At 36.8% G+C, this 129,430-nt stretch overlaps 4 protein-coding genes across 5 annotated transcripts; 3 read left to right on the top strand and 1 right to left on the bottom strand.

Annotated features, from left to right (window-relative positions):
- Positions 1 to 4,217: 4,217 nt before the first annotated feature.
- On the top strand, positions 4,218 to 12,422 carry adora1b (adenosine A1 receptor b). Its single transcript, XM_079382355.1, has 2 exons — positions 4,218 to 5,415; positions 10,039 to 12,422. Exons 1-2 carry the CDS (start codon positions 5,075 to 5,077, stop codon positions 10,724 to 10,726), a joined length of 1,029 nt encoding a protein of 342 aa, XP_079238481.1. The 5' UTR covers positions 4,218 to 5,074; the 3' UTR covers positions 10,727 to 12,422.
- A 713-nt stretch (positions 12,423 to 13,135) lies between these two features.
- LOC306847838 (5' exonuclease Apollo-like) lies at positions 13,136 to 19,232 on the top strand. 2 transcript variants are annotated; one of them, XM_079382023.1, is made up of 5 exons: positions 13,149 to 13,404; positions 13,548 to 13,809; positions 14,663 to 14,828; positions 14,969 to 15,151; positions 16,730 to 19,231. In XM_079382023.1, the coding sequence occupies exons 2-5, from the start codon at positions 13,618 to 13,620 to the stop codon at positions 17,890 to 17,892; spliced, it is 1,704 nt and encodes a 567-aa protein (XP_079238149.1). In that variant the 5' UTR covers positions 13,149 to 13,404; positions 13,548 to 13,617; the 3' UTR covers positions 17,893 to 19,231. The 2 variants fall into 2 exon arrangements, with proteins under 2 accessions (XP_079238148.1, XP_079238149.1); XM_079382022.1 differs by having other exon boundaries at positions 13,136 to 13,809; positions 16,730 to 19,232.
- Positions 19,233 to 27,940: 8,708 nt separating this feature from the next.
- LOC306848810 (copine-8-like) lies at positions 27,941 to 104,161 on the bottom strand (the record flags this gene model as incomplete). Its single annotated transcript, XM_079383570.1, has 22 exons — positions 27,941 to 28,021; positions 29,022 to 29,204; positions 29,679 to 29,752; positions 30,255 to 30,312; positions 34,009 to 34,111; positions 35,737 to 35,864; positions 36,754 to 36,935; positions 37,051 to 37,097; positions 42,859 to 42,920; positions 46,286 to 46,339; positions 48,442 to 48,517; positions 48,818 to 48,859; positions 55,286 to 55,390; positions 55,615 to 55,718; positions 65,122 to 65,185; positions 78,093 to 78,169; positions 78,327 to 78,341; positions 79,278 to 79,317; positions 80,355 to 80,458; positions 84,400 to 84,446; positions 86,194 to 86,234; positions 104,052 to 104,161. The coding sequence occupies 22 exons, from the start codon at positions 104,159 to 104,161 to the stop codon at positions 27,941 to 27,943; spliced, it is 1,797 nt and encodes a 598-aa protein (XP_079239696.1).
- A 19,957-nt stretch (positions 104,162 to 124,118) lies between these two features.
- Positions 124,119 to 126,149, top strand: LOC306848811 (LHFPL tetraspan subfamily member 5 protein-like; the record flags this gene model as incomplete). The annotated part of the gene is made up of 2 exons (XM_079383571.1): positions 124,119 to 124,536; positions 125,878 to 126,149. The coding sequence occupies 2 exons, from the start codon at positions 124,119 to 124,121 to the stop codon at positions 126,147 to 126,149; spliced, it is 690 nt and encodes a 229-aa protein (XP_079239697.1).
- Positions 126,150 to 129,430: the final 3,281 nt, after the last annotated feature.

The raw sequence follows: 129,430 nt of genomic DNA on the forward strand, positions 1-129,430 counted from the left end.
TTCAAGAATCCCAGACAGTAGTCCATATCATGAAGCACTAGCATAACAAATTCACTTTTTATGTGCTTCTTATTTTTTAATTTAACTACTTGATTTTTAAAATATTAAACTTTTTTCCATTTTCTTAATTCATGTTTTGCATTGCTACATCTGTATGCATATCTGCTCCAAATACTTTTTCAGTATGAATATACAAATATTTTTTTCATGCCAAAAAAGTACTTTTAAACTGCAGGCTGCTATAGAAAAATCATTCCCGTGTATTCATATAAGACTTACTTCATAACATAGGAAAGTGGTGCCTCTTTCCTCAGAATCGGCAGGATAAATCTCATGTCGTAATTCTGTGTGAATGAACGAATTCACCTCCCTTGATGGCTCGTGTAGAAATTTCTCATATGGAAATGAGGCAGGCACTGCGGTGCAGCCTGCTTTCTCATGAATTTTCCTACTTGCTAAATCATCTGCATTTAGCATGGAGGGGTCTATGCTTTGTCTCTGAGCTCACACTCAAAAGCTGGAGAGACCATGACTGAAAGCACTGAGCGGGCTTTGACCAGTACGTGTCAGAAGGAGGAAGACTTCATTATGATTCACCTCAAAAACAGCAGATTTTTGTCAGCCAGACAGAGGCTTAGTCACTGATCCACAATACCAACACAAATAACATGGCTTCTAGAATTTGTAATTTTACACAATTTATTTTTATTATATAACACTGTAATTTTTATACAAATACTATTTATTTAAAATGTATGTGTTTTTTATTCGATATTTTTGTACGTTCACATTTTCCTAAAAGATTTGTTCATCTAGGTTCCATAGAGACAATTTACACAAAAACTGACTTTCAAAAATGAACCTATAAAGATAAATATTCAGTGGAGTAAAACTGGGACATCTAGGCCTGGTCTCCTCTATTTAAAACTTAAAGATCAAAAGGACCTTGCAAAGTGTGTCATATACTACATGATTTTGGTTGGCAATTTGAAAAACACGGTCATTCTAGCCGCCACGTTATTTTGTGGTGCGCGCATATACTAGGCGTTGCGGTAATAGCGTGTAAAAACTCAGATCAAAGGAAAAGCGATCTCTGCCATTCATTTATTAAGCCAGTTTCTCTGTCAATAATGAATAAATGAATGAATAAACGAATACATAAATGCATTTTAAATAATACAAATATTTAAAAAACGGTCTGATAAAATGAAAATGACTTCAAATGTTGATTAATATTAAATGTAGAATTTCCAAATAATATGAAAATAACTGTCTGATGAGAAATAACAAAATAAAAGCCTTTCATGAACTTATCTGTAAATTAACAGTTATAAAAAATGAAAACTCCCTGTTTCCACAAAAAAGTTTGACTTTTGATTAACAGTACACCACTCCAGAATGTCATTTGCTCAATGTCAGTGCTGTCTGATTTTCTATTACAAAATAAAAGCCCTCCAAATCTCATATTCTACTTGTTCTGCCTGTGATTTTGGATTGCTCTAAAAAGAAAACTCCCTGTTTCCACAGACCAGTTTCAATTCAGAATAATAGTCCACTACCCCAGGGTGTCACTCAACCAATTTCAGGACGATCTAATGTTGCATTACAAAATAAGCCCTCCAAAAACTCATATATGACCACTTTTGATGTGCCGGTCTGTGTGTGTGCACCTTCCCCTTTTCTGACTGCAATGTTTAACCTAATTGCATGTCTTTGCACCTCGTCTTCCCTTTCTGCATTGTCTCTGCATGGGAGAGGTGGGTTTCTAATGAGCTCTGATTAATCTAATTTCGTCTTTTTCTTTTGAACTACTTTTGCACTTTAATTTGTCATTTAAATCATATCTGTGACATTATTTTACCTGTATATTTGACTATTCTCGTATTTCCATCAAGTTTGATCACTTTTCTGTCCGATGTGAACTCGAAGCACATGCTAATTACATTGCACTTTACATTCATGTTACAGAAATGAAAAAAGGCGAATTCACACCGTATATACTTACTCTTATGTCTTATCAGAGAGTAAAAAAAGTAGAACCGTCAGCTGATGTCCGTGTGGTTATTCTATCAAAAACACAACGCAGACTACACTGGTTACAATAGCTCTAAACAGGAAACTCCCTGTTTCCACAGACCAGTTTCAATTCAGATTAATAGTCCACTACCCCAGGGTGTCAGTCTGCCAGTTTCAGGACGATCTGATGTTGCATTACAAAATGAAGGCCCTCCACAATTCAAATTCTACCTGTTCTGTTCTATTTCAATTCAGATTGACAGTCCACCACCCCAGAGTGTCACTGGGCCAATGCCAGGACTGTCTGATGTTGTATTACAAAATATAAGCCCTCCAAAAACTTGCATCTAACCTGTATTTCCCATATTTTCAGATAGCTCTAAAAAGAAAAGTCCCTGTTTCCATAGACTGTTTTCACTTCAGATTGATAGCACATCACCCCAGAGTATCAGGAATATATGATGTGTAATTTCAAAATGAAAGCCTTCCAAAAACTCAAATTCAGTTTGGTCTGATTTCAGATTCAAATTTCTGATTTCCACAGACTAGTTTCCCCTCATATTAACAGTACACTTTTTCACATTGTCACTTACACCATTTCAGGACTGTTTGATGTTGAATTCCAAAATAAGAGCCCGCCAAAACTTGTACACTGTTTTGTCTACACAGTCCTAAAGTAGTGTAAATGATACTATGAGAAGGCATACTATCAATCTGAAGTGAATGTAGTCTGTGTAAACAAGGAGGTACTCTTTTCTACTTATCTGAATCATTAGAAAGTCCTGACATTGTGTGAGTGATATTCTGAGGTGATGTACTGTCAGTCTGAAGTGAAAATGGTTTGTGGAAACAGAGAGTTTACTTTTTAAACCAATCCAAATAGATATACACTAAAAAATGATGGGTTAAATACAACCCAGCGCTGGGTAAAATATGGATGAATCCAGCGATTGGGTTGTTTAGACCCAGCGGTTGGTTTACTGCCCAGAAGGTTGGGTTAAACATTTAACCCAGTTCTTGGTTGAAAACAACCCAGCATGTGTTCTGTCCAATAAGTACCCAGCACTGGGTTGTATTTAACCCAGCATTTTTTTTTTTTTAGAGTGTAGACAAAGCATCTTAAATATGAGCTTTTAGGGGCTTTTATTTTGGAATTATACATATAATAGTCCTGACACTGTGTGAGTGACTCTCTGAGTAGGTGTAGGCTACTCTCACTTCGAAGTGAAAGTGGTCTGTGAAAATAGGGAGTTTCATTTTATACCATTCAGAACTGACAGACAAAATGCTATTTAGGCTTTTATTATGTAATGCAACATCAGAACGTCCTGAAATCGGTTGAGTGACACCCTGTGGTAGTGGACTGTCAATTTGAACTGAAACTGGTTCATGGAAACGAAGTTTCTTTTTTTAGAGCTATTCAAAATTGACAAAACTGGTCATATTTGAGTTTTTGGAGGGCTTTTATTTTGTAACAGGAAATGAGACAGCACTGACATTGGGCAAATGGCATTCTGGAGTGGTGTACTGTTAATCCAATATGAAACTTTTTGTGGAAACAGGGAGTTTTCTTTTTATAACTATGTGAATTTACAGATAAATTCATGAAAGGCTTTTATTTTGTTATTTCTCATCAGACAGTTATTTTCATATTATTTGGAAACTCTACATTTAATATTAATCAACATTTGAAGTCATTTTTATCAGACCGTTTTTTTTAACATTTGTATTATTTAAAAATGCATTTATTTATTCGTTCATTCATTCATTTATTTATTCATTATTGACAGAGAAACTGAATTAATAAATGAACGCCAGAGATCCCTTTTCCTTTGATTGGAGTTTTTACACGCTATTACCGTAACGCGTAATATATGCGCGCCCCACAAAATAACGTGGCGGCTAGAATGGCCGTGTTTTTTAAAGTGGAGGCTGGCCTGACCGCAGTTTCATACGTGAGATAACTCATACTGTGATATTTTTTATTTTAACTGATGTCTCAGCTGGCACATTAGGCTTATTGTACATTATTAAACCTATTAGTTTCCTTGAAATGTTGCAAATATATTTCTTATTACTTTTTATATCTTCCATGGGGCGTCGTTTGAGCGTTTAAATTATGCTCATCAGGCACTGTCCCCTCCTCTCCACTCATGGGTGCAATGCTGTCTCATATATAGAGTAGACTAATATTACACGAAGCACTGGGGAACGGTCAGCCCCATTTTTATCCCGAGCGTCAAAGTTAAACTCTCACTTAAGACAAATAAAAAGACGAGAAAAGGAGTTCGGGCTCTCTACAAAAGAAAGTAGCGAAGGCAGGTTGTCCCTCAGCCATTCTCAAGGAGAGAACCAAAATAAACGGCACGATGTTTGGGATGGTCTTTTTTTCTAAGGAAAACGGAACGACCCTTTGTTTTGACATTTTCAAGAATCTACAAGGGTTAGTTGGACTTCTTTTGCTGCCAAAGGTGTTTTAACTTGCTAACAGGGCGAGTATGGGTGAGACAAAGGGCTCTACCTATCGACAGCTATTCTGGGGCACCGCGTAGCTCACGAGAGTGTTGAGAACGACCCGCGCTCTGGACAATATCTGGTTTCATATATCCGAGGAAGAAATATGGTGCGTCTTTTAATTTATTTTCCAATTCTTTGGACGTCCAGAGAACTGCCTGACTGTTTTATGTGAAATGGATAAATTAATTTGAATTTTTTCAAAAAATTCGATTTTGGGATGAATAAGAGGCACGCGCATCTCGCATGAGCGCAGGTGGACCTAATGAAGAGGCGCTGTAGTAAACGAAAAGAAAACGCGCAAAACCCAGCGAGTATTTTGTAAGTCACTTCTGTGGTTTTGTGGGGTTTATTTTTCCCGTGCGTCCAATTCCAACTGTAAATAGGCATGTGTGGAATAAGGCTGCTCTTTTGAGGGACAGCGTATTAACGGGAAGATTTTTCTCTGGACTGTTACAGTTTATCCTTTTACACATCACTTTCACTTGAATCCCCTTTGTCGCGTGGATATTCAGAGTATTATCGATTCCCGTCGAGTGAAAGAATGCCTGAGGACCTCTCTGCGGCCAAAGCCCTCTACATGGGCATGGAGGTACTGATTGCCGTGTCATCTGTAGTAGGAAATGTGATGGTGGTTTGGGCGGTAAAAATTAATAGATCTCTGAGAGACACTACGTTTTGCTTCATCGTTTCTCTGGCGCTCGCGGACATTGCAGTAGGAGCGCTGGTCATACCACTGGCGATAACTATAAGTATCGGACTCCAGACTCACTTCTACAGCTGTCTGCTGGTGGCGTGCACGGTGCTGGTTCTGACCCAAAGTTCTATCCTCGCCTTGCTCGCTATAGCCATCGACCGATACCTGAGGGTCAAGATCCCAACTAGGTAAAGTTATCATTCCCTCATTCCATCTGGTGCTCTGTAAGAAGTAAATACACCTATGGTACTGTGTATTATATTGGCAATCAGCCTATATAGGCTATTCATATGTGTCACACACACACACACACACATTAAGGTTTTACTTTCGTTTGAGGACGTTTCATATATTGTTTTTATACTGAGCTAATGGTATTTTCTATCCTCTAAGCCTACCTCAAACAAAACCCTCAGATATACCTTTTTGTATTTTTAGAAATTCCTGGTGGTGTTTATTGGCTGGTGCCCACAAAACATGATCCATCTACCGGTCCTGATACATATATACTGTCTCCAACTATATAGTGGGGCCAGTCACTTGAGAACACAGAAAAAAGTTGTTGGATTTAAAACATTTAAAACAAAATAATAACGATAAGATATAATAAAGGGAATAAATAGGAATACATCATGTAAAATATCAATAAAAATGATGAATTTTGTACTATTTTGTACTTGTAAGTACTTGCATAAAGATGTAAATTATGGGAAAAAAATTGTCATTTTTACAATGAATCAAAGTTCAGCTGACCCATTAATTAAAAGTTAATTTATAATAATAATAATCATATTGGCTACTGTCTGGCCAGACTGTTTACAGCAACATGCGGTTTATGTTGCTCAAGGGGTACAGATGGAGTACATGCACATGACCTAATGACATAAGCTTAGGGGTGTGTGATATATATCGTCTGCGATAATATCGTAATTGTTGATTTAACAATGTGCAGTTTGACATTATCGAGTATTTTTCAAAAGCCAAACAAAACACCTGGAGTGCACGCATACATTATGTGATGAAGTCCATTGGGTTAAATAGTGCATGTGCACATTTCGAGTGTGTTTTTTCACTGCATGATTCAGTCTATTAAAATGCATTAAGAATGATCACAAAATTCAAGATATGGGGGCAGAAAATGTATATGTATCATTTTATATAGTTAAAAATCACATGAAGGGTCCCGTTTTTTCTTCGAAAATAAGCATGGTTACAAATGTGATATTGATTTTATACAACAGTTCAAAAAACAATAAGTTAACGGAGTGTCTATTTACACTAAGTGCAAATAGCCTGCCTTGTTGGCAGAGGCTATTTACACTAACTCTGCCCACTAACGTGTGATTGGGTTAGTCAACATTACAAAAGACAGTTGGCAGTAAGTTATCATTGCATACGGTTTAATGATGTACTACTATACTGAGGTGCAGATAATTGCCACTATTTGCAGTAAGTAGTATAAATAGCCTAAAATTATGCTATTTTAACATAGTGTAAATATAATCTATCGCTATTAACACTTAGCGCAAATAGCCACTGCCATAAGTTAATATTAAGAGACTTCCATTTTAGACACCATATTGCCTGTTTTTGCTCCATTCCTCCAACAAAAAAATAATTCCTAACAGCTACAGCACTGTTTTACGTCTCTGAGCAACATGACGATGTTTCGTTCCTGAACGAATCAACGTTTAAATGATTCGGTTAAGTCGCAATGACAGTGACTTGCTGCCACCTACTGCCGATTTTAATTTCACATTTAAAGTATCTTTTCATTTTTTAAATAATTTCAAATATCAGTATTCAGTGTTTTAAGTTTAAAATATCAACATATTATGCATTTGTAACTTTTAACAGGTTAAAGCACTCCATGTCCCTCTGAGCTGCATTAAACAGTGTAAATCTAAATGCCACTTCAGATGCAACTTCTGCAAAGATTAATTTTGTTGATACTGGTTTCATTACAGCCTGCATGTCTTATTATTCTAATTGACTGATTAAAAATTTAACAATTTGACTCAAAAGATGCACACTTTTAGAAAAAATGGCTTTATTAAAAGGTAAAATGTCCCATAAAAGGTCAAAATCAATTTTAACTTATATGAAAAGATTCATTTCTGCCACTGATGTGAACTGACCACACAGAATAAGAGGAATGTCAAAAACTGCAGCTGTCCACGGTAGTCAGATATCAGCACAATAACACACTTGGCAAAATATTGTCTAATTATCGTTAGTGAAAAAATCCCCAAAAATATTGTGATATCATTTTTTTCAATATCGCACACCCCACATAATATGACTTGTGCGTTTCTGTGCTGAGAATACACTGTCCTAGCCAGATTAACATCTCCAACATGCATACACTATCTGCTTTTAAGTTCAAGCTACATCCTATTTGCAGACTCTATGGCTAGGTTACTCTTTTTCCCCAGTGGAGTTGAACATACTCGGCTATGTAAAAGCCATTACATTTTTAAAGACGCTTTTTGTGTGGACAGTATAGCCCAGGGATCTCCAACCCTGCTCCTGGAGAGCTACTATCCTCCAGATTTCAGTTCCAACTCTGCTCCAACACACCTGTCTGAAATTAACAAGTAGCCTTGAAGACCTTGATGAGCTGGTTCAGGTGTGTTTGATTGGGGTTGGAGCTGAAATCTGTAGGAGAGTAGCTCTCCAGGAGCAGGGTTGGAGACCCCCGGTATAGCCACTTCTGTGTTCTGTGCTCTTTTCTCAATTTAATGCATAAAACACAGGAGTCCTGTGTTCAAAACCCAAATGACTTGATTTTATAATTTTGCATTTAATATTGTGAGTTCACTGGAATGATTGCCATGACCAGTACAATAACAGAATTAACATAAAATCAACCCCTTTCAACACTTTTGTGAGGAAACATGTGGGCATACACATACCAGTCTGAAGGAAGTACCCAACTTATTTTGCAACTTGGATATAAGCTATTTTCTTTGAATGTGCAAGGGAATGACACAAGAAACCTCGCAAATTCAAGTTACAAATGGCCATAGTCACTCTTATGTTAAAAATTAGGCGGTTAGCACAGGGTGCTGCGAGGAAAAAGTTACCTCCTACAGAACAATTTATTTTGGAGAGCGAACACAATCCCATGAAACTGCCGTGAATGAGCTATAGAGAAGTGGATTGTGTCTGAGAAGAGTCGCTGGCCTGAGTCACTGCCTGTCCGCACTGCCAGGATCAACCACTGTGCGCAATAGATGAGAATGCAAGAAACTGAACTGAAGGCCTACAGTGGAGTCCAAAAGTGTGTATCATCAGTATATCTCACTGACATCAGAGCTTGATCTGTGTGAATGCCATACATTCCATCCCTGTTATCTCTGCATGATCCCAGAATAATACAAGGGTGCAGCTGAAGTAAAACAGACTAAAGTTCATCGGTCTACAGCTTTTACAGAATGCTTTTACATTTGATACAGAATGTAATGTGGCATTACAACCTACTGGCAGAAGACAGGGACAAATGAATCCATTTGAACTCCATTTTATTTGATTTGTTCCACTCGTCAATAATGCATATGGCTTTTATTCTGTATAAAGTGTAGTCATGCTTCACAGCTTTCCAAACACAGCCATCTATTTTTGTACAATCTGAAAACTGTGAATTTAATCATAGGAACTTAAAAACAAAGCAAACGGCACTTCTCTTGGACCTACAGTACACTCTCATAAAAAGGTACATAACCATGAGTGTATGCATGAGTAAAAAACATAGTAATAGGCTGTGGTTCTGGGCTGCACACAAAGAGTATTACTACTGAGATGAAACAAACATTATCATTTAACATTTATGTTTTTACTTATTGCAGTTAATAAAAGCACATTCAAGCAAGGATTCAAGCAAAAACTGTCTACTGAATCCCTGAACAAACAGGGTCTATTGATTCAGAGCACCTCTGTGTGGAATTCAGTCAGACAGCTACAGAGACTTGAAAGTCTGCCATTAAATCACAGGTACCTTTGTTCTGATATTATTCACACAAAAGACAAGGGGTTTGGAGAGAGAACTAGAATCTCAGATGAAAGACAGCATCTCAGAGAAGATGGAAGGACAAGACGGAGTGGGTGTGAATGAAACAAGCTTTCTGGTGGTGGTACTTTGTCACAATTTAGCTCTTAATTTAAGTTAGACAGCAGGTAAAAGCAGCTGGCCCTGGTCATCAAGTGACCTTGATTCTGTACCAGAAGTACAGAATTTAGCCTTTTATTTGCTTGTAAAATGGATATTGTGGAGATACATTGCACATTTTGGAGTGATAATATTTGTGAAATTGCAGCAATAATAATGTATATTTAGGGTGGCCATATGTGCCGTTCATACGGGACACATCCTGGCAAGGATTTTAATATTGCCCTAAACCATCCAAAGTAGTTTGACCAATAACATGCAGGTATTGTACATAATTGACCAATTGTGGCGCTGCACGTGAGAAGGTGAGATCTACAGAGAACGATCAAAGCGATGCAAATATGCACACGTGTTTGTTCATTCGTTTGACTGGAAGCATTGCTGCGCACCGATCAAAAAAGACACCAAGGTAAGCGCAAGAGCGATTCGAAAGCATAAGGAGCCGTCTGCTCTGCTCTCTATAGCTCTCATGAATGTCACACAACAATCTACTTGCACAGTGCAAACAGCCAAAACCTGGATATTTTAGGCAATATAGAAATCCTGGCAAGGGTGTGTCCCATAAAAATGGCCCATATGGTCACCCTATGTATAATGTATTACAATGAAAATTTGTTTCACTCTTATTGTTTTTGTGTTTCAGTTATAAGAGAGTGGTCACTCCCAAACGAGCTGGAATTGCAGTGTTCGTGTGTTGGATGGTGGCCTTCATAGTCGGCTTGACTCCCATGCTGGGCTGGAACAATTTATACAACCTGCAACATAATAACAATGGCTCAATCGGCCCAGACCTCATCGTCACCTGCCAGTTTGAGAACGTCATCAGCATGGAGTACATGGTCTACTTCAACTTTTTCGGTTGGGTGCTTCCCCCTCTGCTTTTCATGCTCATCATTTACTCTGAAATCTTCTACATGATCCACAAGCAGCTAAATAAGAAGGTATCCAGCCACTCTGAACCAAACAAGTATTACGATAAAGAACTGAAGCTGGCGAAGTCTCTGGCTCTAGTCCTTTTCTTGTTCGCTGTTAGCTGGCTTCCTCTCCACATTATGAACTGCATCACACTCTTCTGTCCGAAGTGTGAGAAGCCCATGTTCCTCACTTATATTGCCATTCTGCTCACGCATGGCAATTCTGCCGTCAACCCTATCGTTTATGCTTTCCGCATCAAGAAATTTCGTACTGCATTCCAAAGGATCTGGAAGCAGTACTTCTGCTGCAAGGAGGCTCCTCCCCCTGAGAGCCAGCTGAGCGAAAGACTGGATAACAAGCACTACATCGCTGCTGCCATCGCTGCTCCTGAACCTGCTTTGGAACATAACGTCTGACTGACATCCCAGGATTCTCTAACAAGGTCGAATGACTTCTGCTAGCTGGACGTCCAAAGCTGTCATGTCTTGGTTTGTTTATTTTGAATGTAAATCAGAGCTCACCACAGACTCTTCTGACTGAAATGTCCCTTTATTGGAATAATGAGACAGCATCACTTTAAAAAGCAGCACATGAGTCAAAATAATTTTGAAGACGACGGGGAACCACAGGAAATCTTGCTTTATGAAGCAGCCTTGAAGGATGCTTTTAAATCAAGTTAGTTTGATAGTACATATACAATTAAATGATAAAAAACATAATGAATCAAAAGAATTGCACATAATTGTGTTTTGTGCAGTTATAAAAATATATTATCACCAATTACTGGTTCAGTATTAATGTATGCAGAACAGATATCAGAGCGCTGTACACTGTCAGATTCTTGGATATTCTTCTTTTATTCTGAACCTTTGTGCACAATGACAGGAAGAGGATGTCAGAAATAGTGACAGAGGTGGACAGGTTTTTCTTGTCCTATTATGGAGTGTCTCAGCGCAGGTCTGTTATTGTAAAGGACAAAAAAAAAAAAAGCTACTGCAGGCAGCTGACATTGGATTTTACTCAGATGCAGTGAGGTTCTCTTGCATTTTAGCAAAACTGTGTGTGTGTGCGTGCGTGTGCGTGTGAAGTGTATGATTGGGTGCATGCCGTAACAAAACTGGAATTGTTTGAGGATATGAAGTACCTAAGTCCAAATCTCCACTGTTTGAACATATTCAGGGTTTGAATATGATCAAATGATCAAAACCAATACTGTATTACCTTTCATTATTATAGCAGAATTTAGGAACACTTTTTCCAGAATCATAATGATCAGTTTTTAAAACAAAAGTATACTACACTACTGAAGTATATTTTGAAGTCTTTTTGGGTGAAGTAACCCCTTTAAAGGTGAAGTGTGTAATTTTTGGGATGATAAAATGCTTTCTCCTGTCCCAGCTATAAATAATAAAACCATTTGTTGGTTGATTTCCCTGAAAAGTTTAAACTGTGGTTCTGAGGTGCCATCAAAACATTGCTCTGTTTGTTTCAGCATCCTGACCAGCTTGACACCGACATCCTGACCGTGAATTTGGGGTGCCAATTGCACATGGGGGAGTGTTTGGGAATTATTTTTGCAATTCCATTTGGTCACTCTAGTGGCACACGAATTACAAACTTCATTTGTCATACTAGTGTGGGGTATTTGATCTCACATGCGGATGAAATACCAGGTCTATACTGACATCAAAGCTGAACATGTATCTGATCTGTACATAGTAATGTTATGCACTATGCCCAAGTACATTATGTTCATAATTGTTAAACAAACGTTTGTGTAATTACAATCATTTGTACATTAAATATTTCTGAGTAAATGGGAACAATGGGCTAATTCATTTTGTAATCTTGTTTTTACTTCACTGCAACAGACAGACATGGTATAAATGAGTGGTATTGCACTGCATGAATGAGGAGGTGGGAGCTTCCTGTCCCTGAACCCCATCCATTCTCAATATGATTGAAAACAGGAAATATCACTTTACTATAAATGGAAATAGTTCATCATCATTCATCATTTTTTACTGTCAGCATATTTTCCTTGCTCTAGCTGTTGGTATCAGCTTTTGTTTGTCTCATGCTAATGAAAGACAATAAACAAATATGCATTCTAAAATTACTCTTGTGGTAAATATTATCTTTAAGGCCAATTTTCCAATTTTCCTTTTTATTATGTGTGTGTATGTGTCTGTAAGGGAGATAAATGGAAATAATTGCACACGATAAATGAGTTTACCTATGCAACATCATTTATCAGACTTCCAAATCTGGTTCATATCTCTATTAAAAACATTTAGAACCATCTTTAATTTCTGATTATATATTTATATAACTATCTGTAATCAATGAGTGGTTCAAGAGGTCAAATTTCAGATGCTACATTAATGTACCAGAAACGAACCCTGTGCCAACCTATAGTTTTCCCAATTTATAGTATCCTATAGTTTTGAGGTGGGTGTCTGTTTCAAGTATGCCTAGTCACTGTACAATGCTGATTTTCCCTATTAAATGTCTATTTTAAGAATTCCTTAAGCTTTATAGTGATGTGCTAAACAGAAAAGAAAAAATAAACCAGGATACTCTGCATCGTATCAGTCTTATATCGACCTCTAGTGGAAGTAATGGGTGCCGAATTTAAAAAATAAAAGCATGCTGTAAATAATAGGCCAATTTTGCCAGGTTAAAACATAACAAGCCTAAAATCAAAAACGTGTTTGAGTAAAGACAAAGTCTCTTTAAGGGTATTCTATAGTCTTAAAGATAACGACAAAAATCTAAATACACAACATATAACACCAAGCCAGTGACGTCACATGAGCGCGTGCGCGACACGGAGGCGTGGACAGTAAACGTATTTTTGGCGGACAAACGCGCCGCAAATGCCTGAGCTGAAATGTTTTGAATTTATAAACACACGGGTTCAGCATGGCGCTCATCTGCACAAATACGGCGCATCATCATCATCACCTGCTGCTAACACACTCGGATGAACCGTGACTTGCAAGCTTTTATTTAACCTTTTCGACGGACTCTGTGTGCGTTAACACAAAACAACGCGATGCGGCTATTCGTTTACTACTAGCGCTGCTTGCTTGTAAGCTGTCAGTTACATTGTTACTCTACAAACCCTTGCTAGTGCATACTGAATATTGTGTTTATTTACATTTTTCTGACAGCGCTGCTAGAGAAGTGACGCTTTTCAAACATCAGTGAAACTGAAACAGCTTTTGTTAACAGATCATTTTAGGAATAAGCAGTAGATACCGTCTGAACTCTTCACAGCAGAACGGGAAATACAGAGAACATAATGAACGGGAAAGTCCTACCAGACTCTCCAATAGCTGTAGACTGCTGGCAGCTCCGTAAGTGCCATCACGTCCGTCTGTTCTTCTTGTCTCACATGCACGCGGATCACACCTCTGGCCTGTCCTCCACCTGGAGTCACCGGCCCATATACTGCTCTCCTCTCACTGCCAAACTGCTCCAGCGCAAACTCAAGGTGAGGCCGAGCACCTATAACTGAGGTCTGCACGGGTCTGGGGGGAAATCATTCATTATTTGAGTGCTATTACAGTATTAGAGTTGGGTTATATTGTTATCAGTTATAATTTTAATTTACGTTTTAATATTTTTTGTTATATGCCTGTTTTTATCAGTTAGTTGCTAAATCAACCATTTTTGTCTTTTTTTTTTAAGTTTAACTTTCTCACGTAATATTTATATTTCTTTGTAGTTTTAGTTAACAATAACAACACTGTTGTACTTCAAAGTCAACTATAAAAAACAAAAACACTCAACTGGAGTGATATTTATATTGAACAGTGCTTTACAAATAAATGTGCATATACATAATAGTGTAGATTCTCTAAATAACAGTTGGTCAAAAATTAGTTTTATTTAATTAAAACAACAAACTTGACTATAATATCACGCATATTCTCACTCAGTATAAATTGATCTTTACAGATTTTAAATAGGAAGGGGTCCCACGTAAAAGTTTGAAAACTTCTGATCTAGAAAACAGTGGATGAAAAATGCAAAACAAATGCCCTGTCCAAATACCCACACTTGTGCTCTTTGCACTTGACCACTTTTATGATGTATTTCCTGTACAAAATAAATATACTCATCTTTGTACCAATAAAACGTGCAACTCGTTTTTATATCTAATTATATGTAATATCTTGCATTGGAAAGGTTTCTTTGACCTCTAGCGAGATCTTGGCAAAAAGTCTCACCAATAATTTCCAGAACATGATGCATGATGGGATAAACTAAGTCTCAAATAGCGCTCTCCGGAGTGGTATTCGAGATAGTGTGTGTTAATTGTGTCCTATTGTTGTGTTCCACAGGTCAAAGAGAAATGGATCCGTCCATTGGAGATCGGGGAAGCTCACATGCTGTTGCTAGATGATCTTGGAAAAGAACGACTGACCGTTACCCTAATAGATGCCAATCACTGTCCTGGGGCGGTTATGTTTCTCTTTGAGGGATACTTTGGCACCAGACTCTACACTGGTGTGTGTGGGAGAAGAAAATGAATATTATGGAAATGCGCTATAATCTAATAGTTTTTTCTTAAAACAGAACATTATTGAATTTCACTGTCACATACTGAGATTACATTTTAATGATATTGTTATTGTGTTTTATCTCAGGCGATTTCCGTTACACCCCATCTATGCTCAGAGAGCAATGTCTGAGGAATACCACTACCATTGATGTGCTGTATCTGGACAACACGAACTGTGACCCCACTCGAGCCGTACCTTCTCGTCAACGAGCCACTCAACAAATTAAAGAGATCATTAGGGCTCATCCTGGATATGCTGTGGTTATTGGTGAGACGCTCACATTTGCAAAATTGTCAGAGTATTTAATGTAATAGGATGAAATGAAACAGATTTAAATCAGAAAGGCGTGTTTACATCAAGTAAGATAACTAGGTTTTAGTAATGATTCTAATTCCATGAGAGTTGGGAAGTCCACACCACAGCTGTAATGATAACTATATAGAGGAATAATGTTGTTAGTATCACTTTGTTAAAATTAATTTCCACTTCAAACTAATTTTGTTCTTTTGAACTTTCTATTCAGAGAAAAACTTTCTATTCATCCTAAAAATGAATGAATCATTTCCCACAAATAATTAATTGTTTCAACACGGATAAGATAAGTTTTTTGAGCACCAAATCAGCACATTAAAATTATTTCTGAACTATCATGTGACCGTGAAGACAGAAGTAATAGCTGCTGAAAATTCTTTGCCATCACAGGAATAAATTACTTGGGTTACTTCTCATGGTGAGCATAAGAGACTTATTTCAAAAACATGGAGAAAAAAAAAAAAAAAAAACTTTTAAATGGTAGTGCAAGCATTTATTAATATCTTTATATTAGTGCTGTCAAACGATTAATTGCGATTAATCGCATTCAAAATAAAAGTTGTTTACATATTATATGTCAAGTCACCTTTATTTATATAGCGCTTTTAACAATACAGATTGTGTCAAAGCACTTAACAGTATCAAATTGGAGGATAGAGTGTCAGTAATGTATAATAATAAGATTAAACACTCAATTTTCAGTTAAAGGCATTTCATTATTCAATTCAGAGTTGTCATTGTCTACCTCAGTTTAGTTTAAAAGGTATCTGTGAAATCAAATTGACGATAAATCACTAGAAATTAAGTGTCCCCAACTGAGCAAGCCAGAGGCGACAGTGGCAAGGAACCAAAACTCCCTCTGTGACAGAATGGAGAAAAAAACCTTGGGAGAAAGCAGGCTTAGTCGGGGGGTCAGTTCTCCTCTGGCCAGGATATTATTGTTTTAATTAAAATTTTAAATGTATATATGTATTATATTTCAATTTTTATGTTGTTGCAATATGTGTGTGTACTGTGTATATTTATTATGTATATATAAATACACACGCATGCATATATATATTTAAGAAATATGTTACGTTTATATATATTAAATATATTTATATATATATATAATATAAATTGTATGAATATAAATATATACATGTAAATATTTTCAAAATATATACTGTATGTGTGTGTATTTATATATACATAATAATATACACAGTACACACAGATATATTATGTAAATAAAAACTTTTATTTTGGATGAGATTAATTGTTTGACAGCACTACTTTATATATAATTATGAATATATTTTTATATAACTATTAATGTAACTTAATTTAATAAATAACATTAAAATACTTATTTTTAATATTATATTTTTCATTTTTTATATGTATCTTATACATGTGGCATTTTGAATAATTAACCCATTAATGTTATTTAGTTGTGCTGATAGAAAACATACTGTGAAAAGTGACTGAATTAATGTCAGTGAATCTCCACTGTAATAATTATTAATGAATGTTTTTACCTGTTATTAGGTCTTTACTCTCTGGGTAAAGAGTCTCTGCTGGTGGAGCTGGCTATGGAGTTTAAAACATGGGTGGAGGTGGATAGAGAGCGTCTGGAAACCTTGCGTGTTCTTGAGCTCCCTGATGTTTTCACCACTGACTCTGGTGCAGGCCGCATTCGTGTGGTCTCTCAGTCAATGATCAATGCCTCCAACCTGCAGGCGTGGAATAAAGTGCAGCCTACCATCGCTATATTGCCCACCAGCCGCCCCATGATCTCCTGTCACACTAATGTGTATGTGGTGCCTTACTCGGACCATTCTTCCTACCAGGAGCTGGAGGACTTTGTGTCGGCCCTGCGTCCCATCTCACTGGTGCCCATTGTGGGCAACTGTCTGCCTTATTTTTCTTCTCTTCTAAACCCCTGCAGGAAAAAGTCCAAAGAGGTGGTGATTCCAGAGTCGGTCAAGCACTACATGATGACCAATTCTAATTTTCAGAGCTCCACAAATGGCATTACAAACATGCTTCAAAGAACCTTGCGGCCAGAGTCTTGCGGGGTGGTGTTCGAATCTCCAGAGTCAAAAATAAGACGACTTAGTCACGATGATGGGGATTCTGACACAGATCAAGATTCCGACTGCATTCTTCTAGACTTGAGCACCAGCTCCTACTCTCGAGAGAACGGCCCACACAACAAACGTTTGAAACCCATCCAAGTTGCATCAGAAGATATCGTCACAATTGGCAGCAGCCTTCCTTCAGATGACAATGAATCTGTTAGTACACTTACATATTTTAGATCACCTGACCACAGCTCAATGTACGAATGTGAGCATGAAAGCCCAACAAAGTCATCCAAGGAGAAGAGTCCTCAAATGGGCAGCACTAATTCTAGAGAGAGGTGCTCCTCATTGGACAGCATCAGTATTCACGACCAAACCTGCGTTACCACTGTATTCACACCCCCTGAAACACAATCGGTGACCGCTGCCTTGACCTTCACATTACAGCGAGAGCAGATTGAGCAGTTGCTCCTTGAGAACTTCATCATACCTGCTGAACAACTTAAAGGTAAGCAGATGTTGTGGGGAGTTCATGAAGAGATTCGCCTTACTCCAGTTGATCTTCCTAAACCAGCTGGTGATCCCCTTGAAGCAGCTATAAAGACATTCAAATCTAAATGTGATTAAGCAAGCACTTACTGTGTGATGTTCATGTGAAAGTTTAATTATCATGTATCTTTGTAAATTAGATGTCAACAGTATTGTCGTTAAATTTACAAATCATTAACACTGTGCCAAGTACTTACTCTTTTTCACATTGTTTTTCTGCATTTCTTTTGAGCCAAAAACTGATGACATTGTTGGTAATACTGATGGTATTATTTTCACAATGTGGATGCTGAGGTTTAACATGTTTTGCATGCATTTGTTATTTTATGTAGCATCACAAAGCACCTTACTGTGTAGATTTGTTTTCAGGTGAAAAAAAAAATCCTATTTAAAGTGTTTTTTTGTTGTTCTGGGTCAAAATCTTTTTATTTACATATCAGCTTTTTGTTTATGATAAATGTTATTTAAAGGATTGGAATTTTGTAGACCTTCTGAACAATAAACATTTCAGTTTGTGTAGATTAACACCCAAATACATCCAAATAACCTTTTATTTAATGTGAGAAATATTTGGCAGACTGAAGCCGATGGGCATGAGATGGAAAGTTCTGTGCATGTTGTGACGCATAACAGACCAATCGGTTCAAGGTTATTAAAGTAATAGCTCTTGTTGGTATTTTCAAATTAGCATCAAATTCTTTGGAATATTCTCTTTGAATTATACAGCCTGTGACTTTATTAGCTGCTAAAGGCATTATACATTAATAGGATATAATGCCCTTAAGTAATACTTTGATTAATCTGCCATCTAATTTCTTATTGAAGTTATTGAAGTGTGGGGAGAATTCACTCCTGCACCATTCAAATCCGACACATAGACACTGTCCACAATAACATGTGAAGCTTGCGTGCAGCGTATTCTCGTTTTTGTGTGTGTGTGTGTGTGTGTGTGTGTGTGTGGTGGGGGGGGGGGGGGGGGGTTATCTCTGAAAGCAAAAAAAAAAAATAACTAATGTATTGCTCCTCATGACTTCAAAAGATTTGTATAGTGCAAGAGATGTATACACAAATTTTATGCTGTGTTCCAGGGGGGAAAAGTCATATGGAATGACATGAAGATGATTGATTTTATATTTTGTTTTCTTTTGGGGGCTGAGAAAAAAAGAGAGAAGCACTGTTTTAGGCTGTGTGAATTGAATAGGCTCTTGGTTTAACCAGCAGGTGGCAGAGTAGTTCTATATTCTAAAACACAGCCATATATTGTGTACAGTAATGTGGAATTAATTCAGGAAAATATAGTGAATTAATCTTACTGATTTTATAATTACCTACAAAAAAAATTGAAATTATGATTTTATGATAGTACTTATGTGCTCAGCATGTTTCTGTTCAATTTTGAATAAATTCAAAATCTAATCTAAATACTATTTCTGTTTAAATTGAAATGACTGTTTGTAGTAATTTAAGATCCCACTAACAGTCTGATTAGTTTAGTAAACATTAGAGAAGCAGCCCTTCTTCATTTCAATCTGTCAGAAGTTCATTCCTCACAGATGAGTATGAGTCTAAAAATCCTTCAAACAGTTACACACAGAGAAAAGCCACAACCAACTACACTGACATCTGTGACAGATTCATCACAGTTTTATCAGATATTTCTGTTTCCTCAGATAAACGTATATGTTCAGAGAAGAGACAGCCTATTGAAAGTTTCACCTAAACAATTCCTCTGTGTGAACAGATTATCCACGAGGATTTGTCCATGTCACGGATACCACTGCCTCATATTCAGAAAGATATGAATAAAATAAGAGCGGATCAATGTCTAATTTATTTCTATCATACCTCAGATAGAGAAGTCAGAGGTCTGTGATTTAGTATTCACCAGCTTGTGACAATGCCTGTAATACATATTTAGGCAGTCCAAACATTTCTGTTTACCATTGTATCCATCTACTGAAGGATTGTGTGTAAGTGATTGGGTTTGCATGCTGCTGTGCGAGGAAATATATGACTAAAGCCAGGCTGTCCTATAGCTGTGATGTTTAATTTACCTCTGGTTTCTGCACAGGCTCACTATGCTCATAAAGGATGTATGGTTTGATGCATCAGGGGGACTCTTTGCATTCCAGATGAGACCAAACCCACATTAAAAACGCACTACAGACTGAGCTGATCCAGCACAGGCATCCTTACATCAGCCTAACATCCTGGATTGACGGCCAATTGCTAGCTCAACTGCCACAGGGAAACAACAGACTGACTCACCAGAGCCATTGAGAGAATTATCATCCTAAATGTGTAATTCAGTTGGTCCCTCTGAGTTATCACTGGATGGTAAAATGTTAGATTGGATAGTAATACCATTATCGACATCAAATCCTGTTATTTTGTGATTCAAGTGAATTATTTTGTACCTAAATTGTCAATGAGCGATAAGTTTGACTTTGTTATCTGGGTTGCGCCTTGAAGAGGAACAACTTTGCACAGCAGCAGTAAGTGAGTGTTTATGATTTGACTGAGGGCTGGTGTCTAGAGTAAGAAAAAGAACTGAATTTACAGTACTAGCAGATTGCTTTCTTTCCCTCACTTTTTATAAAGGAGACTCGCTCGAGCTCACACACACACTCTAATCCTGCTGAAATTTCACTAATATGACCTTTATGCAGTTTTCTCACACAGATGCAGCTGCCGGATCTCGAGTCCATCAATCTTGCAGCAGAACCCCTGCAGACCGATGAAAGCTTTTGTGTCTGTAGAAGCAAAAGACCAACAGAAATAAATGACACATTTGCTCATGTTCTACAGAAGGTTAGCAGGAAAGACCTAATAGCTATGTACATACTTACACTCCATGTTGGACACTGCCAGTTAAAGGAGTCAGACAGGGGGCAAGGTATGTGTGCCTTGAGGAGGGGAAGAAACATGTTAAAATGTCACTGACCCATCCTGCTGAAGTAGGATGATATTTTCTGGGTGGCGTACAATTTTGTTTTACTCTTTTATCCATTTGACCTGTAGGTCCATCCACAACAACAGTTTCAGTCCTCAAATCTGATTGGTGTTTCAATAGCAGCACTGGGACTTTTTATTGTTAGTATCCAGTGTTGGTTAGTAACTAGTTCCATGCAGTGGTGTTACATAATTAATTCCAAAATAAATGCAACTGTAACCCAAAAAAAAAGTGTAATTAAATTAGTCGCTTATGAAAATGTTAACGATTACAAAGAGGGTTACATCTGAATGTTTTCCGTAAAAAGCTAGGATATGTTGAATTATATTTGATGTTCTGCCTGTTTCTGATGTTCACGATGCCTCCTGCCATTTAAAGGCCATTTAGTAAATCAATTATGCTTTTGATTGGTTCTCTTGTTTGAATTTGCAGCAAACTACGTTTGCCGATTACATCTATCCACATTGCTGCTGAAAGCTTTAGGCTACAACCAGTCTGAGAGTTGATTAACTGAATAACAGTTGAAAACATGCATTATAAATTTGGATAAGTAATCAAAAATTTTAAACAAACTCAGTTACATTATTTTAGTAAAGTAATTGAACTAGTTACACTACTTATTACATTTTAAATAGGATGACTTGTAATCTGGGTCACGCTTTATTTTAAGGTGTCCTTGTTACAGTGTAATTGTACTGAGTAATATTAATTAACTACATGTACTTACTATATGGTTAGGGTTAGGATTAGGGTTTGGCTTAGGGTTACTTGCATGTAATTATGCATCATTTATTGTTATTATAATAGTAAGTACATGTAACAAGGACACCATAAAATAAAGTGTTACCACAATCTGAAACCTATTTCAAAAGTAACCTTCCCAACACTGTTATTATCACTCCACTTGTCTGTGTTTGTCTGCATAGATGTTCAGGCTGGAATTTTCAGTGACTCTTACTGTTACATTGTTACACGAGTAAAGTGCAGGACGACAAGTGACTGCCTTTATGAGTGAGTCATTAGAAACTGATTCATTCAAAACCAGATTCATTCAGGAACCAAACAAATGATGAGCAAGCACCACTGAATCATTCATTCAGTCAACTGATTCAAAACAGCAATTCATTCAGAAACTAATTGCCAATACTGGAGTTGCAGAACTGTTGATTTTGATTTTCTTTGGCAAAGCATAAAGAGACTAAACATCATCTAATGTAAGGTAATCAATATTAACTTATTAATTTGAACAGTTTAATAAAATCATTATCACACAAATAATTTTGCAGAGTGTCACCATGTTTAGGATTGGTTCCATATCACCAAGAACATTGCTTTTGTTCACGTGATATTGCTTAAACATAACTTGTGTTGAACTTTAACGTTAAGGCAAAACTTTGAAAAGCTTGAGCCTGCAGAAGCTGCAGATTTGAGTTTGTGAGATATAGCAAATCAAGGGCTAAATGCAGCTGGAAATGTGTTTGATTTTAATACTCTTCTGAACACTTCCCTTTTCAGTTTGATCTCAAATTGCATAATTACGTTTCTCTGATCAGCATCTGCAGCACAGGATATCATCATCACCCTAAGCAAAATATAGTTCTTCCCTCTCTAAGACAGAGTAATGGTATTGTCAGAATCAAAGCCTCCTGTGATTTGAGCCTGCTTCCTGAAGTAGGCCATCCATACAGTGACTTTTACTGGGACGTTTGAAACAAGTTCTGGTGGTGCTGCTGGAGGTTTAAATTAGGCATGGAGCATTTCATCAGCCCTTGTCGCTACTGCAAAAGCCTTTGATGTGCCCCAGACAGGGTGTCCCTCCCGTTACAACAAGAGTCAAGACAGCTTAATGAGAAAGAAAAAGAGGGAGAGTATGTATGTGTGCTCGGGTATGAAATTGAGAGAGTAGAAAAACTTGATTGGAAATGCCATTAAAAACCAAATCAGAGAATTTTTAAGTTTTAAAGCTAAAGACATGCACAAAGTCACTAAATCGCTTACAAAATGTTGCATTACGTCATGTTCTGTTCATTTCACTTGATAGTGTTTTGCTGAACTTTTTTGTTTATTATTATTGCACCAATGTTATTATATTTGTGAAATTCTAAGTGTCAGACTGGAGATCAAGCAGACTTTAGGAATTAAGAACATTTGGTATAAATAAAATTATAAATAAAAATTAAAATAAAATTTTGGTCGTTAAAGCCCTGATTTGTGTGATTTGTTCTTTTCCAGCAAACAAAAAACTCAATATATTAAGAAATATTAAATAAATACATCCATAAAAATCAATGAACAGACAAGATTCATTACAAACAACAACAATAATAAAACAATTTGTGTAAAACTGAGAAAAGAGATTACTTCCACCATGCTGTAAAAAAAAACTTTCAAATGATGTTATTTCTTGGGTGTCAAACTCTCAGGACACCAAAGTGTATTATATTCATGAAACGTGCCAGCTTTTGACAGTTTTAGCAGCTTAGTTCATTTTATTTTAGGTTAGCCTGGCATAATTTCATTTATTTTCACAGCCCAGAACACCAATCCTGTGATTAAGTGAGTCGGTTTATGATGATGCATGAGGTTATTCTGTTTTTCCTTCAAACAGTGAATGTGTTATGGCAAATCTGTCAAATTTTCGGAGCAGCAAAACACATTTAACTGCTCGCTGCACTTGCAAATTAATTCTGTTGTTTGGCTAAAATATGCCTGAAATGAACACGCAAATTAGATATTTACAAAAACCCCTCATTCATGTATTTCTGATTGTGAATATGTAGATTTTATTCTATTTTATTCCATTTCCACCATTTGGGGAGATTATTTTGATCAGCTCTGAATACACTGCCAAGGTGTTGGTATTTATGTTTTGTTGAAACACAGATGAATGTCAAAACCGTACACTGCACACTTATTTAAAAATGTGTAGCCTATTAGGTCAAATGAGATGTGTCTCAGGGCCAAATTTCTTCTAGACTTCTGATGCCCCAGATTTCAGATGACATATGTGAAAATGTTCCCTGGTTTCTCTTATTTCATGCTCATGCTTTTCATTGGAGTGACTTTTTGTATACTGTGTTTTAAAAGCTAGGCTGGCTTACGGCATGTTGACAAGGAGCATTAATGTTTTCAGCAGGTTGTTGCCTGAGACCTGTCTTCCCTTCAGCTATGTGTCTCATAAAAGGACCGACAACTCTAAAGAAATGGAGACAGACAACAGACAAAAGCCTGATACTAACAAACAAATCTAGAGATGCTCTCTAATTGCGCTTTTATCTGTGCCACTGGCATTTTAACATAATTGGAGCTATGACTCGTTATTTCCTTTAATGGCCAACGCTTAATTTACCAGCAACTAATATTATTTTTAGCATTAATTAAATAAAACACAAGACAACAAGAACAATTCCTTCCTCGCGCGCCAAATGAAATCTTGTCGTGTGTCAGACATAAAAATAAAAACCTAAAATTCTCAAATTAAGTGAACAAGTTTTTTGGTGAAAATTATTACACATTTCCATATTTCTCAGAGACCACAGTGTCTCCAAGACCGCTTTTAAGATATGGAGCTCCTCGCGCATTGCACGCATAAACAACGTTAGGTAGGCGATATAAATAGATTCACGAACAAATGACTCTCATGAGGTGGTTCTTTAAATTAATAGTTCAAAACTATATGAACCTATGGAGTTATTTGAATCACTTTGAGGAATCCTTCACTTATTGAACTAACCAAATCTTTCAGAGCCGCTAGCCTACTGAATCGACATTACTTAACTACAAGTCCATGAATCTTAAAGTTGCTCAACTTCGGTACCTTTGCTCCTCATTTTTTGGTCTACAGCAGTGTTCCTGAAATCTTACCCTGGAGGTCCAATCTGCTGCAGCGTTTAGCTCCAACCCTGATCTAACTCACCTACCTGTGATTTTCTAATGATCTTGAAGACTCTGATTAGCATGTTCAGGTGTGTTTGATTAGGGTTAGAGCTAAACTCTGCAGGAAAGGTCCAGATTTGAGGATCCCTGGTCTACAGAGAATGAAATTGAGGAATACTTACTGTAACATTATTAAGGATCAGAAAAATTATTAATTTAAAAAAATCTCGAGAGTGATTTTATTTGGGTGGGCCCTATAGGCCTGTGTGTAAAGTTTAGGAACCCCATGACAGTATACACTATACATACCTGTACAGCTCTGTTCTGTCGTTCACTGTATTGTCTTGGTGTCGAATGTTTCTTCCAGATTGTTCGGGATATGCTTTGGATCTGTTCTTCCAGAGAACATTGTCCAGGCAATGGAAATGGTCTCTTTTGGGAAACAGTTGCCAATGGAAGCATTGCTGGTTCTTCACAGCAATTTATGGAATTAATTTGGCATTAGCACTCAAAACCGATATGGTGGTCTTTGAAGGGACCATCAATCAGTCTGTCAGAATTGTGAGTCTCTATCTCCCCTGGTAACATTGAAAAATAGCTTTTGATTTCAAAGGGTTCCGCTCATTATAGAGCAGCTGAAGGCCTCAAGAATCACGATGGCAATTTAGCAAATACATTTTTGCTATAGAGAAAAAAACAAATAAACTATCAGCAATAAATCTCCCCCCATCCTTCCTTCCTTCAATTCAGGTGATGCAGCTAATGTATCAGAAGTGAATCTTTTTAAATGCTGCAGGTGCTCTTGAGGAAGGAAACACACCAACCGGCCCCAGGGAGCCAACTGATTGGACGGCGAATTCTCTTCTTGCCACTGTTCGGCAATGACAAAAAGACTTTGATTAAAGGACAAGTCTGAACAATACTTGTGACTTAGTTCAAATTCTACCCATCTCTCAACTTAGAGTTTACTTTTCTATTTGCATCATATTTGGAGTCAGTCTATTTTCCACCTAAATAAAATTGACCACACAATAAATAGCAACTGTTTAGCCTTTAGCAACTAGCGAGTAAACATAATGAATACAGCATAGATTGGAACTTCTGCAGTGTCAGCGCACAAAAAAAAAAAAAAACTAGCTAATGACATTTAATGGTATTTTACCCTTTGAGGAGAGGAAACTCACCCATGTACATCATCTAAACACTGCGACCAGAGAGACTAGTGACTAATCGCTCAGAATGAATGTGACAAACCCAAAGGAACTAAAGCGAATAGACTTATGTAAATGCACACCTGTCTCTGGAGGGGCCAGCCATGGCATCTAACATGAATTAATGAGAAAATCTCTGCTCCCGCATTAAAGGCTGCTTCGGTTTGTAATAGACTGCAACAGTTTGTAACTGCTGGATCATTCATGAAGAAGAAACTCATGCATACAAAAAAATCTCTCTCTGATCTTCTCAAAAAATGTTGTCATTGTTTTATTCATTGTCATTTTTAAGGCAATCCATTACAAATTTCACACACCACAGGAATGACAACAGCAATGTTCTATGTTCGGTTTGGAAATAGCGCACCATGCATATCGACTAAGATAAAGAGAGGCAAAGAAGAAGAGGAAAAAGAGAGAAGGAAAAGAAATATAGCAAGGATGGGATGCATCATGCTCTGGATTTCGGCCATGAGACGAGTGGCAGAGGCTTAACGCAGAGCAATAGGCCAGTTCGTCACTGAACCCATCCACCATTTTGGCACAATCATGCATCTCACAGAGGGAACGTTGGCACTCCACAAGGGCCACATCTTTAACATATCATTTACACTTTTTCTTACTATTACCTCTGCAATGCTTTTGTGAACTATGACTTACTGACTTTATTATAGTGGGATAAAAAAAAAATTGTATTTGCTAAATTTACAACATAAAATTAACCCATTCACATTCTCTGGATAGTGATATACATGTGTCAGAATGCCTGTAATTTGCTCTTCGGATTTACAAGCCACCTAGCAGCAATGCATTCATAAATATTAAACAGGATTTAAAAAAGGTTACATTTATGCAAGTAGAAATTTACGGTTTACATTTGAGGAACAGAATACAATAAAAAGCCCCTTGAAAACAAAAAACCCAAAATATAAGGAAGAAACATGAAAAATAATGTTCTTCTCAACAGTAAAAGGACTATTATCTTCTAGCTATTAACTAGCCATTAACAATATCAAGTGAAGAGTAAATAAGACTTTAAAATCAATACAGCTGTTAACACTCTTAAACAAACCCTTTCACCCAATGCTCCCTTTGTCGGACTTGATCTTCACCTCCTAATTGATTGATGGATCACTTCATTCTCAGTATCTCCAGGTGAGCTAATAACTCACAGTAAATGAAAGGTGGTTTAAACACATTGTCTTGTTATCCGGGAGCAGAATTCCCAAATTTAACAATCTTTGCAAAAGAACATTGTCATTCTTGTAGTTAAAAATGAGGAAATCACATTTTGTAAACATCTGTGCTCACTTACGAGTTTGTAGCTTCAGGACCAGTGGAGATTTCAAAATAAAACTGCAGTTCAACTTCACAGTTCATAATCTACACTATAATAACAGAGGAATGTTTTAAAACCAAAACATTGTACAACTTAGGACAAAAAAAGCTCAATTTACCAGACAAGGAGAAAATGTATCAAAACTGTGGGTAAGAACAAGTATAAACGGCCCTGTTGTCCAAAAAAGCAAGTCAGTCAGTATTTACTGATACATACATATTTGTCTGTGATAGTGATTATTAATTTTCAAAATGGACCTCAGAAAAAAGAGGCTGTATATGATAGACGAGTAAATTTAACTGAATGTCTTAAGCCTATTAAGGTTTTAAAATTGAAAAGGAAATCAACATGCGCTTCCTTAGACATAATACTGCATATAAAATACTGTTTCTAATTTATGCTTGTTATCAGCCATTAATGTAAACTTACTGTATGTAAGGCAAGTTTATGAAATCAATTGTGTTCGATGCTCGTCCTGCTATTATGCCAATGCTATTAATCATTTAAATCTAGAACATTGAAACAAAATGGCATTATGTTTGCACTGCAGGTAATGCAATTTCAGCTGCATGCAATGTGTCTTTCATCTTTTGAAACCAGTAAAATAATTCCTGTCATGGTGAAGAATAGAAAAGTGTTTTAAACTCCAGGGAAAATCCCAGGGATGAGAGGGCGAAGGTTCAGCGTGGCTGGACACTGACAGCAGGTGAGTCAGACAGTGCTATGAGAAAAACAGCAGACGCTGCCTCATCTCCAATCATCTTTAGCAGCGAGCGGCGAGGCATCGTTCATGTTTCCTCTGATGGCTCGCATGCGTCTGAGGAGCTGCTGTACAATATCAAGATACACAGACTCCAGAGCATTAAGGAATTGGAGGGGCAAATTAAATTTTGTTCCTGAAATGTACAGTGTAATGAATCTGAATCTGTGATCTCTGATTAACATTTACAAATTTTACAGCTTTAAGAAAATATTTGTGCTTCTCTTAGACTTTAACATTGGATTTTTCTTAACTGATTTCATCTAAAGTACGTAAATACATTTAATACAGTGTATTAATGCAATGTACAATTGTTTTTTCCTGGATTCCATGCTTTAGAATAGAAAATCTTGTTTATCATAGCTCTAAAAAGCTATAATGGGAACTGCAATGGGAAATATAACTTACTAAGTGTACTAAAAAACTAACTGTACTAAAAAGACTTTGCCCAAACCCCATGGAAAAATAAAACCACCATAACACAAACTATCTACAAATTCTAGAAACAAATCAAACAATTGCACTAAACAGATCACCCGTACAGGGTGTAATATTTCAAACATCCACTTATAATTTCACTTTTTTTAAATTACACTTTCTAGTGATGCTCTTGTTTGCCTCCTCTGGCAGATACAAGGAAGATTTTCCTAATATAACACACAGTCCTCACATGCTGACACACAAGAGCTATAGCGTTTTTATAGATGTTGAGATGTTAGAGATGTTAAATAAGCAGAAAATTGCTTGCGCAGATCTTCTACATATATCCAGCAAAGTCTTACAGATGAACTGAACGAGACTGATCCAAACTATAAATGTTGGCTAATTTGTGAAGAAATTATCAGGAGGAAACCAACTCACAGACCAATAAGAACCATTCTTTTCAGTTCAACCTCCAGAACACAGATAGAGTTTTCATTTTCTCCAGTCTATGAGATCCAAAAATTGAAACCATCCGCTCTCCTAGACGCCTCACACTGAATCAGTTGTATTGGCTTTGAACGAGATCCAAATTGGAGGTGACATAACATCACCTGTTTTCTTTCAGCAGGCTGTTTAAACTCATACGGTGGGGGTTGGGCTGAGCCCAGGTGGGCTGTAGTCCGGTGGTGTCTGATTGGGCTTGATGCCCCTTGACTTCATATATAAAATTAACTGATCCGGGATCTCGGCCAAGACATCCTTGGCAAGCCGTGCCATGCTCAGGACATGGTTTCCTGTCCTATCCATGTAGTCTCTGAATGGTACAAACTGCAGGCAGAGATAAGATTAAAAAGCAGTTAGCTATAGTTGTTTAATTTATTCTAAGAATCATTTTCAAGTCTAGGTAACTGAAATATCCATGTAAACAATGTTGTTTCACAAAAAAATACTCTGGATTCTTTCATTATTTACAGGCTGCACAAGCGTTGTTGTTGTTGTTTGTTAGCTTGAGTTTTTTTTTTCATGTGTGATATCGCCGTGTTCTCTGAAACTGAGATGCCTGTAAATGTAGGTCACACAAAGTTATTCCTTAAGAAACTCCCCCAAAGAGTTATATTACTTTGTCTCTGCTTAGGCTACATAAATATTTTGCTGAGATATGCGTATATGGCATTCCGACCGAATCATTTATTACGAATGAATCAGAACGAATCCTGAATTACAGACCACTTTTCACCACCAAATATTGTGTATGTGTAAAAATATGAATTCATACATATAGAAATATCTATAGATATGTACCTGTACAATATCCCTCTCCGCCAGCTTTCCTCTGGAGGATATTCTTACATCGTCGCCGTCCAGTTCAACCATGGCTAAAAAGTGAGATCACCATGTTATCTGCCCTCCAGCCAATCAAACAATCTGGAGCCTTTTGCCCCAGCATGACACCAACATTTACCTCTTTGCTGGAACATTATGAAAGGCCAAACACAAATACTAATAGCAGATGGTGGGACATGCTAATTATACTGAACAGCTGTGAGATCTGCGTGTTGACATCTGCTTATCAGTCCAAAACCCTAAACCTTCCCAATTAGGTGACTTTTCATCCAGAAACTCTATTTTAAGGGAGTGCAAACTTTGAAGTTGCATTTATGCATTCAAGTTTTAAACCTCCATGTGGGAATACTATTATTAGCTGAGTTGATAGTTATGAAACAGTTAGGAAGATGCTGAGTACAATACAACCAATCAATAAAGGGTTATGCAGAACATTTTCTTCTCGCAGTACATTAAATATAGTAAGAAAAAAGAAAGCATATACTAGAAGAAGATATAAAGATTAAACTAAATCACAATAGTTTCATGTCTTACCATCAAACTCAGCCTGGCCAACACCAACAATAATGATGGACATAGGTAGTTTTGCCGCCTGAGAATAGAAAACAGAGAAGACGAATTCTACCTCATGAACAGCTTACATACTCAGATATGTTCCTAAAATTACTGTTTGAGTATTCAGAATTCAAAATTTCTGTTAAGATCATTCAGATTTACTGTAATGGTGGACTGACCTATTTGACACACCGAACAGTAAAAATAAAAAACATCTGAAGAAAATTTGCATTGGCTTGGTATTTTACTGTATCTTTTAGCTGTTTTACAATCATAAGAATCTGATGTGAATCACAAAACAAACTCTCCTTTTTTACGAGTTGTTTATTTCAGAACATGTTAAGCCAGTTGGGTTTGAAAGAAAACTGGGATTTTGAGTGTGATGGTTTAAAAAGAATATTTTGACAGCGTGATATTTTCACATACAGTGAGGTGAAAGCTATGCATTATTCAGACCCTCCTGGATCAACATTCTCTCTCCTGTGCTAACTGTCCTTGTTCCTGATATGATGCCTGACTGACAGGTCAAATCCCCTTTATCAGAGAGGTAAAGAGTGAGCTAGCTCAGAGGCTGCTTACCAGTGACAATGGATAACCAGAAAACTACAGGATATTCAGAGAAACAAAACTCACTTTCTCCCCAAAGAGACTTCGAAATGAAAAGTAATTGCATATAATGCATTACACATGATCCCAGCAGAAAAAGACTAAAATACAAGAAATACATATAAGGGAAAACATGATTTCTATGAAATGTAATCTGAAGATCTTATAATGAAATATACCTTTAATATATCAAATACATAAAGAGAGAAATATTAAAGACTCCTGAGGGTCTGAATTTTGAATGTGCTCCCCCAGAGGGCCCGTGAAAGCCTGTTGAGAGGAATGAATAATTTGTCGAATAAAGCTGGCTAGCCACACACCCTCAGTCACACTGATAAGTTTGCGGGCTGTAATGGAGTTAGAATTGGAATTTCACCAGGGGCCACACACACACAAAAAAAACATCACACAAGATGAAAATAAGCCACACACTCACACACACACACAGCACAAACAAACCCTAAACTGTGTGGCCTGGAGAGCTAATCAAACCAAATGAGTGATTTAAATCATTAATTACTACGATTCACAGATCGATTCCTTTAATAACCCTTGAGCTTTATGTGGGAAACCAAAAGATGGACTCTATAAATTGTCATCAATTCTAAATCAGAAACAGCTGACTGCTTCTTTTAGAATTTCAGACATCTAGTGAAAATCAATATGAATAAATGAAATATATTTATATTGGGTTTCACTGTATGTTTCTTTATTTCTGAAACATCTGACTCTGCTTTCAGTGAGTATTTTTAAAATACATTTGTTCAATGAATAAAATATTAATTTGGATGTGTGTGTGTGTGTGTGTGTGTGTGTGTGCACATGCTGTGCTCCTTATGTGAAGTCTGCGAAGTCTAACAAAAACTCATTTGCTCTCAAGACGAGCTTTTTTGTAAAATGGAAGTACTTGACTTTCTAATATTTAAGATAAAGTTATGAGCTGAGGAAAACACATCCCAAATGCATTAAGCAGCACAAACAACTTACAAACAGTAGGACTCTAAACTCTATACTGAGTTAGTTTGAAATTCTTAATATAAAGCATATAATTTTTCCCGCTGCAGCTGACTTTGTTTTCTGTGTTTAATTTTCAGTTCTTAACATCAAGGTATATGAATATAAACTGCATTTTCCCTTGTAAATCTCTTGTCAATTTTTGGTATGAATACATGTACAGTACCTTTATACACTTAATACATAAATAAAGCAGGTAATAATTATTCTATCCACTTGTGTTGTGATGGGGATGGTATTGGTCCCAGGCTGTTTTTTGTCTACCAGTCCATCCCTGTCTGTATGCATTGTGCAGACAGGACATTGAGTGCTTGGTGCCAATGGGCAAGGATTATAAAAACATATTTATGGGGTTGGAAGTAGGTCAGCATTCCCGGAAATGCTCACGGGGGACAGAGGCGGTCATGTGTTGAAAGAAATAGAGCTGGGAAGATGAGTCTAAACAAACACATTTCACACACACTTCATAAATTCGCTGCTCTATTTCCTGTACTGTAGGTCTTTACTTCAAGTGCTTCTCTCGCAATCTCGCTTGCTCACTTGTTTGTTTACTTTCCCTCTCTCTCTTGTTTCTCCCTGTTTTCCTGACTTTTTTAACAAATACCTCTCTCAGCCATGAAATAAGTGCAGATTACCGTGAATTATGTGATGTGACACATTTGCAGCTAGCCTATAATAAACGCTGTGAATTACAGTGTTCTCTTGTCCGCTGAGCCACATACCCTCTTGCTCGGCTTCAGTGTATTCTTAGATTCTCAGTGACTGCTTGAACATGCACATATCTACTGGTATCAGTGAGGATAAAACGTCTTTGGAGTCATTTATAGATTTATTAAATATTAAATACATCATTTTTACACATACACTGGAAACATCATTCTTGTAATCATTATTTCTTGTCATGTTTTTCCATAAATACTGAAATACCCTTAGATACATTGACTTGAGAAGCAAAACTGGAAAAGATATGAAGACTTTTCATATCACATATCTTTAAGTTTATTTATTTATTTATTTTGTTCTTTATTTCAATTGACAAATGTTTTCTTGTTTTAAGCATAAATCATAAATCTGTAAAAAACGTTTCCCTCCAAAATTGCTGGTAAATTTTATTTTAAAATTAATTACAAAGAAATAGTTCTCTAGTGAAAAATAAAATCTACTAAAATGTATTTGAAATACATTTATTTTATGCTAAGTATACTAAAACATTCTCCAATAATCCTTGTTTTATTTCCATGTTTTAAAAATAATTTTTAGATTGTATTTACTGTAAAACAAGACAGAAATACTGATTAAAATGTTTACAGTGTAGCTGTAGTATATTAGATTTTTGTTTATGAAAACATTTAACCTCAGTTGCTCTAAGAATATGAGAGACTTATAAAAATAGTTTTTTCAGAAATATTACTTATTTCAGAGTAATTATTCTTGTTCGAAAAACACCAATGGTCAAAATTACTGAAGACAAAAACCAATGACCATTCAGTCCATGGCATTAACCTACATTTCGCTTCAGCTACTTCAGCTAGAATATATATATGAAGCCAAATCGCTGTGAGTGCAGAGAATCAGCAGTCAGAGTGTGAGAAACACTTCAAAGTGCTCATTTTTATCTAATCATTTTAAAAGGACCAACAGAAAAGAGCACAAGAGTGGAATTTCCATAGTGGACTTCAATAAAAATCACTCAAGTCATAAAAATGCATAACGCACATGAAGTGTTCAGTCATTCAAAGTGCATGAACCCATATCAGTCAGTGCAGAAATGTTACCGTGGGACCGAAGACCGAGATCCAAAGCATCATGGGTAGAGGGTGAAGAAGAGACAGAGCAGCAGGCAAGATCTTAAAAGGAAGGTGTGGCTGTTTTAATAATGTGACTAAACAGTCGCAAATTCCCTTTAAATCCAGTCTGCTGGGTAACCATAGCAACGAAGACAGGCGAATCCCATTAGGTGCGGAGAGGACCTCCGGAAGACCCAAAATGCACCTTATCTCTTCTTAGGCTTTGCCTGGGGGGCACTTGTGATGCAGTGTTGCACCAGAATATGATGATGTAAACAGTTTTTATGGACAGTAGGCGAGAGATAGAAAGGTCAAGTATAACTCACATTGACGATGGCTTCTTTAGTCTGAGCCATATCTGATATCACACCGTCTGTGATGATGAGAAGCACAAAGTACTGCGAGCCGTCTTGAACTGCTGCAGCATACCTGTTCCCAGACACACACACACACACACACACTTTCACATTAACAAACAAATTAACAGAAACCGTCATGATCCAAATCACCCAAATGAACCATAACCCAAATATGAAAATCTCTTCATGCTGGTACTGTTGATTGTTTGTTTTAACATGGCGAATGAATAATGAAAGAATGAGCATCCTCAATGAACACTTAATATTCAGCGCTGAACCTCATACATATATATATTTGCTGTGGGATGTCCCTGTACTATTGACACAGCTCTTCTGCCTTCATCAAAATCCCAAAATGCTCTTTGTCATGCAAAACATTTTACAGAAGCTATGACAGAAGAGCTGGTCTCTCGGAGGTCCACACACGGTCACAGCAACATGAAACAAATACTTTATGCTTGTTAAATCATCTACATGTTAATTTTGACAATACGTACAATCACTATCACATTAGCTACAGTGTTCATGAGTATAGAAGCCTGTGTCTGCCTCAGAATACAAAGAAGTCAAGTGTGACTTTTTGTAATTATTATTTCATTCCTCACAACTACGACTTTGTTTCAGCTTTATAGCTCATAATTGTGACTTTGTTGTACATAATTGTGATTTTACAGTACATCTCACAATTGCGAATTTGTTATAACTGCAATATCTCAATTGTGACTCTCACAATCGTGATTATTTTTATAATTATGAAAATTTCTCACAATTTCACATTTGTTTCACAAAATTGTGACTTTATAGCTCACAACTGTCAATTTGTTGCACATAATTGTGATTTTATCTCACAGTTGTAAGTTTGTTTGTCATAATTCCAATATCTCATTGTGACGTTCTCACAGTTGTGATCATTATTTTAATTATGCCTGTTTCTCGTAATTTCAACTTTTATTCTCATAATTGCGACTTTACATCTCACAATTTTGACTGTTTCCCAAAACTACAACATTATATATCTCACAATTGTGACTTTCTCACAGTTACAACATTATTGCAACTTTACATGTCACAAAATGGTTTTATTTATTGTTTTAACAGTAAACAGTTATTTGACAGTTATCAGTTTGTATAAGGTGAAACCTTTTTCATACATCAGTACTCACAACATCCTGAAGAATATGCAAACAGAAGCAGCACTCTAAACAGTGAGCTTAAATGTAAGGACACATTAGTGACACTATATGCGTGACCAAATCTGTGTGGGAAAATCTTTCGGCCTCGAGCCAAGCTTGCACAGATTCCTATTGAACTGACTATATTTGACCTTGAAAATTCACCAAACAATATTAAATGTGACTACAACTTTACATTTCGAAAAGAGCAACAGTTGTGTTCTATGAGCTCCTATTTTTATAATATTTTGGATGTCAACTCTGGCTATGAAGTTTTAGCCAATGAGTCCCAAAACACCAGATGAAAATGTGATCTTCTGTTTTTCCAAAACTGTAAATGCGAAACTCAAAAGAAAGTCTGTCATCACAAACATTTTTGCTTGACTGAGCAAAGACTGTGATTTTAATAGGACCATTTTGTATTCATTTGAGTCTAGAAATCAATCTCAGCTCTGTATTTCTACTGGTTTACACAGGATAAGTTTTCAACTCCTTTGAGCGAATGCTGTTGTATTTTTCTTACCTTGCTACATGGTTGATGACAGGAGCAAAATTGGTAGGTCCGTAGAGCTGGACAGTCTTCAGACTCTCGTGGTAAGCCTCTAGGATGCCCTCCATACCGTTGCAGTATGGGTTATCTACATTACCATTCTTCAAAGAGAACATCAGAGATCAATCAATGCTATGCCTGTACTGTCAAAACCAAATCAGCAGACTAGATGTATCATAATACTTTACATTTCTCAATATATCTGTCATTATACATTTGAATATAAAACTGTAGAGTATAGAGTATTCATTAGTATGTCTATGCACTAGAATTTGCGCCACATCAGATAATTCAACTGCGAATCAATTTAAATGGCGATGGTGCGTCTCAAGGACACAAAAGTGTCATGCAACCAAAAACTGGTTCTTTCTGCATACTAAAAACCCATTTTGCACATTCATATTCCTCAAACGTAACGTCAAAACTTTCTCAAGTGTGTCGCCCTTAGGGATCTCAGAATCTGTTGAGTATTTTATGATTCATCATTAGATAATTATTCATGCTCTAAGGACAATGATATACTTGAAGAGTGAAGCAGCAAGAATGAAAATGAATAGTCATGATCCTAAGTTCCAGCACAGGGAAAAAGAGGTGGAAGGAGGAGTAGCTGACGAAGGAAAAAAGAGAAAGAGTGAGCGAAAACTAATTAAGAGACTCAAAATGCTCGACGAGATGAGGGTTTGGCACACACGCATCATGAATGCTTGGGTAACGTTAATGAGCAGGAGTGTCAGGAGAGCCTTATTTACACATTACACTTAGATGTAACCGAGCATTACTAATTACAATATCATCAACATATGTGTAAACAACTAAATAAATACTTCAAAACAACCATACATACCCTCACACATTAAATTTCACAGAGCAACACTGTTCAGAGTGTCTGAAAAACACGGCACGCATTTAGGATTCAAACAGAAATGACTCTGGATGTGCGCCAGCTAGCTGTGAAATCCACATAATCTATCATATCTAGGAAACAGGTACCAGGGGAAATTCATGGGAAACCCGGCCATCAGGAGGAAGTTTGGCTCCAAAGCCCAATGCAGGAAACATCTTATCGCTGTCATAGTCCTGAATGATCTCGCCTACAGCCTTCAACGCCATGGCATACGCGTTCATCTGATAGGGGTTCATGTAATGCAGGGAGGTAGACTGAGAAGGGTTCCCTAGAGTTTAAAGAGAGAAACAAATAATAAATTAAGGCAAAATCTGATTCAGATCTGTTGGTCAACACAGAGAGAACAAATCCAGTCAACACTGAAAAAAAAAAACAATCCTTACCATTGGACGCAGTGAAATCAATGGCCACTGTGAAATGGATCTGAGTGCTAGAGAGAGAGAAAGAGGGAAGGTAAGAATATCAAATGGAAGCATTTTAATATAAGCCAACATTTTCACACATTACAGATGTGAGAACCTGACAGTGAGGCTCAACAAAGGTGATGGATCCTGATTCACCCCAAACTGTGGCACAGATCACATTTTCAGCTTCAATACACTCCAATGTTTCCACTCCCGCTGTTCGAGAGGTTGGTGTAATTACCATCCCCAGCCCTGCATTGTGTCGTCTCTCTCACCTGACAGGCAGAAAGCCAACCTCCCGCTCAGCAGCCAGACGTTCCTCAGAATCAACTCTGCCTGGTGGGCAGATCCAACATCTGTGTAAACCCACTTCTTTTTCCTCATTTTTTTTAAAATTAGGGCAACAGTGAAACTGGTCTCAGAACAGCAGTCGAGGACGACTTCCACATACAAAACCGCTAAACATCACAGATTTGCTCACAACTCTGTTTCTATACTGAAATCAGTGGGAACTCCAGCTTAGTCCTGGATTACTGATGCTTATCATGCAGAGAGACTGGCTGTACAGAGGACAGTACATTCACTAGACACAGTATGGAGCCAGTGATTACCCACTGATTCTGATAGCTAGAGTTCAATGGGCATCAGAGCAGAGTGCAGGGACATGTCTTTTAAATAACAGTCCTTTGAAATACAATTTCATTCAAGCAATCCAAAGAAGAAATGTTATAATGCCATATCAGTGTATTATATACAGTGGGGTCCAAAAAATGGCATATTTTTTAAAACTGAATTTGTCATTTAACTTATTAGTCACAAAATATATTTTTAACAAACTGGATGAAAGTTGAAATATTTTTATGATTTTTAATTTAAAACTTTTTAAAGTTAAAATTATTATTATTTCCTTATTTTTATTTTATTTTCACTGTTTAAGTGTATTCCAAGTTCAAGTTAAATTTGATTAGAATTAAAGCAATGTTCATAGCATAAAAATGAATAAACAAATAAATAAAAATGTCCCAGTTCTGTTTTCCTTAAACGTTCTGGTTAGTTTTCCACTATCATATCTTATACAGATAAAATAGCATGCAGTAATGCAATTAAAAAACAAAAATAAAAATAAAATAAACATTCATGTAAGCAGACATAGGTCCCAGATTTTGTTTCACTCATAAAGCATTATTCTTTGTAAAGCTGCTTCAGTACAGTAATTATTGTGAAAAGTGCTATGCCAATAAATTGAAGTTGAAAAGAAAAATATATAAAAATCTGTTACAGTTTCTAATACTGGCATTTTTAAATGGCCATAAAACATCTAATTGGATAACCAACGTTTTTGTTCAGTTTGATTTTGTTTAACTCTTTATCTCCCCTTAAATTAACAGAAAATAAATGGCTAATCTGAACACCTGCACAATAGAACCGATTATACTGGAACAAACAAGTTTTTCTGCTGCTGATGGGAGTACAGAACACTTGTAAATAACCTCTGAAGCACTGAAAAATATCATAATGACATCTAATATCTGAATCTCAATGGCTTTGCCTTTTAAGCATGAACTCTGTGCTCTCAGTGCAAATGAGAAATGAGCTCTGATGAGAAAGTCGGAAAACATGGAGTATGAAGTCAGTGAATATTTATGAAACATTTGCACACACACAAAGAAATCATCCTCTGATGGCAAGTGGGTAAAACACAAAAACAAAAAGGGGGAAAAACATTTTAAAGAAGGCCATGCGGCTACAGCTGTCATTCATACGCAACCCCTGTGGCGAGATGTTTTCCTAAGCGCTTATTCATCAGTGATGGGTCAGCAGAGAGTAATTATGTATTTTAAATATCCACTGTACATCCGCAAACATGACCACACATCTGTTAATGAGTGGTTCGGACCAAATCATATTCATATGCAACACAAGGGTATTGTGTTTATGCAAAGACCTTGGGTAAAGACCAAAAAACTGAATCCTTTTACCAGCCTTTATTATTATTATTATTATTTAGAGGTGGGGGGAGTAGCACAATGGTGATTAACAAGCTCTGTTTATGCTTTTTTATCTTCATTCTTTTTTTTCCGTACATCTTTTTTGTTTATTATCACTGATATCTCTAGGCACAAAGCCGGGGCTGGTGCATTAATCTGCATTATATCGGGAACCTCAACAGCTCCTTTAGTGGAGACAAAAACCTCCGAGAGCTTTTGGACCGGAGCTTTTATATGAAGAACATTTATCTTAATGCTGGAATTCTGAATGTCATCTATAGGAGTGAAAAAAACAGCTAGAATAGAATGATATAGAATGATGGGATTGTGACTGTCATATTAGCAACAGTGCAGACAGATGTGTTTTACATTCATGATAAATAAACATTTTGATCAAATGAATGCAAAAAGCACTGACAGTTTTTTTATATATATATAAATATATTTTGTAAATGTACTAATGTGTAACTTGATCCAGAAACACACACATCTCTGCAATGCGGTAGTTTTGTATTTCCGCACTGTATGGTTATGAGTGTCTTGTGTCTTTCTAAAGCTAGATTCCTCTCATGAGTTCTTCAATCATATTTTAACAATGTCTCACTCTGGCCCAGGATGAAGTGCAATCTGATGAGTTCAAGAGAACTCTAAAGATCTAATCATCCATAAAAAGGGCTTTACTAAGATTAGTTGAAGAAAATAAGAAAGAACAAAAGCATCACATTTCCATGAAAAGGTACTTGTGTTTCTTGCTACTGTATCTCCCACTGGAAATGAATCACAAATCTAATGTTAATGATTTCACCTAGACAGCAATGAAATAGATAGAAAATAATGGAGATCAATGGAGACTGTTTCTCAGGTTTTACTCCTAAGAAAAAGTCCCTATAATCTTGCGTGTCTCCTTTAGGGTTTCAGAGGAGATCTCAACAATATCACAAACTGTGTTCAGTTTAAATGCTCAAAAGTCAAAGATTTCTCAACAAATTCTTTTTCTCTTGAATCTATTTTATTTCTACTTTGTCAACAATCATCTCATTTGTGTCCAGTTTGTTTCTAATAATAAAGCGAATAAATGCTTAATGTAAATGTGATTAACTTAGTCTAGACAAAAGTTCTTCCATGCAGTCCATTTCTTTTCAAAAACATGATTAAACGTTTAATAAGGTCCTCAGAAAAGGTTTTAAATTTTACATTAACTCTGAGCGCTACCTTTATGACCTGCACTATAATTAACACTTCTCTCTTAAGACATTATTCTTTCATTCATTCGCAGCAGTAAAAAGAGAATCCATCTCACTCTCTGAACCAGGATATGATGATTTAAGAACGAAATAGGGTTATATATAGTCCTCTTTGTAAAGAGGAAAGTGAATGAAATGTGTAGCAATGGGAAATCCATACAAAGGTCTGCTTTCAGCGTCAATATTAAAGGTCAGAGTCTGATGGAGGAAAATAACAAAGGTGAAAACCTGACAGAAAGCAGTTTGAGTGTGGACAGGGTGATCTGACTCGGTGTGAACTGAACGTGGCAAATAGGGCAATGTCAGAGCTATATAGATTACTCCAGTGTGAAAGGTCAGCTGGATAGTCACAGATCATAGACTGTTTACGCTCTCGCTTGCTTTATTACTCTGTCTCTCTGTTTTTTATTTTTAGGCTTTTGCCACGTTTATTTTTTTAACTCTCGGGTGCAAAAGCTGTCACTGGAGTGGTACCTTTGAAAAAGTACACCTTTGTAACTTATTTATCCCTAAAGCATCCATATTAGTACATTTTCTGAGAGTGCAGATACATATAAAAATATATAAAATCAATATATAACATATAAAATATATAAATCTCTTTAACTGTAAAATACATATATGTTATCTATTTTTGTCTTGTTTTCCGGTAAATATATCTAAACAGCCTTAAGATAAGTACCATTCAAAATTTTGGGGCAAGCTAAATGTCTTTTTCAGAAAGAAATAATACTATTATTCAGCAGGGATGCATTAACTTGATAACATGCGACAGTAAATATATTTATAATGTTACAAAAGATTTCTACTGCAGTTACTTTGACATTTCTATTCATCAAATGTATCAAAAATGTATCACAGTTTTTACAAACTGCACAGCATGCTTCTTATTAGAATGATTTCTGAAGGATCATGTGACACTGAACAATGATTCTGAAAATTCAGCTTTGACATCAAAGGAATAAATGTTATACATAATAACATAATAAATGTTATATCTCTTAAACAGCACAGCCTGATGGACAGAGTGAGAGATACTGGGTGATATCAGTCTCCAGCAGGATGAGACACACTAGTATCTTTAGGTGTGGGACAGGAAGCATGCAGGAGCTGATCAATACTGGATCACAAAAGGGTGGAGAGAGCAGAACATTCAAACCATTAAGCACGGTTATCAGATTAATTGCCTGCTGATAAAGCAGGTGAGTCTGATTTTCTTATCCATGAACCATCCAGAAGAGGAGAGCCGGGAATTACTTAAATTCTGACAGTACTATTTTAATGCTAAAAGACTGTTTGCACTGGCGCAAGCTATATGTACATCTGGCCCTTGAAAACACCCAGGCAAATGGTTAGTAAAATCAATGTTTGTTTCTCTGTAAACAAAAACAAAAAAAAAATGTAACAATTAATATTACTTTATTTAGTATAAATGGATGTATAAACTAACAATCAAAAGTTTGGGGTTGGTAGAAGTCTTATTCTCAACAAGGTTGCAATTATTTGATCAAAAGTATAATAAAAACAGTAATATTATGAAAAAAATATTACAAATGTTCTCCATTTTAATATATTTAAAAATATAATTTATTCCTGTGATAGAAAGGCTGAATGATCAACAGGCAATTTTCAGTGTCTCATGATCATTCAGAAATCATTCTGATATTCTAAGATCTGTAAATCTAAAAAATATACTAACAACATAATAATAATAATATAAAATACTAATAACAATACTGTTATTTTTAATCAATGTAATGCATTACTGCTGAATAAAAGCATTCATTTCTTGTTTATATTCTTAAATATTCTTACAGGCCCCAAACATTTCAACAGTAGTGTCATTAATTATTATTATATAATTAATAGTGTAAATAATTATTCTTTGCAATATTAATGGATATTTTTTAATACAAAATGCACTTTTAACCACTTTTTTTTTACAGTATACAGTCAGGATAAATCACTAGCTTTGAAACCTGATCAGATGGAGGTATCTCAATAGGCAGCGTTTTATTCAGACCTTGGATACCTCCAGATACTCCCTGTCAGTACAGCATTTTTCAGGTTTAGGAAGCAGACTCAAGTCAGAGATAACAGACACAGAGGGGCAGCAGGTCATGCTTTCTAATATCAGACATATCAATGGATCAGTCCACAGTATAAGGTCGACAGCTTTGAGATGTTTTCCACACTACTGGCATCCGTGCACAAGGCAGCCTTTCATCAGTGTAAACTGAAGAGGACCTGGCAACCCCTGAATGGTGATAACAGTAACTACTACAATAGCCGTGTTTGTTGTTCTAGTTTAACATTTAAGGGGTTATTCAGGTCTTGTTTACTGGAGCTCTTTCCCAAAGCTGTTTGATGAGCTGTTTGACGCCATTACTGTGATAACATCCTGATGGCTTCAGCAAGATTCTGACCTTTACATCCGTTGAGAATGTTTACAAAAATTACATGTTGTGACGCTGTGATTTCAGAAGCATTTCTGAAAAGTCTAAATACAGTACATACGCTTACATGAGGGTGATTGTGTGTATTTTCGTCCGTACCCTGCTTTGATGTAGTCCAGGAACGTGTGTTCAGCCTCCACCGAGAACGAAAGCAGTGTCACCTGGGTAATTGAGCAACAAAGAACAGACGGTTTACACCAGCATATGAGCACAAACCATATCTGCCACGAAACAATCCATCATGGCATTATGCAAAGACTCTTCTTTCAGCTGACACAGTCTTTTTCATTAGTACTGTCATTAGACAACCAGAATCTTTCCATGTTAGGAGGAAGACAGGTGATGGACTATTCATTTGAGTTCTGATTACAATCTCAAAGCCAATTCATGGCAGTCAATGCAGAGAGTCTTTGTGGATCATCAATCACTGTTATCCACTCGGACCTCCAATATTACTTCCTCACTGCTCACCTTATCAGAGTATGAAACAGAAAGCACTATTCAGTCAGGGGACTTGGATCTCAGATTGTCGAGTAATTTATCTGAATAATATCCAGTCATTCAGAGTCCTTGTGGAATACAGCTAGACAAAATTAATCTATGTAAGAATGAAGTGAATGCAATGATAAAGCTTTTTTTCAGCATTTTAGTTTTCTTGTAAAAAATACATAAACATCCTCAAAACAGGATAAAATTCACTTGAGATACAAAATTGTGCTGTTATTGTTAACTAAAACTGAAGTCGACAATAATTCTGAAATAAAACAGATTCATTATACACACACACATACAGTGCCCTCCAAAAGTATTGGAACAGTAAAGACAAAATTGCCTTTTTGGCTGTGGAGTCAAGACATTTACAAATATGATTAAAAGATGAATATGAGACAAACATACAGAATGTCACATTTTATTATTGGGTGATTCAACACATAGATGTTTTACCAGCTAAGAAGTTCAGGACTTTTAGAGTTTCATCCCTCTATCTGATGTGAGCATTGGTATTGGAACAGTTGCCTCACAGGTCTTTCTAAGTGATCAGCTGTGTCCTGTTGCATTAATAGAGTGGTGGAACTATGATGTCACTTTGTAGGCGAAAACCCGGAAGCGAGTTAGCATTTTAGCACTTCCGGTTCCATCATCCCAGAGTCAATGGGTTTTTTGAATGGGATTTTGGTTAAATCCCTTAAATAAGGTCCGTGGTTTACACAGGCTCAAGATACTTTCACGTTTTATTCTACGTCATAAAACACACCAGTTACACCCCACTCGTGATTTTTTAAAGCTGTTACGTTTCTTTAAAAAGACGGTTGCTAACAAGTTGCTAAATGGGACTACAAGCGCTGTCGGAGACATTCAATGTCATCACGCCGAACAGGAACTCATTCTAACCCGCTTTTACAGTCTCATGCTCTTTTGGATTAAAATTCATCCAGAGTAAATAATTATCATGGAAAATGTTTCTAAAAATAAGTTTAAAAGTGGTCGGAAACGTGGTGGTGGTGACGTTGAAGGAGAGCGACCGTGGTGCTGTAGTTCGTTTATAGCCTAATGTTAGCTTTTTAGTTCTGGCGCTTGTATTTAGGCTTCAAAATTCATAAAATTTGTATTACTTTGTAAAGATTATCTCGATGGTCAAAACGTGTAAGTTTCATGAACTATGATTGAACACTGAGCTTATTTTTTGCGATTACCCAAAAGCCTATGGGAAAATCCTATTGGTTTTTGTCGAGGGAACCAGTTTCATGCTAACAGCCGATCCGCCTACAGAGTTCCGTCATAGTTTCTTCAGATATTAAAAGCATGGAATGTGTTGTATCAGTTATATCCATTACTTCTGCATTCTGAATCTTGCATTCGATGATGACACACACAAACCAGGATGAAGATGAGGAAGCTGACTTTGAGAGAAAAGCAAGCAATTTGGATGCTAAAAGAAAAGAGGAAGTCAGTTAGAGCTCCAGCAAAAACAAAGGGCATGGATAAATCAAGAGTTTGGAAACCACCAGCGACACCAGCAACCAACAATGACCTGATCGGCTGAGAAAACAACAGTAGTTGATGACAGACAAATCATAAAAGCTGTAAAAATAAACCCTAAAAGACATGTCTGTAATATCACCAACAACTTCCAGAAAGCTGGGGTGATGCTCTGACAATCTTCTGTCCTCAGGAGACTTTGACACAGAATTACAGATGCTACACAGCAAAATGCAAACCTCTGACCAGCACCAAAAATAGAAAGGCAAGATTAGAGTTTGCAAAAAAGCAAAAAGGTGAGCCAGATGAGTTTTGGAACTGTGTTTAAGGACCGATGAGACAAAGATGAACCTTTATCTAAGTGATGGGAAAGCAAAAATGTGGAGAAAAAAAGGGAACTGCAATGGAACCCAAGCATACAGCTTCATCTGTAAAGCATGGTGGAGGTGGTGTCATGGCATGAGCATGCATGGCTGTCTCTGGAACAGGCCATCTCAACTTTACTGATGACTTAATGTATGATGACAGTAGCAGAATGAATTTGGAAGGATACAAAACCATCTTGCCTACCAATATTCAAGAAAATACCACCAGATTCATTGGGAAGTGCTTCATATAGCATCAGGACAATGACCCAAAACACCCAGCCAGTTGAGTCAAGGAATTTATAAGGGCAAAGAAATGGAAAGTCTTAGATTGCCCAAGTCAATCTCCAGATGAAGAGGAGAGTAAAGGCAGAAACTCCCCAAAACAAGCAACAACTGGAATTGGCTGCATTAAAGGCTGGGAAAAGCATTTCAAAGGATGAGACCAAGAGTCTGGTGATGTCTATGGGTCACAGACTCACTGCTGTGATTGTGCGCAAGGGATCTGCAACTAAATAATAGCTTTTAATCTTTTATATCTGCCTTATGTTCAACTGTCCCAATACTTATGCTCACATCAATGAGTGGGATGAACTCTAAAAGTGCTGTTCTTTTTATTTGGTAAAACATATGTGTTGAAACGGCTAATAATAAAATGTGACATTCTGTAGTTTTGCTCATAATCATCTTTTAATCATATTTGCAAATGTCTTGACTCCACAGCCAACAAAGCAATTTTGTCTTTACTGTTCCAATACTTATGGAGGGGACTGTATATATATATATATATATATATATATATATATGAATAAACTATGAATAAATACTCAAAATAATACTAAAATAACAGTGTTGCTATAGAGAGAGTAGCATTGTTCTGAAAAAGGATAACTTGTTTTTAGTGAACATCTCTTGAATTTTTTTATTGTTTATGTTCAACAAATATTTTTTTATTGTTTTAGGCATAACTCACAGAACTGAGTTTAATTTTCTTCAAGCAAGAAAAACTATTTGACAGTGTGATAAAAAATGTAAACTTAATTTAAGATATATTGGAAATAAATCTTATTATCTTATGCAGTATTACTTCTAAGGTAAGTTTAGCATGTTTAAATGTTTGTATTGAAAGGAAGAAGTACTGATTTTGTGCAGGATTTTAGGATAGCAAATTATCTACTCACTGTGCCAGAGTTTATGTATCTCCTCTTTTTGAGTTTCTTTTTAGGATTTACCACCTGAAATAGAAAATTTAGAAATGACACATTATTTACAGGAAGAGTGGGAGTGTGTGTGTGAGACAGAGAATGAGAGAAAATGGTTCTCATTAGAGCTGTTACTTGTCCTAAATAAGAGAAGTTTGAGAGCTCTGCTGCTGGATCATTCCCAGTCATTTCTGTTCCACTTACTTACAAAGACACAACTGATATGTGTTCAGATGCTTTGAGAAATCCAGTTCAGGTTGGTTACATACACAACCTTGGCTGACAGTTTTGGAAACCAGGACACAGATGATGTGATTTGTATGGATTGGGGTTAAACTGAACCGAAACCGCAGCTTCTAGTGTTGTTTGTCCAACTCAATCCCCAGGAAACCCCAGATACTTTCAGCACACCACTGGGACTGTCACACTCCTGTAAAACATCTCACCACCCCCTCACCCCACCACTGGGCTAATGCTAGCTTGACTACACACACACAAACACACAACACATTTATACACACTCCTCACCTCTGCATAGCTATCTGTTACTCTCTCCTCCTTTCTCACATAAACACACGCTTTGTACCCTGTCATGCATTGACTCGTTGTCCTTGTTTTTTGTTTTTTCTTGCTCTCTTCCATAAACCTTCAAAAACAGTCGCTCACACTCATTTGCTGCTGCTGTACTTGCTTGCAGACAAAGTGTGATAATTGCAGAGAGCAAATAAGGGAGACTTGAAATGGTGCAATTTCCATTGCTTGCTGAATCTCTCATGAAACAGATATTAAGAAAATCCAGCTCAGTGCTAATGAAAACTCAAGTTCTTAGATAAAACATTAGATACATGTACAACATATTCCTACATTTTGTTCATTATTAACTAAAACCAGCTCCAACATGGCTGGTCCAAGTTGTCGGTTTAGTCAGCACAGCATTAAACCAGTATTATTACAGTATTATTAATATTATATAAAATAATGTCAACATTACAACAAAACATAATAATAATAATAATAATAATAATAATGTGTGTGTGAGACCCTGGACCACAAAACCAGTCATAGCATGGGTATATTTGTAGCAATAGACAACAATACATTGTATGGGTCAAAATGATCATTTTTTCTTTTATGCCAAAAATCAATAGGATATTAAAGTAAACATGATGTTCCATGAAGATATTTTGTAAATTTCCTACTGTAAATATATCAAAACATAATTGTTGATTAGTAATATGCATTGCTAAGAACTTAATTCGGTCAACTGATTTTCTCAATATTTTGATTTTCAAATAGTTGTATATCAGCCAAATATTGTCCTATCCTACCAATCCATACATCAATGGAAAGCTTATTTATTGATCTTTCAGATGATATTTAATATTTACATCAAAAAAATGACCCATATGACAGGTTTTATGGTCCAGGGTCATATATATACATACATATTCTGTACATTTTTACAAATACATATTATATACATTTTAAATAATGTATATATTTTATAATTATAATAAAGTCGTAAGTCAGTAAAGTCGTGACGTATTGTCAAGTATGGTGACCCATACTCGAAATTGGTGCTCTGCGTTTAACCCATCCAAGTGCACACACAGCAGTGAGTAGTGAACAAATCCACACACACACACACAAACACACACACACACACACACACCGTGAACACACACCCGGAGCAGTGGGCAGCCAATGCTGCGGCGCCCGGGGAGCAGTTGTGGGTTCGGTGCCTTGCTCAAGGGCACCTCAGTCGCGGTTTTTGAGGGTGGAGAGAGCGCTGGGCATTCACTCCCCCCACCTACAATTCCTGCCGGCCCGAGACTCGAACCCGCAACCTTTCGATTACGAGTCCGACTCTCTAACCATTAGGCCACGACTTCCCCGCTGTAATACAACAACAGCAACAAAAATAATAAAACTTATTGGTGAAAAATCACTCTGAATATCAAGGTGATGTTCAAACTCTCACAGTCTCTCTTTTTTTTCAAAGATAAGCTTACATCCGCAAACATTTTTATTTCTTTTCTGACATCATAAATTCATGAATCTAGAATCACTCCTTTATCTGAATACAGTAAACCCTCTCATGATCAATGGATCAGAATCTTCTTCAATGAACTCACCTCGTACACGTTGAACTGACTCTGACCACGAGAGAACTCTCTGAAGCTGGTGGTGAACTCCCCGATAAAATCATGACTGAAGCACAAAGAACAACAATGAGACTCTTACTGTCTGTGATGATGAAGATAGATGGATTTGAACTTTTTTATGAGATCTGGAGTGATCAGTATTCGTTACTGCCAGGCATTTTACAGCAGAGCTGACAGCACCCCAGGAAGCTAGAGGAAAATTTTGCTGCTACGTTGTCAAGGAAAAATATATGATTTGAAAAAATAAAGTGCCTTTGTGTAGGGAGTGCCAAATGCATACATAGGAGAATATATTACATAAATGTGTAGTGTGGGAAAAAACAAATGTGTGTGTGTGTTTCTCTACCTGCCATCTCTGTCCCAGTCATACACCTCCACTTTAATTGACCTGAAATATTCAAAACAGAGCATTTAGAAACATGGTTTGCTATATTTCAGACACCGAAAAGAGCGTGATAGCAGAGCTGATGGATGCTTTCTGATTAAACAGAGCTGAGAGACTCTGTCTCACTGTGGTTTTCATCTCCATGCTAAAACCAACCAATTACAGGCCATTATCCAGAGAGTGCACTCCGAATTAAACAGCGGTCGGCAGAGACTGAACTCCAGGGCTGTGACACGAAGCAGCCGTGGAGCGTCACTTCACCTGACAGGACGCAGGCGAGTTTCATTTAAACATTAATTACATCTGAAGTTTTGAATAATAAGACACTCATTCTGTTCAAAGCAAGTTAACACGATCAATTACACAGAGGCAGCTGAGATTTGTAGACTTGTTAATAAAAATGGCTTTTGAGGGTAATAGCTCTAAACAGTATTTGGCGCCAAAGCATGTCACACACTTGTTATCACAAAATGACAAAGTGAAAAGAAAAAAAAGAGGCAACTGCAAAGATTACACACAATTCAGCCAATCATTCTCCTTCCCTGTTAATAATTAGCCTAAAGTATGTTGTGTTTTGGATGCTGTTGTCCCTAGTTCACCCAAACTTGAAAATTGTCTTCATTTACTCACCTTCATGTTGTTCCAAATTCTGTATGACTTTCTTTCTTCTGTAGAACATAAACATATTTTGAATATGTAAACACATAAAAAAACACAGTTTTTGTGTCCACGGTGCAAATGACAAAACAACATTGGATTCTATTGTCTTTCATTATGTGGACAATTAAAAAATTGATACATTCTTCAAAATATTTTTAAAAATTTTAAGAATGACATCATAATAAATGTGGACATTTTCATTTTTAGGTGAACTAGCCCTTTAACTACAAGCTTAAACAGAAAGCCTCCACTGGTCAACAAGCTTCACAAGAAATACTTTGATGGAAATTCATGTCTTTTCAGCAGACTTGTTTATTTTTTTCCCACATGATTATTCTAGAAAAAGTGGAAATGAGATGGTAAATCAGAAAAAATATCCACCGTCGTAATATGCAAATTATGATTTTGTACAGCTGTTTGATTAGAATCATTTGCTGGTTGTTTACTTTGCAGTGGTAGTAATGAAATCTCAGAGGCACAGAAGCATCATCTGAGTTGGAATGAAAGAATGGACCTAAACATAGAGCCTCTACTGAGTAATTCCATAGAGTACATGGGGAAACTCTCCATCTGTTGGCAAAGACGACTGGTTCAGCTCTGGTGTAAGAGAACAGATGTAGCAGATTCATCAGAGATCATATAGCCCACATCCTGTCTATCAGTTCTCAGATTCCCTACAGACAGGCAACCAGTAGTTTCACATAATTTCAGCTAAATAGCAAAAGGTCCAGGGCTGCGTTTTCCAAAAGCATTGTAGGCTTAAGTTGATCATAGCTCCATTGGTTTCAATGGGTCTACGATGTACATAAGCTTACGATGCTTTTGGGAAACACACCCCTGACCACAAAGAAGCTTGTTCTAGCCAGGAGTCTGATTGATACATAAAGTGACCAACCACAGTTTATTTTATATTTACTCTGAAATATATTACACCACAATAATAGACTAGAGTGGAAAAAAATATTATATAAAATATTATATACACTACTGTTCGCCGTGGACAGCTATCCCCTTTTTAAACTTTTGCCATCTGGCCGGTGCTACAGAGCTCCAAATTCCAGGACAGCCAGGCACAAGAACGGTTTCTTCCCCCAGGCAATCTACCTTATGAACTGTTAAATGTTCCCCACATTATGGAATAAAAATGTGCAATAACATTATATTTATTTGTTACCACCTCCATCATAGCACATCCCTACATCTCATTCAATTCTATTTGAATTTATTTATTTTAAATTTTTGTCTATTTATATTTACATATGTGTATTTTTTATTCTCATTTTATTTTTATTGTCTGTGTGTTGTTGTCTCTGTGTACTGGAAGATTATGTGAAAACAAATTCCTTGTATGCTAAAAGCTCTTTCTGATTCTGTTCAAATTTTTGGGGGTCAGTTAGATTTTTTAAGGAATTAATACTTTTATTCTGCAAAGGATTAAATTTGTCAAAAGTAGCAGTAAAAGCTTTAAAATTTGTTACAAAAAAAATTATATTTCAAATAAATTATGTTCTTTGTATTTTTTTAAAGAATCCTGGAAAAAAATATTATAGTTTCCACAAAAATATTAAGCAGAACAACCGTTGTTGCCATTGATAATAATAAAAAATATTTCTTGCACCCAGATATTAGTGTTTTACTGTTTTTGATCAAATAAATGCAGCCTCGGTTAGCATAAGACACCTCTTTCAAAAAGATTCAAAAAATCTTTTCAACCCCAAACATTTGAACAGTATCATATATTTTATTATAATAAAAAATATTATTGTAAAAAACATTTTCTTCACAATTCAAACCAGCAAACAAAAATATATAAGAAAATGTGTAGTCTGACAAGAATTTCTACACACTTTTATACACTAAAAACTCAGTGCTAAACATAACTATTTTATAGGACATTCTACTGGAAAACAACTTGCAAACCACCCAGAGGTGCCTGATACATCAGAAAGCCCTGCAGTAATTTCCTCTATAAAGTCTGAGAAGTTTCCCTCAGGAACATGGCTGATTGACAGGGTTAAGTGCTGTTCCTGTCTCTCCCCAAGATCATAGGACAGATGCAGATCAGTTGTGACACTATGTGCAAATTATGGCTTCCCCTCATGTCAATCAAACCAAATTTGCTCTCATTTGTTTAAGACCCCTGAAGGAGGCGCCACCCTCTTTGCTAACCTGATGCCACAAAAGCATTTGTCTCTGTGAAAAGAAAGAGACAAACACCCAGAAGATGCACATTGATGGTCACAGCTGTTAAAAACTAACTCAGCTTAAGCTTTTGGATCGTATCAACTCAACCAAAGCTGATCATCAGTATAGCAGCACTTTTTCACATGTGATGTTTCTTAAATTAATCAAATAATGACAAAATATCATACTCTCTGCCACATTATTGCTTGGAAGTCAGTCTATGGCTTTTCCTGTGAAATATAGTACAGTGCCTTGCGAAAGTATTCATACCCCTTTTTTTTCATGTTTTATGTTGCTGCCTTTAATTACTTTTTTCCACATCAATCTACACTCCATACACTATAATGGTAAAGCAAAAAAAAAAAAAGTTTTTTAACATCTTTGCAAATTTATAAAAAAAAAACTTAAATGATTCCATTGTATAAGTACTCCTACCCTTATCTGGGACAGTTGGAATTTAGCTCAGGAGCATTCATATTGCTTGTAGGTGTTACTAGACTTTGAGTGAAGGTAACCTGTGGCAAATTCAATTGAATGGGTATGATTTGGAGAGGCACACACATCTTAATAAAAGGTCCAACAGCTAATAATGCATATCAGAGCAAAAACCAAGCTCTGGAGTTAAAATAACTATCTGTAGAGCTCAGAAATAGGTTTGCGTCAAGCCACACATCTGGGGAAGAGTTCAGAAAAAAATTCTGCTTCACTGAAGGGTCACAGAAGCATGTAGTCTCTGTTACCCTTAATGGAAGAAGTTTAAGAAGGAAGAAGAAACAACCAGGATTCTTCTTAGAGCTGGCCTCCTGGCCAAACTGAGGAATTGATGGAGAAGGGCTTTGGTTAGAGTGGTGACGAAGAACCTGATGGTCACTCCAGTTGAGCTCCATGATCAGATGTGGAGATAGGAGAAATCTACAGAAGGGCAAACATCACTGCAACACTCCACCGATCTGGGCTTTATGGCGGTGTGGCCAAACTCAATCCTCTCCTCGGTGAAGACAAAAGAAAACACATTTGGAATTTACAAAAAAGCACCTAAAGGACCCTCAAACTCTGAGAAACAAGATTCTCTGGTCTGATGAACCTCAATTCTAAGCATCATGTTTGGGAATCAGCTCTGCTCATCACCTGCAGAGTACCATCCCAAAAGTAACGTGTGCTGGTAGCAGCCTCATGCTATGGGGCTGTTTTTCAGCAGCAGGGACTGAGGGACACATCAGAGAAGAAGAAAAGCTCAATGCACCAAAATATTGAGATAGCTGTAATGAAAACCCAATCCAGAGCATTCAGAACCTCAGACTGGGCAGGTTTACCTTCCAACAGGACAGTGACCCTAAGCACACAGCAAGAGTGGCTTATACACAACGCTGTGAATATCCTTGAGTGGCCCAGCCACAGCCTGGGCTTGAACCCAAACAAATATTTCTGGAGAAACCTGAAAATGTGCATCTGCCCCCATCCAACCTGAAAGAGCTTGAGATGTGAACAGGTGAGGAGGCAAATGGCAGATAATTGCCAAATGTTGATGAGCAAAGCTTGTTGCATCAAACAAAAAATACTTGAGGCTGTAAAGGTACTTCAGCTAAATATTTAGTTAAATGTATTATTTTAATATAACATATTAAAATTTATGAATACTTATGCAATGTACTTATTTGAGTTTTTTATTTTTTATAAATTTACGAAGTTGTGACAATTCTGTTTTTGCTTTATCAATATGGTGTATGGAGTGTAGATTGATGTGGGGGAAAAAGTAATTTAAAGCAGTTTAACATAAGGCAGCAACATAACAAAATGTGAAAAAAATGAAGGAGTATGAATACATTCGCAAGTCACTGTACATATGTAAATGAAGAAGAAAGCCAAAATATTAAATACCATGGATAAATATTTACTGAGTAATCCACTATTTTGTGAAAGGTGGTCAAAATAACACTTTTCATCCCATTTACAGGGGGGGGAATCACTTTAGAAAGATAATTATTTTATTTTTACAAAGAGATTGATAGGTCTGTTGGTAAAAATGCTGACTTTAGCAATCCTTGTTACATTATACACCAATAGTGACATACAATGTTATATATTAGAAAAATGCACTATTGAGATATATTTAATATTTCTTGAGTTAGGCTTCACTGAATGAGGCATGGAACCTGCATGAATTATCACCATTGGCATTTAATGCAACAAAGATTGCAAAAGTCAACATATTTGACTCACAAACCAACCGATCTCTGTGTAACAATAACAATGATGCTGCCATCTTTCTAAAGTCATTCTATATTTTTGGAAGCTTGCGCAATTTGACACAACTGACCCTATTCTGAATTAAATGCAATATATTAGGATCTGTATAACATATAAATATATATATATATTATCTATATTATATATCTAATTACAGACATTTTTGTTGAAAAACATATCCCAACTGCAATATAAATATTCTTTTCTGCTGCCATCATTGCAGCAGGTAATAATTAGCACAGCACCACAACAGCTGGAGTTTCCTCTTTCTCTCTCTCTTTTGCTTGGTCTCTCTCATACACGGGATCAGAGGCCAGTTGGGGACTGGGTGGCAGGTGGTTCTGTTCCCTGTGTCCTGATTGGCTATGACAGCTCTCAGACAACACACAGCTGCCAACATGTCTGCAAACCTCACCTGGGCCACGAAAATGAACACACACACACACACACACACACACACAAGAATAGCCTACCAAATATTCATGAACACAACAAACACACACACTGGATAGTACATAGCCCTATGGAGACCAACAAAGAGACAGTGCAGTCCAAACACACAAAAATCTGCTACACAGAAAGTACAAAGCAAAAATAATGTGTCCTTGTAGAGCACATAAATCACAACAGTGCAGGACCGTGAACAGGGCTGTCTGTGATCAAATAATGCTGATGCAATGAGTACCAGCAGTCTGGTTTCAATGTGAGACTGAATCAAAGAGCACAGGGACATGATTCCTCTCAACACACACATACACAGGGTCTCGTTCGGGTACAATAGCCTTCTCATGGTAAATTTCTGCAGGATTCACAACACTGCATGCACACAAATAGGCCCTTATCCTCATTCTAATGTTAAACCCTCACTGTTAAAATTATTCTAAATAAGGGAGCATGTGCCCACAGGTTAATTAACATAATACACACCTAAACATCTACATATACTAAACATCTTTATATTAATAGTCCTAGACTAAACGTGATTGACCACATCAAATAATTTTGTTACTCTAAAAAAGTAAGTATATTCTTTTTTATATGACAAACATATATAATATAATGTTGCTATTATTACTTATAATTTTTTAAATAGCTTATTCAATAAAAAAATCTGTCAAAATAAATAAAAATGACAATTTGTGATTGTGTATGGGTTTTATCTAAAAAAGAATAATCCTATATTTTGAAAGATACATTGACAAATCAATTACTGTGTGAAAGCTTTTGCCCACAGGTTTTACGCACATGCACTGTTAGTGCATGAGAGCTGTTAACACTGGCGCCAGGCACACAAGCATCAGTACATACTGACATGCATGTCTGTATGTGTGAATGCACCTGTCATAATCTCCATTGCACAGAGCTCTGACAGGAATGGTGAATGGCTGCCAGACAGGGTTCAGCGTATTCTTTACCACTTCAGTTTTATGGCAGATGGTGAACCTAAGAAACAAAAACAAAGATGTTAAACTCAGACCTAGCAGTATACATTGCATGATTATATTTTATTACAGTTAGAAGTTTGCATATTGTAAGCCTTAACTGAGTACTAAGAGAATTTTATTGGCTAGAACAATTTTCTTAAGACATTAATTTTTCTTGGACATCACAAAAGGAAGACACGCTTTCCTGCCTGTGCATCAGAGTGAGAAAGACAGCTAACTCACGTTCCGTCCTCATTACTTCTGTAGAACACCATGAACGGGTCAGAGCGGCCAAAGAAGTCTTTCTTATCCAGCTTATTGGCACAGAACTGCATTGTTGCACAGTCCTGAGAACGAAAGAAACAAAGAACAAGGCGAAAGGGAAGGAAAAATGGAAGGTAAAAGATAGAAATAGCGCAGAAAGCAGCTAAATCTAGTAAAATCAGAGGCACATTGCTTTTTCTTGTGCAGCTTAGATGAATGACGAGATTCTGGACCCTCAGGCACAATTCACCCCCCACCATGTCTATACAGCACAGCCATATACTGTATATGTACACACATTTTTTAAAGCCATATGCTTCGGACTCACACTCTATTAAAAGCTTTAAAGGTAAAATAACCCTTCTTTGAACAACTCTGAAATAAATAATTTGCTAATGAATAAATTGTCCTGCAATTTCCACTGACCCTGACTGTGGCTCAATATGTAGCTAGCTCTCAAAAACACGGCTGGCCCTTTTTTAATCACAATATTTCACACTATGTCGATACTGACATCCCCCTACAACACTGACTGTAATTTTCTCATTCTGAGATGGACATAATGTTTTGTCTTTTTCCAAGGGCTCAATGGTAGAATGTAATGTTTTTGTTTATTAGAGTAGTTTCATCAAGATGCATGTTTATCATGAGGTAGGGTTACCTAAAATAATCTTTTATGATGAAAATCTGGGCAAAAAAAAAATGGACACAGGCACAATTTTTATTATTTTAGCTGCTGACCAAAACATATTCAAGTTACAGTTATATAATGAATATTGGCTTAAAGTCCACACACTGAGCTTTAATTTGAGGGCATCAAAACTGGAGGAAGGGTTAAGGAATTACAGCTTTTTAATATGCACCTCCCCCCTTTTTCAAGGGACCATAAGTAATAGGACAATTGACTCAAGAGCTATTTCATGGACAGGCGTGGGCTATTCCTTCATTATTTCTACATCAATTAAGCAGGTAAAAGATCTGGGCCCGTATTCATGAAAAATCTTAGTGCTGAGAGTTGCTCCTAGTAACAAAATTCTAAGAAAAATTTTTGAACTGTGGGTGTTTCCTCTTAAAATTAAAGAAAAGAGTAAAGAAAAAAGTAATTCAGAAAGCATCTTAACCCTTAAAAGAGGTCTTAAGGTCCAAAATTGTTAGGAGTACGGACAAGGACTTTTAAGGGGCTTAAGAGTTTCTTTAGCAGTGGAGAAAATGGACAAAACATGAAGAGGGAGAAGAAATGTGTTGCACACAATGCATGACAGTGAGTTAATAAGACGCTACACATTAGATCGTGCAGGGATCATGTTTGTGACAGATCTTATTAAAGACATGCCAACATCTCCGACACCGCGCTGAAACGCCATAGCGCCAGAAATGGATGTAATCACTACATTAACATATTAGGCAACTGGAAAAATGCAACTATGCAGCAGTGATGATTTGGGTCTGTTACAGCACTTATTATGTCGCTGTTCATTTCCTATAAAATACGTTAAGTATGACAGCATGGTAAATAAAAATTTCAAAGTGAAGGCTAATAATAAACCCTACTCTTAAAAGCACTCATTTATTTCCTTCTTGGACAACCAACCAATCACAGTCTTCAAAAGACTGTGTCATAGCTAGCAACGGTGTCAGCCCTGCCTTCTCACTAAGATAAAAGTTTTTGTCTTTTTTTTGCCTCAGAGTTGCTCTCAGATTGGTCCTGAATCACTTTTAAGCTAAGACTCCTAGTTAGAAATTTTTAAGCTAAATTAGGAGCTCTCTAAAAGGATTCTTAGAATCTTTAGGCTCAAATCAAAACATCTTAAGGCTAAAAGTAGCTCCTAAGTCACTGATTTAGGAGAAAATCTAAAAAATAGTGGGTGTGACAGTCCTAATTTTAGAACTCCTAAATTTAAGAGACTCCTAAATTTAAGAATTTAAGAAATAAGAGTATTTCACAAAGCATTTTAGCACTAAAACTAGGTCCTAAATCTGTGAAATGTTAGGAGTAGTGAAGGGGACTCCTAAGTCACTAAGACCAACTCACAGATATCCTAAAATGGCTGTTGCTGGCAATCTGCCTCAGAATATAAACATTTTAGAAACATTTGACGATAATGAGCCTTTAAAATTGTATCACCTTTAAGGTTTGGAGGTTATCCCAACTCCAAATTTTCATTTGATTATATCCTTTTCATTAACTATTTGGGCAAGAAGTAACAGATGTTCTTGAGTCCAGTTTGGTTTTCTTTTACGTTTGCATGCGTTACTATCAGCCATGATTATTCTACTCTGTTAATTAAAAGGCAGTTTATATACATCTGCTACAAGAAGCATACATGTAAGAGACAATTAGCTGAACATATATTTGTTTAGTGACACTTAGTCTGCGTGTTAAAATCTTTATTTGAATGTGGCAATTAACATGATTTTTTAAAACTTTATTTGGATATGGCAACATAATATCGTGCTCTACAATATTTCTATGAATAAATCTCTGACAGAGACCCCTCCCCTCTCCTATCAGCCAATCACTGTGTGCATAGTTAGTAAGCATGCTGACATGATCCATAGCAACGAGGTCAACCCCGCCCTTACTCTTAGCTTAAGACTTCTCTCTATTCCTTAGTAAAAGTTTGTCTCAGCAGCTTTGTGAATAGGTTTTAAGAGAACACTCTTATCTAAAAACTTTTACTGCTATTTTGGAGAACTCTTAGTGATAAGATAAAATGTTTTATGAATTCAGGCCCTGGAGATGATTGTAAGTGTGCCATTTGCATTTAGAAGCTGTTGCTCTGAACCCACATCACATGGTCAAAGCATCTCTCCATACAAGTGAATCAGACAATTGCTAGGCTTCAAAAACAAAATATCTGGGCCCGTATTCATAAAGATTCTAAGAATCCTCTCAGAAAACTCTTAATTTAGCTTAAAAACTTTTACGTAGGAGTCTTAGCTTAAGAGCGATTCGGGACCGATCTGAGAGCAACTCTGAGTAAGGAAAAGACAAAAACTTTCATCTTAGTGAGGAGGCGGGGTTGACCCCGTTGCTATGTATGACACAATCTTTTGAAGACTGTGATTGGTTGGTTGTCAAGAAGGAAATAAAAGAGTGCTTTTAAGAGTAGGGTATATTATAAGCCTTCACTTTGAAATTACAGGTAGAATTTTTCCTCTCGCTCTTTCTCACACACACACACACACACACACACATTATATATGTATATATATTCTTTATTTTTTATTTACCATGCTGTCATACTTACAGAGCCAGCGCCAGGGCACCTCCATCGGGGAGCATTTACATTTCTAGGGGGGGGGGGGCACAAATCACGTTGTGTGTGTGTGTCGGGGGGCTGCAATCTGTGATCTCGTGCAGTTGCTGACGCTCGCTAAAGCGTGCAATCGCATTATGTGCGCTGTTTTATCGGTACTTTCGCTTTCAAAATCGAACGCGTTCAGCAAGGAGGGGAGAGGATAGAAAGTGGGGGGGGGGGCACAGTTACTCGTTTGGCCGCCTTGGCGCCGGCCATGCATATTTACTGTGTTTTATAGGAAATGAACAGAGACATATAAGCCTAATAAGTGCTGTAACAGACCCAAATCATCACTGCTGCATAGTTGCATTTTTCCAGTTGCCAAATATGTTAATGTAGTGATTTCTGGCGCTATGGCAATTCTGCGCGGAGTCTGAGATGTTAGCATGTCTTTAATAAGGTCAGTCACAAACATGATCCCTGCACGAACTAATGTGTTGTGTCTTATTAACTCACTGTCATGCATTGTGTGCAACACATTTCTTCTCCCTCTTAATTTTCGTCCATTTTCTCCGCTGTTAAAGAAACTCTTAAGCCCCTTAAAAGTCCTCGTCCATACTCCTAACAAGTTTGACCTTAAGACCTCTTTTAAGGGTTAAGATGCTTTCTGAATGACTTTTTTCTTTACTAGGATTTTTTCTTTAATTTTAAGAGTAAACGCCCACATTTCTAAGAATTTTCTTAGAATTTTGTCACTAGGAGCTACTTTTTGCATTAAAATTCTTCATGAATACGGGCCCAGATAGATAGCAAGAACTTTAGGAGTGTCAAATCAACAGTTTGGTACATTTTTTTTGGGGGGGGGGGGGGGGGGGGGGGGTGCACTAGTGAGCTCAGCAACATAAAAAGGCCTGGACGTCCACGGAAGACAACAGTGGTGGATGATCAGAGAATCCTCTCTACCGTAAAGAGAAACCCTTTCACAACATCCAGCCAAGTGAAGAACACTCTCCAGGAGGTAGGTGTGTGTCACTGTCAAAGTCTACAATCTAGAGAAGACTTCACGAAAGCAAATACAGAGGGTTTTATTTTAGACAAAAAAAAAAAACAAAACAAAAAAAACACCACATATGCAAAAGCATTCTTTGGATAACTGAAATTAAGATCAACCTGTACCAGAATGACGGGAAGAAAAAAGTATGGAGAAGGCTTGGAACATGTTTCATCTGTGAAAGTAGTGGAGTAGTGTGATGGCATGGACATGCATGGCTTCTAGTGGGTTACTGGTGTTTAGTGATGACGTAACAGCACTTCAATTTCATCTTGATTGTTTCATTTTAATTATATTCTGGTGGCATACAGAGCCGAAATTATCAAAATTGTGTCAGTCTCCAAATATATATGGACCTCACCTAACTGCAATATTGTATAGAATGTCATTAGATCATCATTGAATTTATGTAATAATTATGCACTTCACTGACACATGAACAGTGTTGTTATTGTTAAACCAAAACTAAATTAATTCAAATAAAGCTGACATTTTTTTTTAAAATGATGTCAGGGCAGCAAAATACATATACATTAAAAAGTGGCAAAATCACTCAAATTTTTACTAAAATTAAAATAAAAAATAAAAGCGAATTCAAAATATTAATAACAATAACAATTTTATATAAATAATACTAAAATAATAGTCAACATGAATCAAGATACCAATCTAATTCTTATTATTACCTGCAATTTCTTGGGATCCAAAAGGAAAACCGTCTGTGGCCCCTAAATGGGTATTTTGTGACCCAAATGGTTAATCTGTGCCTGGCATCAACAAGCATCAATTCCATTTGAACCAATTAGCCGCTAAACACTATCTTGCATTTAGAGTGCCATTCAGAGAATGATGAAATTGTAGGCTGAAGTCAGTGAGGAGAGACGAAGAGTGAATGAGAGAAGAGATTGAATGAGATCTAGAACATTTCCAAAGGAACCCTTCATATGATGTGCAGTTCATTTTGCAAATTACACTCAGTAATGACTGACATCATCATTAACCTGCTTGCTAGAGGCTTCTCAGGCCAGAGGGATGTTATCAACACAATGGAGACAACCCTCATTAGCCATAAATCTATGGTGTGAGGTCTTACTGATACGAAGTCATTAGTCTTAACGGTATATCCACTGCTGAACATGGCCAGTGGTCTTTCCAAGCTCTAGGTACAATTCACCTTATATTTAATGGCCGAGGGAGCACTACATTTCATTACACATTGCTTGAATTGTTTCTTAACTGAAACTAAACCATAGTGTGTGGAGGACTTTGCACATGATTAACAGCCCCATTCAAACCAAGCATTCGCAGTGATTATGATCCCATGAGTAGACCTTAGTGGCAAGATCAATTTGAGGTGAAATCAATTTGGGCAGAGAAACGCAAAATATCAACCTATGCAAGTTTTGAATCCAGTGCCTATGAGCAATTGAGCACGAGCGTCTGTCTTCTTGCAATTCTTTCTTCAGCAACAGTAAACAACTTAAATGACAGCATAGTTAGTTACAGTTTATAAATGACAGTCAGTCAAAGTGAGTCACATCACAGCTAAAGCTGCCTGTCTTTGGCCACAATGTACTTCAGAGATGAAACATTTCATTCATTATTTTGGGTTTGCAGGTTTTATCTGGTTTCTGAATGGGATTCATCTATGTAACTTCTTGGAAAGACACAGAGTTTTGAAGATATTTGCAAACCTCATTCCTGCTATTAAGTGGAGGGTTCGTCTCCACATGGTGCATTTCCTCATAGATGTTCTTTGCATGTACCTGATCAAAACCCAGCCTTTCATAACATCCTGTAAAATCTTTTGATCTACCATATGAAATGTATATAGATCAAGCAGATGTACCAATATATTACTCTCACAGAAGGGAAAAGCTTTTTGAGCATTTCAAATGAGCTTGAGTGAGGCTGTGAGTGTGTGCAATAGATGGCTCAAATGAGCAGTCCTTTGTGTGTGTTTGAGCTTGTAGTCAGCGCAGCATAGCTATTTACAACCCGGAAAAGCTGTAATTTACTCTGCACTGCTATTTCAGTGATTTAATGAGTACTATCACCAGTGACAGAGTAAACTTTACTAGACAGAGGGACGAAACTGGAACGTTCCAGTGAGAAGACATGATAAAGAGATGGGAGGGATGGAGATAGAAACTTTTTTGTCTGACCTCCTCCGCTGAATCTACAAATGGAATGGTTATATTTGACCATGCAGTCTAAAGAGAATATGATGAAATAAAATGACTGAGGACTGCAAAATAAAACATGTTATTCTTTGTCTTTGCTGGCTAACTCTTGTAGTCAAAGCAAATGAGTCAGTTCTTGTAATGGATCAAACAAAAGGATTTAAAGGAATTTTTCAACTCCTTTACTCTGAACAAACTGATTGAATCCATCACTGTGGATTCTGAATGAACATCTGTCTGACGTGAAATGAAACAAGAATTCAAGAATTTCATGAAAATTAAATTAGTATCATTACTGGCTGAGCATATCAAAACATCATACATATTTTCTTTTTCATTTTTTTGTTGCAATAAATCATATTTAAAATTGTATATATTAAATCGAACTCTTAAATTATGAATTAAATATTTAAAAATGTTATTAAAATCATATTTTTGTATACATATTTATATAGCTTTCTATATCAAAATAATTCTGCAGGAAAATCTGATTCTGGTCTGATTATCTTATGTTTACATAACCAGATATCTTCAAATGCCTCTTAATTAGTATTTTATTGCTTCTCATTTTTCCAAGCGATCACTCCCATTCATAAGAACCCTCTCATCATATCCATCTAGTGCTATTTACTGATACTATATCGGACCCTTTGGTCCAACAGCAATGAAGACTGACGTCAGAAGAGGTTTAAAATGCTTAAGCAGAATATTAGATGCAGGATACTTAGTCCTCTCCAGGTCCTTAGGACCAGACAACCAATGCAGTCTAACAAAACAGAAAGGGATAAATAAATTCTTAGAAAGGGGGAGACGTATGAAGGTCAAATGACGTCAAAAAGATTTGCATGCGCAGGGTAAGATTTGTGAAAATGTACATAAGATAGCAAGCATAAATTAATTTTGCATGCACAAAAAAAAGATTTGTAAAAGTTTAAATCGCATTTCAAGTGTAAGAAAAAAAGATTAGCAGAATTTTACTGTTTTTTGTAAGTGTAATTCATGTATTGTGAAACTGCAAATTCATGCTAAGGCAAAATAAATATGATCTGTATTCTTCTGGCTTCCATTTTTCTGCGCTTACACTTTTGGCACTGTTGTTTCACCCAAATACAGCCAAAAGTATTGCAAGCCTGTGCACAGCGTTTTGCAAGCGAAAACACCGTATCAAGAGCTGCAATACGGATTGACCGCGTAAAACTAATATGTGTGTGGAGAAAAAAAAATCATTGCAACTGTCTAAATGACTTCTTGCTTGCGTAAGGCAAAATGTTCCCCAAATAACCCGCTATGTACGTCTGAGTCTTTGCGCTTGCAGTTTTGGCACGATTCTCTCACTGATTTCAGATTTGCAAGCGCGAGTGGAAGGCGGGACCTTCTTCTTGCAGCCAATGAAATGAGGATCTCGCTGACTCTCGATTTACTCTTATCTGATTGGTTCAAAACACTTTTAAAAATCTTTTCTTGCGCATGCAAAATTAATTTACGCTTGCTAACTTATACATTTTCACAAATCTTACCCTGCGCATGCAAATCTTTTTGACGTCATTTTACCTTCATAGAGACATCATCACTCTTGAATTGGTTCAGAGGGTACACAATCCATAATTGGTACACAATCCATATCTCACTTTGATTTTTTGAAAACAATTTTAAGATTATTTTCACTCAAGCTGTGATACCAGTTGCTGAAACATTCCATTGTGTGTTCATTCCTCCTTGAAAACCTTGATGCCAATTCCATGATCCTTTGGTTCAATAAGTTCTGGTCTTAAAATACCAGCTGAAAGTATTCAGAAGAACAGGGGAGACAAACAAAGCCTTCGTTGTGTATTAAAAAGCTCAAAACAGTAGATCAAATGCTCAGTCATTTTTCAGTTGCTGCTACATCAAGCCTGTTCTGGTCTTTATTTAGTTAATCAGAAAAATGTAAATAGCCAGTGTAAAAGACGGTTAATAATGCATGTTAGAAGTATAAAATAATGATGCAAACATGTGACTACAAATACCATGGCTTCTGTTAATCCATTATTTATGATTTAATAAAAAATTTTCAGTAAGATGGAAATAAAAGTATTTAAAGGTGGCTTTGGTGTTCAAATGTTGTTACTAGTGCTGTCAAACGATTAATCGCATCCAAAATAAAAGTTTTTGTTTACATAATATATGTGTGTTCTGTGTTTATTTATTATGTATATATAAATACACACACATTCAGTATATGTTTTGAAAATATTTACATGTATATACATTTATATATTTATATTATTGGATTTTATATTATATATAGTGCTGTCAAACGATTAATCGCGATTAATCGCATCCAAAATAAAGGTTTTTGTTTATATTATATGTGTATGTGTACGGGGGTTATTTATTATGTATATATAAATACACACACATAAATTATATATTTTGAAAATATTTACATGTATATACATTTATACATGTATATTATTATATTTTATATTATATATAAATATATTTAATTTTCTTAAATATATACATAGTACACACTCATATATTATGTAAACAAAAACTTTTATTTTGAATGCAATTAATCACGATTAATTGTTTGACAGCACTAAATATATAAATATATATAATATATAAACATAACATATTTTTCTTAAATATATATATGCATGTGTTTGTATTTATATATACATAATAAATATACACAATACACACTCATATATTATGTAAACAAAAACTTTTATTTTGGATGCGATTAATCACGATTAATCGTTTGACAGCACTAGTTTTTGTTACCCTTTTGTCTGTGGAAACATTTCATTTCTCTGGAATAACGTCTGCCAGAATTTGGCTGCCAGGCAGTGAATGGTCTGATCTGAAGAGTATATCTGTCAGCTTTCTTATCAAAGTGAATCATTTCAGTAAAGGTTTTCACTGCTGAATAGTTGCAAGCATTTCGAAGAGAAAAGGGGTTGAAAAAACAAATATTTCAGAGTAAAACTATTCTTTGGAGGATAAAGTAAAACTGCTGACTTACCCGACAGTTTCCGAGTTCCTCTGCAGTGAGAATAATGGTACCACAATTCTTCCCAGGGATGCCACTGAGAAAAATAACACATAAGGTGCATTAGTGCACAGTTTTGAGTTATTGGGAACAGTAGGGCAGGAATAGTGTAAAAAAAATTCTCCTAATAATGACCTGATTTGCATATAATTATGGTTAAAGACATTTCATGGCTGCATGGCTACATATAACAGCAGCAGAATTTCAGAATAGTAATATCAGAACTGTTTCTAAGCCGAGATGATATAGTGGGGAGCTGGAGATCACTGTCATGTTGTGTGCTGACAAAAACTGAATATTTCAGTTCAGATCATTGTTTTGCCCTGAATACATCCTGTGCAGTCAACAAACAGCAACCATCAAGTGTTAAAATAAACCTCTGCCTCAGGAAGTGTTCAGGATGTTGTAAAGCTTAAATCTTTGGCTGATTCATACCAGTTTATCTCTATCAATCACACAAGATCCTAAATTTAGGCATCAACTGGTGCACAATCAACTAGAAGATTTCATGCTGACCCCTCTATGTGCAAAGAAAATGCATTCTCTCATGTTTCCTTAGGGTTACAGATGAACAAGTAACAATGCATTAAAGTACTCAGCTCCATGTTTTGTATTGCTATAAACATTATGTGGAATTGTTGTAAAATATGTGTGTAACAACGTCACATGACAGTACACACATACAGTCAAAAAAAAGTTTGGGCTCCATTATTTTTTTTAAAGTAGTCTCTCACCAAGGTTGCATTTGTTTCATCAAACAGAGAGCAAACAGTAATATTGTAAATTACATTCATAATTTAAAATAACTGTTTTCTATTTTAATATATTTTTTGCAATGTATTCCTGTAATGGCAAAGATGAATTATCAGCAATCATTACTCCAATCTTCAGTGTCATATGAACCTTCAGTAATCATTCCGGTTAAACTGATTTGGTGCTCAAGAAATATTTTTTACTGTCATAACTGATGAAAATGTTTGTGCTGCAAAATATTCTTGTGAAAACTGACATACATCTTTTTCAGAATTCCTTGACTAAAAGTTCAAAATAACAGCATTTCTTTGAAATATAAATCTTTTGTAACATTATAAATGTCTTTATTGTAAATGTTGATACATCCTTGCCGAATAAAAAGTATTATATTGTATTATATTACTATTTTTAAATAGCTTTGAGTTCAAAGGGCTAGCGGAAAAAACATTCACAATCTGAAGCAATTAAAAGCTGGCCAGTTCCACTCAAGTCACTGAAAGGATGTGAAATGAGCTTTTGGCCTCAGGACAAGCGAGGGAGCAATTTACCCTCTGCCTTTATAGGAAACACTTCTGTAAAAAAAATTACACTTGGTGAATAATTCAGATGCACAATGGATTTCAGGCCGGTTTCCCCATTAACCTTATGAAGATGCTGGATCACCATAGTTGTTTTGAACTACCTCAGTCTCACCTCCACAACGTAGGTTAGAAAGGTCAGTGTTTGCTGCTGCTCATGTTTTTCCCTTAGGTATTAGAGAGGACTTGTTAGATGAAACCTATTTTTTTTTTTAAACTTAAAAACTTTGGTTTGTTATGAGTTCTCCAGTTACTTTTCTGTAGTGTCTGAACAAATTGCCCTTGAATCAATGACAGAGTGTTAAGATGTTGAGCCAAACAAATTATTTGATCCAATTCTTGAACATGAACCAAGTAAACAGGGTTAACTGATGAAGTTCAACTCATTTTCTAGGGTCATACCCTGATTAGTGCTCTCAGAGACAGGCTTCCAAAAAGATGAAAGCTAACAACTGACAGCAATATTAAAACATGTTGCTCTGTAATTGCCAATACATGAACAAACAGACAACTGTTACACAAGTGGAGCTGTCTTTTATCCCCATATTCATTCACAGGTTGCTGTACATACAACCATTCGCTGTGACAGGAGAATAAAAATGATGAAACTGTTTGAAATGTGGTTCTGTGTGAAGTGTTTCCTATTACAAACCCCAATGGCATGGCCATTTGTTTATTTGGAAAGTTGCTTTTAAAGGAGACATTCATTTTTATACGGTGTTTGTATATAAATGTGTCTTAGCAGTGTGTGAACACAGCCACCCTATAATGCTAAAAATTCATTCACTCCTTTTTTTAACCCCTCAAAAAACTAAACAGTCTCAATTATCAAGCCGTTTTGAGTTTCTGAGCACAATGACGTCATATTGCTCAGGCCCCGCCCACGTCTGCTGACGGACAGTCAGCAAATATTAGCAAATTTCCTTCCTGAGCCCGTTGTATGCTGTCTGCCATTTTCTCCATGCTTGAGCAGCTATAGTGAGAATAATGTCTCTTAAGCAATGCAGGTGTTTTGTAGTTTGACGTACTGTAAAAGTGAACATAAGTGTCTAACATTAGTTTTGTTTTTGATGGTAACGCACCACCAAATACACAAAAAAAAAAACAGAAGAGAGGGGTGAGGTGAGCAATAGCTCATTATCATTTTATCGTTGTGAACAGAGCTATTTTTGACAAGGTAAAAAGGGTGTTGTTTTACACGACCATTGAGCAGTGACGGCTGGTCAGTAGGGGGTCGCTGGGACGCCACCCCCATCAAGTTAGCCAGGGAAGAAGCCTAATATATATATTGCAAAATAATCACAAAATTGCCAATTTGCCAAATTAGTCAATAACATTAAAATTATGATAAAAAATAGGAGCTTTAGGAGTTTTTGCATACTTATTACATTGGACTTTATTAAACCTTATGAAAATATAATTTATATGCAATTTATATGCAGTTTTTTTATAAAAAATGAAAATTTTCACACTTTATCTTGAAGGATTTGCTATCCTGTGCTCTCTCGTGTGGACAACATTATCTCTGAATTACATTAATATAAATGGCTAATATTTTTTTGAATGGTTACAAATGTTTAATGATTACTTTACAGATAATATGCACACATTAAAAACAAATTCACTGACTTGGTATCTTATTTTACACTTTAACAGTTGAACTTTCAACTTACATTTTTAAGCAGTAACGATTCATTGTCATGTCACTTGTTAAATGGTTATTTAACAGCATTCAGTAATGCTGTTGCATTAACAGTGTGATTAAGTTTGTTTGCCCCCCCCCCCCATTTTTTAGCACCAGCCACCACTGTTATTGAGTAATTTTAACCAAAGTATTTTGCAGACATTTCATGAAGACCCTAAAGAATCATACCAACTTGTGGAAAATGGGCATCTGATGTCCCCTTTAACACTGTGTGTTAGTTGTGCTCTGCAGAAGAGCAAAATCAATGGCACTCACACCTCTCCCTGCTGCATTCCCAATTGATTAGCGTCTGATCAAACATCTGAACCCCATGGTGCCTTCAGCTAACACTGAACACAGCACACTGTTATTCTTATTAATGCAAACTCATCAGTTTAATTTTCCTTTCATCTAGTTTAAATTGAAAAAGCTATAAAAAATCTAATTGAACTGCATACAGTAGTGCAATTGAAGCAATATCATGGCCTGGAACCAAACCAAATCATCTAAACTGGTTAAGGTTCACATTGGCAGAAAATGAAGATTTCTCAGCCGTCAAAATGTGGAGAGTAAGAATACAGACACTGTCAGTTCAGATTGACTTCTCTCATGTGATGATAGTGTTAAGGGTTCTTGATATAGAAAACAACATATAATTACATATAATTACATACATTATAATATAATTGTTACATTAAATAAGGATGCATTAATTTTATACAGTGATAACTGATATTTTGAAATATTATTACAATTTAAAATAAATGTTTTCTATTTTAATATATTTTAAAGTGTAATTTATTCCTATGATACAAAGCAGGATTTTCAGATTCATTACTCCAGGCATCAGTGTCACATGATCCTTCAGGAATCATTCTAATAGGCTACTGATTTTCTGTTCAAGAAACATTGCTTATTATTGTCAGTGTTTAAAACAGTTGTGCAGCCTAATGTTTTTGTGAAAACCGTGATACATTGTTTCAAGATTCTTGCTGAAAGTTTATTTTAACAGCTTTTATTTGAAATCTCCTCTAAGTTTTTGAATTCTTTCCTGTCACTTGCAATCAATTGAATTAATTATTTCTGAATAAAAAGACTTACTGACCCCAAACTTTTGAAAGTTAAACTATCTCCACTGATTCTTGATTTTCTTAGCTGTCAAACAGACTACTGAAAAGTCAACTTTTGACATTTAAACAGTACAAAACCTTTTCATTTTTATTCATATTTAGTATGCAATAATTAAGTATACATTAGACACAAACTGATTTGATTATTGGCAGATTCTGTTGGCATTTACAGCATTGCACCTGCCAAAAGAAAGCTTGATAATGTTGACACAAGCAATAACAATGATCTAGAGTGCACATCAGCATGAGGAAGGTGATCAAGGCATCTTTTTGCACATAGCCGAGAGCTTGATATCAACTTTCTAACCTTTAACTGGAGCCAACAGAGATTCAGAGGATCAATGATACTGTCCCAAATCCGCCATTCAAAGCCAAATTACTTATAAGTCAACATCACACAGCCCAACCTGTTCGCTATGATCAAACAGTCCTTTAACAAAGTATGCGCACCAAGTCCTGTCCTTAAGGAACAGGGGGAATATTTTTACATACTGATCGCAGATGAAAGAAAGTCGGCCGAGGGAGAGGAGTTAGTTGGTATTACGCTGAATGTTTTCAGACTTTGTTGCAGCCTTTTCTTCATCATGGCATTCGTAGCAACAAATTGCTCGCTACTTGAGGCTTGTGAGGTAATTCTACATGCTATATCAGAAGCTATTCATCAAAGTGTTGACAAAGAGTCCAGGGTTTATAATAAGGGGAGATTTCTCTTCATATCCGTGAAGTGAAGTGACATACTGCCAAGTATAGTGACCCATACTCGGAATTCGTGCTCTGCATTTAACCCATCCAAACGTGCACACACACACAGCAGTGAACACACACACACCGTGAACACACACCCGGAGCAGTGGGCAGCCATTTATGCTGCGGCGCCCGGGGAGCAGTTGGGGGTTCGGTGCCTTACTCAAGGGCACCTCAGTCGTGGTATTGAGGGTGGAGAGAGCGCTGGACATTCACTCCCCCCACCTACAATCCCTGCCGGCCCGAGACTCGAACCCACAACCTGTGGATTACGAGTCCGACTCTCTAACCATTAGGCCACGACTTCCCCATTTGAAGTCGTGGCCTAATGGTTAGAGATTAGGCCCCCATTTCCCCAGTGTTCCCTAATGAGTCAGGGAACACTGTATACTGTACCAAAGAATAAAATAAACTGCATTGTAATTAAACGTGGAGTCCCATGATGTCTTAAACCTTCCAAAAGCCCTCTGGGTAATCGAAAATGCTTAAATGTCATCCCACATGACTGAAGTAGATGTATGACAGTATTTAACGCTAGCCAGCATTATCATCACACAGCAGGTAGTGAGGTTTCTGGAGATGTTTGCACATTTCATCATTAGGATGAAGAATTATGTTGGTATTTAAGCAGACAACAGGTTGGCAGGTGAGAGAGGAAAAAGAAAAATGGAGCAAAAAGAAATGGAGGAGATTAGCCTAGTGGATAGAGAGTTAGACTTGTAACCCGAAGGTCGTGGGTTCAAGTCTCGGATCCAGCAGGGATTGTAGGTGGGAGAGTGAATAACCAACACTCTCTCCACCCGCAATACCACAACTGAGGTGAGCAAGGCACCGAACCCCCAAATGCTCCCCGGGCGCCGCAGCATTGGCTGCCCACTGCTCCGGGTGTATGTTCACTACTTGGATGGGCTAAATGCAGAGCACAAATTCCGAGTATGGGTCTCCATACTTGGCTGTATGTCACTTTCACTTTCAATGGTACTCATCAGGCCTTACAATGAGTGGCCAAATAATGTTCTCTATGCCAGGGGTTTTCAAACATGAGCTGCCCAAGAGAGTTGAAATATATAAGATAATATGCATTGAACATGCAAAAGAAAATACAATTAGAGAAAACAGAGAAAGGCAGATTAAATTATTCATGTGTCTCTGAGTATGTGAGTGTGTATGTAATCATACTACCTGAAATAAACAGTCATGTTTGAGAGCGATACGCTGTGCATTCACAGACCATTGGTCTGTTAGGAACATTTACATTCATCTGTCTAAACAAAGAGATTAAGTGAATAAGTTTATCCAGACTCATTTCATGTGAAACTAAGACAATCGGAGCGGAGAGTGAAATATAACGGTTCGCTGATTCACTGCGGCGAGCGAGTCACAGTCAGGCTGCATTACAGAAAGCTCCAGAACTCAACAAGGGGTTGCAATGAGATTATAACTTAAATCCAATTGCTTTTCATACTTAGACAGGCATCCATAATCCTTAAATACACACGGATTTGAATTAAGATTGGTGCACCGTTCTCCACCACTTGTGGATTTTAGTGTTTCAATGGCCTAAACAGCTGCAAAATGACTACGAGCAAAGAAAATTGAAGCTCTGTATATGATTTGCACATGGCTATATAATCCATAATTAATATGAAACCTCCAGGCTAACCAGCCATGTCTTTACCATAATGAAGACTCATTTTCAGCATCCAGAGCTACTTAAGACGCATCGCAGTCGAACAAGCTTCAAATGAACTATTATTGTTTATTGTGCAAGAATGTATTGTACTTCTTTTTATACTGCTCCTTTGTGGGTTAAGTTTAAGAAAGAGAGCCTCTGTAAGCTTCAGGTTGCGTACAATGACTGTATGAGGATCCTGCTGAAAAAACCAAGATGGTGCAGTGCAAGTGATTTATTTTGTAAGGCAAAAGTACAATCATTCCCTGCTTTAATGAGAAATTTGATGTATAAATTTATTTGTCGGCTGGAAAATTCACATAATAATATTATAATGTTGTTGACAAATCCTAGGCTTACTGAAGTGCGATATCAGTGCTCTATGAGGAAGTATTGGCATAACTGTCTTTTTTTGTCTTTATTACTGTTTTGGTTTGTATTGTCTGTCTTTTGCTAATGGACCTTGAGTCTGGAAATAAAGATATTAAATTGAATGCATGCATGTCTGCAATTAAATGTTAGTCATAAAACAAATCTTAGATGTGGCAATCGATTCAACATAATGACGGAGCACAGAGTCTACCTCTGCTAAACGCAAGCCATTCATCTAGCAGGAGAGAAGAGGTTGTTTGTTACAGACCTGAAATTGTGCTTACTCTTTGAGTATCTGGATATCCTTGAATGGGATATTCTTCAGTGAGTCATTTGCATGATGCATTTTCTTCGTTCTAGCATTGCTACCTGACCGTGTGTAGTGATTGATAGCATTCATATCTATCTGTCCTTATGGCTATGCTGCCGTCTATAGTGGAGTCTGTTTAACAATATGGCACTGTTAGCATGTCAGAGTAGTCAAAAGAGGAAAGTCAGAGGTCACTGAGATGGCAGTGCGCTCTCCTGAGACATCTGTCTTGCCCTTGTGTTGACCACTAAGGGAACAAATCAGCTACTGTCCAAATGACAACAGGAGGAATTTGCTTCTGGTACTGGAGGCATTTTACATGGTCTGTCAGCTGTTTAAAAACTCAGACGAGCACTCAATGTATACATTATTATAACAATTGCCTTTCATAAACGACCCTAGCCCAGAGTGCTGCACTAGATGGAATGGAAAATGCATTTCCTGTCCTGAGCACTCTGAATGTGACAGAATGACTTAAAATTTCATTTTGTTATGGGGACCTATAAAAAAAAGAAAGGACGGTTTAGTTAGTTTATATAAACTGTATATGATTGAATTGATCTTCCTCCAATGAAAGTAGACTGTAATAGTCAGATCAGGTAGAAATATTTCCTGTGTATCAGAGTAACAACCCGTTTGTATTTAATGGGGTGATTTTTTTGGAGATTGGGTCCATCATTTTGGGCAAAAGCTTGCAATCTATTCCTCCACCCTGTCTGTTGTTCTCTTACAGCTCAGAGTTACTTGGGCTTTCTGTCTTGTTACCATTTAAACCTGAAATACTTTTTTCTTCAGTAAAAAGCTCAAACAGCCCGCAGTCAGAAACACATGGCTGTGATGTCCCACCAGAGTATCCAATCTGAGGCCTAGATAAGATTCGCTGGCCCATATTTCTCTCTCCCTTTCTTTTTTCCACCCCCTTCCTCTCTATCTGTCAATGCAGCTCAGCATAATGCATTTCCAGAGTCAAAGCATACAAGTCCTGTTTAACGCTGATATAAAGCACAGGCCCAATCCATCAGTTATGACATAATAACCTAATGCCACGGGCCAGAGCATCATGACCATTCAAACTGAGTGGGGCACAAAGAACCAAACGTCAAAGCTGTCCTTTACCATACAATGTAAATGCAAAATAAGCGGACTATTTCTTATTAAATACAAATAAACTACAATTTTGTATATACTGTATATATACAGTATATATAGTTGTAAATAACTAATAAGCTAAATTGCCTTACAATGGGGTCAATCCGATTAAACCAGCATCACTAAAGGCACAGCTTTAAAGGCACAGATGGGCCAAATGTACTGTATTCAATAAGGCTTATGTTACTTCCCTTCCTATATCCCCTATATGAACAGTAGAAAACTCTAATTGAATCTAAAGCTGGGCAATGTTTTGTGTTCTTTCAGCACACAGCCAGTGAAGGGGAGATGATTAATTAACATCGCTGAAATTCAAATCCAATAAGACTAGTTTTGCAGTGTATTTTAAAACAGTTCAGTCTGCGGCTAAATTCTCCTTACACCCTGTTTATTGCCAAACATACAATTCTCTGTATTCAGCTGCCAGGTGTGTAGTCTCTGATTTACTTATTTCAACACAACGGAGGGATACATTTCAAGAGATGACTGCATCTATATCAGTTGCACAGGACGGATGGAGGGAAAGTTATAGTCTGTTTCCTGCAATAGATACACAAAGACAGCTCTGTGGCTATGGGGAATTATTGAGATGTGGAAAGAGGACGATATTAGAGAGTTTGTGTGTGTGTGTGTGTGTGTGTGTGTGTGTGTGTGTGTGTGTGTGTGTGTAATACAGACGACAGGCTGTTCAAAAGCAGGTCATCCTGCATTCAGGCATTTTACACAATTTTGGTATTTTTTGATTACTCAATTGCACACAAAGTACAAAGTTGCCCTCTCCTTCCTTATGTTTTCTATTCAAATAAATTAAACCAAAGTCAAGTGCGCATCCCAGTTCACCTACTTATACTTACACCAATAAAGAAAGTGTAATGACCACTCTGTTGCATACATGGCCTGTCAATCAACTTGTCACATTTAATATCCTCTTATACACACTCCACATTTAATTTACAGTCAACTATTCTTACCGGACAGAAAATAGCAGCATGTTGCTCTGCCAGTTGGGGGTCCTACACGCAAAGAACTTTCCTCATGTTTTTGCAAAATAATGCATTTGAAAGTTAATGGCTCAGTATACACTACCAGTCAAAACCTTTTTGAAAAGATTTTTAATGTTTTTTTTAAAGAAGTCTCTTCTGCTCGCCAAGCCTGCATTTATTTGATCCAAAATACAGCAAAAACAGTAAAAATTTTAAATATTTTATTTAAAATACCTGTTTCTATTTGAATATATTTTAAAATGTAATTTATTCCTGTGAATTTTTAGCATCATTACTCCAGTCACATGATCTTCTTTGTGTATCTTTATAAAAGTTCACAATATTTTTGCAGATGAAATATAATATGGATCAAGTTAGATATTATTAATAACTCAATTCACTTCACCTAAAACTCTCTCTCAATCATTGTTCTAACACATCTGCCCTGTTTGAAGTTTTTCTGCTTGTGTTTGGGGTGGTGATGGCGCAGTGGATAAGAAACATGCCTTTGGTGTGAGAGACCCAGGTTCGAATCCACTGTGAGACACCAATGTGTCCCTGAGCAAGACACTTAACCTCTAGTTGCTCCAGAGGCGTGCGACCTCTGACATATATAGCAATTGTAAGTCGCTTTGGATATAAGCGTCAGCTAAATGAATAAAAATTTAAAAAATGTAAATGTTTGTAGTTCTGAACCAAATTGTCAAATTTTCCAAAGTAGGGTTGTGTGCAATATTAGCCATTAGAGTTATCTGCACTTTGAATCTGTCAAAAACAGTAGACCATCTCAGCATTTCAGGGATATTCATTTCAACATTATTTGGGATACACCAATTCTAATTTCGAATATTATTTAGGAGAACAATAATCTTGAAAAAGCCTGGAATAATGCCTATAACCACAGCGAAAGATAACTATAGATTTTGTATTGTTCATTTATTTTTTTTACATAAACATTATCCTTATCTAACATTATCAGATCCACAGCAATACACAGTATGTGTGCCTCATGTAATATGTACAATACTGTGCAAAAGTGTAGCCACTTATGAAATAATGTCATTAATTTTTTTTTAATTTCTATTAAGTTGCTATGAACTAATCAAATCAATATTTGGTGTGAGACCCTTAGCCTTTCACTGGTTTTTACACAAGGAATATTTGGTACACTAAAAACTCTTCTACTGACCTAGCAACTCTTATCAGAAGAAATAAATATTTTTCGTGAAACTTCTAGACTTGCACAGCATTGTATGTCAGAGACACTGCAGAAAACAGTGACTGCAGTACCGTTCATTCTATCCAACAAACCTGCTGTCAGACTGCATTTGCGAGTCCTAAAAATTTAAGACAGTCACTTCTTCGTAGAAACCAGTTGTTACTCTGACAACTAACTGAATTCTGTGCAAACACAACCATATTTAGCTCTCTAAAACAGGACTGACAAGCGTTTTCTGCTGTTGTGTAAAAGCAGCCTCTCTGTGTTCCAGCCCTCACCCTTCTTTGTCTGTCTCCATCTAGTTTAACACAGTCTGGGGAAACTGTACAGAGATCAGGGGTTCAAATTCACCCCTAAAGCCCGGTACACACAAAGCCGACGCTGACGAACTAGTGGCGACGAAAGCAGACTGCAGGGTCGGGGTCCAAAGTTGCCCTGACACACCAAGCCGACGCTCGACACCCAACAGTCAAGTAGCACTTCCATTCTGCACCTTTCTCACGCACTGGTTCGCCAGTTGAAAAGCCAATCAGAATGATCAGACCGACAAACTCCGACGGCGATTCAAAAAAAGCAGACGAGGACCAAATTCAGCCGACGGCGCGGAACACACTGAGAAAACTTAGTCGGCCGACGAACAAAAACTGCCTGACGGCCGACTGTCGGCTTGGTGTGTACCGGGCTTAAAGCTTTTAAACTCCCACAGATTTTGAGCAGAAAAGCTCATCATTACTGGCCGATCTCTTCTCCACAACCAAGTACCTCCAATCACACCCTCCTTTCTGCACAAACAATGCCCATAAATGAAAGCAATTCACACGCCTCAGTGCAGTATGAGATTGAGTGGGTGTTTGAGGTTGATCAATAGGGTCTGCTCCACCCCTAGCACTCACTCAGTAGTGTATATACAGGCTAACTAAACCCTGCAATCATTACATCTCTCTCCTAAACTTCAGCTCGTTTGTATCCTCTTAGCATTGTGTCCAAGCAGTACCAAATTAAAACAGTTCCAGCAAATGGAGGGAAAATGTCTCTTTAAATGTTAACTGAACCAGTGTGTTTCTTCAACTAGAAGCACTTTTAGTTTTATGGGTGAATTATAATTAAAAATAAGAAATCTAACTATGATAATTACATAAAATACACAGTATTAAATAGTCTTACAAAAAATGCTTCTTTTTGCCATTTCTACACAAATTATCTATACAAATTACACAAAATCTCTCAGCTGTGGCATCCTTTCCATCACAGCCAACAAATAAAGATAAAATTGTAATTTACCTAACAAATATCTCAGTTAAGTGCTTGTTTGAGGTGAAATATTAGGCAATAAAGAAAAAAACAGTAAAAATCACTTCTGATTCGATCTGTGATTGTCAAATTAGGCAAGTAGTGTAAAAAATATAATTTAACTGGTTATATTTAGAGTATATTTATATATAGCCATGAAACTAGATGCACGTGTTTTCACGGTATGACACTGTTGGGAATCAATTAAATAAATTTGTAAAAGTTAAAGAGATTATGTTAAGAAATACCATGGCTTGTAGTTATAGAAACCTCCAACTCTAGGGTTGCATGACGGATACTTTAGCAATAAATGGCAAATGGAAGTCTCTGGTTGTGTTCCATTAACGCTTGCAATCTGCACCGACAAACCTAATCTGCTACACTGACATAAGACACAGATGGTGAGGATAGATCCATCATCATTCCACAGCTATAACGCTCTAAACGACAGGAGAACACCAGGCTCATTTCAGCAAGATCTGAACAGAAAGACGGGTTAAACTGATCAAATAAGAGCATGATAGATTTTTGGTCAAGGTTAAAATACAAGGCCTGTGTGCTTCATACAGCTATAAAGTTAATGAAGAAAAAATGCATCACGTGTTTATGACTTAATTAGCAAAAGATGACTCATTAGTAAAACAAGCTTTGGCACTGGTTGCACACACACACTGTAGTTCAGCAATAAATAGACTAAAACAATAACTTGAGTGCTGAATGAAAAAGGGCCGAACACACTGAAACTGTACAAAATAATGGGTCAAAATAACGTCCTAGTGCCCCCAAAAACATCAATATGCACCAATATGCTGCAGAAAATGTAATTCCCCATTTTTACAGTGTAGATAGATAGCTACTCAATAGGAATTAAGGTGATCTACTTCAGAACAGCTGCATAGAAAGTAATTTCACTGTATCCTATGGCCAGTAATCTATCTGAGATGGCTTCAGGCACAGTCGCTGAGCCCGCTGAGCCCATACAGCTTCTCTAACTTTGAATACATCCCAATCTGATCGAGTGTGTAAGACTGGCTCATAGAACAGTGCATTAGCTTCTTACCCCAGAGGCTTTTCCAGATGACTGCCTGATGAACCCACTATCTCACCCAGAGTGCAGAAGGTCTGACCCAGGAAGTCCTACAGAAGGGTGGCCCGAACAAAAGAAGGCCCAGAGGAGGCGGGACAGGCACATAGGAAGTAAAGACGAGACAGCAGAGTGAGTCAGGGTGGTTCTGGGCATAAATGAATTGTACCGGTAAAGAGAAAAGTCTAGGAGTGCAAGGCAGAGACGTACGTTCAAATCGGAGGGCTTCCAGTAGGGAGGTAACGCCGCAAATATAACAATAACAACAGAGCATATCATGTAACCAAAAAGACAAAAAAAAACAAAAAAAACAAAAAAAAAACGAATTGAAGAAGTCAGGCCGAAGAGGATAGAAGAGAAAAAAAAGAGAGTTAGAGAATAGTGAGAAAGGATCTTGGAGAAGAGAGAAAGGGAAAAACACCCACGATGATCACTGATTGCAAAAGAAAGCGAGAAAACCAAACCATAAATCTGAATTTCTATGAAAAATGAAAATGAACAGACAGACACACACGCACAAAACATTCGGGTGGTTCTATACAAAATCATAATTCATAATTTGCCCCAACTGAGAGTTGTTTATTTTCACACTGTCTGCTTAGTTTTGGTACCTGTTTTATTGAATATAATTATGGAAATCAAGTATGATGCAACCTATTATTTTATAGCACTTATATAACTTTCTATATAAAATTATTTCATTTATATATTTGATATTTCATTAATTGCACCAAGCAAATGTCTAATTTGCATACAAAGAAAGACAATGACTGTTTTTAAACTGAAAATGTGGTGCAAGTGTTTAGTGAAAACATCTCTCAATATCTTGTCATTATATATTTTTAGCTTGCCTTTCATCAGTTTAATAGGGAACAAATTGTCTGTATTTCCAAAATATTCAAGCACACTACAGGATACATTCAGACCCTTCAGAAGTCAAAGAGAGTTTAACTTCACTTCTTCAGTTTTGCACAGCTTTGATAATGATACAAAATGTCATTTTTCAGTCATTTCAGATTGCATAAAACCAACCGCACAATGAAGAGCATGCATGTCAAAATTGCAATTGCCAATGAACACAAAGAACTTTGATTTACATCCAAGCAAACACACATGCACATATAAACAAAAAACATATACAAAGTGCTTCTATACACTCACGTGTTTGGCCAGATCAGGACTTTTTGAGTCAATGTCATATCTGAAATCCAACAAAACAGCTTCAGTTGGTATTGTTATTTGATGGCATGTTCCATTTTCTCTTGAATAACAGCTTAATTTGCTCAACCATCCTCACATTATTTGATCTGGAATTCCTATGAACTAAATCATCCATAAAGCTAATATTTTGATTTCTTGTACAGAACATTTCTTTAAGTCAGCATGGAATGAAAATTCCGCCTATTAACATCTATTTTCTAAAACCATGTCATAGATATTGAGAACAATTTATCTGTGCATGTTTCATTTAAAAATAAAATGACCTTGTAATATTTAATCAAAATGTCTTGGCTGCATGACACAATATCAGAAGAAAAGGTGTCACTCCTTCAGATGCATTGTGTGATGCATTGTCTTTAAATATCAAAACTTTAATTTGCATCTGGTTGTTGCCATAATTCTGTCCAAACAATAGAATATACTGTTATTTTAGATATTTCGCTATAATGAAAAAAAGATACATTTCCCTTTAAATCAGATCCCCCTTAGTGTGCATTTAAATTCTTGATGCTGTTAAAATTTGAGTGGAAGTGCTGTTCTGGGGCACAGCTGGTTGGCTCTGTGAATATTTGCATTGGTATAAGCAGGAATTCGCATAATCGTGGAAGGTTTCTCGCTGACAGCATTCTGAACTCTCCAATTAAGTCCAGCCTGCAGTGCAGCAGGCCTTTTTCTACTCAGCAGAGCCCATTTAAGAAGGTGAATGAGAACGAGATGGACAGTTGGGCGCGGGACGGGAAGAACACGTTGTAAATCATCTGGGATCCCGCGTCACACATTTGCGTTTGAACGGCTGCGTGAAGATTGAGGATAAAACTCATCTAAAATATTTATCACCCTTTCACTGATCCAGCCCCTTACACATGACAGTCAAGAGAGAGGCAGCATCAATAATTACCAAGGAGGACGTGCTGGAAGAGAGGGAGACAAACAGAGCAAGAGCAGAAAGACCAGAGTGGGACAGCTCATCGCAGAGCGAGGCAGATTCCTGTGTCAGCATCAAAGGGAATAACTCACATGTCAAAGCGCAGATTCTGCTTCTCCTCGAAGAAATAGTCCAGGATGTACTTTCTCACAAAGTCTGGGTTCAGGGTGTTGTCGATGACTTCAGTTCTCCCAAACTACACAAAAAGAGAGAGAGAACAACTACATGGGAATGAAAAAGTTGACACTGTGCAGCCACAGACAAATCTACATCTCTGTTCAGTCCATTAACTCCCCTGTTCCTGTGACTCTGCAGCCTTAGGAAAAACTAGGACAGCAAGAGGTGATTTTTTGAGAGGTGAAGTATCTCTTCTACTGATGAACAACAGAAACCCCTGCTCAGAATCAATAATGCGTACATATGTGTGGCACATACATGTGTGTGAGTGTTTGCATGCAAATTAACTAATAAATATTCAGGAATATTCATGAGTTCTGAGCTCATGTTTGGGATGCCACTTTAATGACAGTCTATTCATCCACCAGAACAAATTCAGTAAAGTGATTTCTATGTTAATGTACAAATAACACTTTGGCTTCAGCTCTCTATGCTATATCAGAATTACTGTGCAACCATAAACATTGACATTTCAATACATTCCTTGAGTAACATCCTCTGAAAATGCAAAAGGCCTTCGATCCACTAATGATCCTCCTCTTCGTTTTCTACTGTCTCTGTAAGGATGTGTGGATGCTGCCTTGCTGGTATTATGTAAAAAACGTAAATCAGAGTTTGGAATTACAGAGGTGTGGGTGAACATTTTAGAATCTTCTGCCAATGGACAGGAAATTGAAGAAGGAAAAGAAAACAAGAAGAATGAGAGGAGAGGAGAGGAGAGGAGAGGAGAGGAGAGGAGAGGAGAGGAGAGGAGAGGAGAGGAGAGGAGAGGAGAGGAGAGGAGAGGAGAGGAGAGGAGAGGAGAAGCCTGTCGTCTTTCACTGTATTCTTGAAGCATGCTCTGCAGTCGGTTCCCTCAGCTAATTGTGTTTCCCATGAATAATTAAACAAGATGAAGCAGATGAGAAATGCATAAATAAATGAATCACCAGAAGGATGTTACAACACCCTGGCCGTGCAGAAATGAAGGAGATGGTGATTTAAAAATACAGTAAAGACCATCCCACAGTGCTCTTGTTAATGATAAAGACAGACATTGTATCATCACAGACTGACTACCTCACAAACATTCAGTGTAATATATGCTTACAGCCTGAGGCATGTCTGATGTTCTCAGCAGTAGTTTAGAGATGCATGAACTTTAATATTAAAAGACTATTTCCAAATCATGTAGCCTGAACCACAAATAACACTCTTAAATCTGTAAAAATTTGAATTAATTTATATTTCAAGCCCATAAACATTGATAATTACACAGGCTAGGAATGACTGAACCTTTTCAAGAAAAGCTCTGTGATAGAAGAGATAGAAGTCTTTAGGATTCATAACATAATGCTTTATGCTTTGCTAATACCACCTCACAGTCTGACTTTACATCTGCTATAAATCATTCTGTTAACCTGCAGCTGCACATAAAGCTTTTCATATGGCACATTATACTGCAAGTATTGCACTGGTTTCCAACCTTTGGACAGGTAATCCCATCGGAGAGAGGAGATGCAAAAAAAAACATTCAACTTAAATCTCCAAACTGCTTTTGAAAAAGCTTTACCTCCCATTGAGTGTTAAAGAGGTAGTCAAGGCACGGTGAAAAACAGGTGAAACCTGTTGTTCAGACCACTGCTGTGCAAGACAAACTCTACAGGAGCATTACCACAAGGTCACACTCAGAAAATAAGAGAAAGATAAAACACAACATGTCTGATTTGGGGTGGCTAACATTTGTAAACAGCAATGATGAGACTAGAGTGTGAAATCATAACAGGTACATAAATAAAGTTTAAGCTAATTATGATGCACAGAAAAGAAAAAAAGATTGCAAGTAGGATAAACAAACTGACTGCGATTAAAAACCCTTCAAGATCTAAGTGAAAATGATTATCATGTGTTCTGACTATCAATAGTTAATAATATTACAAAGGAAAGAAATCTCAAGTTCTCAAGTCACAGATAAGATATTTGGGATTTCGAGAAGTTTTTCATGAAGAGCTTTAGATTTTATGTTAAGGCCCATTCACACCACGGACAACTATGTCAGCATCCAGATTAAGGAAGATAACTATGATTATAACATTTTAATATTTGTTCTAATTCCATAAGAATTGGGAAGTACGCAGCATAGCAATAACAATACCGACCCAAAAAACTGGAGTGATATTCAAAATATTTTTTTCCAGCTAATGCCTGATAAAAACATTGACAGTGAATTACAATCCATCCACTTTTAAATGCTTGAGCATTTAATGAGGCATGCAACATTACTGCAGAGCGAGTTTAAAATAAGGGTTATCAATTACCATCATTAAAGTTATTGTTCTTGGTGTGAATAGGTCTTTAGATTTGAAATATTTACAACTGCAAATCATGTTAATCTATCTTAAAGATATTGTACATTATTTTTTTATTGGAATGACACTATTCCTATTAGTTGGATTTTTTTGTTTAGCCAAGCAAAACACATTGATGCATTTTCCGCCTGTCCATCAATCCATCCAATCATAGGCAGCTCATATATGGGAAGCAGGAAACTGAGAGCATGGTAGCTGAAGCATTATCATTCATGTTCAACACCATATTCAGATTCATAAAAGACAACATTTACACATCCTCATGTTGTTCCAAACCTGAATTAATTTATTTCTTCTTTTCAGCATAAAAAATATATTTGGAATAATGTTAGTAACCAAACAATTTTGGCTGATATTTACTTACACAGTACAGAGAAACATTTCAACATTTCATATTCTCTTTTATGTTTCACAGAAGAAAGCAAGTCATTCAGGTTTCTTGGAATGACAAATGGTTAAATTATTAATATTATTATTATTACAATTTAGCTCAAAGCATTAAGCTACTCTATAGACTGTGTTACAGCAATTTTACTATACATTCAAGACAACGCTATTATCCACGGTAAGATCACTCTAAATGCATAAAATTCAGGTGGTTAGATGTGTAAACAATTTAATATAGAAAAACATGTATGAAAACAAGAATGTGAGATACAGTAGCCAAACCATGGACTCAATCAATCAGTCAAAGTAAGGCGCTTATGCTATGTTAGTAACAAAGAAACAGACACACATACTCCCAAATCTCCTGCTGAGACAGAAAAACGCACAAAGAAAACGCCATCCTTATCAATCCCTTACAGCTTGACTGCCTCTTTCCACAGCGGTTGGTATTATACCCAAACAAGAGGCATCTTACATGGGCAGAGGAAGAAAGAGTCGACGCAGCTAATCAGAGTTAGCAACCTGCTCAGTGTTATGTAAGCTCTCATCTTTCATCGTAGGAGAAAGGTGTTCCATCAAAACCGTCTGTGAAGAAGGAAAATTGACACCGGTACCAGTTTTATTTTGGGTCAGAAAGTTGTTACGGCTCCTCATGCGCACATCCTGACATTTACGACCACTTTGACACATTCACATCATCCTCGAGAACACCTGCTAGAACAACTGTCACCCACTAATAAGGGATTCAATTAAAAGGGTCTGAAACACATACCAAGACTTGCAAAAGAGAATCTCAATGCGATTTTTCGCTAGCTCAGTGATGGATATGATAGCCTGAGGATGTCCGATTTTTAGCTGATTGCAATGACCTGCCAAATCCAAGGGCCGGGTCCTCCAGCTCAATGCAATTTAAGTGTGAAAATCACGTTTAGTGAGCTGGGAAGCATTACAAATGCATTGGCCTGTAACTTTAAAGCCAGATCGACTTTAATGCTAATCGCTAACGGAAAGTGTACAATCATCTTAACAGTCAATCACTCTGGGCCATGGGGACAGATTCATGAATATTCAACATGAGAATCAATGGGCAGTGATGGGCACCTGAGGGCTGCGGAGAGACTGAAGGGGGCAGAGAGACAGAGAGGATATGCAGAGCTGATTAAGGCAAATGAGGGAGTCTCTGTCAGAGCTGATTGTAGGTTTGTTCCTGAACGTGTACACTCACCTCACGCCACTGCTTAGACTCCACTCCCTGAGTGTACAGAACACACACTGAGAAGATGAGAGAGAGAGAGAGAGAGAGAGAGAGAGAGAAATCAGCATCTATTTCATTTTTAAGAAAAAGCTTTTATGTTACAGTGACTGTAGATGCGTCTCTGAAGAACAGCTGAACAATGAGAAGCTTAGTAGCCCACAGAAAAGAAACGTCACAAACGAGGTCTTTTGTTAATGTCTCGATTTTTCTTGTAGACAATAACGAATTTCCTATAATTTGTGTTTATTAATTTCATTGTAGGCTTTCATTTATTAAGCTTTCATTTATATATTTCATTTATTCATTTATTATATATTTTGCAATTACAAACAATTACATTACTACTATACAATAAAAAAAAATTTTTTTTACAATATAATAAATAAATGTGGCACACAAAATGGAATGAAAGAAAAACAGACACTCTCATTCACCATTTAATTAACTGTGTGAAAAATTAACTGACTGACACATTATTCTGCCCAACATCTCCTTTTGAAAGACATGTGGATATGGAACAAAAAAAAGTGATAACACTATTTATTTTTAGGTGAACTATTTTATTCACAACATTATCTTTAAAAAAAACATTACCTCTAAAAAATTCATTTTGAATACCTTGCATTTACCAGTAAAGAGATTTAACATCTTCAAAGTGAGGAGCTGCTTAGAAATTATAACTGAAAGCGACACTGACAATTTAGTACTGTGAAGCTGCTAGTTAAAAACAAGTGCAATGTAAAAAAAATAAAAAATACATGACTGGACTTTACTGGAGTGGCAAATTGCAGAGCTCGTGCAAACATCTACATCATTATGATAAGATGCTTTCTTAACTGCTGTTTTCTCACTGCTGTAATTTTTGTTGTGCTTGTTTTGTTACTGAGAGGGAAATGCTGCACATATTTATCTGAACACAACTCTCAGCAGTCTGGACAGCTTCGGGATGTTTGTAACAGTAAAGCATGGCTTACATATATTAAAACTTTTTTTTACCTCTAAACGAATAATGGAAAATAAATTCAATGTGAGTATTTTAGAGCCAAAAGTGCTCACTTGCTTTGTGATTCACCATAAGGTTAAAGCGTCAATATCTATCTACTGTTTTTTTTTTTATTGGGCCAAGGGTACATGCAAAAATGTTTGAAAGGAAAATAAAAAGGTTCTTTTCCAAGCTAATAGTTTTACACATACAACATTTTGTAGCATGAGGGTTAAATGAAGATTAACAGAATTCTAATAATTGAATTATATTAATGCTAAACATTAAGTTTCCTTGATGAAAAAGCAACGTCTTCGCAATAAATGTTCTTCTTGCAAAGATTAGTATGCAAAGGTGGCCAGACTATTTGACCCATTGCTCTCTATTTCATAATCTCATATCTTCAGCAGGAGATTTACTGTACACAGGTCTAAATGTCCACATGACTCATGAAGCATTTGTATTCAGGGGGCTGAGTTCATGTTCTGCATATATTAAGCACTTCTGCATTTCTGTTGCATTGCTGTCACATTGTGATGCAAATTCTATGCATGTGTTTTAGGCAACTTGGAGAAATAGCAGAGCAGACAAATTGCAGGCAAAGTGTGGAAAGTAGAAGAAAGTCGAAGAGGTGTGTGGAAGAGACCGAACCTGAGAACAACATGTCAGTGGGGTATGAAGCCTGGAGACTGAGTTTTTGAATGTGTATGAAAAAGAGTTTTTAAAATGATTTTAGGTTCAAAAACAAGTGCTTCAGCAATGAAAAAAAGAGAAGTACTTACAAGGATCAGACTTGGAGAACGTGTCCCGATCTAACAGGTTTCTGGGGAAACAGGAAGAAAAAGAGAATCAATTAAGGGCTATTAAAGTAGGTCACTTCGGTCAAACAGTTCAGGCATAAAATGATACAAAGGCCTCACAAATCAAACCTAATGGAGCTCTCATTTACATGTTATTTCAGAAACCATCCATTGCCTTCCATTAGCAGCCACAAAAACATCTCTTGACATTACATTTTTTTGTCATTTTCTCTGTGTTTTGAAGCAAGATACACTTTCATCATTATTCTCTAGCCACTCCAAAAATTCAGTGATCCATTCGAAAGCATAAGGAGCAGCATATGGCTACAAAAACATTAGCAGGGCACTAACACAAAATAGAAGAATCTCTACCATCAATGCTTCATAAAACATATACATCACATACAAAAATTATGCAGATGCTGGAAACACAGCTTTAGCATGCTGATTTTTACTGCACAAAATCATGAATTCGGTTTGGGCAAACAAGCTGTAAGAGTTAATGATTTTGGAGCATGGCTTTTATAGAAGTCTTGTGGTTGGGCCTTTCTAGGGGATTTATTTCAGAGGTACCACTTAGATTCCAGGTAGGGGTCCATCTTGAACTGGAAAGTTAGTCTGATCATCTCCAATGTCTACTTGATTAATGAACCTGGGTTCAAAAGGGAGCTGAAATGACAGATTCTCAGTGCGCCCCTGTGATTTCATTTAACTGCTCATTGGAGACCTCTGAATTAAACAGTCTGCTACATGACTACATGACAAGACATGATTCAAAACATAAAGACACTATCTTTACATTTATTACATGATAACATAAAAATCACATACAATTTATGGTCAAAAACTGTATCTTTGGCAGAATTTAACAGTTCTGCATCCCATTCAGAGCTGGCATCTATTTAATTGCCATGAACTAGATTGTTGAATCGGAGCAGATTGATTCAGAAAGTGATTCTGGCATGTAGTTTCAATAAACTCTCTGAGAGTCTGAAACCACTATGAATAGATCATTGTTCACCTAGAAAATTGAGAAGGGCTCAATGAAAACAATCAAAAATAACTTTGATTTGATTCGACAGGCTTGAAAAATATCTCATTTCTGTCACAATATCAATGTCAGAGCAGCTGGCTTTTAATTAAATTTTATGTGTGGCTCTGGAGTCTGGACTGTATAATGGCTGTTTGAAAATGCAGAAACTGTTCTCTAACACCGATGAGTGTCAGCTACACATTGTTAATGCGTGCTGTCGTATCAAACAGACACAGACAGAAAAAAACAGTCACTTCTCCTATTAAACATTCCTGGAATTGAATACATTTTACATTAGTCTCGCCGGTTTAATATAGACCCTTGAGAACCCAAAAACCAAAAAGCTCCTTTATAGGGACAGAAGCTGTCGCTTTAATGCAAGAAACAAACATTTCATAAAAACTAGATAAACTCACATTAAAAAATTTTTTTTTTTATTTTTTTTTTGTTCTGTCTGTATTTTAAAAGGGCATGTAATAAATTATACAGACCTTGGAAAGTTTGAAAATCTGAAAATTTGCAGTACTAAGAGCGAATCAACTAGTGACCTACTGTTAAAACTGTTGAAATAAAGGCTTCTGGAGAGCTATTACGCTATAGTGTTAAAAATGGGCATAACTGTCTGAACGTATAGAGACTCTGACAGATCTCTGATGTTAAAACACAGACCGTAAGTTCAAATTAACTCCTCTGGGCTTTGAGGCACGACTACATCTTAAGAGGAAACCTAGAACACTGCAGTTTAAATGTGAGAAGTGTGTAAGATAGGTTTAAATTTAGCCATAAAAGACAAGACATTAATCATACATTTACACATAAATCATTAATCAATTAATCAATGTCATGCTTTCTTTCAGAGGTCTACATATATATATATATATATATATATATATGTATATAATATACACACACACACATATAATACATATGCTGTTATTTGACTTTCAAGATATAGGCAACCGTTAAAGCATTCTTCAAAACAAAAAATGGTTGAATGAGGACGTAAGATCTAGGCAGTGTCATCTCAGAAATTAAAGGGGTGGTTGATTGTGATTTCACTTTAACGTTAGTTAGTGTGTAATGTTGCAGTTTGAGCATAAACAATATCTGCAAAGTTACAAACCCTACCCCCGGGAACACGCAGCAAAGAGGTCAAGGCCATAGAGAAGAGGAAGAAATTTAAGAAAAACTAGGGGTGCACGTAAAAATCTATTCATATATGAATCGCAATTCTGACTTCTAACGATTTTAATGGATTAACAAGTTTCAAAATCATGTTTTAAAGCAGCAGTTCTTAATACTGTTCCTCGCATCCCCCAGCTCTGCTCACGCTCTGCACCTCTCTCTCTCTCATTCAGATCGTCAGATCACCTCCAACCATAGACTGTAAAAAAGATGGATGACGCGTCTCCACTTCCTTCCACTATAGAAAAGTGAAGCCAAAGCATCTCATTATGGCCGTTGCCATCTTGAGTAAATGACGTCATTTGGAGCCAGAATCTGCGCTGTAGTGTCGTGCACCAGAGGGAATCCCAACACACTGGAGCAGCTAACCAATCTGAGCCCATCACGTATTTCTGAAGGAGAGGCTTCATAAAACCAGGAAATAATTGGGGCATTTATCAGAGAAGGGACAGAGCATGTAGAATATAGGTAAATTATGTGAAAAATAATAAAAAAACGAAGCATGAACACATGTTTGACTGCACTCCATAAACACAAAGGGGAAGTCGTGGCCTAATGGTTAGAGATTCGGACTCGTAATCGAAAGGTTGCGAGTTCGAGTCCCCGGCCGGCAGGAATTGTAGGTGGGGGGAGGGAATGTCCAGCGCTTTCTCCACCCTCAATACCACGACTGAGGTGCCCTTGAGCAAGGCACCGAACCCCCAACTGCTCCCCGGGCGCTGCAGCATGGCTGCCCACTGCTCCGGTGTGTGTGTGTGTGTGTGTGTGTGTGTGTGTGTGCATTTGTTCACTACTCACTGCTGTGTGTGTGCACTTGGATGGGTTAAACGCAGAGCACCAATTTCGAGTATGGGTCACCATACTTGACAATACGTCACGACTTTTACTTTACTTTTACAATCAAGCCTAGAAAAAAAAACAGTCAACCCCCCCTTTAAAGGGGTCATCGGATGCCCGTTTTCCACAAGTTCATATGATTCTTTAGGGCCTTAATGAAAAGTCTATAACATACTTTGGTTCAAATTTCAATATATTCTACTTGTGCAGCAGCAGTATGTCTTAAATACTCACAGCACTGTATTGGCATATGTATTGGCAGTAGCAAGTTAACCAACAGCAGCAATTCAGTATCTATTCCACCAAGACCAAATGCAATGTCATATCCATCACCATGCTAAACCGCAACACAAGGATGCACTATTTTCATTCAAATCAAAGTGTAAATAACGTAGAATAGTGCATCCTTGTGTTGCGGCTGATACAGAAGTTTACGTCCAGTGGATAATCTCCAAAATGGCACTACGGTGACACGGAGAGACAGAGAGGAGACGAGTTGTTGGAAAAAAGTCATTATTTTTATTTTCTTTGTGTGCAAAAAGTATTTTTGTCACATCATAAAATTCAGATTGAACCACTGATGGCAGATGGACTATCCTGATGATGCTTTTCATACTTTTCTGTGCCTTGACAGTGGTAATTACTTGGCAGTCACGAGCCTCCCGGTTTTCATCTAAAATATCTTAAATTGTGTTCCGAAGACGAACAAAGCTTTTACGGGTTTGGAACGACATGAGGGTAAGTGATTAATGACAAAATTTTCATTTTGGGGTGGAGTAACTCTTTAAACTTTTGATGAATTCAAATCATTAAAAAAAACAACAGTAGAAGTCACGGCTATGTTTAATAGTGAAAGTAAGAACATTTCCACATGCACAATGTGAAGGGAACTCAAGGGATTGGGATTAAACAGCTGTGTAGCCTTAAGAAAACCACTTATCAGTGAGGCTAATCGGAAAAAAAGGCTTCAATTTGCTAGGGAGCATAAATATTGGCCTTTGGAGCAATGGAAGAAGGTCATGTGGTCTGATGAGTCCAGATTTACCCTGTTCCAGAGTGATGGGTGCATCATGGGTAAGAAGAGAGGCGGATGAAGTGATGCATACATCATGCATAGTGACTACTTTCCCATCATCAATGCTTGATCTTGGCGAAAAATTAATGCAACTCTGGATGGGAATAAATGTTGTGGCATTGCAGAAGCTTATCGAAACGATGCCACGGCGAATGCGCGCCTAAAGGCGGTCCAACAAAATATTAGAGTGTGTGACTTTTTTTTTGGGACGGGCAGTGTAGTTTTGAGTTAGGCCTATAGTATTTTTTAATAGTACAATAAACTAGTACAGTGTAACTGATCTCTTATAAAAGATCATTTGATTCAGTTCCTCGTGATTTGGCCCTCTTCAGTGTTTATCTCTGATCAATAAACATTCATAGTAAAAACTCTCCTGAATGCTTGCACTGGATCATAGTGTTCTGTGTTGATGTTTGTGACGCTATAACAAATCTCACTTTGATGATATTAGCACCACAGATCAGTTCCTTTTCTTTGTTAAGAAAGTGGTCTGACACTATTGGACTTGTGATCCAATCCCCTTCTCACCCATGCTCTCCCAGAACCCAGTGGCACTGTAATTGGCACCCTCATGCGGGAGAAGCTATTTCAGCCAGAGGGATCAAAATAGATTCTAAACTCCTCAGCCAGCCAATGAATCCTTATTGGTTCAAAGAAGCAGAAAAAAAGTAATTCAAGTTGCTATCTGGTTAAGAGGGGCAAAGAGAAATTTCAGAGTGCATCTCAGCCCAAAGCCACAGACCTGGAAGTGGAGGAGAGGAAAGGATCATGTCGCTCATCATGTCGTCTGGAATGAAAACTCTTGTAGTCTGGCCACCCTGACAGGGGTATTACCACTGTGACAGACTCTCAGGTCAATGGAAAATCCTTATCATCATGGCTATTTGATGAACTCTGAACAAAGCCAAGAGCAGGACTGAGTATGAACAACGCCAGGCAAAACATTTCCCATGAGTCAAAACAAAAGATGGCCAGTAGGGTGTAATTTACCGTCCTAGGGCTCCATCTAACTGTCACCTAAAGGCACACTGGGCACTGGCAACCAAACAGAACATTATTAGAATGTCTCTCAAAGGTCCTGTGCCACTTATAAGACCAAGGATGTTGTAGTGTTTCATTAAATGCAATATGATCTACAATCCCTCTGTCTTCTTCAAAAGGAGTAATTACAGAAGAACAGGAGTGTCAGCATTTTTCCAGCTCATCTACAAGAATGAAACAGCGTAATTAAATCCTGGCAAACGCTGTTCATAAACCAGGCATAAATCTCCACAAAAACCTTTAGTGAAGTCACAATCCACAGGGCCAACGATCTCGTTTTGCATGTCTCTTGCTCAGTAGCTTGTAAATGCAACTAATGTGACGGTTAATCGCTGTTACACAGAAAATCCTGATCTATGGTGCTCATTAAAGTTGAGTTACCTCTTTATAGGATTGATATGTTGAATATTTGATTACAGAGGACAGTACAAATAATAAAACGCAGGTTCAGTAGGTCAGATATTAATGAAGTGTCATATTGCACAATAAAATGAAAATGTATATTAAAAACACTCATTAAAAAAAAACGCTAAAGTGTTGGTAATGGTGTGATTAAGTAATTAGAGTAGCAAAACATTAGTTATCAGCTTACACCACTTGTAAGGACTATTTGACTCAATTTAACAGAAAAACCAACAGCTCTGATGCAATATTTATGCATATTTATGCACTGGGGTCAATAAATATTTTTGCAAGAATTTAAAAATTTTATTCAGCAAGGATGCATTAAATTGATCAAAATTGACAGTAATAACATAATAATGTTAAAAAAACTGACAGTAATAACAATGTTACAAAAGATTTTCAAAAATACATTTTGTTTGAAGTTTGTATTAAAGAACACTGAAAAGATGCATCACAGTCTCCACAAAAATATTAAGCAGCACAACTGATTTCGACACTGATGATAATAAGAAATGTTTCTTGAACACCAAATCAGCATATTAAAATCATTTTTTAATTATCATGTGACACTGAGGACTAATGGCTGCTGAAAATTCAGCTGTTTAAACTTATTTTAAATTGTAATAATATTTCTAAATATTACTGCTTTTACTGTATTTTGAACAAAAAATAAAGCTTTGGTGAGACACTCTTAAGAACATTAGAAAAAACAAACTTTAACCACAAACTTTTGCACCGAAGTGTACTGTATATAAAGTATAAGATCCGACTATATTGTGCATTCCTAAAAACTTGTGATGCACAATCTAAAGTTACGTGAGAGTAAATGAATGTGATAACAGAGCACTGTATTGTTTCGTATGTAAATAATGTTGTTTTTTGCACAAAGAGGTTGAGGAATGCAAAATTATAATTACCACAAAACAAATGATCAGATAATATTACTGAAATCTTATTAATAAATGGATCAGTGTCACGGTGCACACACGAGGAGGATACAGGAACACGTAGACAAGGAGTAAACTCAAATAACAGTCTTGAATGAATCCAAACAAGGCAGGGCAAGACAAGGCAAGGCTGACACAGACAGGAACTCCGGGGAGTAACGAGTAGACCAGACAACACGAAACTGAACAGGCAAGAACTTAAATACACAGGCTAATTACACAAACACAGCTGGACAAGAATTAACTAATAATCACACTAAACAAGGACAGGAAACAAACCAAATATGGAAACAAGAGGTGGGAACACATGACACACACGACAGAGGACTGACAATCAGAGTAAACCCAGGTCAAATAAAGGAGAATTAAAAAACTTCCCTGCCATCTCTGTTTGCTACGCTAAATAGTGGTTCTGTGGTTGTCCACCTGTCAGTGCCTTCATGACGATTTCAGCATTTTGGAGCAAATAATTATATTCTGATTAAAGAAAACAAAAAACCATGTTGTTGCTTTTAAGCAATAGTGATGTTACACATCCAGCTAACCAACAACAATAGTACAATAACATCAATGCTGATATTAAGCACATCACAATGAGTCAGTTGTTTTGACCATAGGCATTCAAAACTGTGATGCAATCAATGTGTTTTCATTTCAACAAAGGGTCAGCTGCACTCAACTGAATAAGCCCAACAATGATCAGAGTTGAATTGCAAGTGTAGATAAGCCTCTTGTATCCCAGTATCTTTCACACAACGCTCCCGAGAATTCTGTGTTTGTGAGACAGCCGTTTTGAGCTCTTTGATTCGACACAATCCTCAAAACACAGGCATACGCACGCTCGCTCTACTAACACATTTATACGCATACTAAATCAGCCAGCTCAATTAACAACTGGCCAAGCTCTCACCCGGCCCATCCATCCGTTCAGCAGCTGTGTGTTTTTTCCTCAACCATCTGTTAGACTATTCACCATATTAAGCGCTTCCCTCAGTGACATGCAGAGGTCAGACACTCAGTCCCTCCTCCTAAAAACTGTTATCTACCAACCTATGATTTAATTTTAATCACATATTGACCTTATCACAGACCTGTTTATTCTTAAAGATTCAAAATGACTGCTGCAGTGTAATATCGGTCGATTTCTCCAGATGTCAATTATGACAGTCAAATCTGCAGACAAAAATCACTCCAAAAACAGGACAAAAAGATGTGAATAGAGACTGGATGAAAACAATGGATAAACTAAGACACACACACACAACCACTTCTGCAGTAGATTACAGTGTGAATACATAATGACTGTAAATCTCTGAGCCTCATTTGGCCTCACATCTTTTGGCATTGATTCTGCATCTTTATCAGACGCTGAAGACTTCACCATCCATCCATCTATCCAGTCAATTAATTCATCCATCCATCTTTCTACATTTCTCTTTCTCTAAGTCTCACTTTGCATACTTCCTTCATCACCAGTTAAAGTTCAAGTAGCATCTGCAAAATCAGCCCTGATTGTTTTTCATTTGGTATTTAGAGAGATTGTTCACTCAAAAATGAATATTTGCTGAAGGTTTACTCACCTTCAGGTTATACAAGATCCAGTTGAGTTTACTTCTCTATCAGAAGAGATTTGAAAATTTAGCAGTACATCACTCGGCCACGAATTGATCCTCTACAGTGAATGGGTGCCGTCAGAATGAGAGTTCAAACTGCTGAGATATACAACTGATTTGTGACTGCGTGTTTTGAGTTTGAGCTCCATAAAGTTGATTCTTTATCGTCTATTTTCTATCTTAAAACAATTTTATACACTATCATTTTCGTTTCTATAACGTGTGAATATATCCCCTATAGCAGTGCTTCTCAAAGTCCGGACTCCGGTCCGGATCCGGACCCGGAGGGAATTCAATCCGGACCCGCTTCTATTTCATATTTCAAGAACACTAATTATATTTCCGCTAATATTTTAATTTTTTTGTTTTGTTTTGCTATCACTTATATTATGGCAATTTGTCTTATAGCAGTGCCCAGTGTATACATTTATTTGTGGCGGCTTGTCACAATATCAAAACTGACCGCTACAAATAGATTTTCCAAAAGGATTATACTTTGTTGAATAAACTGAGCACTGCGCGTTTCAAAAATAAAATGCTGCGCGGGTGTTTTTATATGAATGTATCTTTTAAAAGAACCGTCCGTTTTCTTCAGAAAAGCTTTGATGTCAATTTTCATTTGGTCTTTCCTGTAATGGCTGATAAAGTAGGGCTTATTTGATTACAGTCGTTACCGGGGAAACAGCTATATATCACGTTCCAACAGCGCCTCCTGCTGGCAGAGAATCAACTTGCATTTGCTAGTCTGCGGGAAACACTGGTGTCTGTCAGCAAACATAAACAAAAAAGTATGCTTCAGAACTGTTTTGAGAAGGTCCTTAAGTTTTGAGCCATATATTATTACTATGAATTAGGCTACTACTACTACTATTACTATCTTGTGCCCTGCAATAACCATTTACGCAAACTCTCTTTTGATAAAGGGAAAAAAAGAGAAAATCTGCCCAAAAAATCAGCATCATATATCGCCCATAGGCTGCCCTGATTTCTAAATATCGGCATTGGCCAGAGAAAAAACATTATAGGTCAACTTCTACTGCTGACACTTAAATTAATTGTTTTGCCACTTTTGCACTTGTTATTAAAGTATTTTGAATGCAAAGGGAACCTTTTTTTTAAATGAGTGTTTATTTGTTATATGTTATGTATGTTTATTAAAAACACGTTTTGTAATAACCAATTGTTCCGGACCTTTGACACTGATGAAAATTCAGATTTGGACCTTTGAATGTAGACTTTGAGAACCCCTGCCCTATAGCATTCTAAAACAAAACCAATCAGAGCGCCTTGTTTTCACTAGTTTTACTTTGATTTCTCGAGTCTGCTATTAGCTTATAGCCCGTTAGCATCGGCAGCGTGGCTGCCGCTAATCTCGCTTAGATTGGTAATACTCTATTCACACACATTACCATTGTTTCACTGTTACTTGCTTAAATGGCGGATTTGGGTCTACCTTTGATTGCAGGTGAGGACACATTCGAGCTGCATTCGGTGCAGCTGGAGCTGGAGACCGTGGAGAAGCAGATCCACGACCTGGTGGAGAAGCAGGCCCAGCTGAGAGAGAGTGGAGAGCCGTGCTGGAAACATCCCGGGCTGACGCTCACAAGTCCTGGGTAAGTATACAGCACGCTGCTAACACTCCCACCACCTCTAATCCGTGTGTTTCTCAGCACAGACCCTGTGCACCCAGGACACGATCTTCCCAGATGTCCTTCACTCTGGCGCCGGGACGCCACGGACCCTGGGTGCACCAGCAGCGGAAGACGCGAGCCAGGTCCCGGGCGACAACCTCTCCGCCTCCGGTCTTCGAGATCTCCACCCGGAACCGCTTCGCTCCCCTCCGTGAGACGGAACGCGACGCTGTGATCGTCGGAAGCTCCATCGTCCGGCACGTCCGTGCTACGTTAGCTGAAGGTAAAGTGCACACTCACTGTTTCCCCAGTGCTCGTGTTCTCGATGTTTCTGCGCAGATGCCCGCGATCCTGAAGGGCAACGAGAGCATCGGTGCTGTCATGCTGCACGCGGGGATTAACGACACTAAGCTGCGGCAGACGGAGACATTGAAGAGGGACTTCAGGAGCCTGATCGAGACGGTAGGCAGCACATCGCCCGCGACGACGATCATCGTGTCAGGACCGCTTCCCACGTATCGACAAGGACACGAAAGGTTCAGTAGACTTTTTGCTTTAAACGAATGGTTATTGTCATGGTGTAAAGAACAGAAACTGCTCTTTGTTAATAATTGGAATATTTTCTGGGAATGTCCTAGGCTTTTCCGTGCTGATGGCCTGCACCCCAGCAGAGTCGGAGCGGAACTCCTGTCGGACAACATCTCCAGGATACTACGCTCCATCTGACTAGTAAGCCAATTCTCAAATAACTACTATGATGACTTTTGTTCTACCCACTTAAAAGATAGAAGTACTTGCGCTGTCCAATCTATACAGACTGTGTCTGTTCCCCGAATAGCGAGGTCAAAATATAAATTTAATGCAGGATCTAGAAAAAATCTGATCGTGATTAAACCAGAAAAACACAAAATAAATTAACAAAAACTATTTTTAAAGCTTGGGCTCCTAAACATTAGATCACTCGCACCCAAAGCAGTTATTGTAAATGAAATGATCACAGATAATAATTTTGATGTACTCTACCTGACTGAAACCTGGCTTAAACCAAATGAATATTTTGGTCTAAATGAGTTTACTCCACCAAGCTACTGTTATAAACATGAGCCCGTCAGACTGGTCGTGGCAGCGGTATGGCAACAATATATAGTGATATTCTCAATGTTACTCAGAAAACAGGATACAGGAGGTTTAACTCATTCAAAATACTTCTGCTTAATGTTACACTTTTAGATATGCAAAAGAAATCTCTCCTGTCTCTTGCTCTGGCTACTGTGTATAGACCGCCAGGGCCATATACAGATTTCCTAAAAGAATTTGCAGATTTCCTCTCAGATCTATTGGTCAATGATGACTAGCAACATGGGCACTATCTTCTCTAATACATTAGAAGCTGTTGCCCCACTCAAATTGAAAAAGGTTAGAGAAAAACTTACTGCGCCATGGTACAACAGTTATACCCATTCTCTCAAGAAAGAAACTCGTATTCTTGAGCGCAAATGGAGAAAAACTAACTTAGAAGTTTTTAGAATTGCATGGAAAAACAGTATGTCCAGCTATAGACAGGCTCTAAAAGCTGCCAGGGCAGAGCATATCTGCAAACTCATAGATAATAACCAAAACAATCCAAGGTTCTTATTTAGCACAGTGGCTAGATTAACAAATAAACAGACACCACCCGATCGAAATATTCCCTCACAGTTTAATAGTAATGACTTTATGAATTTCTTTACTGATAAAATAGATAACATCAGAAATACAATATCAAATGTAGATTCTACTGCGTCTAGTATTTCAGCTTCAATCATCGCACCCAAAGAAAAACTGCAGTGGTTTACAACTATAGGACAGGAAGAGCTAAATAAACTTATCAGTGCATCTAAACCAACAACGTGTTTATTAGATCCTGTACCCACTAAACTACTGAAAGAGTTGTTACCTGTAGCAGAAGAACCGCTTCTCAATATTATTAACTCATCGTTATCTTTAGGTCACGTCCCAAAACCATTCAAGCTGGTGGTTATTAAGCCTCTTATTAAGAAACCACAACTTGATTCTAATGAACTGGCAAATTACAGACCCATTTCAAATCTTCCGTTTATGTCTAAAATTTGAGAAAAAGTTGTGTCTGCTCAATTGTGTTCCTACTTGCAAAAAGATTATCTCTATGAAGAATTTCAGTCAGGTTTCAGGCCTCACCAAGCACAGAAACTGCACTTGTTAAAATTACAAATGACTTGCTTCTTGCTTCAGACCAAGGCTGCATCTCATTGCTAGTATTACTTGATCTTAGTGCTGCGTTCGACACTATAGACCATGACACACTCATAGATCGATTACAAAACTATACTGGTATTCAAGGGCAGGCTTTAAGATGGTTTAGATCCTACCTGTCCGATCGCTACCACTTTGTTCATTTAAATGGGTAGTCATCTCAATTATCACCAGTAAAGTATGGAGTACCACAAGGATCTGTCCTAGGTCCTCTGCTATTTTCAATGTACATGTTGCCCCTTGGTAATATTATTAGAAAATACGGGATTAGTTTTCATTGTTATGCTGATGATACTCAACTATCTCAACAAGACCAGATGAAACTTCTCAACTATCTAAGCTAATAGATTGTGTAAAAAATGTTAAAGATTGGATGACCAATAATTTCCTATTAAATTCAGATAAAACAGAGATATTACTTATTGGACCAAAAAACAGTACACAGAATCTCTTGGATTACAATTTGCAACTAGACGGATGTACTGTTACGTCCTCTAAAGTAAAAAATCTGGGTGTTATATTAGACAGCAACTTGTCCTTTGAAAATCATATTTCTCATGTTACAAAAACAGCATTCTTCCATCTTAGAAGCACTGTCAAGCTTCGAAACAGGCTACCTGTTTCAGATGCAGAAAAGCTAGTTCATGCATTCATGACCTCTAGACTGGACTATTGTAATGCACTGCTAGGTGGTTGTCCTGCATCTTCAATAAACAAGCTACAGATAGTCCAAAATGCAGCGGCTAGAGTTCTTACCAGGTCAAGAAAATATGATCATATTAACCCCCAATTTTACAGTCTCTGCACTGGCTACCTATTCAGTTCCGTATCATTTAAAAAATATTATTACTTGCCTATAAGGCCCTAAATGGTTTAGCTCCTGCGTACCTAACTCGTCTTCTACCACGCTACAATCCAACCCGCTCCCTAAGGTCACAAATCTCTGGACTTTTGGTAGTACCTAGCATAGCAAAGTCCACTAAAGGAGGTAGAGCTTTTTCACATTTGGCTCCCAAACTCTGGAATAGCCTTCCTGATAACGTTCCGGGTTCAGACACACTCTCTCTGTTTAAATCTTGATTAAAGACACATCTCTTTAGCCAAGCATTCACATAATGCATCTTATAATCTTGTACTGCAGTTATATCTGACAAATGTACATTATTATTATTCTTTAGCTTGGGTTGAACAAATAATTTTTGCTTAGATAGAACAGCAGCTACGCTAATTATGTCTCTATTTGTTTCTCTGTTTCTGCGTAACTAGGAATTACAGAAACTTCAGTCTGGATCCAACCCTTAAATGATCCTTAAATGAACAAATAAACTTCAACTTCAACTTGAACTGATAAAAATATCACAATAACCCACAAGTAATCCACACAACTCCAGTCCATAAGACAATGTGTTTTGAAGCTAAAACTGTTTGTAATAAATAAATTCATTATTGAGACAAAAAGTAATCTTGTCTAAATCAGGGGTTAAATATGCACAGGTCAAGCACTATTTATAAGAGAAAACAGTCCAAAACAGTTTTGAACAAATATATTGGTGGATTTTGATGTGAGAGGACAACAGAAGATGGACTTTTTCATTGGAGGAAGCATTATTATGGATTATGGACTCTATTTTGGCCAGAAGCAACAGTTTACAGTCAAAATGCCTTCATGATGGATATGTTTCTCACAAACATGCCGCTTTTCACTTCACAAGATGTTAACTGGTGGAATGGAGTTGTGGGGATTACATGTGGATTATTGTGATGTTTTTTCAGATGTCTGGACTCTAATTCTGATGGCACCCATTCACTGCAGAGGATTCTTTGGTGATCAAATAATGTAATGCTAAATTTCTCCAAATCTGTTCAGATGAAGAAACAAAATCTAAGTTCACCTTTGGTCAGCAAATTTTCATTTTGGGGAGAACTATACCTTTAACTCTTGGAAGGAAGACATGTTGGAAGCAGGACACTAAGGAATATGTAAACGTCTGTTCTAATATTCACAGCTCTGGGACTAAAGGTGCTCCATTTTTCAAGCATATACAATCAGATGAGGAAATCCAGCAATAAAAGGCACTGAAGCTGAACGAATAGCAAAAGAACAATAACAGCTTACAATACACCACGGCTCCATTTGGAATCAAGTCACACGCTGAGAATGGAGCTGAAGCCCAACCGTAAATCATATCCAGGTTTGCAAATACCCACCAGAAAGAACCCCTCTCAGCAGAGCAGAGTCTAGCAGCAGAGGGGTGCAGAGTGAATATAGATGTATTCCATGATCTGGTTCCTCACCTGCAAGGTCAACTAAGAGGAGGTCGTGGATCTGCAGTGAAACTGAAGCTTGCCAATAACTGCAACTTTATTCCTTTTACAACACGGCGAGCTCATGAAGGATAGTAACAACAGGGACACATGGTTTTTGGCAAGGACACCCTTGCTAAAACCATATTTCTCAGCAGCAAGAAGCTTTGTTGATGTCCTGTATATTTAGGATGAAATGATTTTAGATGAATAAACATCTGTTTTTAAAGAGCCAATTCAAGCATATTTAACAGCACAATGCAGCAGCATCCAAAAAGGTTTTGCTAGGTGAAATGCATATTTGTTATATGAAGCATTATCAGAATTTCACAAAGTTGATATTTTTTGGGGGGGGGGGAGGGGGGGTTAAGACTACAGAGAAAGAGTGAATAGAAATACGACACAAACTAGGTATGTGGTGATTTTTAGCATTACCCGTCTAGTTGCAAAAGTAAAAAGTAACTACACATTGTGTGTGTATGTACACATTTGAGTTATGAGTAAAATGATCTGTTTTGACAGCTGTGTTCAGTTCATTAATGATCAAATTCTGAGAAAAAGTGTAAAACATTTCAAATCAATGAAAATTTTATAAAAAATCTCTGAAAAGCATTTTTCAGTTCCTGCAAACTTTTAAACAGTAGTGTATAACAACAAAAAAGTATCTTTCTAATGCTTAAGACCCACTGAGTATATCCAAAAACTTTTTCTCTGCCATTTGACTATAGTAAAACACAAACCAATTAAAATCCAAAACCCAATTAGTGCCAGACAACTGGATCAATCGCGTATCTCCCACCCACAGGACAGCGTTTGTTTGTGTTTTTGTGATAAGGTTTATCACAAAGCCTCTGGTATGTCAGACCAAACTTTCTGCTCTCCAATAACATCAGCAGGTTATGAGGGAATCTGGAGGGGGAAGCAAAGCGATTCAATTCCATGTCTGCCACAATCCCCTGATAATCAGCCCAAACTAAATCAATTACAGAGAACAAACGCAGGTGATGATTTCCAGCACCACCACACCGAGTCTCATCACAGACCTGGAGAGAATGTTCTGCGCTGACAGAGAAGGCCATAACGGTTCAGGGCCAACAGATTTATTTATTCATTGATTCGATTACAAGAGCAACGAGGTGGCAAAAATCTAATTCAATTAAAAATAACAATAGCATTTTTATTTTAAATCTATAATTTGACCACATATTTGATAACACTAATGAGGTTTTTTTATCTGTGATGTAGAAGTGGGAAGAGTAAAAAAAATCCAATAAAGCAAAGCTAAAGGAATTTCATAATTAGAATTAGGAACCTATCCTAATAAGAACAAACAAGAATCTTCTAAAAATTATCTTAGAATCAAATGAGATCCTACTGAACAAACTCATATTACAAGTTTAATCTCCAGAATGGTTTTTTTTTGGTCCATTAGAATCTTATTTGAACCAATTACCTATATAGATATATGACAGAAATCCCTTTATAATGGATAATAATCCCATTAGCATTCCCTTGGGACTTTTTTTTTTTTTTTACAAGGAACATATAAGACACAGTATGAAGAAACAGGTAGAAAAAAAAATGCAAAAATATGCTCTTATACGTCCATGATACTTGTCAAATATATGTCATGTCAAGTTCAAATTAAAATGCAATTTCTGACTAAAGACTGCTGAGTTTTTGTATAATGTGTAATTGGCACTATTGCTTATATTTTGATATAATCATTTTGTTGCAAATGTATTTCAATTTTAAAAAGCAATTTATATCTAGTTCATTAAAAACAGTTGAGATCACATTTAGCTAATGTGATGAAGTCTTGGTCTCTAACAGAGAAATTTATTCAGCTAACAATCAGACCAAATTACACCCATAATCAGTATTCTTTCTTTATGTAGACAGCAGGCAATATTAACTTGCAGCTGAGAAGTTGGCGAGCTTATGGTTATTAGCTACTTGCACAGGAAATTGCTCTCATTAAATAGATGGTCTGACTGTCAAGTTGGGAAATTCAGTCAAATCATTTTGTCTAAATTGGACTGGAGCGTGTATAATTGACTATAAGCGACTATTAAAGACATAGCAGATGTTGAGTATGCCAGCCGTATCCATTACTCCTCAAGATGATTGAAAACCCAAACCAATAGCCCACCTATCAATCTGAGCAATGAACCGGCTGTGGTCTTGGCTGTGGAGCCCCATGACTGAAATTCCTTTTCACCACATCTCAGAACCTGTTTTTCCAGTAGCAGCGTTTTAGTGATTCATTCTTAATAAGAGCAATGTTGTCTTCCCTGAAAGTAAAGATGATGATATAAGCATCCATCAAAAAACTTTCACCTAGATACAACAGGAATTGGTGCAAGCAACATTAAAAACCCTATCTGCTATTTTGTACTGTAGTGAAGGCTGTATGCATTGACGTGAGGACATCTGGGTGGGGCTTTTCTGCTCCCTCTCATGAATATTCACCGTTTGCTTCGGTACTACAACGCTATGATTTGGCAACTAGTAGTAATATCACATTTTACAAGCTAACAAAAAAATAATTAGTTAAGAAATTGAAGATGGATTTTCTCTAACAAGAAGTTCATGTAACACCTAAAATTAAATTAAATACCCAAACATGACATTTGTTATTGATGGAAAGCAAAGATGATGTGTATCTTCACTGTTCGTGACGTTCAGAGCATTTGACAACTTATGGCATCTCTATATGGAAACAGCTGAGCAGCAACATCAAGTGCTTTGGGCAAGCAGCCTATGTAGACGCACCTGACCGGATATATTAGATATTTATGCTCATATCAATACTGTAGCACCAGAAAGTCTGGAATCAAAATTGTTGCATGTGAACTGCTACTTCTAAAACTTTTTTTTTTAATAATTCATTGCAGCTCGTTAACAAAAATGGTAACACTTTAAGTGATACACGTTACATGTAGGCTACTTACTATAATAATAATAATAAATTATGCATAATTACATGCAAGTAAACCTAAACCTAACCCTAACAATATAGGAGGTACATAAGGTTCTTTAATATTACTCAATATTTAAATGTATAATTACACTATAACAAGGACCTTAAAATAAAGTGAAACCCCAAAAAATGCATTCCATTAACAGTTATGGGTTATAAACTCTGAAAAATAAAGCCTGATCCCGAAGGACAACATTTTTATGCTTCTTTAGACCAAAACCATCTACATACTGATGGAGATGCTCTCAGGTAACAGAACCAGTATGCTGGTCGGAAAAACCCTAGAAAGAAAAAAAAACTTTTTTTCTCCAATGAATTAAATATTCAAGTTAAGACCACACTGTTTGTTTGTTTGTTTGTTTGCAAATAAGAAAATGATTCTTTGCTGAACCTAAAAAATAATCTTTAATCAAACAACTGATATTTTGTGGTCAACATGAAATATAAACACCATGAAATCAAAGTGATTTCAACTTGAGTGAGTCAATGTAGGCTACTGTGATTCTGCCTCATACCTGCACGAGACGGTGATCTCCACTTTGGTGGCGGGAATATCCCCCGTGACGGGGTCGAACTCGCACACTGAGGCCATGTCCTCCAGTTTATCCATAACGTCGCCTTCCATGGGCGCGCGGGACAATAGGAAGCTCTCTACTTCAAACAGTTTTGCAGTTCTGGGTCCTGCGGTGCTTATTAAAATCTCACAGCTCCAGCGAGGACCGCAGCAGGGCGACAGAGAATCAGCGTCTGTGCTGGGGCGCGCTGGAGACCGCGGATGCACTGTGATGCGTTGCGCAAATTAAGAAACCAGCAATGTTACAAGAAGAAAAAAAAGACTACAACATAAAGGGTTTGGTTTGCTAAATGAAAAACTCAAGGAAGAGTACAAGTGCGCGACTCTTCTGACAGCGGCGAGATCTCTGTGTCTGCACTGTGTGGAGTGGAAAGTAAAAGAGCAGAACTCCACCCCTCGCGCATTCTTTCACATATTCGCTCGGCGCAGCATCGCGCTATTGATCCACAGATACGACTCATTACTGCCTGAGCTATTTCTCACGGCGAACTTCTGATATATACCCTCAAAGCACATTGTAAAAATATCGAGAGGAATTATAAACCTGTAAACTGGTTAACTGTCAAGTCAAAGTCACATAGCCTATAGCGTTTTATAGCCTATAATACAATTGATTCAAAGCAGCTTCACATTAATAAACAGGAAAATGTAAATGTAAAACTAGTTATGAAACTAATCCAATTTCAGCGGTAAAGCAGTTTTACAAGTGTCGTTATTCAGCTCCATTGAGTGCAGTGTTGCTTCAGTTCAGTTCAATGTCAATGTTGTATATGTCATCAGTTACGAAACTCTAAAGAAAATAGTATCATTATTCAGCTCGTCAGTTCAATGTTAATTCAATTCAGTTTAAAACAACATACCGATACTAGTGTCACCATCCAGGGATGCGTTTCCCAAAAGCTTCGCTAACTATGGTGGTAAGTCCCATTGAACTCTATTGGTAACGACATAACTTGCGACCATAGCTGCTTTTGGGAAACGCACCCCAGTTCAATTAACCTCAACTTTTGTTCTCATCCGACAGTAGCAGGGCAGTTAACTCGAACTATAAGTTACCTTACAGAAAATTATGTGCAGAAACAATTTGCTCAGAAGTTGCATTGCAAAAGAAATACATTACACAAAATTAAATGTGAAATTTTGAAGCAGAAAGGCTAAAACTGTCATTTTTTATGTACTCCTAATTTTTTTGTTATTTAGCCTACAACTTTAAAGAAGTATAGGCTAAATACATGTATTTTACAGTGTACAGGCAAAATGGTATTTTTATTGTTGTCAATAATAATTACAAAGAATGTTAAAAGTTGCTTGACTTAGCTAAAATAAACTTAATTTAAACTATTTTCTAGGCAACGGAGGAGGGTTTTGTTGATAAGACAACATTTCAGAGTTATTTTGTGATGCTGAACATAAGTGGTTTGTTATCAGCAAATATTTTGAAAGGGCTAGAATAATTATAACATAAAATCCTTTTACGTCTAATGGATGACAGGAATCTGAGTTAGAGCTGACAAAAAGCACAGCATGAGACGGCCCACCCAGAGTTCTTCATGCTGCAACTGCATTTCAGCACCACCGTATTGGACAGCTCCGTCCTCCCTTTTCAGAATCAGAATCAGAATGAGCTTTATTGGCCAAGTATGTTTACACATACAAGGAATTTGTTTTAGTGACAGAACCTCGACAGAGCAACAGAGAGACAGCAACAGGACAGGACACAGATAATAAAAGAATAATATACAAATATACAAATAGGCAATGTACAAAACGGCAAAAACACAATATATAATATAGACAATTATGTGTGTACAGGTCTGATATGTGCAAATTTGAAATGAAAAAATTAATAAAAAATAAGTAAGTGTGGTGAATAAATAATGTATAATAGAGTTGTGTGTTCTGCGTTTATTGTCAAGTGTTCATGAGATGGATTGCCTGAGGGAAGAAACTGTTCCTGTGTCTGGTCGATCTGGTGCTCAGAGCTCTGTAGCGTCGACCAGACGGTAACAGTTCAAAGAGGGAGTGTGCTGGATGTGAGGGGTCCAGAGTGATTTTACCAGCCCTTTTGCTCACTCTGGATGAGTACAGTTCTTGGATGTCCCACTTCAGGTCCTGAGAAATTGTGGTACCCAGGAATCTGAATGACTCCACTGCAGTCACAGTGCTGTTCATGATGAGGAATGGGGGGAGAGCAGGGAGGTTTCTCCTGAAGTCCACGATCATCTCCACAGTTTTGAGCGTGTTAAGCTCCAGGATATTAAGACTGCACCAGACAGCCAGCTCCTTAACCTCCTGTCTGTAAGCAGACTCGTCACCGTCCTGAATGAGGCCGATCAGTGTGGTGTCATTTGCAAACTTCAGGAGCTTGACAGAGGGGTCTTTAGATGTGCAGTCGTTGGTGTAGAGGGAGAAGAGCAGTGGGGAAAGAACGCAGCCCTGAGGAGCTCCAGTGCTGATGATGCGGGTGTTGGATGTGAATTTACCAAGCTTTACTAACTGCTGCCTGCAGGGGGTCCAGTGAGGGTCCAGTGATGTCCTTCAGATAAGCCAAAACCAGTCTTTCAAATGATTTCATGGCCACAGACGTTAGAGCCACAGGTCTGTAGTCATTAAGTGCAGTCATTTTGGGTTTCTTTGGGACGGGGATGATGGAGGAGTGTTTGAAGCATGAGGGGACTTCGCACAGCTCCAGTGATCTGTTGAAGATCTGTGTGAAGATGGGGGCCAGCTGGTCAGCACAGATTTTTAGGCAGGCTGGTAACACACCGTCTGGGCCTGGTGCTTTCCTTCTTTTGTTTTTTCTGAAGACCTGGCGCACATCTTCTTCACTTATCTGAATTGTAGGTGTGGGGGAGAGGGGCGTTGCTGGAGGTGTGAATGGTTGTGTGGAGAGGTGTTCAGGGCGGGTGTGGGGTGATTTTTCAAACCTGCAAAAAAACTCGTTCAAGTCATCTGCTAGTTGTTGATTCTCCAAAGTGCTGGGGGATGGTGTCTTGTAACTGGTGATATCTTCCATACCTTTCCACACTGAAGCAGAATCACTGGAAGAGAATTTGTTCCTTAGCTTGTCAGAATAATTCCTCTTTGCCACACTGATCTCCTTTTCCAGTGTGTATTTGGGCTGTTTATACAAGACTTTATCCCCCTTTCTGTGAGCATCTTCTTTGGCCTGACGGAGCTGTCTGAGCTTTGCTGTGAACCATGGTTTGTCATTGTTGTAAGTTAAATGAGTCCTGGAAGGAATGCACATATCCTCACAGAAACTGATATATGATGTTACAGTCTCTGTGAGCTGCCATCCAGCAACACTAATAGAAAATAAATCAATAAATAAATAAATAATTACTAGTACAGACAAATTCCGACCAAAATTTCTTAGAATCAAAGTTAATCACTTGTCAGATTTAAATACAGCTGCTGCTGTCTACCCTGGAGCCAAAGGCCCGGCTGACCCATTTCAGGGCTTTTTCCCCATACATTCAACTTCCTCCAAACCACCCAGTGTGTAATTATGGGTGTTACTAGTGGAGGGCTGAAGGTGACAGCGTGTGGTCTGCATTCTGACAGGACGGCATGCTGGAATGCTATCTAGTCCCAAAGTCACAGAGATCCATGTTCCAGCGGGGGGCCTGACTGACACAATGGTGTTGCACTGGTTTTGAGGCTTGGTTAGAATGTGTGTGAAAAAGAAAATAGAAACCCTCTCAAACTCTTGAATTACTCTGCTGCTCAGAATGCATATTTCCTATCAACTGCATCTGTTATTGTTCCTCTTGAGCCGAGAGGGGAAATGGAGAGACACTTCATTCAGAGTCTTTCCCCTTGGTTTGGATCAAATTCCACAGAGGACTTCACAGATTGACATCCAGCCCTGCCTTTCCGTCACACACACTGGCGGATCAGACACAGACGCCTCTTTTCTCACTGCCTCCGTTAAATTCCATCTCCAAAAATCACTCGGCACAATAAAGCAGAAACCAAATGGAAAACAAGGCACCATCACTGAACTAGTCATTGCTATGTAATTTCATGGCTTCATGCATGGTGGAAACCATTAGTTAAGTAGCTTTCCTGAACATGACAACATTTATCCACAGGCCAGGCCGCCTGGATACAAAGTAATGGGAGAGTGTGTCATAGATTCAGTGCTTTCTCAAACTGAAAACTCCTGTAGTATCTGTGTAGACATCCGTAGCAGGCCATCGCTACCATATCTGCTCACAGACCCTCTATGAAACACAATACATAATTTCATCCACCACTTCCTAAAGAAATAACGGCCACATATCCTTTATCTTCAACCTCAGGTCTTTTAGTTAAACAGCTAGTTCCATTGTTAAATTTACTCCATTTCCAAAGCTACTTTTAAGCTAATTCTGATTTGAAAAAGAAATGTAAAAAATTTTTCTTATAGTTCACTATGTAAAGGAAGTAACGTAAATGTAAATGTAATGTATGTAAAGCTTTTCCTTATTGTGACAGAAATCCAAGACTTTCAAAAAAAGAAAAAAAAAAGAAAAAAGTGTGAAAGTGACATGTGGCCAAGTATAGTAACTCATATTTGGAATTTGTGCTCTGCATTTATCCCATCCAAAGTACACACACACCCGGAGCAGTGGACAGCCATTTATGCTGCAGCGCCCGGGGAGCAGTTGGGGGTTTGGTGCCTTGCTCAAGGGCACCTCAGTTGTGGTATTGAAGGTGGAGAAAGACTAGGTGGGACTCCCCCACCTACAATTCCTGCCAGACCTGAGACTCGAACCCGCAACCTTAGGCCACAACTGCCCCACATGGTGGATGTAGGGTGGGGACTTAGTTGGATTGGATCATTGGATTTTGAGATGTGGGCGTTGCACTCAAAATGTGAAAATCAAACTAAATGATTTGAGAAGTAATATTTTGATTAAACATTACAATATGAAACATATGCACGGATGAAGATTTCACAATAAGATTAATAACATGCATTTACAAAATAGCCTCCTGAGACCCGAGAAAACAAAAAAACAACAAAAATTTAAATGGCATTTCATTCAAAAGTCCTTGGTAGAGGACATTGGGACATGAATGAACATGCATAGGCAAAAACAATTGATTCTTTTAAAAAATCACCAATACATTTTTAGTTTTCAGGATTTTTTTTACCAAACTTTGTGTAAAGATGATTCTTAACTATGTTATAACAGAATGATTTGATATACCATTTTTCTTTCTGCAAAATGTGTGTAAAATGGCCATAAACTAGTTTTCTCATATAATTTTGCATATTAATGTGTTTTTGGGGCAACATGTAATGAAAAAAGAAATGTAATAATGGGAGTAATAATTGACAAGTTTTTCCTAATAATATATAATATTTCATAGGAATATTGAAATATAATTTCTTTCCCTATTCATGTGTTGTGTCTCCCAAAATGCGTAATAAATATGCTTTTAGTCCCGATGTCCTCATATGAGGACATGTATGAAATCAACGTCCTGTTTCGTAACAGAAAGTCATATTTTGATTTGAAACCCCATTTTCCTGAGATTATGACACACAGTTTAAAAATTAGTCAGATTTAAATGATAATTACAAAACATGATCATATTCCACTAAATTAATATTAGACATTTTTTAAGACCAAGGAGAGGGAGTGGTCTTGATGAAACATACAAACATTTAGTATCTCTGAAAAGCCTGTAAAAATATCCAAGGTGTTTCAACTAATTATTATTTAGTAACTAGTTCCACAGAAAATTTACGTTCAGTCAATTTCTGACTTCAAAGTGTTATCTGAATTGTCATTTTTTAGTTGGCTCAACCTTTACTGAACTAGTTTTATAGTCCATTCAACTAAAATGTTTTTAATTGGTCAAACATTTAGAAGACTACAGCAAGTTATGTCAATTAAAATTTAACTGTTTACTCCATGTGATTTATTTGTTACCTCAAAAAAGATGTATTATTTGAGCATCATAAGAAATTGCTGGGGAATGTGGAATGTATAGTCTCAGAGAAATTCACTATAATATAATTTCCTCATTTGAGGATGCAGGGTCTCAGGAGGATAGATAGATGAATTTTCATTTAATGCTGAAATGCACTTTTTTTCTGTTGCTGTCTTATAAAGTGCTGCAGAGATGATGTGTTTTTGTAGGCCAACCCGGAGGTTAGCATCAACCTGGTTCCCTAGACAAAAAACCAATAGCATTTCTCCTTTGGCTTTTGGATTACTGCAAAACATAACACAAAAAAATCTCTCTATACTTACTTTGTATAGTACTCCAGTGAAAATTTAGTAAAAACAAAATAGCCTGACCGAAGTTAAAATCATGATTTGAGCTGATAATGACAAGTCATTTCACACTATATTCCGAACTGCTAAAGCGTTTTGTTTTTAGCAGTTCATCTGTCTGTTATTTTGCCACAAGCTGATGAAAGCAGCTGTGAGAATGTGGTCTATCTCCCCTGCACAAACGATTCCCTCTCTGGATTCCTTCTGGGTTTGGCCACGTTGCTTCAGTTCAACGAGGTGGATTCTGTCACCGCTGGCTCAACGGATACACAACAGCTTATTTGTTAGTAGTCAAACTGAACTCAGCACTCCTCAGGCAGGAGTCTGTTTAAATGTTATATCTTCTCTAAAGCTTTTGCCATTTTCCATTCAAGAAAGTAGCAATGCATTTAGTGTTTCAGCAGCAAAACCAGAATATCAGACAGCTTGGTTTCATTCACATCTTTGGTTTCTAGGTAAAAAAAATAAGCTCTCAGAGAAACAGATTACAGTACAAACAGCAATGCAACTTCAGTTTGAAAGGTGAAGTAAGTGCTAAATAAAAGAGTGGTTTGTGAAAGCTATAGCTTTGTAAAGATCAATCATTGTCCACAGTGCTCTGGCTGTTGCCCTGTATAAGGATCTAAAAAAAAAAGTTCAATAAAAGACAGTGAGAAAGCTAGTTCTCTCACAGACGACAGATATGGTGATACATGCCATAGTAAAAAGTAGATTTGGGGGCCAGGTGATTTGTTCTGTGACAGGAGGGCTGTCTTTTTCTCTAATGTTCTTATGTAAAGTCATTTTTCCACAGTTATAATAACTTCCAAACAAAATAAATCTCTGAGCACAACATGGTCGACTGAGGCCCACACCATTTACTCACACACCCATCATTTGCTTGCTCTTTTATGGTTCCAAACCTGCATAACTTTCTTTCTTCTGTGGAACAAATACAGAGATTTAATAAATATCTACTTGGATGAATTCAATGCAAAGGCATTAACCTGCTCACTTTAACACATAATACAGTACCAAACATGTCAGCAAAACTTACATGTGGCTCGGTGATCATTTTCCATGTGCACCGCCACAACACAAATTTTAAGCATTTTAACAGTAAAATGTCCAGCATCTTGCACTTCACACTCTAGTCAAGTAGATTGTGGAAATGTTCACTTGGTAGGCCTTCTGGTATTTTAATAGCAAACATAAAATGTGCAAATGTTGACATTTTGGGAGTGAATAATTTCTTAACATTTAATTCTGTGAGATAAACAAAGAATACCCACTAACACAAAAAAAAGTGTTTTTGATCTTCATCTTGCATACTCCTACCAGAAAAGGCTGAGTATTTTGCAGGTGCAATCTCTGCTGAACAGTTCTCTAAAAAATCCTTTAAAAATGACCTTTGATAACAAAAGAACAAGCCAACGCAGTGAAAATGGAAAAGAGAGCAGTCAAAATAATATTTGGGCTCAGAGATGATTGCCCTTTGTACTTGGAAAACCAAAACAAACATTCTGGTTCGAAGTCAAGCAACACTCAAACCTTCAGAAATTTTTCTGCACAATCTTCAAGTCAGATTCTTGATTTTTTCAGAAGATCACGCAAAGGTCCTTCTTCAAAAAACAGCTGTAATCTTTGCTCATTTATTACATAAATGTAGAAGACACATTAAAGCTACTTGCTTAACTGAAAAAAATAAACAACAAATCAATTAACTAATCAGGAAAAGCATTCTCTTTTGATCTCATCAAATCGTTTAATTCCTTAGCGGCATTGAGTGGTTTAACCAATCACGGTTGTGTTAAGCAACCAATGGCCAATCAAAGACCTTGGTAGCTGTATTATGAAATCCGCTCAATTCCACTCAAAATGGCAAAAAGTTTTTAGTTTTAACTGAAGTGATTAACAATGGAGGAGGAAAACTGCAAAAATAATTGAAATATAAATATACAAATAAAAAAAGAAAGAATATTCAAATGTGTGCATAAATAAATACATGTGCAAGATCATCTATAAATAGAAAAATAAATAAGATAAAACAAATAAATAAAACATAGATTAAGATTACTTAATCACGGACAATAATACAAATGATTTGTTAAAATCTTGTTGCTCTAAGGTACATTAAAAGGGACAAGTTGAGGTTGATAAGGTACATTCAGTTATTGCAAAGTAAATGCAGGGCCCAATAAGGGAGGAATCTGTCAGCCGGGAAGGTGTATTCCATAAATACGGAAAAAGCTGGTGTCCGTTGACATAAGATTCTAGTAGCCAATTTTAAGTCAGAAGGATTCTGTCGAGTTTGGAGAAACCTTCTAGAACACAGTGTTCTTTGGTCAGGAAGGTTAAAGGTACTATGACGGTTTAAAGTGTCAGAGAGTGCAGCTATGCTTCGCTCATAGCACTGGAAGAGAATATCACGCCATTATGACCCAATTTCAACCTCTTCTCTCAGCGCACATATACATATTCATGAACGCACTAATCAGAGTCCAACCATATGCGTGTGCGAAAGAGGAGATGTTAATTATTACCAGCCGGCTCAAAGTGCATTGAGTGCTCATTAAGAGTTGGGTGCAAAATAAAGAGATGTACCTGTTTGACAATGACATAGTGCTGGAACTATATTTTTCTTTTCTTTTTTTTTTAACTGGAGGAAGATACCTGGAGAGATACCAAAGAAAGAAAGGCACAGTGCCATAAATTGCATTTTAAATACCTTATTAGTATAAAACAAATATTTAAAGTATTGAATAAAGATGACATCAATGATTAAAAAATATTCAGAATATTAACTAAAATGTCACACAGAAAACACACACACACATACACAAATAAGCCTCATGTTGTGTTCTGGTCATCCTGGACAGGATTTTCTTTTTCCCGAAAATGCTCGTTAATACTCATTGTGCTATATTATTAACAAATACTGGACTTACACAGAGAGATTTACAAGCAATTTTTTACAAGCCAGGAACACCAAATGAAAGGATGTTCAGTACAGCACAAGGGTTAACACAAACTGAAGTGAAATGTTAGGTAAGATTTCAAGGCAACCAAGCAGAATTATATTCGCGTTCTGTTGCAATGAATTTTCTTTTTCGGCTCCATGAGGTGCCAAACGCACACAAACATTCACAAAATCATAACTTGTTTCCCATTCAATGCCAGCTGCCATTCTACCTCAGATATGGCATCTGCTATGAAAAGGGCAATGGCAGGATATAGGAAGGCGAGTTAGAAGCTTTAAAAAAATTACCGGTTTCCTCGAAAGTATTATGTGAACTCCTACACAGAGTCAGAAATGTCAGATGTTCCCTCATGTAAACAAACACCCAACCTTCAAAGATGCTTCCAAGACTATAAACACACACTGAGGCCTTATTCCAATCTTTCATTAAATCAGTCATTTTTTACATTCTCTTGTGCATTCTAATGTTTTGTATTTCAATATCATGGAATTACTATTAAATGTTAAGTCATTTAATTCCTAGTTCCTCTACAAACCTGCTGCTGTCAACAACGCACTGAGCTGCTATGATAGAGGAATTATCCCACAGACAACAGCAAATGCTAATCCTGTTACTCTAGGACACCAACCGATGCTAATGTGGTTTGATGTAAACACAGTGGCGACTCATTCACACAAAATACATCAACAAATATTTATGAAAAAAAAATATGAAGCAATTTAAAAGAAAATATTTTGTTATTGATTTACAAAGGAACATTTTTGGATCACTTTTAAATTCATGTGTGGGACAAAATAATAATCCTGTAAATATAATTCTGTTTGAGGCCATGGGGAATTGATAATTTAATGAGAGATGCTGGAGAAGTATATCTTATTAAAGCTGTATATAAATGTTTGGTTTCAGCTACACAAAAAAAAATGTAGAATGACTAGTGCAAACTAGCACAAGGCTAGTTGTAATATAAATGTGAGTGGAAATTTTAACCCATGTGTATGACAAAATTTTATTTGTTTCATTTGTTTACTCATATCAAAACTGAAAAAAATAATAAAACAATGCACAAAAATTTTAAAAATATGCACTACTGTTCAAATTTTGGGGTCTAAACTATGTTTATGAATGTCTAGAATGAAAACATTAAATGTAGCTATTTGTAAAACCATGAGAAACAATAAACTACATCAGCACACACTGTTCCTTTTGAGTACACTCTGCTTATAATAGACTGAAAGGTCAGATACATATATATGTCCATATCACTCAAACATCGATGATGGTGTGGAAAAGGATGTGAGATTTGATATCAAGTGAGCACAATATCATAAAAACCTCAGGGAGGCACACACACACACACACACACAGTCCTAGGCTATATCATCATATAATATTATGATCTCATATCACTTTACATCCATGCACATGTGCCTAGGGACATCATTAGAGGAAACAACCGAGCGAATGAGTGTGTGTATCCATACACCTCACAGAGGTGCAAACTAAAGAGCTCAACTCACAAAGCTCTGCAAACTTCAGATCCGGTTCCATCCAATCAGTTGATGAGTAGCTATAACCTCAGGGAGGCTGAGCAGCTAAAAAACTGGAGCGGGGAAGATAAAACAGGAATTGGTCTAGTTCACCGACTGTATCATCTTCACTGCTACCATAAAGAATTGGAATCGGTTAAACGGCATCAGTCACTGCCAAATCCTTCGCTTTACCCCCCAAGGAAATTCACAACAGTGATCAATACGACCGAGTGGCGGGTCAGGTCTATAACAGGCATTAGCTGAATATGATAGATGAATCTGAAGATGAAAGTACCGTTTCACTGCTCTTATTATGGGGGGGGATTGTGTATGATTCTTGCCCGTTCTCCAGCTCAATCGATGCCGTCACAGACATTACTCATTTTCTGACCCTACTGACTGCTCCACTGACAGGGCACAAATAATAAAAAGCCCTCCAGGGAATTGACCGCTAAATAACGACTTATCTTAACATCAATATCCGAACCGAGCACGTTTTAATCTGAGGTCCACACAATGGAAAATGCATGGGTGTTTCAGCAAGGGTATAATGACAGAGGTAAATAGAGTACGGGCTGCTGCAGAATGTTGTTTCTGAGAAACTATTTTTCCGCTTTTGCTCTGCAGTCGATAACACGTTAAACAAACTCACACATTATTCTTAATGTAGACAGTGCAAAGATGCTGTGGCACAGAATTCAAACTAACATCTGTCAGTGTCAGTGTGAAGGGCGTAATAGAGTTAAAAGTTGTTGACTTTGCATCTTCAGTTATCAAATACCTACAAAGCTAACTCAAAAAATAGAGTGTCACCGTCTAGCACTGAGAGATGTACTTTAGAAAGTGTTAAGAACTTTTTTTTGGAAAGAAATTCATATTTGATTTGAATTGATTAAATATGTAACACTTTTACAGTGTTACAAAAGATTTCTATTTTAATTAAATACATTTAATATGGATAAAATGTATCATGATTTCCACCACAATTATTAAGCAGGACAACTGTCTTCAACATCAGTGTTGTAACACATTACAAGTAATGCGAGTTACTTTTTCAAGTAACTAGTAAAGTAACACATTACGTTTTCATTTACAAGAAAATATCTGATTAATTTTTTCAAAAAAGTAACGCCAGTTATTTAGTTTTCCCATTTATTGACTGACAATTCTCCGGTCCCCATGTTGGTAGAAATCAGAAGTACAGAGGCGTTGTGTGTGAACATGTTACTGTAGTCCTAGACTAAATGTAAATGTGGATTAATTCATCCCACTCGCAAAAAAAACTGATTTATCATTCATCAAAATGAATTAAAACAGTGAAATGCAAACTCAGAATATGACGCAAACCTGCAATAATTAAATATGTTAAATAACACAAATGTATCTAATCCCATTTTATTAACCAATGTCTTTGCTGCTGACCTTTGATAATCAAGGTTCAACCAAACTAATAAGCAAAAATGACTTTAGATAAACTAACAATTGTGCTTCATTGTTTTTTTTATTGCTGAAGAGTGTTGAACCTTCTTCTCCTGCGTTCTACTGCGTTCAGTCTGAGGCTTATTCATTACACTTTTTGGTGTGAAAGGGCTTTTACATTTGCTATAAATATAACTTATTATATTAATAACAAACAATTAAGCCTTTTACTTTTATCGCAAAAGTAACAATGCATTACTTTCCATAAAAAGTAACTAAGTAACGTAATTAGTTACTTTTTTAGGGAGTAACGCCATATTGTAATGCATTACTTTTAAAAGTAACTTTCCCCAAAACTGTTCAACATTGATAATAATAATAAATTCTTGGGCACCAAATCAGAATATTAGAATGATTTCTGAACGATCATGTGACGCTGATCAATTCAATGAAGCCTTTTTGAGCATAAGAGATGTCTTTCAAAAATAATTTAAATGTCTTACCAACCCCAAACTTTTGATCGTTAGTGTATATGCTGGTGAATTGCCAAGATATAAAACTGTCTTTTGTTTTGGCTGCAGATTAGACATGAATTATTCAATAATGCTTTTTTGCTTAACTGGTATCTGTGAGGTAAAGTGTGCCAGATCCTTCAGGGTAAGTGGCTCCATTAGTGAGCTTTGCATCCGAATTCAGAAAATGTTAAATTTTATAAAATTAAGTAAACTGTTTCACTACATTCATATATTCAAAATATGAAATCTTTTCAGGCAGCTTTATAAAAATAGGAATAATGCTCAGCAAAACAAGGCATGAATGAGAATGTACATGTAGCATAGACTTGTGTCCAAAGTGGCTGAGAGAAGTAGAAGCATGTCATTTTTAATAGTTTTATTGTCATCTAATCTTTCTGTAGCTAAAAGGCAACTTAACGCATAAAAAATACTCTAAAATGATTGATTGTAAAATTATCTTTACATCAGCATTGCATTGCTTTATATGGTTAAGTATTTCCTTCATTTTCATGAAAACCACTTTATCAGCTTCAAGTGCTGGGCATTCACAAATTGCGCAGAAAGCCATTCGATTTCATATGGCTGGGAATGGCAGTGCCGTCAATACAAGAAACATCAAGGACAATCACCAAAGATGGCACATTTCAATGTCACACTATGAATGCTGCTTCTGTAACATTTGAACTTGTCTTGCGTCAATAGCACTCATGGCCTGATATGCTAATGACTGACATTCACTGCAGTTCACCAGGGTAAGAAGATATACAGATAGAGCTTGCTGATGGGTTTTGAAGCACAATATTTTGTGGAGGCATTAGAAACAGCTCAATTACAAATTCCTCATAACTAATCATAATCACTTCAGTCCACACAAACAAAACTAACCCTCAATTAGGTGTTACAGGACACAATTACCACGACTGCCTACCTAAGAATCACAAATGCAGAGTACGTTTTTTTGCCATTGCGTGCAGTGCATCATTCATCAGTCAGAAAGGTTTGGTTTTGGTTGATAACACTGATTGGAGGGGAAACACGAACTAAATCAATCAATATATTGTATATGCGTGTGTGCATTTATATGCTGCAACTGAAAAATTAATCTCCGGATCTCATAATGTCTTTGACATTATGTAAATTGATTAGTAAATGGTGGTGATACGACCTGAGCAAAGCTAAAAAATGGTGTTAGATTTTATGCACCAAAGGTCTCAGTGTGGCAAAGTGCAGCAGTAAAGCAGGTGAACAGCATATATGATAATGACTGTTTACTTTAATGATAGCAGTGCCCTGCACTGCCCGGACAAAGCCCTCCACTTAATACCCATCAGCAATTATGCTAAATTGCTCTATTCTCCACACCAGCAGCTGTCCATAAACAGGATGGGCTGCTTTTTCCCAAGGACCTGCTGTAGAGGAGGTAAGGGAAGTCTGGGCACCAAGCCCAAACTCAAACAAAGCCATTAGCACACACAAAAGAGTTACACATGACATGAAAGAAACCAAATCTAATGGATACCAAAAGAGCAGCAAACCATTTTCTATTAACTTCTCTCATTATCTCTATTAAGCCAGAAATAAAGAAATAAAGTCAAACAAAAGAATGAAATTATCACTGATGTGTTCTTAATTACTTCCTCATATTTGTAACTAATTATTCTGGATATAGCCTCAACCTCCACACCAATATAATATATATTACTGACTTGAAGGAAAAGCGTCCTAATGACTAAATATTTAAAAATTAGATAAATTTAAATGAATACAATATGTCAATATGTTCTCTTAATAAATAGGTCTAGGTAGCAGGGAATCATAGGAACAATGAATTGTATTAACAACACTTAAAAGTTTAAATATGCAAATTCCAACCAATCTTTAATACTTTTTAATATTCTTTGAAAAATGATAGCTCTGCTCCCAAACGCTAGAATATGTAACTTTTACTGTACTACTGATCAGTGATTCTGATAAGATACTGCTTCCTCAGTATTTCTGTCTAGTTTTCTGCTTAAAATGAAGTGACATCATGCTTAAAATGAGAACAGATATCTGCCAATGGTCTCAGAAAAATCAACTTAATTCAAAAGGAAAACAAGTTTCAGAACCTGACAGATAATTGTTCTTGTTTTAAGCATAAACTAACTTTATTTCAGTGAATGTTTAAGGTACATTTACTTGACATGCAAATGTAAAACAATTTAAGGATGTTTTGTTGTATTAAAAAGAAAAATACAGAGGAAGATTTCTTGCAATACATGCAACATTTAATGTAATCAATTTAAGACTTAAAACTAATTTCAGATTTTTAAGGCCTTAATTAGTGTAAGATATTTTATGACTTCATACTTTTTAAGACCCACAGAAACCCTGAAAATGTAATTGATAAAATATCTACAGTACTACAATGAAATATGAGTGATATACTTGTTATGCAAAAACTGGGTCAGAATAAACGGTTGCTTCTGAATGGGCATCAACCAGCATGGGATAAGTCATGCTAACCAGTCAAAACCTTCCCCCCTTTATCCCTCCAAACAAGGCAGCTTTATCATCATCTCTGAATTTCCTGGTGTGGGTTTGATGAAGAGAGGCGTGTAAGTTCGCTCACCTCCTGCAAGGTGAGAGAAAATGGTCCAGCGCTGGGCACGGGTTTGAGGAAACAATGCTGCAATCACACCACAGAGAGCTGCAACAGAGGTCAGAGGTCAGAACAGATGATGAGAGGAAACAGACCGTTGATAAAAGTGAGGAATAAATTTATATTATATCGAAATATCATACCATATTTTCAAAGAAACATAGCACAAACACACATTTCAAGCAAAACATTTAAGAAGTTAGTTTTTTAGTTTTTCCAAAAAGTTCTTCTGGAATAAATTCACACTACACACTTTCATACTTTATAGAATGCACTTTTATAACGGTCGCAAAGTAAGGACTTATTCAAAAGAAGTGCCTTCTTAGAGAGTATGTGATTTCAGATACAGGCACGATCTTAAAATAACTAAAATGGCAAAATGTTAAGTTACTTCTAAGAAAAGGTCATAATTTGTTAGCAGATGCCATTTGATTTCATATTTCACAACTAGCACAATGACATTCATTCATTTTTTTGTGAGACTTAAGTGTCCAAAGACTTTTTTGGGGACACAGTAAATCTACTGAGAAAATATCCAGACTTCACTGTTAACGTAACAGACTGAAAGTGCTCAAACTGATTCAATAAGACACTCTGTAAATGAGACTGGATATACAATCACATTAAACTAAGGAAATCAAAGATATGACACAAGATGAAATACACATTTCTTAAGCGGGACAGTACACAGGTTAGTTTTATGTCAAGTGAGCAATGGGCAATCTCAAATTTACTGCTGAAAACTAGTTATGTTTACCATGTGTCAAATACGACATATGGCATTATTACAGTCCCAATCAAAAACCAATAAAAGGAAAAAATGAAATAACGGTTGTAATGAAAATTAAAGTTGGTCTTAAATTCAATAAGAGTCCCTGGCCTCTTTGTTTGTTTGTTTTTTTGGGGGTTTTTTGCATTAGTGCTGGGTCCTAGGTTACTTTATACTCCAACATAAAATTAACAGCCTTCACCAGATTCAGTAGTGCTTTTGCTACCCATTAGTTCATGGGCCTTCTATGGTAACTGTTTGCTAATCAATGGGCAAACAGGCTATTGATTAACTTTATACCATTAGGGTGCATTGACACCAGGAAACCCTAGTCCGCTAGTTCATTTGCTTTGGTCCGGACCAAATATAATTTTTATTGATTGATTGATTGATTGTGTGGTTCGCATTCACACTGCCCTTTTGTTCATCCATTCATTGGTTCATCCATGTAACCGTACCAGAGTTTGTTTTTAACCGAACTGAGACGACCTCTTCAGCTGGATCTCAGTACGGTTGTAACATCTTCCCAAAAGAGCCTCAAAAAAGGGGAAAACAAAGTTGAGTTTGATTGAATTGAACCAAACAAGACAGGTGTGAATACACCCGCTGACACACTTGTATGTGATGAAAACTAGATGGCACTTGTTGGATTAAACATGCAACAAAAAGAGGTCACAACAGTATACTGCTAAGTAGTCTACACTTCATTCTGTGCAGTATGCAATACAATACTATTCCATTCCCACATTATTTTGTGGAGGAATGAACTTAAAAATGCTATAGGTCTGTTATATTTAGTAATTATTAGATTAGTCACTTTGGTTAGGGCGATTTAGTAAATTTCGACTAAAATGTTAGTAACGTTTGGTAAACATAAATGTTGCAAATGTTCTCTGTGAATAAAAACAATGAAATATACTACTGAGTTTTCTTGCTGTTTCTATGCACATCAATTCCCACTGAAACCCAACGAAGGAGAACCAGGGCTTTTTCATATTTAGCTAGGGCTAGGCTATAGCCTACACCTTAATATTTAGATTTTAGATTAGATGTAAACTACCATTCTTTTTTGTGAAGAGCTTTATTTATATTCGACGCCACATTAAAAATTAAGTAAATAAGTGAATTTAGAATTTGTTGGACGTTAGCCTACCTCATTCGTTATAGCTTACAGCCTTCACAAACGCTAATCAAATATTCCATATTCTGTGTGTGTGTGTGTGTGTGTGTGTGTGTGTGTGTGTGTTGTGTGTGTGTGTGTGTGTGTTTGTGACTAACTGAAGAGCGCAGAGGAGCGGCTACAAAGTAAACAAGATCAATCATGCTCCATATGCAAAACGACAAAGCCCAGGGATTTATCAAATACCTTTATAGCACACTGCAATGTCTGAGTAATATAGTCCATCCATTACTTCACACGTCAGCTTTGGCCAATAGACGACATACAATAAGTCTATTTTGATAAAAATGCAAATGAACATGCAGTGGACAACCTGCGTGAAAATGCGTTACTTCAAGGTGCGCCACCGTAAAGTCGCGAGATTTCTAGGGGTTCCATCCGAGGCACGACCACAACTACACAATGCAACATTTACAGCACCACACTGAACTAGAAAACAGCAGTGGAAGTGTACTAGTGGAAGTTGATTTCTTCCACGCCTGCTGTGAACACACATCCTCATTGAGTTATCTGCTGATGTGTTTTGACGGTGCTGTGCTCATGGGGCATATTTACTGCGGCTGTGTAATTTTATTTATAGGGCATTCTAGTTCTGATGGGAGGCAGCCATCTGGCGGTGAAGCTCCTCACTGCATACTAAATAACAGCACTTGATAAATGATACAAAAAATAGCCTCCATGTAGGTATTGCCTATGTGTGTTTAGCTTTGGCAGAGGTTTTCTTTAAAGCCCCAATACAAACCCCAATCAAAAGGCTAATTTCTTTGTATTTTTTAACAGGTTTGTCACAACCCACCTTCATATCTGCATTTCTGTGTGCTTTAAGATGATCCAGCACATGTTCCTTTTCTCCACTTTGATTCTGATGTTTCACAGTAGCAGAGAGGCAGCAGAAGCCTGCGTGTCACTAATCAAAGATCTGTCACATTCTGGTGGACACCCAAGGCAGAAATGTGGCTTGTGTAGTCTTTTTGATAAAAACATGAAATGCAGAGTATTTTCGAAAAAAGTATATTCGAAAAATCTCATCATTGAGCATTAACAGACATGTTTTGAAATGTATACTTCACAGAGGTCTGTAACAGAAACTCATGTCAGGGAATGATGCTGTAAAATGTAGCTTGTGCATTATGAAAGGTATACGTTATGAAAGGCTTATAGCATAACAAGTTCTTTAAAGCATTTATAGCTGTAGATGTATCTTAAGATCTCTTTGTGCACTATCAAATCTATAGCAGTTGAACAGATGTTGCATTGCTGTTGCAGCATTGTGTGATGCTCAAAGGTTCTGTTTACATATCAGGCTCGCAGCGCCTTTGATATCTTTGTAATTCTTGACCTACAAAGCAAAGGCTTCACATCACGCCCAAGAGGAACGCAAACATCAGAGTGCAGTCTTTGTTGTTGGCTGTCTCGTCTGACAAATTCCTTACAAAAGATACATTTGTTTATTTATATCACTACTAACCTCATTAGCAATGATCTCTCTTTTATGCTCTCTTTCCACTTGTCCTGGTGGACACTGTTGTTTTTAGAACATAGACTAAAACTTCAACCAAACCAATAAATAAATAAAAGATGTGGGGTTTTTTTTCGTCTATTTACTTTCCTATTTATTCAACATTATACACTACCACTGTTCAAAAGTTGGGGGTCAGTAAGATTTCTTTAGAAGAAATTAATACTTTTATTTAGCAAGGATGCATTAAATTAATCAATATGAACACTGAAGACTGGCACAATGACTGCTGAAAATTCAGCTTTGCCATCACAGGAATAAATTAGAATTTAAAATATATTCAAATAGAAAAAGTTATTTTAAATTTCACAATATAGTTTTTACTGGATTTTTTGATCAATGCATACCAAACCAATGTAGCCTTGTTGAGCGTAAGATGCTTCTTCATTTTTTTTTAATTATCAAAACATTTATGAAAAAGATTGTAGCAAATGCATTGAGCTTGTTTTTCCCTGCTGTCTGACCTAAGTGTGGGGTGTCCACAAACACTTGGCCATGTATTGTATTTTAATGCTTAATTTGATATTAAATATAATAAGATTGACAATAAAGCCATTAAGATTGGAAAGGACAACCATTAAGCACATAGATATCAATACAAAATGCCATGAACATGATGCTTATAGTACATGTCAAGGGTCCCCTCACACAGACACTGAATAAACTTTGACAACATATATTTCTTTCCTGCATAAAAATAAATAAATAAATAAAAATTTGCAAGTAAAACTGTTTGTTTTGGTGAGATAAAGTTGTATTAATCTGCTGTGTTACATAGATTTGGCAGGATATAATTATATAATAATGCATCTTTTCACGAAAGATAAAGAGTTGGTCTTAGAACACAGTAACTGTTCTTTTACTGTGAAGTAACAAACATATCTGATTACAGCATCTAAGAGAACAGGTTATTGTCGCCACCTTATTCCTCAGCTTAATTTACCATTAATAATTTAAAACCTGACACCTTTGTTGGCAACAGCGTTGTTTCAGACACTATTCCACTGGTGACTGTATCCTAGCCTTTGGACATCTTTGAAAAAAAGCTGATTTAATTTGTTTCTTTGAACTAAATGGCTGCAGAATAATAAGAGCTGTCCGTGGCATTGGATTCTGAACTAGCTTTTCATCTGGTCTGGTTTTTTCTTGAAAGATATCCACAGACTTCTAACCTCATTGGATAAATTAAAGTCTAATAATGGCGAATGAGAAGATGCTTCCAGCCCAAGAGGCTGCCAAAATCTACCACACCAATTATGTGAGAAATGCCAGGGCCATCGGCGTCCTGTGGGCTGTTTTCACCATATTCTTCGCCATCATTACGGTGGTGGTCTTCATTCAGCCCTACTGGATCGGTGACAGTGTTAACACGCCACAGGCTGGATACTTTGGGCTTTTTCACTATTGTATTGGCAACCCCATCACCTCCGAATTGGTCTGCAAAGGAAGTGTGTTTGATTTCGGTTCGATCCCCTCTGGGGCTTTCAGGACTGCTATGTTTTTTGTAGGCACCTCAATGCTCCTTATCGTAGGCACCATTGTGTGTTTGGGTCTTTTCTTCTTCTGCAACTCCGCAAGTGTGTATAAGATATGCGCATGGATGCAAACATCTTCAGGTGGGCAAAGTGTTTAGTTAGCCTTACTAATAAGCATAAATACATTAAAGCATTAAAAAAAGAAATATTTTATTAATATATTTATTAAGGGTAGAGACCCGAATAAGGTTAGACATTTTTTTGTTTGTTTGTTTGCTTGCTATTGATCAGCAGGCTGTGAGAGACAAAATATATTCAATAACATGTAGTGTCTTAAAGGGAAAGGGGAAAAATCTTTATTCATTTATTGATTTACTTACTATTTTGGGTTCTGCAGAAATAAAGTCATTCAGCTTTGGACAGAACAATGACAGAATTTCCTTTTTCGGACTGAATCCATTTAAACTTTTAGATTAATTTCACAACATGTTTTTCTGAGTTTTCTGGCACCAGGGAATAATTTGGAGAGACATATTTTAAGACATCCATACCAGACAAAGGTTTTTGAACAGTAAGGTTTTTAAGAAGTCTCTTCTGCTCACCAAGCCTGCATTTATTTGATATAAAGTACAGCAAAAATAGTAAAATTTTGAAATATTTTTACTATTTAAAATAACTGTTTTCTATTTTAATATATTTTAAAATGTAATTTATTCCTGTGATTTCACAGCTGAAATTTCAGCATGGTTACTCCAGCCTTCAGTGTCACATGATCCTTCAGAAATCATTCTAATATTCTGATTTGCTGCTGCTGCTACAAAAAAAAAAAAAAAAAACATTTATTATTATTATTATGTTGAAAACAGCCAAGTAGATTTTTTTCAGGTTCGTTTGATGAATAGAATGTTAAGAACAGCATTTATCTGAAATAGTAATTTTTGTAAAATTATAAATGTCTTTATCATCACTTTTGATCAAATTTAAAGCATCCTTGCTAAATAAAAGGTTTTTTTTATATATATAATTTCATCAAATCAGCATAATTAGAATGATTTCTGAAGGATCATGTGACACTGAAGACTGGAGTAATGATGCTGAAAATTCCCTTTTATCACAGGAATAAATTATATTTTAAAATATATTCAAATAGAAAGCAGTTATTTTTTTAAAAAAGTAAAAAAATATTTCACAATATTACTGCTTTTTTGCTGTATTTTGGATCAAATAAATGCAGGCTTAGTGAGCAGAGATAATTCTTTAAAAAATATATTAAAAATCTTACTGTTCAAAACCTTTTGACTGGTAGTGCATTTGTTGCGTCAGCAAATTTAAAAACATTTTTAAATGTGCATCTATCCTTCATAACCTCGTTTTCATTCGTGAAAAATTAAATATTGCCTCTACCCTGAATAAATGGATATTGTAATTATTCTATAAAGAGAGAGAAGTCGAAAAATGAAATCTTTGCACTTGCTGTTGTAGCTGTGTTGATGGTGATGGGTTGTATGATTTATCCGGACGGCTGGGATGCTGCGGAGGTAAAGCGGATGTGTGGCGAGAGGACGGACAAGTACACGCTGGGGAACTGCACCATTCGCTGGGCTTATATTCTAGGCATTATCAGCATCCTGGATGCAGCGTTACTGGCACTGCTTGCCTTCACTCTGGGCAACCGGCAAGACAAACTGCTGCCAGACGACTTCGAGGTGGAGAATAAGGGTAAGAGATTGATTAAGGAATGGTTTGGAGAGTAATTAGAATCTATTTATTACTTCTAATTCAGAGCAGAACATGAAGTTACACTGGCTATGAGCTGGATAGGTTCTCACTTTGAAAACACAGCCAGAATGTGCCGATGAATTGATTATTAATGTATGATTACTAATATAATTTTCCATAAATTATATGGATAAATATTAAATACGTTTCTATCCTACTAAATAATTATTCATGACTATATTTAGGATGCAATAACCTGTAGAAATACAAAATACACGATTTTAGTGATGTTGTTTCCATTTATTTATAGATAAAGCCTGAATCCAACAGATCTGAACTGCAGTGGACATGGAACTGGAGATTCTTTACTTAAAGGAAATTATATTAAAAAATATTAAACCTATATATTTCACTACCAAAACAGTGTATGTTTTAGTCCATTGGCCGAGACTTATTTTAACTACAGCTCTAAATTTATGATCAGAAAATATATGTCCCCCTCTCTCATAGCTACAAGGTGTGAGTATGTCCCATCATCCGGAGGTAAATGTGTTCCATTTAACAAAATTTGAAAAATCTGATTAGAATCTTTGAGCTAGGTTCAAAAGTATCTAAAATTGTCACTACTGAAACATTTAGTGGAGTTTCAGTACAGTGACATCTTTGTTTCTTGGGGTATTAATCCCATAGAATTGTCACTACTGAAACAGTCATGACCAACACGTCATCATTGTTTTGGTAGTGAGAAAAGGTAGCACATAACCCTTATTTGGGGTAAATTAACAATTTTAGTACAGTTTTCCATTTCTTTTGTATTTTAGCACGTTTTTGGTTTTTGTAGTGTTTTAGTGTGCAAGTTAAAATTCTGCAACGTGATGTGCTCGCTATTGAAGCATTACTGTCACTACCGAAACATGGGATGTTTTGTCAAAAAAGATATTAGATATTTTATATATATATATATATATATATATATATATATATATATATATATAAAATATAATTATACATTATAAAAAAATGTGTGTAGTGATCGACCGATATTGATTTTTTATAACCGATACCGATACCAATTATTTGCATGTCTATGTGCCCGATAACCGATATGCAGAACCGATATTTATTTACTGTTATAAAGTAAATAAATGACTGCGTGAAGCAAGTCCATACTTCACTTTGGTTTTTCATCCTTTCAGTCATCTTAACAAAAAATGTTTTGAGAATTAGCAGTCTTTCATGCTGGGCTCTAGACTCATTCTTCCCACTGATCTCACTTTTGCGCACGAGCACATAATTTGGTTGCAATTTGTTTTTGCTACAACATTTGATTAATCAATGCATGCTGATGAACTTTTATCATAGTTTATAGTTATATGGTAACGAAAGTTTTCAACATTCAACTCGTTCTTTTTCATCTGTATTATTTGTGATTTAAATTTTGTGAACAGGAATTCCTTTTTTCGTGCGCTTTTTACTTTCAAATTTGCGATCTTGGTGTCACATTTTACAAGAAAAGATCATTGTCTGTTTTGCTTATATCTATACACCTTTAACTTTTTAAGACTAAAACAAAAGATGGATTCATTGTTATTCTTAATTAAAAGCGCAACAACAATAAAACAGTAAGTTGACAATGACAAACTCTTACATAACATTTATCAACAAAAACGAATAAGACGAGGCATGGCACAGGACACACCACATGCTGTACTATATACCTAGTATATTACAGAATGTTTAGCAAACTCTGAGGAAGCAAATAAATATTAATATATATATTTTTTTAATTAAGGAAAGCCTCCATAGCATAACCTGAGGTAAACAGCAAAGATAACAAGCTTCTCAAAACGAAAACAAAAAGAAAAGTAAAACTAAACTGGCTGTAGCTGACAGGACTTGCATGTTTTTTTCTACAAGAATACCACCATGTTCACCTTCTCTGGTTTAAGAAGCGGTCTTTTACTTTAGTTTGAAAACAAATCCATCCGTTGCGCTCCATCCGCGACGCGCACCTTCACGCTCGTGCTGACGCGGCGAGTATAAACCAGGCTCTACCCACTAAGCGCTCGCGCTGAAAGCATCTCTCTTCACGTGATCAGTGAAATCTGACTCCTGCTATAATGTGCTGCGGCTGGCAGCGCGCGCTGTATGAAGCAGACGCTTTGGAGCAGCGCAGACCTGGCACTTGTACAAATGCGACCACGTCAAATTTTAACTCGCAAACAATTACCATTTTGGTCGGAGTTTAGAGCCCTGTCATGTTAAATTTAATCTTCGTATTACAACAATAAAAAACATTTTATTTATAAAAAGCTTTAGCAGCAACACTAATATTAGCAGTAAGCAAAATGAACATAGAAAGTCTAATGTTTTCAAATGGAGAAAATAAAGGAAAGTCATATCAACTTCATTTTTAACTACAGTTTTAGTAGGTTTATAAGCTGTTTAATAGGATAAAGAGTGAAGAATAATTCACTGGATAATGTTAATACACGGAATAATATTCTCTGGAATATTGGAATATAACAAGCATTGTATTTTATTGCATTTCTCAACTGGCATGCTCTAAATTATGCTGCAGACAGCGCGGTTTATCTATGCCTTTACACAGAACTATAGGCTACTCAAACTGCCATCGATCGCGGAGATAATAAATAATTAATTTCCATAGAATTGTATTAATTTAGATGTTTATAAACGAAATAATGGTTATATAGTAAGTGTTAATACAATTTAGGGTGCTTCAAAAAAGTGAATCTTGTTAAAAGTTACATGCGGTGGCCGTGCTGAGCATTTCTTGAGCATCAACCGCTGAGTGAAATGCAATATGAAAGCGGCTTCACGAGACTATAATGATGAGCATATAGACAACAGAGAGAGAATTAAATTCAGTGCTTTTATTTCCAACATGCAATCATTCATGGCTGTATTATTTAATTCATGCAAAGTTACGTCTTTATTGGGAGAGGACTTGACGGATTATCTATGTGACTCCGAATTCACGAGACTAATAGACCACAGAGAGAATTAAATTCAGCGCTTTTATTTCCACCATGTGCTAATTCATGGCTGTCTTATTTCAGGCAAAGTTATAGCCTATCTTTATAGGGACAGGGCTTGACAGAGTATCTTATTTATCATATTTCTTAGAGCCAAGTTGCATTTAAACTATATATCAGGCATTTATGTAATACATCTAATTTGTGCATTAATGCCTGTAATATTAAATAGTTTACTAACTACAGCAAATCAAGTACCTGCACGCCGTTGCTGTCTGGTCTCCCCTCAGGTGCGCTGCAATTGCGATCCTGCGCGC

The sequence above is a fragment of the Barbus barbus genome, assembly GCF_936440315.1.
Source record: "Barbus barbus genome assembly, chromosome: 28".
NCBI lineage: Eukaryota > Metazoa > Chordata > Actinopteri > Cypriniformes > Cyprinidae > Barbus > Barbus barbus.

Coding starts and splice junctions, on each gene's coding strand:
- adora1b (XM_079382355.1), top strand. CDS start 5,075: ATGCCTGAGGACCTCTCTGCGGCCAAAGCCCTCTACATGGGCATGGAG. Junction 5,416..10,038: donor AGGGTCAAGATCCCAACTAG/GTAAAGTTATCA, acceptor TTTGTGTTTCAG/TTATAAGAGAGTGGTCACTC.
- LOC306847838 (XM_079382022.1), top strand. CDS start 13,618: ATGAACGGGAAAGTCCTACCAGACTCTCCAATAGCTGTAGACTGCTGG. Junction 13,810..14,662: donor TGCTCCAGCGCAAACTCAAG/GTGAGGCCGAGC, acceptor TGTGTTCCACAG/GTCAAAGAGAAATGGATCCG. Junction 15,152..16,729: donor TGGATATGCTGTGGTTATTG/GTGAGACGCTCA, acceptor ACCTGTTATTAG/GTCTTTACTCTCTGGGTAAA.